Here is a 144,179-nt window from a genome sequence, read left to right as displayed (position 1 = left end):
GAGTCCTGTGTATAGTCGCGCTCTGCGTACGCTGGGGCGGGTGACGACGCTTCCGGTGGCGTCTGTGGGCAGCGCCCCGGACCTCGTCACCCGCCCAGCGCCCCGGCGCTCTACACAGACTCTGTTTCACGTGAGTGACGTAGTTCCATTGTCCGCCACGTTCAAGTCAGTTACAAACACCCATGCCACTGTGTCTTGTTTTCCAGGTGCTCGTGTCTTAGACATAGCCAGGCGCCTCCCCTCGGCTCTCAGACGAAACGCCTTCGGGACCGTGGTGATCCATGTCGGGACCAACGACATCCTCGACCAGCAAAGTGAGGTCCTGAAGGAGCACTACCAGACGCTGCTGGACACCGCCAGGAAGAAGACGGACGCCAGGATCGTCATCTCCGGACTGCTACCCACCTACAGGAGGGGATCCGAGCGGTTCAGCAGGCTCTTCGCGCTGCAGTCCTGGCTCCGCGGCTGGTGCGCCCTCAACGGCTTGACCTACGTGGACAACTGGGCTTCGTTTTGGGAACAGCCAGCGCTCTTCCGGAGGGACGGCCTCCACCCCAGTCGCCTGGGATCCATAGTTCTCTCACGGAACATCGAGAGGGCCATCCGCTGACTCCAGAGCGAAGGCCACGTAAGTAGCGGCAAAGATAGAAACGCTACAGCTCATTATGATAGTGCTACTGCTGAAGATTATGCGATTGCTAGCTTTTATACTGTAAATAGGGTAACAAATGCTCATTCTATAAATATAAATGCTCATAGGTTTCTCCCAATAGAGACTGTGTCTGTTCCCCGAATAAAACAAAGCATCAAAAAGCCTCGAAAAGTTTGCTTCAGTAACTTGATTAATATCAGACCAGTTACACCAGTTTGCAGTGACAGCACCTTTGGTCTAAAACTAGGACTGCTTAATATAAGATCCCTTACTCCTAAAGCTGTCGTTGTTAATGAAATTATTACCGATCACAGCTTTGATGCTCTGTGTCTCACAGAAACGTGGATTAGACCCGATGAATACTTTAGTCTAAACGAAGCCACACCCCCAGGCTACAGCTATGCACATAGCCCTCGTTTAAGCGGCCGAGGTGGAGGTATAGCAACCATCCATACTAAAGCTTTAGGCGTGAGGCAGAAAGTAGGCTATACATTCTCTTCTTTTGAAGTTCTTTTTCTTAATATAAGTGATCAAGGAACACATAAAAATTCCTTTACACTAATTACAGTCTACAGGCCACCAGGGCCGTATTCTCAGTTCTTACAGGAATTCTCTGAGTTTCTATCAAGTCTAATAACGCTTTCAAATAAAATAATAGTTGTCGGAGATTTTAATATCCATTTAGACAATCCCCAAGATGCACTAAGCAAGGCATTTATATCTATCATAGACTCCATAGGTTTCACCCAAATCATAAAGGGGCCCACACACTACCACAACCACACTCTAGACTTAATACTGACTTTTGGTGTAAACATAGATAACTTAGCCATTCTCCCCCAGAGCACAGCAGTCTCTGACCATTACCTAATCTCTTACGAAATTCACTTTAGTGGTAATGTGCGTTCATCACCATGTTATTGTGTCAAGCGGACAATAACTCCCTCCACAGCTGGTGGCTTTATTAGAAACCTTCCTAAATTATCAGCCGCTCTCATCTGTCCATCTAATCCTACTGAGCTAGATGCTATGACCAAGCTCTTAGAGAATAGTTTTCGATCTACTCTAGATAGTGTGGCCCCATTAAAAAGTAAAATAGTAAGGCAGAAAAAACTCGCCCCCTGGTATAATGACAACACTCGGGCTTTAAAACAGAACGCCAGACAACTTGAGCGTAAATGGCGCCTGACTAAGCTAAAAGTGTTCCAGTCCGCCTGGAAGGAGAGCCTTACAGACTATAGACAAGCACTTGCTACAGCACGCTCAGCTTATCTCTCCTCTCTCATAGAAAACAATAAGAATAATCCTAGATTACTTTTCAGCACAATCTCTAAACTAACAGAGAACAAAACAGTTAGTGAACCCCAGATGCCATCAGCCTATAGCAGCAACGATTTTATGAATTTCTTTAGTGATAAAATTGAAAAAATTAGGCAGAAAATTCAGAATACGCAATTAAACTCTAGAAACCTGCTTCCCCATAATGCCAGCCTCAATCTTGAAAATATTATAATTCCTGCAGAGAGGCTGGAATCGTTTACCTTACTCCAAGAAAATGAACTATTTAAAATAGTCTCTTCCGCGAAATCATCTACCTGTATGTTAGATCCGATTCCTACAGGTTTACTCAAGGAAATTCTGCCAGAAATAACCAAGCCTATTCTGTCAATAATAAACTCCTCTTAGCCTTGGGTACATCCCAAAATCTCTTAAACTAGCAGTAATTAGACCGCTGATTAAGAAAGCGAACCTCGATCCATGCGAACTTTCAAATTATAGACCCATCTCGAATCTCCCCTTTATATCTAAGATCTTGGAAAAAGTTGTAGCAAAACAGTTAAGCTCCTTTTTACATAGGAATCAAATACATGAAAAATTCCAATCTGGTTTTAGGCCACATCATAGTACAGAAACAGCACTAGTAAAAATTGTAAATGATCTATTATTATTTTCTGACCAAGATCATGTGTCCTTGTTAGTCCTCCTCAATCTTAGTGCGGCATTTGACACAATAGACCACACTATCTTACTAGACAGACTAGAAAACCTTGTAGGGGTAACAGGAACAGCTCTTTCCTGGTTCCGGTCCTACCTCACTGATCGGTATCAGTTTGTTAATATAAACGGTGAATCATCTGTTCTCACAAAAGTAAAATATGGTGTTCCACAAGGCTCTGTTTTAGGACCTGTATTATTCACATTATATATGCTACCACTGGGCACCATTATCAGTAGACACGGCATAAACTTCCACTGCTATGCCGATGACACTCAGTTATATTTAGCAAGCGACCCAGATGATAGAATTAAACTTAGCAAGATTGAAGACTGTATACAAGACATAAAGGACTGGATGTCGAGTAACTTTCTCCTTCTAAACTCAGATAAAACAGAGGTTCTGCTTCTTGGTCCAAAAGCGTCTAGAAACAAACTGTCTGATTTTACACTTAAACTTAACAATTTCTCAGTTGCATCAAGCTCATATGTAAAAAACCTTGGTGTCATTATAGACCCTGATCTGTCCTTCGACACACATATAACTAATATTACTAGAACAGCCTTCCTGCATCTTCGCAATATTGCTAAATTGAGAAATGCATTCTCTCTACAGGATGCAGAAAAGTTAGTTCATGCATTTATTACTTCAAGGCTAGATTACTGTAATGCCCTGCTGGCTGGATGTCCCAGCAAAAGCCTTAACAAGCTTCAGCTAGTCCAGAACGCTGCAGCCAGAGTTCTTACTAGAACCAGAAAGTTTGACCATATCAGCCCAGTTTTATCAGCCTTACACTGGTTGCCAGTAAAATTTCGGATTGATTATAAAATTCTCTTGCTGACTTATAAAGCACTAAACGGACTCGCCCCGCTGTACCTGAGTGAACTTCTCTCTCACTATGAACCATCCCGCCTACTTAGATCACAAGGTGCTGCTTACTATTAGTACCCAGAATTAATAAAGTTACGTCAGGGGGGAGAGCTTTCTCATACAAAGCCCCCCAGCTTTGGAATAGTCTTCCTGTTAATGTTCGGGACTCAGACACAGCCTCAGTGTTTAAGTCTAGGCTAAAAACCTACTTGTATATTCAAGCCTTTGGTAATTAGTTTTCCCTGTTAGTTCTATACCTGCCAGAGTCTCTGCTAACACTGTAATTTGTGATCGGTCACCCATTACAGAACTAACTCTGTGTGTTTTCCTCTCTGTGTGTTTTCCTTTCTTTTCTTCGCCGAGTTGAACAGCTGCCCGTCCTGTGCGTCTGATGCTGCTGCCTTTTCTGCCTCGATCGGGTGCCACTGCTCGCCAGCCCTCTGGACCGGGTTACCAACATTGAGCCTCCTGCTGTTCAACGCCGTGCAAACCTCACCCTCACAACCTGACCCCACTGATACTACTGCTGTTGCTGCATGAACTATTCAAAATTATTCACTTGAACCAATCAATCATTCAAACTAATTCAAATTAATCAATCACCCATTGACTGTGTTTTTCCTCTCTTTCTTTTGCCGAGTTGAACAGCTGCCCATCCTGCTGCTGATGCTGCTGCCTCTGCTGCCTTGATCGGGTGCCACTGCTCACCGTGCAAACCTCACCCTCACAACCTGACCCCACTGATGCTGCTGCTTCTGCTGCATGAACTGAACTATTCAAATTAATTGTTTCCTTCACGTTTTACCCTGTTTTTTGTACTATAATACTCTATACTAACAATGTTTACTATCCGGTGTCGACCAGAGGAGGATGGGTTCCCCTTCTGAGTCCTGGTTCCTCTCAAGGTTTCTTCCTGTTTCTCTTAGGGAGTTTTTCCTTGCCACTGTCGCCACTGGCGACGCTCATGGGGGCTCGGACCCGGACTTCTTTCTGTAATGCTCATTTCCTTGTAAAGCTGCTTTGTGACAACACCTGTTGTAAAAAGCGCTATATAAATAAACTTTACTTACTTACTTACTTACTTCACAAAGCAGCCACTCGATGAGCGTTTGACCCTGAACACGTACTTATCTCTTGTACAGCGTTCCACATGAGTGCCTGTTTGAGGGTCTAAGGTCACCGTTTGCTTTGCATGTCAATATAAAGTGAGTGTGATGGAGTTCCTCACTGCTTCTGAAGAGAAATAGTGTCTGGAACGGTGATGCTTGTGCAGAATCCAGACATATTTCTCACCTAAGTGAGGCGGCGAGTGGCTCTGAATGAGTCTGAGCCACATTCAGGCACAACTCTGCTGTTCTTCAGCCAGTTCTCAAGGCCATCGTGCTGATGGGGGGGGGGCAGGAACATCTGTTAGGAAACAGCACGGCTCTTTCGCTCCGTGGCCGTTTGATAATGGTGGGCTGTTACTCTGGCAGCCCAGCCTCGACACCCGCCTGAGCGCGGTGGTCCTTGTTTAAAGAGGCAGAAACTGAGCTGAAGGCGCAGAGGGGGCTGCTGGCTATCATACAACATCGGCTCAGGATTACAGCCAAACTGTAAGCAGCTGACCATTGAAACTGACCCAAACAGCCAGGCGCCACCCAGTGGCTGAGCAAGCACATGAATCAGAGAGGGTCAATACTATTCATTGATTCATATATTCAAATAATTTCCAGATAATCACCAATCATGAGAAATTTTCAGCGAGTTAATGTTCCTGCATGCAAGATTTAGCTGGAGCTGGAGAGAACGTCCTTTAATCAGATGTTGTGGCCTGGTTAACGTCCAGATTTGAGCCCCATTGAGAACACCTGGTCTCACATTACCCACACATTAACCCGGACAAAAGGTTTCCACTCCTGACCAGCTGGGGAGGCCATTAAAACTAAACGGAACAATACTGATATGTCCATGTGCTAAAGACTTTCTGCAGGTTTATCCCTCTTCTTGAAAAGGAAAATGATATTCTTAATGGAAATATTCAATAACCAAAGTTTGGAGGAGCACCATGCCTGAAGCTCTTCCTCCTTCCAGTGTAACGTCCTAAAAATGTTTACGGTTTTCTTCTTTTATAGTTAATGCTTCTGTTTATTAAACTTGAAACGAATATTTTATTAAAGTGTCTGATACAAAAAATCTTGTCTAATACAGGTTCTTCGTAAACTATGGACAGTGATTCTGTCGCGCTGTCAGTGACTGGCCTGCTCTGATCCCTCCCCACCTCCCCGCCACTCTCTCTCTCTCTCTCTCTCTCTCTCTCTCTCTCTCTTTCTCTCTCTCTCTCCTTCTTCTTTTTCTTCTTCTTCTCTCTGTCTCTCTCTCTTCCTCTCTTTCTCTCTCTCTCTCCTTCTTTTTCTTCTTTTCTTCCTTCTTCTTCTCTCTCTCTCTCTGTCTCTCTCTCTCTCTGTGTCTCTCTCTCTCTCTCTCTCTCTCTCTCTCTCTCTCTCTCTGTCTCTCTCTCTCCCCTCTCTCTTTCTCTGCCTTGGTGTTTGTCTTTAACTGTGAGAGTCCGTGTGGCTGTTTAACTGTCTAATGCAGTAATAATGTCTGATTCTGTATGAAGTGATCAGCATGATTACCAGTGAAATTTATTACAGTAAAAATCAAAGCTGGTTAAGTTGCTGATGTTGCTGCTGATTTTAATGTTATGAAATGTTTTGAACAGATATCAGTGAAATATACAGTGTGAAGGCTGTGAACATGTTTACTGTCTGTAGAGGTTCACACCTGTTAACATAAGCTAGAGTCCAGGGAGCTGATGGGCAGCAGGTCTCACTAAAATGACATTAATTAAGCAATTTACTCATAATTTTGAGTCAGTTTTCATAACCTCTGCACTTCTTTCAGGGATTCTAAAATACTTTAATGGAAACAGATAAACTAGAACGTCTTATATAATCATCTAATCATGAAATGTAATGTAATGTAAACCTCGTTCTTTACACAGCTCACAGAAAGGTGTGTAAATGTGACTAGCAGAGTGAACTGTGATCAGTCTCAGCTCTCAGAACTTCAGCTTTAGTATTTTTCTGTAAAAATTATTTCCAGTGATGTAGCCGAGTCAGCTCAGAAATATGTTCAGGTTGTGACAACGAAAATACGGAAAAGTAACTAAGTAACTCAGTACATAAGTAGTTTTTCAACAAAGTACTTATTTACTCTTACTTGAGTAATTTTATTTACTAATACTTTTACTTGTACTTGAGTAAATTATCACTACAGTAACAGTACTTGTACTTGAGTAGGGATTTTCAGGACTCTTTACACCCCTGCCGTCTTGTAGTGCTCCCAACTACTAACATCGATCCTCACTCAGGATGAACCCCCTGTTGCATTACATACCGACGTCATCCTCAAAATTATATTTGAAATTCTTTGCATTAGCCTTAACTGGACTGTCTACGCCTGTTTGTGCCTATACATTCAGCTTTATTGGAAGCTGCCCTCAAAAAATAACTGGTATTTCTAGAATTTACAAGAGTTACATGATTAAAATAATACAGTATTAGTCCTGCTTTTAGATATTCAATATAGCTCAAACATGAAGCACATTTACTTCATTTCACAATGATATTTTACATTTTTGTGGGATTAAATGCACATTAAGTTTCAACTATCCTAAAGGGGACGTATGAGGATGAGTTAGCTGGATAACATTCAGTCAAGTCTCAGGTCAGTTCAGCAGGAACATTATTTATTTGGCCATTGCTGTTTCTGTGTTTTGATGTAAGTGTGGAATTTCATTTCACTAATCGTGCCAGTGCTGCAGGGCATGCCGAGGAGTTTCCTGGTTGTTATATAAGGAAGTGAGTTAGACAGCGTGTTATCTGTGATAAAGAATATGTCTGTGCTGCAGATCACTGCGTTTAACGACTTCGAGGGAAGGGAAGAGAGGAGTTCACTGTAAACGGCAGAACAGGGTGGAGATCCATCAGCAACAAAGGCAACTCAGTGCTGAAGAACTGGAGACAAAAAGATTCTTCATAAACACGTTGAGTGTGAAGGATTAGAGACAACATGCACTACAGCTACATCAGCAGACAGATACACAGACAGACACATAGAGATACATTCATAGTAGATATTTTATTTCATAATAGATACTGAATAATTCAGAGTAGATGCTGAATAATTCATAGTGGATACTGAGTAATTCATAGTAGATACTAAATAATTCATAATAGATGCTGAATAATTTCTAGGAGATACTGAATTATTTATAATAGTTACTGAATAATTCATAGTATATATTGAATAATTTATAGGAAATACTCAATAATTCGTAGTAGTTACTGAATAATCCATGGTAGATGCCGAATAGCTCATAGTATATATTGAATAATTCATAGTATATATTGAATAATTAATAGAAAATACTCAATAATTCATAGCAGATACTGAATAATTCATAGTAGATGCTGAACAATTCATAGTATATATTGAATAATTCATAGGAAATACTCAATAATTCATAGTATATACTGAATAATTCATAGTAGATGCTGAATAATTCATAGTAGATACTGAATAGTTCATAGTAGTTGCTGAATAATTCATAGTACATACTGAATAGATAATAGCATTAATAAGATTTATAACTAAATCATACTCTAGTTTAAGTAAAGTACTTTCTCTGTGAATCCACTTCACTGTTTCTGAAAGTATTATATTTTTGGGTTTGATGTGTTGGTCAAGACATCAGCAGTATCTGCTGACGACTGATAAATGCTGAGGAATGTGAATCATGGTTGACATTAGTTCAGTTCCACATGGTTCTCAGTCAGAACGTGAGTGAACAGCTCTGTGGTTTCATTTCAGCAGGTCTGAACTCTGACCTGCCTGCGGCAGATGGTGTTCAGCTGAATGTAGGAAGGCCCGAGGCTCAGCGCTGATTAACTGTCAGATAAACAAGTTTTACTACAGCCTTCTCACCACATGTGCCATATCAGTTAATAACAAACAGATCCTGTTACACGGGAAGGAAAACTGTTTCTGAGGAGATCAGATATGAGATAATCCACTCACACGAGGAAGGAGAGAGTCAAAGTTAAAACACAGGAGTTTCCAAAACTGGAGTCCAAAAACAAATTAGGAGCTCCAGAGAAAATGTCTCCTAACCACCACCTGGAAGAGCTGGTCGACCCCAAAACTGCCCCCATCAGATAAACAGCACTTAAAGCTCTCATCTCTGAGAGAGAGGAGAAAATCAAGCTGATCAGATCTGAAAACATCCACAGGTGTTTCTGTCCATCCTTCCACTGTGAGAAGACGACTCAGCGCTGTGGGTCTGAAAGGATGTGTAGCTGATCAAGGAGAACCTCACTGAGAAAAGGAGACGGACACATCAAACCAAGAAGCTGAACGTTGGACTGACCACCCCAGAGTCCAGACCTCAACACCACTGAATGTGTTTGATTATTTCAGAAATTGATCAACCAGCTTCTAAGACTGAACTTTGGAGGTGTGTCTGCAGATTCTTTGAGGAACTGAAAGCGAGTCTCCTGAGAAGAATAGAAGCTGGAATAAAGGTTGGAGTTTTCTGTTAAATATGCACAGAACTGCATGTCAATATTACAACACAAAAAACAAAATAGTATTTTTAACAGTACAAATAATGTCATAGACTCAGATAGACTCAGAACAGAGATTCGGTTTTATCACCGAATACAATCAGTTTTTTTCTCTTTCCATAGTGTTACTGAAATTCTTAGTCTGAGCTGCATGTTGCTGTAAATATTACAGCAAAACATCTCAATAATGTTAGATGTGATTTCAATTAAAGCAGAAATCAGAAGCACTGCAAAAAATGATATCTTAGTGAGTGTAAACATCTTAAATGTAGTCAATAAATCTAATATTTCTCATTGTGAGACTGTTGTAACAAGATTGTGAGATTATTTAACTTATTTCTAGACTTGTGTTTTTAAGCAGTTTTATCTTATAAAAGTGTCTTATTTCATTGTCAGATCATGTTCCTCGTTTTAATCATCATTTCTTGAAATGAGCAAAATTTTCTTCATTATTTCTAAAACAAGTAAACTAATCTGCCAATGGAATAAGACACTTTCACCAGATAAAATCACTTAAAACAAGTAAAAATGTACAGAAACAGGTGGAATAATCTTATAATATTCTCACAACAGACTCATAATGAGAGATATTAGATTTATTCACTACATTTAAGATGTTTACACTCACTAAGATATTATTTGTTGCAGTGAGGACAACAAACAATCACAGTACAGTAAATATGTGTTCAAAACTTGTAACATTCAGACGCTGCAAGTTACTTTTCATGAAACAATCACTTTAAGCTGGATGTAAACACAAGTTTAAAGCTGATTATCAGAGATCACTGAAAACTAAAGCACTGCGTCTGAAAGAGCCGCTGTAGAGGATGAATGTAGTGAGCACTTCATGAAATGGGAATATGGGCCAAAGGGGGGGCTTAGATTTGACCACAATAAGGACGTCTTTCAGCTCATCTGAGGGGGGAATTAATGAGCAAATACATGGTCCGTGCACTCCAATACATATTTATACCAAACTTACAATGAGTCCAGTGAAGGCTCAGAGCGGGGGACTGTGCTGGGTTATGGTGGAGAAGAAAGAGAGGAGAAAAGAGGCATTTTGAAGAGAGAGAGAGAGAGAGAGAGGGAGAGAGAGAGAGAGAGAGAGAGAGAGAGAGAGAGAGGACCCTGAAAGCTCCTCTCAAAAAGTTCCTAAGTTAGGACAGTGTGAGAAATGATAATAAAAACAGCAAGATTAGTAAATTCCTTTTGATTTACTTTACAGTAACAAACTGTACAAAACCACAATATGTGATTTTTTTTGCTTTATGAACATATAAATATAAGCTTATTCCAATATGTTCCAAAAAAGTTGGGAGAAGAGCATGCTTACCAATGTGTGACATCACCTGTCCTTTAACAGCACATAATGATTGTTTGGGGACTAGGACCAATCACAGGCAGGGGGAGGTCTCAAAACAAACAGAGTTGTGAATAGGACCAATCACAGGCAGGGGGAGGTCTCAAAACAAACAGGGTGGTGAATAGGACCAATCACAGGCAGGGGGAGGTCTCAAAACAAACAATGTGGTGAATAGGACCAATCAAACTCTGATTGTTAGAGCGAGGCCTTCAATTTGGGCTATAAATTTTAAAATTCTGTGATGATGCTCACTTCTAGTGCACCTATGGGGTTCCTAAGGGTATGTTAGCTGCAACACATGCACGTTTGTCGTCGGTTCTAGATTAAACACAAACAGACCTTAAAATATATTCAAAAGTGTTTTTTCAGTAAAGAGTCCTGGCAAAGAGCTGCCGCCGCTGTTTTCCATTCCTAACAACTAACCCAAACCTGGAAAGCCCTGAGGATCTTCTGTACTATAATATGTGCAATTAAACATGATTTACTATGTAAAGTGTGTCATAATAAAGTGCAGTAATCCCAGTACAAATGCAGCAAAGTGGAGCTGCAGTCTTATACATGATTCATTCAGACTGCTGCATGATGATTTCTCAGGCAGATGCTTACAGAAAGGAAAGTCCTCACAGATCCGCCCACTCCTCAGTTATTAGCTGCTGCTGAACTTAAAGCCGACGGGAAAACCAAACAAAGCGGCTGTGCTGTTGCCATGGAGTCGCAGTGTCGGTGTTGTTTGAGCTGTCAATGCTGCACGGCTCTGATTTACCATCTTTAATTACACAAGCTTTATACACACTACCAAAACACCATCATATAAAATCATACACTAATAAAAAGAGCAGGTTTTATATTTACACTGAAGTTAAATACAACTATTTTACCTCTAACTTCAAATAAGATTTTAGTATATGACTTTCATCTAGAGTTCAATCAGTTTTATTGTACTTTATTGTTTTTATCGTCTTGTGAATATTCCCTGCTGAAAATCATCAGCATTAAAACCTAATTGTTTTGCTTTCTAATCGGAATTGGCTTAATGTTTTCCAATAAAGACCACTAATTTGCTGTTGGAAGAAAATCTCAAATCTTTATTTTTGTCGTTTGTCGTTATATATATATATATATATATATATATATATATATATATATATATATATATATATATATAACAAAATAATGAAAGTATATTTGGTGTAATTGTAGCAATATATTCTACAGCTGCTGATTATTTCATTTATCACATCAACAAATTAAATATATTCAGAAGTTTTAAACAGGCGCAGCAAATGTGTAATTTCAAGGTCAGTTCAGTGTTACGTCTCATGAATACACCAGAGGGTGCACAGCATAAACAGCTCATACAAATTTGCATACAGTGTGTTGAAGTTAGTCGGCCGGTTTGTGCTGAAAGATGTGAGCTGTTGGGCTCTGATCAGCTTCTTCTGACCGATACACGTCATACAAATTCTGCTCAGAGCAGAAAGTGGACTGAAGCTTCCAGAGAAATTAAATCAGCGCCGCTGTGATTCAGTCTGGGACTGTGAACACAGAGGAGGGGAGGGAGGAGAGGAGAGAGGAGGGGGAGGGAGAGAGATAACAATAATATAATAATAATAATTCAAGTAAATAATGCCTAAACCCATTAATTTCTATATGTCAAATGTCACATTACCTTGGTTCTGTACATTCTAAGCATAAATCTGAATAAAAAGAAAAAATCGGTCGAATCATACAACTAAAAAGTCAGCTTATAAGAATATTAAAGGGAACTTCCACCCAAATTTTATTTTCTTTTTTCGTAATTAAGTGGTTGAGATGTAAACAGAGTCATTCAGAGTGGATTGGTATTCTAGAGAAACTTACCGAGACAGAATTGTTTACAGTGGTGGTGATAGGAACCAGACGTCCACCTCTAAAAGCTTATTATATAAAATGGTTATGAATACGCTGCCTGATGACTGAGACACTAGGTGCATTTACATGCACTTAATAATCCGATCATAATCAGATTTCTGCAACTATCTAATTAAGTATCATGTAAACATCACACTCTGATTGCTTAGATCAGAGTAAAGTCTATAAATCTGATAAAGAAGCTTGATTTTAGCTCAGTAGTCAGATTTCTCAGTGCATGTAAACTCTTACTCTGATTTCTTTCAGATTTCTCCGTCTGTGCAGGTGTGAAAACAGAATGTCTGTATTTGTATATTTGTGTGTCTTGGATGAGCATCTAACAAGGACTGTAGACATGAAAGGGTTAACATGACTTTTTTTTTATTATGAATAAGAACAGGCCTGATTATCAGACTTACCTCTTTAGGAATAACAGTAAACCTTACATGTTCAGAGATAATCACAGATAACAGCTAATTATTATATAATAACAGGTTTAATCAAGGATTTATTCACATTTCATATTTATTCCCCGTTCATTTTCCCTCGGTCATCCACTTGCTGCTCCATGCAGGCTGTAAATGAACAGAAAAGATAAGAAGACAGTGCAAAAACTGCTATTAAAGATCTGAACAGTCTCTGTTCAGAAAAGGTGCAGCAGTGAGAGAGTAAATTACAGGAAACGGCTCCTTCAGCGACATCTGAGCTCAGGAGGAGAGAAAACAGCGCTCAGCTGAGTCTCCCCGCCGTTCAGAGACGGAAAACTCCAGAGGAAGAAGAAAACCTTGCCGTACGCTGTTATCAGGCCTTAAGAGCTGCTGACTGGCCTCAACAGTCCATCATGTAAAGAGATAAAACCAGATTCACACAGTTTCCCCACATCTCAGCTCAAACGTAGCCCAACAGCCGAGACACGTTCAGCGTCTGGAGTTCGCTTCTTTAGCTTTAGCGCTGGAGCTACAAGGCTAATGTAGCTAACAAGGGATGGAAGCTTATTGCCCAATGATTAGCATAGTGCTAACTGGTGCTGTGGAGGTGCTCAGTAATCAATAATAAACTTGATTATGTGGTTTCTGACTGTGTGACTCACTGTTATCTATAAACATGGACCACAGTACATCAGCATAGCTAAACACAGTAGCAGCCACCTGGAAGACTGAATGTGGTCGGTTCATTTTTAAAAATAAGGTAGAACAATTTCAAAATTGCAAAATGACTCACATTCGGAATGAAATGGCTCGTGGCTCTTTCACATTCGGAATGAAACGGCTCGCAGTTCTTTCATGTTAAAAAGGGCCGTTGGGGGACTTTAATTTTGCCTTTGAATGACTTGTTCATGTTCAGCCCGCCTACCTGTGTGCCTTCGGCCAATCAGAGTGCAGCACAGAGCATTTCTGGCTTTGTAGGTTGGTCTGTGTTGTTCGATGGTAGTGGAGAAAATGCAAGAATTCGTCGAGGTTTTGGGATTGTTTGGCCGTGGGATTTACCCCCTCTTTTCAATGTGTTGTGTGCGTACATTTACATGTAAGTTCACTTTGTCCATTTCAAGTTTAGCGTTATCCATTACGACTAAACGTTTGGTCGGCATGGTTTGGCAGTATGTCTGTATCACTAACTACCTGCATATGTTTATTATGGTATGGCATGTTGTCTTGCTCTTGAATATGCCTTTTTTGAATGTATGGTTTGCATACTGTGTACCAAGTGTTTAGCGCCATCTGCTGTAACAAGTTCGCCAAAGCTTGAGAAGTTTCAGTCATGACTCAGCTAAAACTGTGTACACAGTGATGCGCATATACAGCGCTTTAAGTTGATCTGCTTAGCGAATGCCTTAAATGATGGTCTTACAGAAGCATTATAGTGTCTGCATTCGTTGTTCCTGGTGTCATATAATATTTTTGTGCATATTCTTATGTATGGCTTTGTGTATATTTGTTTGTTCTAGAACCACACACATATCCTGAATGAGCTTCTACTTCCGGGTCCTACCCTAGGCCCCTCACTATTGGCAGTTCTTCTCCGCTTCAGGGAGCATTCCACGGCCATTAGCAGCGACATCCGTGTAATGTTCCATCAAGTACGACTACTTCCAGAGGACAGATGTCTTCTCAGGTTCCTCTGGAGAGACTTAAAACGAGATGCTCCCCCCAGTGTCTATGAATGGCAAGTTCTTCCCTTTGGAACCACATGTAGCCCATGCTATGCCACCTTTGCACTGCAAAGGCATGTCTTTGATCACAGCAAGCCAGGGGAGGTATCAGAAACTCTATTGAGAGATCCTTCTGAGTAGATAACTGTCTACAGAGTCTTCCTTCCGACGACATGGCAAAGGACTTGGTGGACAAGCTCTGCAATCTTTTAGCCGTGGGTGGCTTTGAACTACGACAGTGGGCCAGTAATAATCCTGCAGTCATTAGCCACCTTCCTCCGCATACCAGGTCAGACAGTAGTGAACTCTGGCTTAACTATGGCAAGCAGGATGCTCAGGAACCCACCCTTGGGCTGCACTGGAACTGCCATTCTGACACTCTGAGAGTGTGATAACCCTCATTTGCCACAAGATGTGCTCAGCGCCTGGCATACATGGGAGACCGAACTTAAGGACCTCTCAATGATCTCACTGCCTAGGTGTTACACCACCCCAGAACTGGAACACCCTAGTAGTATAAGGGATATTCACATATTTTGTGATGCCTCAGAAAAGGCCTATGGTGCAGTCGACTACTTAAGAAGCGAAAACCCCCAAGGTAAGGTGGAGATAGCCTTCTTGACTGCCAGGTCCCGCATCGCCCCCAAGAAGCGACAGTCAGTGCGTCGCCTAGAGTTGTGTGCAGCTCTGACTGGGGCCAAGTTGGCAAAGGTAGTCAGAACAGAGTTAACTCTCCCCATCCGTTCTGTTGACCTGTGGACTGATTCAACAACAGTACTCACCTGGCTGCTTTCAGAATCCTGCAGATTTAAAGTGTTTGTGGGAACATGGGTGGCGGAGATACAAGACCTGACAGGATCTGACACCTGGAGGTACATGCCATCGGGTCACAACCCCGCAGATGACATCACGCGAGGAAAGTCTCTCTGTAACCTGGCAGAAAAGGACAGATGGAGTCAGGGGCCCCAGTTCCTCAGACTGCCTCCAGCACAGTGGCCAGAATCCCCATGCCTAACTCTGGATGAGCAAGACGATGAGGCGAGAAGACCCATCCTCTGTAATCTGATGACCATAGACTCTCCCTTGCCTGATCTGCATCAGTATCAGACCCTTAGGGAGTACCTTGAAGCTACTGCACAGCAGCTTCACGGGGCGGCAGAACCCTCAGACAGCCCCACTGCAAGTAAATATGCAGATGCTGAACTACAGGTAATTCATCACACACCGATGGATTCCTTCCCGAATGAGGTGACTCATCTAAAGGCAGGAAAGCCAATACCAGCCAACAGTCATCTGCTCTGTCTTGCCCCGGAATTGGACAGGACAACCCAGCTCGTCAGGGTCAGAGGCCATCTCCGTCGAACATTCAGAATGAAACGGCTCTCACATTTGGAATGAAGTGGCTCGCGGTTCCCTCACATTCGGAATGAAACGGGCTCGCGATTCCCTCACATTCGGAATGAAACGGGCTCGCGGTTCTCTCACATTCGGAATGAAACGGCTCGTGGCTCTTTCGGAATGAAATGGATTCGTGGTTCCCTCACATTCGGAATGAAACGGCTCGCGGTTCTCTCACATTCGGAATGAAATGGCGCGCGATTTCCTCACATTCGGAATGAAACGGCGCGCGGCTCTTTCATATTCGGAATGAAACGGGCTCGCGATTCCCTCACATTCGGAATGAAACGGCTCGCGGTTCTCTGAAGTTCGGAATGAAACGGCGCGCGATTTCCTCACATTCGGAATGAAACGGGCTCGCAGTTCTCTCACATTCGGAATGAAACGGGCTCGCGATTCCCTCACATTCGGAATGAAACGGCTCGCGGTTCTCTCACATTGGGAATGAAACGGCGCGCGGCTCGTTTATATTCGGAATGAAACGGGCTCGCGGTTCTCTCACATTCGGAATGAAACGGCGCGCGATTTCCTCACATTCGGAATGAAACGGCGCGCGGCTCTTTCGGAATGAAACAGGTTCGTGGTTTCCTCACATTCGGAATGAAACAGGCTCGCGATTCCCTCACATTTGGAATGAAAGGGCTCGCGGTTCTCTCACATTCGGAATGAAACGGCACGCGGCTCTTTCGGAATGAAATGGATTCGTGGTTCTCTCACATTCGGAATGAAACGGGCTCGTGGTTCTCTCACATTCGGAATGAAACAGCTCGCGGTTCTCTCACATTCGGAATGAAACGGCGCGCGGCTCGTTCATATTCGGAATGAAACGGCTCGCGGTTCTCTCACATTCGGAATGAAACAGCTCGCGGCTCTTTCGGAATGAAATGGATTCGTGGTTCCCTCACATTCGGAATGAAACGGGCTCGCGATTCCCCCACATTCGGAATGAAACGGCTCGCGGTTCTCTCACATTCGGAATGAAACGGCTCGCGGCTCTTTCGGAATGAAATGGATTCGTGGTTCCCTCACATTCGGAATGAAACGGGCTCGCGATTCCCTCACATTCGGAATGAAACGGCTCGTGATTTCCTCACATTCGGAATGAAACAGCGCGTGATTTCCTCACATTTGGAATGAAACGGGTGCGCGGGTCTCTCACATTCGGAATGAAACAGCGCGTGATTTCCTCACATTCGGAATGAAACGGCGCGCGATTTCCTCACATTTGGAATGAAACGGGTGCGCGGGTCTCTCACATTCGGAATGAAACGGGCTCGCGGTTCTCTCACATTCAGAATGAAACGGCTTGCTCGTGAATCCCTCACATTCGGAATGAAATCGGGCTCGCGATTCCCTCACATTCGGAACGAAAAACGGCTCGCGGTTCTCTGACATTCGAATGAAACGCTGCGGCTCATTCGGAATGAAACGATCGTGGTTCGCCTCACATCGGAATGAAGCGGCTCGCGGTTCTCTCACATTCGGAATGAAACGGCTGCTGCGATGTCCTCACATTCGGAATGAAACGGCTCACGGTTCTCTCACATTCGGAATGAAACTGAGTCGCGGTCTCTCACATTTCGGATGAAACGCTAGCGTGCGCTCCACATTCGGAATGAAACAGCTCGCGGCTCTTTCGGAATGAAACGGGTTCGTGAATCCCTCACATTCGGAATGAAACGGGCTCGCGATTCCCTCACATTCGGAACGAAACGGCTCGCGGTTCTCTGACATTCGGAATGAAACGGCTTGCGGCTCTTTCGGAATGAAATGGATTCGTGGTTCCCTCACATTCGGAATGAAGCGGCTCGCGGTTCTCTCACATTCGGAATGAAACGGCGCGCGATTTCCTCACATTCGGAATGAAACGGCTCGCGGTTCTCTCACATTCGGAATGAAACTGAGCGCGGCTCTTTCATATTCGGAATGAAACGGGCTCGCGATTCCCTCACATTCGGAATGAAACGGCTCGCGGTTCTCTCACATTCGGAATGAAACGGCGCACGATTTCCTCACATTCGGAATGAAACGGGCTCGCGGTTCTCTCACATTCGGAATGAAACGGGCTCGCGATTCCCTCACATTTGGAATGAAACGGCTCGCGGTTCTCTCACATTCGGAATGAAACGGGCTAGCGATTCCCTCACATTCGGGATGAAACGGCTCGCGGTTCTCTCACATTCGAAATGAAACGGCGCGCGATTTCCTCACATTCGGAATGAAACGGGCGCGCGATTCCCTCACTTTCGGAATGAAACGGCTCGCGGTTCTCTCACATTCGGAATGAAATGGCGCGCGATTTCCTCACATTCGGAATGAAACGGCGCGCGGCTCTTTCATATTCAGAATGAAACGGGCTCGCGATTCCCTCACATTCGGAATGAAACGGCTCGCGGTTCTCTCACGTTCGGAATGAAACGGCGCGCCATTTCCTCACATTCGGAATGAAACGGGCTCGCGGTTCTCTCACATTCGGAATGAAACGGGCTCGCGATTCCCTCACATTCGGAATGAAACGGCTCGCGGTTCTCTCACATTCGGAATGAAACAGGCTAGCGATTCCCTCACATTCGGAATGAAACGGCTCGCGGTTCCCTCACATTCGGAATGAAACAGCGCGCGATTTCCTCACACTCGGAATGAAACGGGCGCGCGGCTCTTTCGGAATAAAACAGGTTCGTGGTTCCCTCACATTCGGAATGAAACAGGCTCGCGATTCCCTCACATTCGGAATGAAAGGGCTCGCGGTTCTCTCACATTCGGAATGAAACGGCGCGCGGCTCTTTCGGAATGAAATGGATTCGTGGTTCCCTCACATTCGGAATGAAACGGGCTCGTGGTTCTCTCACATTCGGAATGAAACAGCTCGCAGTTCTCTCACATTCGGAATGAAACGGCGCGCGGCTCGTTCATATTCGGAATGAAACGGCTCGCGGTTCTCTTACATTCGGAATGAAACGGCTCGCGGTTCTCACATTCGGAATGAAACGGGCTCGCGGTTCTCTCACATTCGGAATGAAACGGCTCGCGGTTCTCTCACATTCGGAATGAAACGGGCTCGCGGTTCTCTCACATTTGGAATGAAACGGCTCGCGGTTCTCTCACATTCGGAATGAAACGGCTCGCGGCTCGCGGCTCATTCGGAATGAAACGGGCTCGCGATTCCCTCACATTCGGAATGAAACAGGTTCTTGGTTCCTTCACATTCGGAATGAAACAGGCTGGCGGTTCTCTCACATTCGGAATGAAACGGCTCGCGATTCTCTCACATTCAGAATGAAACGGCACGCGGCTCTTTCATATTCGGAATGAAACGGGCTCACGATTCTCCCACATTCGGAATGAAACGGCTCGCGGTTCTCTCACATTCTGAATGAAACGGCTCGCGATTCTCTCACATTCAGAATGAAACGGCACGCGGCTCTTTCATATTCGGAATGAAACGGGCGCGCGGGTCTCTCACATTCGGAATAAAACGGCGCGCGGCTCTTTCATATTCGGAATGAAACGGGCTCACGATTCTCCCACATTCGGAATGAAACGGCTCGCGGTTCTCTCACATTCGGAATGAAACGGCGCGCGATTTCCTCACATTCGGAATGAAAAGGGCGCGCGGCTCTCTCATATTCGGAATGAAACGGGCGCGCGGGTCTCTCACATTCGGAATGAAACGGGCTCGCGGTTCTCTCACATTCGGAATGAAACGGCGCGCGATTTCCTCACATTCGGAATGAAACGGCGCGCGGCTCTTTCATATTCGGAATGAAAAGGGCTCGCGATTCTTTCGGAATGAAACGGCGCGCGGCTCTTTCATATTCGGAATGAAACGGGCGCGCGGCTCGTTCATATTCGGAATGAAACGGGCGCGCGGGTCTCTCACATTCGGAATGAAACGGCGCGCGGCTCTTTCATATTCGGAATGAAAAGGGCTCGCGATTCTTTCGGAATGAAACGGCGCGCGGCTCTTTCATATTCGGAATGAAACGGGCGCGCGGCTCGTTCATATTCTGAATGAAATGGGCTCGCGGTTCTCTCATATTCGGAATGAAACGGCGCGCGGCTCTTTCATATTCGGAATGAAACGGCTCGCGGCTCTTTCACATTCGGAATGAAACGGCGCGCGGCTCTTTCACATTCGGAATGAAAAGGGCTCGCGATTCTTTCATATTAGGAATGAAACGGCGCGCGGCTCGTTTATATTCGGAATGAAACGGCTCGCGGCTCTTTCATATTCGGAATGAAACGGGCTCGCGATTCCCTCACATTCGGAATGAAACGGCGCGCGGCTCGATCATATTCGGAATGAAACGGGCTCGCGATTCCCTCACATTCGGAATGAAACGGCTCGCGGCTCTTTCACATTCGGAATGAAATGGCGCGCGGCAATTCTTTCATATTCGGAATGAAACGGCGCGCGGCTCTTTCATATTCGGAATCAAACGGCTCGCGGCTCTTTCGGAATGAAACGGCGCGCGGCTCTTTCACATTCGGAATGAAACGGGCGCGCGGCTCGTTCATATTCGGAATGAAACGGGCTCGCGGTTCTCTCACATTCGGAATGAAACGGCGCGCGATTTCCTCACATTCGGAATGAAACGGCGCGCGGCTCTTTCATATTCGGAATGAAACGGCGCGCGGCTCTTTCACATTCGGAATGAAACTGCGCGCGGCTCTTTCACATTCGGAATGAAAAGGGCTCGCGATTCTTTCATATTAGGAATGAAACGGCTCGCGGCTCGTTTATTATCGGAATGAAACGGCGCGCGGCTCTTTCATATTCGGAATGAAAAGGGCTCGTAGTTCTCTCACATTCGGAATGAAACGGCGCGCGGCTCGATCATATTCGGAATGAAACGGGCTCGCGGTTCTCTCACATTCGGAATGAAACGGCGCGCGGCTCGATCATATTCGGAATGAAACGGGCTCGCGATTCCCTCACATTCGGAATGAAACGGCTCGCGGCTCGTTCATATTCGGAATGAAACGGCGCGCGATTTCCTCACATTCGGAATGAAATGGGCGCGCGGCTCGTTCATATTCGGAATGAAACGGCGCGCGGCTCTTTCACATTCGGAATGAAACGGCGCGCGGCTCTTCCACATTCGGAATGAAACGGCGCGCGGCTCGTTCATATTCGGAATGAAACGGCGCGCGGTTCTTTCACATTCGGAATGAAACGGCGCGCGGCTCGTTCATATTCGGAATGAAACGGCGCGCGATTTCCTCACATTCGGAATGAAACGGCGCGCGGCTCTTTCATATTCGGAATGAAACGGCGCGCGGCTCTCTCACATTCGGAATGAAACGGCGCGCGGCTCGTTCATATTCGGAATGAAACGGCGCGCGGCTCTTTCATATTCGGAATGAAACGGCGCGCGATTTCCTCACATTCGGAATGAAACGGCGCGCGGCTCTTTCACATTCGGAATGAAACGGCGCGCGGCTCGTTCATATTCGGAATGAAACGGCGCGCGGCTCGTTCATATTCGGAATGAAACGGCTCGCGGCTCTTTCGGAATGAAACGGCGCGCGGCTCGTTCATATTCGGAATGAAATGGGCGCGCGGCTCTTTCACATTCGGAATGAAACGGCTCGCGGCTCTTTCGGAATGAAACGGCGCGCGGCTCTTTCACATTCGGAATGAAACGGGCGCGCGGCTCTTTCACATTCGGAATGAAACGGCGCGCGGCTCTTTCACATTCGGAATGAAACGGCTCGCGGCTCTTTCGGAATGAAACGGCGCGCGGCTCGTTTATATTCGGAATGAAACGGCGCGCGGCTCTTTCATATTCGGAATCAAACGGCGCGCGGCTCTTTCGGAATGAAACGGCGCGCGGTTCTCTCACATTCGGAATGAAACGGGTGCGCGGTTCTCTCACATTCGGAATGAAACGGCGCGCGGCTCGTTTATATTCGGAATGAAACGGCGCGCGGCTCTTTCACATTCGGAATGAAACGGCGCGCGGTTCTCTCACATCGGATCGGTCTTTCACATCGAATGAAACGGCGCGCGGTTCTTTCACATTCGGAATGAAACGGCTCGCGGCTCTTTCGGAATGAAACGGCGCGCGGCTCGTTCATATTCGGAATGAAACGGCGCGCGGCTCTTTCATATTCGGAATGAAACGGCTCGCGGCTCTTTCGGAATGAAACGGCGCGCGGCTCGTTTATATTCGGAATGAAACGGCGCGCGGCTCTTTCATATTCGGAATCAAACGGCTCGCGGCTCTTTCGGAATGAAACGGCGCGCGGCTCTTTCATATTCGGAATGAAACGGCTCGTGGTTCCCTCACATTCGGAATGAAACGGGCTCGCGATTCCCTCACATTCGGAATGAAACGGGCTCGCGATTCCCTCACATTCGGAATGAAACGGCTCGTAGTTCTCTCACATTCGGAATGAAACGGCGCGCGATTCCCTCACATTCGGAATGAAACGGGCTCGCGATTCCCTCACATTCGGAATGAAACGGGCTCACGATTCTCCCACATTCGGAATGAAACGGCTCGCGGTTCTCTCACATTCGGAATGAAACGGCGCGCGATTTCCTCACATTCGGAATGAAACGGCGTCGCGGCTCTCTCATATTCGGAATGAAACGGCGCGCGGGTCTCTCACATTCGGAATGAAACGGCTCGCGGTTCTCTCACATTCGGAATGAAACGGCGCGCGATTTCCTCACATTCGGAATGAAACGGCGCGCGGCTCTTTCATATTCGGAATGAAAAGGGCTCGCGATTCTTTCGGAATGAAACGGCGCGCGGCTCTTTCATATTCGGAATGAAACGGGCGCGCGGCTCGTTCATATTCGGAATGAAACGGGCGCGCGGGTCTCTCACATTCGGAATGAAACGGCGCGCGGCTCTTTCATATTCGGAATGAAAAGGGCTCGCGATTCTTTCGGAATGAAACGGCGCGCGGCTCTTTCATATTCGGAATGAAACGGGCGCGCGGCTCGTTCATATTCGGAATGAAATGGGCTCGCGGTTCTCTCACATTCGGAATGAAACGGCGCGCGATTTCCTCACATTCGGAATGAAACGGCGCGCGGCTCTTTCATATTCGGAATGAAACGGCTCGCGGCTCTTTCACATTCGGAATGAAACGGCGCGCGGCTCTTTCACATTCGGAATGAAAACGGGCTCGCGATTCTTTCATATTAGGAATGAAACGGCGCGCGGCTCGTTTATATTCGGAATGAAACGGCTCGCGGCTCTTTCATATTCGGAATGAAACGGGCTCGCGATTCCCTCACATTCGGAATGAAACGGCGCGCGGCTCGATCATATTCGGAATGAAACGGGCTCGCGGTTCTCTCACATTCGAATGAAACGGCTCGCGGCTCTTCACATTCGGAATGAAATGGCGCGCGGCTCTTTCATATTCGGAATGAAACGGCGCGCGGCTCTTTCATATTCGGAATCAAACGGCTCGCGGCTCTTTCGGAATGAAACGGCGCGCGGCTCTTTCACATTCGGAATGAAACGGGCGCGCGGCTCTTTCATATTCGGAATGAAACGGGCTCGCGGTTCTCTCACATTCGGAATGAAACGGCGCGCGATTTCCTCACATTCGGAATGAAACGGCGCGCGGCTCTTTCATATTCGGAATGAAACGGCGCGCGGCTCTTTCACATTCGAATGAAACTGCGCGCGGCTCTTTCACATTCGGAATGAAAAGGGCTCGCGATTCTTTCATATTAGGAATGAAACGGCTCGCGGCTCGTTTATATTCGGAATGAAACGGCACGCGGCTCTTTCATATTCGGAATGAAAAGGGCTCGCGATTCCCTCACATTCGGAATGAAACGGCGCGCGGCTCTCTCACATTCGGAATGAAACGGCGCGCGGCTCTCTCACATTCGGAATGAAACGGCGCGCGGCTCGATCATATTCGGAATGAAACGGGCTCGCGATTCCCTCACATTCGGAATGAAACGGCTCGCGGCTCGTTCATATTCGGAATGAAACGGCGCGCGATTTCCTCACATTCGGAATGAAATGGGCGCGCGGCTCGTTCATATTCGGAATGAAACGGCGCGCGGCTCTTTCACATTCGGAATGAAACGGCGCGCGGCTCTTCCACATTCGGAATGAAACGGCGCGCGGCTCGTTCATATTCGGAATGAAACGGCTCGCGGCTCTTTCACATTCGGAATGAAACGGCGCGCGGCTCGTTCATATTCGGAATGAAACGGCGCGCGATTTCCTCACATTCGGAATGAAACGGCGCGCGGCTCTTTCATATTCGGAATGAAACGGCGCGCGGCTCTCTCACATTCGGAATGAAACGGCGCGCGGCTCGTTCATATTCGGAATGAAACGGCGCGCGGCTCTTTCATATTCGGAATGAAACGGCGCGCGATTTCCTCACATTCGGAATGAAACGGCGCGCGGCTCTTTCACATTCGGAATGAAACGGCGCGCGGCTCTCTTTCATACTCATTCGGAATGAAACGGCTCGCGGCTCTTTCGGAATGAAACGGCGCGCGGCTCGTTCATATTCGGAATGAAATGGGCGCGCGGCTCTTTCACATTCGGAATGAAACGGCTCGCGGCTCTTTCGGAATGAAACGGCGCGCGGCTCTTTCACATTCGGAATGAAACGGGCGCGCGGCTCGATCATATTCGGAATGAAACGGCGCGCGATTTCCTCACATTCGGAATGAAACGGCGCGCGGCTCTTTCACATTCGGAATGAAACGGCGCGCGGCTCTTTCACATTCGGAATGAAACGGCTCGCGGCTCTTTCGGAATGAAACGGCGCGCGGCTCGTTTATATTCGGAATGAAACGGCGCGCGGCTCTTTCATATTCGGAATCAAACGGCGCGCGGCTCTTTCGGAATGAAACGGCGCGCGGCTCTTTCACATTCGGAATGAAACGGGCTGGCGGTTCTCTCACATTCGGAATGAAACGGCTCGCGGCTCTTTCGGAATGAAACGGCGCGCGGCTCGTTTATATTCGGAATGAAACGGCGCGCGGCTCTTTCACATTCGGAATGAAACGGCGCGCGGTTCTCTCACATTCGGAATGAAACGGCGCGCGGCTCTTTCACATTCGGAATGAAACGGCGCGCGGTTCTTTCACATTCGGAATGAAACGGCTCGCGGCTCTCGGAAGAAACGGCGCGCGGCTCGTTCATATTCGGAATGAAACGGCGCGCGGCTCTTTCATATTCGGAATGAAACGGCTCGCGGCTCTTTCGGAATGAAACGGCGCGCGGCTCGTTTATATTCGGAATGAAACGGCGCGCGGCTCTTTCATATTCGGAATCAAACGGCTCGCGGCTCTTTCGGAATGAAACGGCGCGCGGCTCTTTCATATTCGGAATGAAACGGGCTCGCCATTCCCTCACATTCGGAATGAAACGGGCTCGCGATTCCCTCACATTCGGAATGAAACGGGCTCGCGATTCCCTCACATTCGGAATGAAACGGCTCGTAGTTCTCTCACATTCGGAATGAAACGGCGCGCGATTCCCTCACATTCGGAATGAAACGGGCTCGCCATTCCCTCACATTCGGAATGAAACGGCTCGCGGCTCTTTCGGAATGAAACGGGCTCGCGATTCTCTCACATTCGGAATGAAACCGCGCGCGGCTCTCTCACATTCGGAATGAAACGGGCTCGCGATTCTCTCACATTCGGAATGAAACGGCGCGCGGCTCTCTCACATTCGGAATGAAACGGCGCGCGGCTCTCTCACATTCGGAATGAAACGGGCTCGCGATTCCCTCACATTCGGAATGAAACGGCGCGCGGCTCTTTCATATTCGGAATGAAACGGCGCGCGGCTCTTTCACATTCGGAATGAAACGGCGCGCGGCTCGTTCATATTCGGAATGAAACGGCTCGCGGCTCTCTCACATTCGGAATGAAAAGGGCTCGCGGTTCTTTCATATTAGGAATGAAACGGCGCGCGGCTCTTTCATATCCGGAATAAAACGGCGCGCGGCTCTTTCACATTCGGAATGAAACGGGCTCGCGGTTCTCTCACACTTTCGGAATGAAACGGCGCGCGGCTCTTTCGCCAGAATAAGAAATGCCTTATCGCTGCATGACGCCGAAACATTAGTACATGCCTTTATTACTTCAAGGCTGGACTATTGTAACGCACTACTGTCAGGATGCACCAGCAGGAATTTAAGTAAACTTCAACTAGTTCAAAATGCTGCAGCCAGGGTTCTCACTAAAACTAGAACATTTGATCATATCAGTCCAGTTCTATCATCACTCCGTTGGCTGCCTGTTAAATTCCGTATCGATTACAAAATTCTTTTATTGACGTATAAAGCCCTACATGGGCTCCTGAGTACCTGCAAGACCTTATTTCCCATTACGAGCCACCACGATTACTCAGATCACAGAGTGCTGGCTTTTTAATAGTTCCCAGAATTCAGAAGGTTTCATCTGGGGGAAGAGCCTTTTCTTATAAAGCCCCCAAACTCTGGAATGATCTTCCAGAAAATGTTCGGGACTCAGACTCAGTCGCGATCTTCAAATCTAGGCTGAAAACTCACTTTTTTATTTTAGCTTTTGGTAGTTAATGTTTCCCCTTGGATAAAGGCAGCAGATCCAGGGGTCCATGGACGCAGGGAATTATAGTAAACTGAGACGCTGGTGCTGATGTCCCGCCGCTCGCACGCGATCACTCAGGTTTGTGGACGGTGGAGCGGAGGAATGCCAGATTGTTTCAGGGTGCTCCCGTGTCTGTGTGCCCTTTTGGTTCTCTCCTTTTAGTTAAGCTGTTCTAGTCAGATCTGCCGGAGTCGTTAGCCACACTCTGGAAATGATTTACTTATTATTATACATGCACCCATACAGAACTAAACTAACTCCATCTCCCTACCTTTTTTCCGAGTAAATGACTGCCCACCTGTCCGGCCGGACACTGCTGGATGATTGTCTGTAGAGCTCTCCGGCTACCTGCTTCAGACCAGTTGCCCACACCCCAGTCACCACCACCTGCCTTGGACTGGCTGCCCACTCTACGCTGAAGTGGACTCCTAACTATTACTACTACTACTACTATTAATATTAGTAGTATAATAATTCTGTAGGTAGTTTGACCAGAGGAGGATGGGTCCCCCCATGTGAGCCTTGGTTCCTCCCAAGGTTTCTTCCTCAGCTCTGAGGGAGTTTTTCCTGGCTTGTTCACTTGGAGGATTTACATTTCATGTTAAAACTTTGTCCTTAATGGATTTCTGTGAAGCTGCTTTGTGACAACATCAGTTGTAAAAAACGCTATACAAATAAATTTGACTTGACATTCGGAATGAAACGGCGCGCGGCTCTTTCGGAATGAAACAGCGCGCGGTTCTCTCACATTCGGAATGAAACGGCGCGCGGTTCTCTCTCATTCGGAATGAAACGGCGCGCGGCTCTTTCGGAATGAAACGGCGCGCGGCTCTTTCATATTCGGAATGAAACGGCTCGCGGCTCTTTCACATTCGGACTGAAACGGCGCGCGGCTCTTTCACATTCTGGAATAAAACAAGAAGTGCTAATTGCAATACATCCACCAATTAGCACGGTGCTAACTGGAATACAGCCACCAATTAGCATGGCGCTAACTGCATGCCTAAATCGTCACATACTCTTATGTTGTTGTTGTTGAAGCCCATGATTATATGAATATATATATATATATATATATATATATATATATATATTATATAATATTACTTTGTAATTCAACAAAGCCAGTGAATGGCATATATATATATATATATATATGCCATTCACTGGCTTTGTTGAATTACAAAGTAGTTTTAAAAAGAAAATTTCAGGTCAGACAGACCAAAAACACCGACTCTGCTGGGGCAAAATGAGCACCTTCTGTTTCCCTTTCTGTCTTCATAGTGTCGCTATGAATCATCAGTCTTCAGCGAGAAAACTGCTTCCTTTCTTTGACCACAGAGCTGCTTTGTTTGAGTGAATAATGGAAGCAGTACTGCAAAAAAGGCATATTAACAGGTGAAAACCTTGAATGTAGGGAACTAATATATCTAATATTCTGAGATAATTCAAACAATTTCTAGACATTTTTACTGATTTTAAGCAATAATATCCAGTAAAATCTGACTGCATGTATTTTACTGGCAGGTAATTGTGCTTTTTTAAGAACGTATGAATGTAAAAAAATGGCCAAAACTGTAAGGTAATTTTCTTGGATCACAACATAAATTAAAATAAATAAAAATGTCTAGAAATAAGCTGAACAGTCCTATAAAAGCTTAATGTATACTGAATATTAGGTATGTTGTCTACTTTCCGAGTTTTCATTTGCTAAAATCTCATTATTTTGCTGTATTACTGTTACAGTAAAAATGTAAAGATGTAAAATTCTGCATGTGCTGCTACTGACAACTCAAATATAATTTAATCACAGGTATGAAATGATAGGGAGGTGGTTAAATCCCTCCTAAGGCACTTCACAGTGAGCTGCCCGCCTTCATACGATTCGCTTCATTTCAGTTCATCAGATGCAGTTTCTCCACAGCTCGTCCAGCAGGGGGCACCGTTTCACCTCATACCGACTCTTAGTGTTTACGTTCACGGTTTCAACACAGGTTTCAATCAGGTCCAGATTTCGGTGGGGACCATGGCCTCCTTGGTGCTGACGGAGGGCAGCAGGTTCTGCTTGCTCAGGAAGTCCAGCGGGAACTGAACCAGGAAGCCTCTGATCTTCTTCAGGCTTTCCTGAGCTTTCACAGGATCCTCCTTATCCAGACCGGCTTTAGTCTGGAAGCTCAGCAGCTCCTGCAGGTTCCTCACCAAGCTGGAGGGCAGGCAGCGGAACACAGCGGCGGTGAGCAGAGGAGAACACGGACACGGTGCAGCACCATGGTGCTCCGACAGAACCTGCTGTGGTTTAGTTTCACTTGTTCTGGAAGCTTGATTTATTTATTTATAGAGGTCCTGCAGGTAAACGAGGCCGGATCATCCACAGGCACCTCAAAGCCCACGGCCTCTCCAGAGAACAGACTCCTGCACAGTCTAATGCACAGTTACTGTTAATCTGATCATTTTGAGGGATGTTTTTAAAAATAAAGTGGTCTGTGTATATAGTGGACTGTACCGTTTAGCCGGCAAATATTGGACTGTACCATTTAGCAGGTAAATATTGGACCGTTTAGCAGGTAAATATTGGACTGTACCGTTTAGCCGGTAAATATTGGACCGTTTAGCAGGTAAATATTGGACTGTACCATTTAGCAGGTAAATATTGGACCGTTTAGCAGGTAAATATTGGACTGTACCGTTTAGCCGGTAAATATTGGACTGTACCATTTAGCCGGCAAATATTGGACTGTACCATTTAGCCGGTAAATATTGGACTGTACTTTTTAGCAGGTATATATTGGACTGTACCGTTTAGCTGGTAAATATTGGACTGTACCATTAGCAGGTAAATATTGGACCGTTTAGCAGGTAAATATTGGACTGTACCATTTAGCCGGCAAATATTGGACTGTACCATTTAGCCGGTAAATATTGGACTGTACTTTTTAGCAGGTATATATTGGACTGTACCGTTTAGCTGGTAAATATTGGACTGTACCATTTAGCAGGTAAATATTGGACCGTTTAGCAGGTAAATATTGGACTGTACCGTTTAGCCGGCAAATATTGGACTGTACCATTTAGCCGGTAAATATTGGACCGTTTAGCCGGTATATAGTGGACTGTACCGTTTAGCAGGTATATAGTGGACTGTACTTTTTAGCAGGTATATATTGGACTGTACCATTTAGCCGGTAAATACTGGACTGTACTTTTTAGCAGGTATATATTGGACTGTACTTTTTAGCAGGTATATATTGGACTGTACCATTTAGCCGGTAAATATTGGACTGTACCATTTAGCCGGTAAATACTGGACTGTACCGTTTAGCAGGTATATATTGGACTGTACCGTTTAGCCGGTATATAGTGGACTGTACCGTTTAGCAGGTATATAGTGGACTGTACTTTTTAGCAGGTATATATTGGACTGTACTGTTTAGCAAGTAAATAGTGGACTGTACCATTTAGCAGGTATATAGTGGACTGTACCGTTTAGTCGGTATATAGTGGACTGTACCGTTTAGCAGGTATATAGTGGACTGTACTTTTTAGCAGGTATATATTGGACTGTACTGTTTAGCAAGTAAATAGTGGACTGTACCATTTAGCAGGTATATATTTGACTGTACCGTTTAGCCGCTAAATATTGGACTGTACTGTTTAGCAAGTACATAGTGGACTGTACCATTTAGCAGGTATATATTTGACTGTACCGTTTAGGTAGTAAATATTGGACTGTACTGTTTCGCCGGTATATATTGGAACGTACCTTTTAGCCGGTATATATTGGACTGTACCGTTTAGCAGGTATATATTGGACTGTACCGTTTAGCCGGTATATATTGGACTGTACCGTTTAGCGGGTATATATTGGACTGTACCGTTTTGCCGGTAAATATTGGACTGTACCGTTTAGCCGGTATATAGTGGACTGTACCGTTTAGCGGGTATATATTGGACTGTACCGTTTAGCCGGTATATATTGGACTGTACCGTTTAGCGGGTATATATTGGACTGTACCGTTTTGCCGGTAAATATTGGACTGTACCGTTTAGCCGGTATATAGTGGACTGTACCGTTTAGCAGGTATATAGTGGACTGTACTTTTTAGCAGGTATATATTGGACTGTACTGTTTAGCAAGTAAATAGTGGACTGTACCATTTAGCAGGTATATATTTGACTGTACCATTTAGCCGCTAAATATTGGACTGTACTGTTTAGCAAGTAAATAGTGGACTGTACCATTTAGCAGGTATATATTTGACTGTACCGTTTAGCCGGAATATAGTGGACTGTACTTTTTAGCAGGTATATATTGGACTGTACCGTTTAGCCGGTATATAGTGGACTGTACCGTTTAGCAGGTATATAGTGGACTGTACTTTTTAGCAGGTATATATTGGACTGTACCGTTTAGCCGGTATATAGTGGACTGTACTTTTTAGCAGGTATATATTGGACTGTACCGTTTAGCCGGTATATAGTGGACTGTACCGTTTAGCAGGTATATATTGGACTGTACTGTTTAGCAGGTATATATTGGACTGTACCGTTTAGCAGGTAAATAGTGGACTGTACCGTTTTAGCAGGTAAATATTGGACTGTACTTTTTAGCCAGTAAATATTGGACTGTACTGTTTAGCCAGTAAATATTGGACTGTACTGTTTAGCTGGTAAATATTGGACTGTACTGTTTCGCCGGTATATATTGGACTGTACCTTTTAGCCGGTATATATTGGACTGTACCATTTAGCCAGTAAATATTGGACTGTACCGTTTAGCTGGTAAATATTGGACTGTACTGTTTCGCCGGTATATATTGGAACGTACCTTTTAGCCGGTATATATTGGACTGTACCATTTAGCAGGTATATAGTGGACTGTACCGTTTAGCCGGTATATAGTGGACTGTACCGTTTAGCGGGTATATATTGGACTGTACCGTTTAGCCGGTATATAGTGGACTGTACCGTTTAGCGGGTATATATTGGACTGTACCATTTTGCCGGTAAATATTGGACTGTACCGTTTAGCCGGTATATAGTGGACTGTACCGTTTAGCGGGTATATAGTGGACTGTACCGTTTTGCTGGTAAATATTGGACTGTACCGTTTAGCCGGTATATAGTGGACTGTACCGTTCAGCAGGTATATATTGGACTGTACCGTTTTGCAGGTATATATTGAACTGTACCGTTTTGGAGGTATATATTGGACTGTACCATTTGGCAGGTATATAGTGGACTGTACCATTTGGCATGTATATAGTGGACTGTACCATTTGACAGGCATATAGTGGACTGTACCATTTGGCAGGTATATAGTGGACTGTACCATTTGGCAGGTATATAGTAGACTGTACCATTTGGCAGGTATATAGTGGACTGTACCATTTAACAGGTATATAGTGGACTGTACCATTTAACAGGTATATAGTGGACTGTACTATTTGCCAGGTATATTTTCCTGTTCTTTGGCGAAGGAGTCAAAGCGGTGTGTTCTCAGGAAAGCCTTCCCATGTTTCCGGACGAACTCCTCGATGGCCTGCCCCCACCAGCGGGCGTGTCTGTAACTGTTACACTTCAGGACCAATGTCCTGTACAAAAACAAAAACCACACTCAGCACCTGTCTGCTGCATGACCACTTCCTCTTCGCTCTGACCTCTTTCTGTTCACGACTCACCTGGACAGACTGTCTATCCTCACTCCGTGCTTCGTCTCTGTGTGCTTGGAGTCCATTTTTATGGTGAACTCTTTGTCCACCAGAAGCACGAATGAAACGGCTCCTGTGTCCGGTTTCAGGTACATCAGGAAAGAATCTTTCACTACCAACCACCTTAATGGAGAAAATAAAAAAACAGAAAACTTTAATTTTATTTAAAACAGCCATCAAGTTCACATTATTCATTTTTCAAGAGATTTCGGAGGAGATTAGATACAAGATAATCCATGTGCATAAAGACGGACAAAGTCAAAGTGAAAAAGAACAGGAGCTTCCAGAATTGGAGCTCAAAAACTGATTAAAGCTCCAGAGAAAATAAGGTTCCTAGCAACCACCAGGAAGAGCTGGTCGTGTTGGATGGAGTGATGTAAAGCGCCACCACTGGACTCTGGAGCAGTGGAACCGTATTCTGTGGAGTAATGAATCAGCTTCTCTATCGGTCAGTCTGATGGACGAGTCTGGGTTTGGCGAATGCCAGGAGAACGTTACCTGCCTGACTGCACTGTGCCAGCTGTAAAGTTTGGTGGAGGAGGGATGATGATATGGGGCTGTTTTTCAGGGGTTGGTCTAGAACCCTTAGTTCCAGTGAAGGGAAATCTTAATGCTCCAGCAGAACAAGACATTTTGGACAACTGTATGTCTCCAACTTTGTGGGAACAGTTTGGGGAAGAACCTTTTCTGTTCCAGCAAGACTGACATAAAGGCATGGATGGGTGTCACAGAGCCCTGACCTCAACCCCATTGAACACCTTTGGGATGAACTAGAACAGAGACTGAGAGCCAGGCCCTCTCGTCCAACATGAATGGACACAAATTCCCACAGACACACTTCAAAATCTTGTAGAAGCTTCCCAGAAGAGTGGAAGCTGTTAGAGCTGCAAAGAGGGACCAACTCCATATTAATGCCTAAGAAAGTTATTACATTAAATGGTAATGAATTCACTGCCCGATATCCGAGACACTGTTTTACGGTATTTTTGAGAGGAGTTTGGTGTAAAAATCATTCATGGTGGAGGAATACATGCAGAAGCAAAATAGTCCCCAAAGAAAACTCAGATTTTCCACTATTTTCCATCATCAACATTCCATATAAACTCAGAAGACTCGTGTAGGTTCACTGGTGGTTCTGGATAGTAAATAAAATGTCTATATTTGTGTTGTAGTCATGGCGACCCCTGGTTCCTATCACCACCACTGTAAAGACATCTGAACCATTTCACACCAAACCACCCTGAATCACTCTGTTTACATCTCACACACTGAGTTATTTCAGACAATCTGAAAAATTGGTGGAATTTCCTTTTAACTGGCTTGGCTATAAGGCTACACAGCTAACAACAAAAAGAAACGCACTACGCTGTGTTCACAGCTAGGTAGAACACTCATTATTATTATTATTATTATTATTATTATTATTATTGTTGTTATTATTGTTATTATTATAAAGAGTAGAAGCAGTATAGTAGTAATGCTAGTGGTGTTGTTATTGTTATTCTCTTTAATAGTGGTAGTACTAGCAAATGAGCCATTATTGTTATAACGTGATTCATATCTAGTGTCATTATTCTCATGTATAATTATTATTTGTTATAAGCGAACATTTTATTTTTGTTTATTTATTTACGTTTCATTACTCCACACTTATGACTGTAATATTTCACTAAGAGTGATAATCATTTTATATTATCATCCGTATGTTTACAACCTGTATTACAAAATAAAAGCACCACCACAGAGTCATTAATATCATTAAGCTTGTTGCAAGTAACAATAAATAATGATAATAATTATATGATAAAAAATACTAATGAGTGTAATCTCGCTCCAAAAACCTGAAATAAAATCACATTTACAAAATAAAAGTCAACCTTATTATGAAGTTTTTTGTGTTTTCGCACACCTTAGGCATGATAGAGAGGGCGGGGTCTGGGCTCTCGCCCCTCCCTCTCCATCTGCCGCTAGTTTGTCTCTCTGCGGGCTCCGTCCCGAGTCTCCCCCGTGTGTTGTGGGTGAGTATGGACGGTAGTCTGGACGGTACGGAGCTACTGGAGCGGAGGGTGAAGCCTCGCCGGCCCGCAGCCGAGCAGCCCGAGCCGCCTGCGGAGCAGCGCAGCAGGGAGCTGGGACGGGAAGGGGAAGCCCGAGGTCTCCCTGCTGCCGCTGAGCGAGGCGGCGGCGCTGCTGCTGCTGCTCGGGCTGTTTGTGGGCGCGCAGTGGGCGCTGGTGCAGCTGTCCGTCCATCAGCTGTTCATCTGCGCGGACAGCAGCGAGTTCAGCTCGGACAGAGCGCGGTGAGTCCGGGAACACCACCAGCACCACAGCGTGACCGGGTCATCCGGCTCAGTTACAGTGTCTGAGTTTCATTTAGCGTTTAATTAAAACTCTTTTTATATTTATCTTTTAAATTTGATGCGTCTGCCTTATATGATTTAATTCAACACTCATAACTTCCTCTGTTACTGTTATGTTTTATCACCTGTCTGAAAAGCCCTTTGAGCTTCTATTATTATTATTATTAGTAGTAGTAGTAGTAGTAGTATTTTATAGCAGTCACAGTAATGGCCAGGCACATTATTTTTTCTTTTTTTTTAAATTGCGATACACTTTGGACTGTACCATTCACTCTTTAAAAAGATGGTTCTTCAAAGGGTTCTTTACTAAAGACAGTGTTTCTATGTCGAATCATGAGCACGCAGGGACCCCTATGAACGCTTAAATGGTTCTTCAGATAGTGAAATGTTTCTATACAGCACCAAAAAGGGTTCTGTTCTTGTTTTGATGTCAAGCTTGTAATAATAGCAGAACCCTTTTCAAAAAGGTTCTGTATAGAACCATATACAACACTTCTGAAGAACCATTTCACCATGCCAAGAAACATTTAAGTATGCAAATAGTTCTGAGTGTTCATGGTTCTGTATAGAACCACTGTCTTTACTAAAGGTGTGTACGATACATACATCAAAGAAGAAGGAATGGAAAAGAGAACCATTTAGGATTTAAATGAAACTAAGAAGCTTTGCGCAGCAGCGGATATATATAAACAAAAATCTGCAGGTGTAAATTCACTCATGTAGATGTTTAATCACGTAGATCTGTGGGTGATACAGCAAAATGTAAAATCATGATACTTATGGACATTTACGACAGTGGTGTCTCTACATTAGGGCCCCACCAGATGTCGCTGTGGAGCAGTGCACAGCATGATCAATAATTCAGTATAAGAACTAATACATATGTATTTTTCCTTCGTAACTAACGTTGTTGTGCGTTTATTACGTACGGCAATGGTTCGGCTGTCCGATATATCCCAAATATCTTCCTGTACCTGTTGTGTAAACACCAGTAGGCTACCTATTTCTCCTAGCCACGTTGGCCCCATGCTGAGAGCAGCCAATAAAACGTAATAAATTTACATACGTCTGGTTTAGTAAACATAATATTATTATTATTATTATTATTCGCAGCCAGGTAGAACACTCATTATTATTATTATTATTATTATTATTATTATTATTATTATTTTTATTGTTGTTGTTGTTGTTGTTATTATTGTTATTATTATAAAGAGTAGAAGCAGTATAGTAGTGATGCTAGTAGTGTTGTTATTGTTATTCTCTTTAATAGTGGTAGTACTAGCAAATGAGCCATTATTGTTATAACGTGATTCATATCTAGTGTCATTATTCTCATGTATAATTATTATTTGTTATAATAATTATTATTATTGCTGACCTCATGACTCCTGTGGTGACTGTTGTTCACTGAGCGCTGTGTAAGTTATCATTCATGATGTGATAAACGCTGACCAGTCACTTCTGTAGTCAACGGATTCAGACTGTTTAAAACATTCCCTTTCGCAGAGTTCACACAAGAACCTGATAGTGTGTGTCCACATCTCGGTCACTGAAGTTATCAGCGTACATTTCAGGCTTCGATTTAGTCCCTTTGTGAATATTGCATCAATCCTTATGCTTGACCTGCTGTGTGTTTGTGTTTGTTTTAGCACCTTTTCTGGACAAAAATGATTGGGACCTGGTAAAGTGTCCATTTCTATTAGGTTTTTGGCTGGTGTTAATCCAGTTTTACATCAGATTAGCTTTGAAAAAGTCCTTTGTTGTTTGGCAGTATGTTTGGGATCATTGTCTTGCTGTAGATTGAAGCACCGTCCAGTGAAATTGGAGGCGTTTTCCTGAACTTGAGCTGGTAAGATGCTTCAGTACACCTTAGAATTCAGTTCGCTACTTCCATCATCAGTTACATCATCAGTGAAGGTGAGTGAGCCAGTACTTGAGGCAGCCACACAGGCCTAGGCCATAACACACCCACCACCATGTTTCACAGCTGAGGTGGTATGCTTTGGATCTTGGGCGGCTCCTTTTCGCCTCCACACTTTGTGTTTGCAAGTTAATCGTGGTTTCATTTGTCCACAAGGCCTTTGTCCAGAACTCTGCGGGCTCCTTTAAATGCTTTTGGGCAAACTGGAATCTGGCCATCCTATTTTTTGGACAGTGTGGAAAAAGGTGTATGGGAATTTTTCTTCATTATGACGAGAAGTCCTCTGTCTTCAGCTGTCTTCCTTGGCTAAGCTTTGATGATTACTAAGCCCACCAGTTCTCTTTTCTTCTTAATAATGTTCCAAATGGTTGATTTTGGTAAACCTAAGGTTTGGCCGATGTCTCTTGCTGTTGATTGATCGATTAATTCTTTTATTGCCAAGTCAGTAGTTAAGTGTATGCGGTGCATCAAAATATAGCAACCACCTGGGAACTGCTTAAGCTGCGCAATCACTCTTAAGAATATGCACTTTTGTAGTTAAGTAATAAAACACATTTAAAGAATTTCCTCTCACCTCTACATTCAGACCTGTGTGTTTTCTGTAACAGGAAACACCTGGAGCACATCACAGGCGTGGGTCCACAGCCGGTGGGCAGCGTGGAGAACGAGGTACTGACAGTCAACTACCTCCTGCAGCAGGTGAAGCTGGTCCGAGCCGAGACTGCCGCTGGACCTCACGCCATCACTGTGGACGTGCAGCGGCCCGCCAGCTCCTTCAGCATTGACTTCCTGGGCGGCTTCAATAGTTACTACAACCGTGTCACCAACAACGCCGTCAGGCTCGAACCCAAGACAGGAACTCAGCAGTTCATGCTGGCCAACTTTGACAGCGTGGCCAACAGTCCAGGTACAGAGAGTGACCTCATATGCAAAGAAAATGATATTTTAGTGGAAACATCCTCCTTACCCCAAATTCACCAGCCACTTTATTAGAAACCCCTTTCTTACATTTATTTTTTCGTTATTTATTTCTAACAATGTGGCCAGTTAGTGGAAGCACAAGGTGGGTGTTTCTAATAAAGTGGCCAGTTAGTGGAAGCACAAGGTGGGTGTTTCTAATGATGTGGCCAGTTAGTGGAAGCACATGGTGGGTGTTTCTGATAAAGTGGCCAGTTAGTGGAAGCGCAGGGTGGGTGTTTCTAATAAAGTGGCCAGTTAGTGGAAGCGCAGGGTGGGTGTTTCTAATAAAGTGGCCAGTTAGTGGAAGCACAAGGTGAGTGTTTCTAATAATGTGGCCAGTTAGAGGAAGCAAGCAAGCAAGCAAGCAAAGTTTATTTATATAGCACTTTTTACAACAGGTGTTGTCACAAAGCAGCTTTACAAAAAAATTCAGCATTACAGAAAGAAATCCGGGTCTGAGACCCCATGAGCGTCGCCAGTCGTGACAGTGGCAAGGAAAAACTCCGTAAGAGAAACAGGAAGAAACTTTGAGAGGAACCAAGACTCAGAAGGGGAACCCATCCTCCTCTGGTCGACACCGGATAGTAAACATTGTTAGTACAAAAACGGGGGAAACAGGTGGAGCAATGATTAATTTGATTAGTTTAGTTCATGCAGCAGCAGCATCAGTGGGGTCAGATTGTGAGGGTGAGGTTTGCGCGGCGTTGTACAGCATGAAGCTCAATGGTGGTCAAGCCAGTCCAGAGGGCTGGCAGCAGTGGCACCCGATCAAGGCAGAAGAGGCAGCAGCATCAGACGCACAGGATGGGCAGCTGTTCAACTCGGCAAAGAAAAGAAAGAAAGGAAAGGAAAAACACACACAGTCAGTTCTGTAATGGGTGTCAGTTCTGTAATGGGTGACTGATCACAGATTACAGTGTTAGCAGGGACTCTGGCAGGTATAGAACTGACAGGGAAAACTAATTACCAAAGGCTCGACTATACAAGTAGGTTTTTAGCCTAGACTTAAACACTGAGGCTGTGTCTGAGTCCCGAACATTAACAGGAAGATTATTCCAAAGCTGGGGGGCTTTGTATGAGAAAGCTCTCCCCCCTGACATAACTTTATTAATTCTGGGTACTAATAGTGAGCAGCACCTTGTGATCTAAGTAGGCGTGATGGTTCATAGTGAGAGAGAAGTTCACTCAGGTACAGCGGGGCGAGTCCGTTTAGGGCTTTATAGGTCAGTAAGAGAATTTTATAATCAATCCGAAATTTTACTGGCAACCAGTGTAAGGTTGATAAAACTGGGCTGATATGGTCAAACTTTCTGGTTCTAGTAAGAACTCTGGCTGCAGCGTTCTGGACTAGCTGAAGCTTGTTAAGGCTTTTGCTGGGACATCCAGCCAGCAGGGCATTACAGTAATCTAGCCTTGAAGTAATAAATGCATGAACTAACTTTTCTGCATCCTGTACAGATAATGCATTTCTCAATTTAGCAATATTGCGGAGATGCAGGAAGGCTGTTCTAGTAATATTAGTTATATGTGTGTCGAAGGACAGATCAGGGTCTATAATGACAGCAAGGCTTTTTACAGATGAGCTTGATGCAACTGAGAAATTGTTAAGTTTAAGTGTTAAATCAGTTTGTTTCTGGCTGCTTTTGGACAAAGAAGCAGAACCTCTGTTTTATCTGAGTTTAGAAGGAGAAAGTTACTCCACATCCCAGTCCTTTATGTCTTTTATACAGTCCTCAATCTTGCCAAGTTTAATTTTATCATCCTGTTTGCTTGCTAAATATAACTGAGTGTCGTCGGCATAGCAGTGGAAATTTATGCCGTGTTTACTGATAATGGTGCCCAGTGGTGGCATATATATAGTGTGAATATTACAGGTCCTAAAACAGAGCCTTGTGGAACACCATACTTCACTGTTGCGAGGGCAGATGATTCACCGTTTATATTAACAAACTGATAGCGATCAGTGAGGTAGGACCGGAACCAGGAAAGAGCTGTTCCTGTTATCCCTACAAGGTTTTCTAGTCTGTCTAGTAAGATAGCGTGGCCTATTGTGTCAAATGCCACACTAAGATCGAGGAGGACTAGCAAGGACACATGATCTTGGTCAGAGAATAATAATAATAGATCATTTACAATTTTTACTAGTGCTGTTTCTGTACTATGATGTGGCCTAAAGCCAGATTGGAATTTTTCATGTATTTGATTTCTATGCAAATAGGAGCTTAATTGTTTTGCTACAACTTTTTCCAAGATCTTAGATATAAAGGGGAGATTTGAGATGGGTCTATAATTTGATAGTTCACAGGGATCGAGGTTCGCTTTCTTAATCAGCGGTCTAATCACTGCTAGTTTAAGAGATTTTGGGATGTACCCAAGGATAAGAGAGGAGTTTATTATTGACAGAATAGGCTTGGTTATTTCTGGCAGAATTTCCTTGAGTAAACCTGTAGGAATCGGATCTAACATACAGGTAGATGATTTTGCGGAAGAAACGATTTTAACTAGTTCATTTTCTTGAAGTAAGGTAAACAATTCCAGCCTCTCTGCAGGGATCATATTATCGCAGACGTTTACAGACTGTTGTTAAAAGAAGAGGGGATGCTACACAATGGTAGACACGGCCCTGGCCCAACTTTTTTGAGATGTGTTGCTGCCATCAAGTTGCCATCAGGTTTTTCACAAACACTATCACTCCGCTGAGTGCTAAGCAACGACTGTGACAGCTGTAGGAGACGCTCAAGCCATTTGAACGTTTTTACTTCTTACTTTGCTACAAACAGAAAATGGACACTGTTAAGATCACATTTGACCGACAGCTGATTTGGTCAGACTCTGAAGATGAGACGACACTAAATTCCCAAACTGTCATCACCACTGAGCAGCTTTTCAGTCGGCAGCTGTGACAGAAGAACAGCTGAACAACCTGGAATCAGCCAGAAATGAACCCAACACCATTCGCCAAACTAAATGGGCTGTAAGATGCTTTACAGACTGGCTGGAACAAAACAACATTAATACTGATCTGGCAGAAATTGACAAAACTGAGCTGAACTCGATATTGCGGCAGTTTTATGGCTCAGTCTGATTTGGTCAGACTGAAGATCAGACTACACGTTTGGCGAATGGTATTGGGTTCATTTCTGGCTGATTCCAGGTTGTTTAGCTGTTCTTCTGTCTCAGCTGCCGACTGAAAAGCTGCTCAGTGGTGATGACAGTTTGGGAATTTAGTGTCATCTCATCTTCAGAGTCTGACCAAATCGGCTGTCGGTCAAATGCTGGTGATGACAGTTTGGGAATTTGTTGGCCATTGGAAGTTTATTCTCTGGACATACTTTACACATGTACATTGTGGACTCTCAAGAGCAAGATTAACCTACTTCTTTAGGTTCCCTAGTACCTTTAGGATTAGCTGAGTATTAAGCTTTGCTGCTTAACAGGTTAAATGCTGAAATATACTGAAAAATAATGCATAGAAAGTACACGTTAAAATCAGAAATAAAAAAAAAAAGGTTTTTCTTCATTATTCTCTCTCACTCATGGCTTCATCACCCAGCACCCATGGGTGAAGCAGGTAAGGGGAATTAGTGAATCTGGAGGCCGCAGGCGTCGGAGGAAAAGAGGTGATGTTCCAGACAGGTAACAGGACCAGGACTTAAACGTAATATAGACTACCTCATACCACTCATGTAAATACAATACATTTGTCTTATGTGCTATGTAAATATGCAAATAGATATACTTTATTTCTACTCTCTTGTACTTTCTTATGTCTATTTTTATTTCTATGTTTTATTTTCTGCATAGTTTACTAAAGTTTATGTGCAATTATATGTCTTTGTACTGAAACACTGCAATTTCTCTTTGGGATCAATAAAGTTCTATCTGTCTAATTTTTTCCAAAACATATATTTTAATGTACACCGATCCGGCATAACATTCTGACCACCTCCTTGTTTCTACACTCATTGTCCATTTTATCAGCTCCACTTACTGTATAGGTGCACTTTGTAGTTCTACAGTTACAGACTGTAGTCCATCTGTTTCTCTGATACTTTGTTAGCCCCCTTTTACCCTGTTCTTCAGTGGTCAGGACCCCCATGGACCCTCACAGAGCAGGAACTATTTGGGTGGTGGATCATTCTCAGCACTGCAGTAACACTGACGTGGTGGTGGTGTGTTAGTGTGTGTTGTGCTGGTACGAGTGGATCAGACACAGCAGTGCTGCTGGAGTTTTTATACACTGTGTCCACTCACTGTCCACTCTATTAGTCACTCCTACCTGTTTCTCGGCTTACAAAGTATGCAGAGAAACAGATGGACTACAGTGTACAGTATAATAGGCTGCTGTCCAGTCAGCTGCCTGTTACTGTATGCAGTAACTCTACGCTGGTGGTTGTTGTTGTTTACATGCTCTCTATAACTCTATATCTTATTTGATGATCCAAGCACTTGTTCAATGTTCTAGAAGTGCTGACCATCATAAACTCAGAAACAGAGTACGGTGATATCATTTAGAGAGTGATTATATTGCCTGGTCTTCATAGAATGTAATCAAAAACAAAAACATGACCCTGTATATCAAGTGTGTATCAAACCTATGTATTTTTACCATTTCAGCCTGAAATGTTTGCTGTAACATTTTCATCTTCTGTGTGGACCTGTATCAAAATCTGTTTGTCAACAAACTTTTTTTGTATGTAATTAATTTTTTTTTTGTTTTTTTTCAGATTTTCTGGTCTTTTTCCTTGTCATTATTATATATTGTGTTCAGTCTTCACACAAACCTGGACTGCAGGCCAGAAGTCCCACATTGGTGCGTCCAGGCCGTGAGAGTAGAATGTAAAATATTCTCCATTCAAGTCAAACTGAGGGGTTCCGTCCCCGAATGACCAGTCTGTGAGGGAGGCACCGGCCTGGGGCAGGAGGTACAGGGACATGTGGCTCGGCCCTGGAGTACAGATATTTGGATAAATAACACTATATATATACAAATATCTTTATCCAAACATCATTATACATTTTATATACACACACACATATATATATATAAAAATATATGATAGAATATTTGAGAACCAAACATTCTGCCATCAGAAAAAGTTATGTCTTTTTTTAATAAACAGGAATATATCAGAATATAAATATTCAGCTGTCAGAGGTGGAGCCAGATGCTTGAATATATATGAATATTTTAGAATATATAAGAATATATGAGAATATTAACATCCAACCATCAGAGGTGGAGCCAGGTGCTTGAATATATTTGAATATATTAGAATATATAAGAATATATGAGAATATTAACATCCAACCATCAGAGGTGGAGCCAGGTGCTTGAATATATATGAATATATTAGAATATATGAGAATATTAACATCCAACCATCAGAGGTGGAGCCAGGTGCTTGAATATATTTGAATATATTAGAATATATAAGAATATATGAGAATATTAACATCTAACCATCAGAGGTGGAGCCAGGTGCTTGAATATATTTGAATATATTAGAATATATAAGAATATATGAGAATATTAACATCCAGCCATCAGAGGTGGAGCCAGGTCCTTGAACATATATAGGAATATATGTGAATGTATCAGATTACTTACAAAATCTATAATAATCTGCATTCATCAGATTATTAAGTGCATGTAAACACACAGTTTTTAGAAGATTTTGGCCTTTAACTCCAGTCGTGGTGGAGGGATACATGCAGGGCGCTGTGAGGCAAAATAGTCCCCAAAGAAAATATTATTTCAGATTTTCCACTATTTTCCATCATCAACATTCCATATGAACTCAGAAGACTCGTGTAGGTTCACTGGTGGTTCTGGATAGTAAATAAAATGTCTATATTTGTGTTGTAGTCATGGCGACCCCTGGTTCCTATCACCACCACTGTAAAGACATCTCAACCATTTCACACCAAACCACTCTGAATCACTCTGTTTACATCTCACACACTCAGTTATGTAGTTTTGCAGTTATAATTTTGAAAATATTGGTGGAATTCCCCTTTAAATAATACAAAATTCGTATGTGTATTGTTAGATGTTCATCTAAGGTATCTCAAAGTGTAGACATGAAAGGGTTAACATGACTTTCTTTCCATTATGAATAAGAACAGGCCTGATTATCAGACTTACCTCTTTAGGAATAACAGTAAACCTTATATGATCAGAGATAATCACACAGATAACAGCTGATTATTATATAATAACAGGTTTAATCAAGGATTTATTCACATTTCATATTTATTCCCCGTTCATTTTCCCTCGGTCATCCACTTGCTGCTCCATACAGGCTGTAAATGAACAGAAAAGATAAGAAGACAGTGCAAAAACTGCTATTAAAGATCTGAACAGTCTCTGTTCAGAAAAGGTGCAGCAGTGAGAGAGTAAATTACAGGAAACGGCTCCTTCAGCGACATCTGAGCTCAGGAGGAGAGAAAACAGTGCTCAGCTGAGTCTCCCCGCCGTTCAGAGACGGAAAACTCCAGAGGAAGAAGAAAACCTTGCCGTACGCTGTGATCAGGCCTTAAGAGCTGCTGACTGGCCTCAACAGTCCATCATGTAAAGAGATAAAACCACATTTCCCCACATCTCAGCTCAAATGTAGCCCAACAGCCGAGACACGTTCAGCGTCTGGAGTTCGCTTCTTTAGCTTTAGCGCTGGAGCTACGAGGCTAATGTAGCTAACAAGGGATGGAAGCTTATTGCCCAGTGATTAGCATAGTGCTAACTGGTGCTGTGGAGGTGCTCAGTAATCAATAATAGACTTGATTACGTGGTTTCTGACTGTGTGACTCACTGTTATCTATAAACATGGACCACAGTACATCAGCATAGCTAAACACAGTAGCAGCCACCTGGAAGACTGAATGTGGTCGCTTCATTTAGTTCAAGTAGAACAATTTCATGCAAACTTCATAATATATTCATAATTCGCTAGCTTTCTTATTTTCTGCTTATCAGCAAAGCCAGCTAATGCCATATTTTGAAATTTGCATGAAGGCATGAAGTTAGCACCATGCTAACTGGTGGGCTATATGCTTCCATTACTTGTTAATAGTAATAATAAGTAACAATCAGTAATGGAAGCATATAGACAATCAGCCACCAATTAGCGTGGTGCTAACTGCAATACAGTCATGAATCAGCATGGTCCTAACTGCAATATAACCACCAATTAGCATGGTGCTAACTGCAATATAACCACCAATTAGCATGGTGCTAACTGCAATACAGCCACCAATTAGCATGGTGCTAACTGCAATACAGTCACTAATCAGCATGGTCCTAACTGTAATACAACCACCAATTAGCATGGCCCTAACTGCAATACAGCCACCAATTAGCATGGTGCTAACTGGAATACACCAACCAATTAGCACGGTGCTAACTGCATGCCTAAATCGTCACACACTCTTGCGTTGTTGTTGTTGAAGCCCATGATTATATTAATATATATGCCATTCACTGGCTTTGTTGAATTACAAAGTATTTTTAAAAAGAAAAATTCAGTCTTCCAGGTGGCTGCTACTGAGTGTAGCTATGCTGATGTACTGTAGTCCATGTTTATAGATAACAGTGCATCATATAGTCTCAGAAACCACAGAATCCAGTCTATTAGAGACACTGAGCACCTCCACAGCAGCAGTTAGCGCCATGCTAAATGCTGAGGTACAGCTCCCATTGCTTGTTAGCTACATTAGCCTCATAGCTCCAGCGCTAAAGCTAAAGAATCAGACTTCAGAAACTGAACAGTCTGAACTGATTGACTCATTACGGCTGAGTGGGGGAAACTGGGTTTTTTTTGCTGAACTACTGCTTTAAATCCCAGACAGATCTCTGTTCCCCCCTGAGCTCCTCTGTCCCCGCAGATCTGTGTGAAATCAGGTCAGACAGACCAAAAACACCGACTCTGTTGGGGCAAAATGAGCACCTTCTGTTTCCCTTTCTGTCTTCATAGTGTCGCTATGAATCATCAGTCTTCAGCGAGAAAACTGCTTCCTTTCTTTGACCACAGAGCTGCTTTGTTTGAGTGAATAATGGAAGCAGTACTGCAAAAAAGGCATATTAACAGGTGAAAACCTTGAATGTAGGGAACTAATATATCTAATATTCTGAGATAATTCAAACAATTTCTAGACATTTTTACTGATTTTAAGCAAAAATATCCAGTAAAATCTGACTGCATGTATTTTACTGGCAGGTAATTGTGCTTTTTTAAGAATGTATGAATGTAAAAAAATGGCCAAAGCTGTAAGGTAATTTTCACAACATAGGTAAAAATGTCTAGAAATAAGCTGAACAGTCCTATAAAAGCTTAATGTATACTGAATATTAGGTATGTTGTCTACTTTCTGAGTTTTCATTTGTTAATATGTTTTTTTTTTGCTGTATTACTGTTACAGTTTATTTTAAAAATGTAAAGATGTAAAATTCTGCATGTGCTGCTACTGACAACATAAATATAATTTAATCACAGGTATGAAATGATAGGGAGGTGGTTAAATCCCTCCTAAGGCACTTCACAGTGAGCTGCCCGCCTTCATACGATTCGCTTCATTTCAGTTCATCAGATGCAGTTTCTCCACAGCTCGTCCAGCAGGGGGCGCCAGTTCGCCTCATACGGACTCAGTGTTTACGTCCACGGTTTCAACACAGGTTTCAATCAGGTCCAGATTTCGGTGGGGACCATGGCCTCCTTGGTGCCGACGGAGGGCAGCAGGTTCTGCTCGCTCAGGAAGTCCAGTGGGAACTGAACCAGGAAGCCTCTGATCTTCTTCAGGCTTTCCTGAGCTTTCACAGGATCCTCCTTATCCAGACCGGCTTTAGTCTGGAAGCTCAGCAGCTCCTGCAGGTTCCTCACCAGGCTGGAGGGCAGGCAGCGGAACACCTGCAGCGGAACACAGCGGCAGTGAGCAGAGGAGAACACGGACACGGTGCAGCACCATGGTGCTCCGACAGAACCTGCTGTGGTTTAGTTTCACTTGTTCTGGAAGCTTGATTTATTTATTTATAGAGGTCCTGCAGGTAAACGAGGCCGGATCATCCACAGGCACCTCAAAGCCCACAGCCTCTCCAGAGAACAGACTCCTGCACAGTCTAATGCACAGTTACTGTTAATCTGATCATTTTTACACCCGGGGGACGTTTTTAAAGATAAAAAGCTCTCTGTGCAAAAATTACAGCACATTTTAGATTTTATGTTTCATTTTACAGCAAAAATATCATTTTTTACAATTTTTCCTTGTTGAGTTAAAAGGCTATTAAGAAGTATTTATTTACTTATTTATTTACTTACTGACTTATGAGTGATTTACTTACTGACTGACTGACTGACCGACTGATTTACTTACTGCCTTACATACTTGCTGACCTATTAAGTGACTGACTTACTGACTTTCTTACTGACTGACTTACTGCCTTACTTACTTACTGACCTACTGCCTTACTTACTTACTGACTTATTGACTTTCTTACTAACTTACTGACCTACTGCCTTACTTACTTACTTACTGATCTACTGCCTTACTTACTTGCTTACTTACTTACTGACCTTCTTACTTACTGACTTTCTGACTGATTTACTTACTGACCTACTGCCTTACTTACTTACTGACCTTCTTACTTACTGACTTTCTGACTGATTTACTTACTGACCTACTGCCTTACTTACTTACTGACTTGCTGACTTATTGACTTTCTTACTAACATACTGACCTACTGCCTTACTTACTTACTGACCTACTGCCTTACTTACTTGCTTACTTACTTACTGACTTTCTGACTGATTTACTCACTGACCTACTGCCTTACTTACTTAGTGCCTTACTTACTGACTTACTGACTGATTTACTCACTGACCTACTGCCTTACTTACTGACTTACTGACTGATTTAGTTACTGACTTACATACTTACTGACTGGTTTACTGACTTACTGACTGACTTACTCACTGATTACTGCCTTACTTACTGACCTACTGCCTTGCTTACTGCCGTACTTACTTACAGACCTACTGCCTTACTTGCTGACCTACTGCCTTACTTACTCACTGACCTACTGCCTTACTTACTTACTGCCTTATTACAGCCCAGATAAATAGTTTATAAACATTTTTCTGGCTGGACTAAAACTTCTGAACAGTTCTGTCTCCTTTATGCGAGCGTAAATAAACATACGCACCTTCTCGTAGATGGTGGCATTGCGTCCTGCAGTGGTCATCCAAACCTCCTTATAGAAACGGTCACTTATGGGGTCGCTCACATCTATGCTGGGGTCCGTAAAGGCACCGAGGATGGTTCTAGAAAAGAGAGAAAACTCTCAGTCCTGAGCAGAACAAACAGCATTCGTTATACATACACTATACATACATACATACATCAGCGTCTTCTTCTTACTGTCTAAACAGTGTGAGCCTCGTCCCAGACTGAGGTACTGCTGCCCTGCTATTCATCTGACTGCATAACTACACAACTACACAGCTAAATGAGTAACTGTGATCCAGTCTGTACGGAGAGGTGGAGTCTACACTGCTTCTCTTCAAAAAAAGCCAAAAATGTAAACAATGGTTTTACGATACACAACAATAACTTTCATCAAATTCAGATTCTAATAAAATACCTCCTCTTCTGCTTATAGACACTAACGTGGTTTGGATTGAAAGATTAGAATCTGAAATTTCCACACAATTTTTCCACTTATTTCAGTCAGAAATCATTCATATAATAATAATAATAATAATAATAATAATAATAATAACATTAATAATAATAATTTTGGGAAACTGACAGCAAACTAGAGAGGACTAATTTACAGTTATACCACTTGATTAATAATTTAAAATCATATGTACATATGTATATTTTATTCATTTTTATTATTAAAATATTGGGTTATTACCAAGAGAAAAACCTTAAAAAGCTGTGTCATTTACTGTCTGAGAAAAGCTCACAGTATTTTCCGTACAGCTAAAGTGTTCCGATGTCTGGTTTGGATGTCTTAAAAACTATGAAAATATAAAATTACATGCTTTTCCAAAGGAAAATATAACTGAATTCTAGAGTGACTTCACTATAACAACGGAAACACCTTGTTTAATATGTAAAGCAGGTGGGTGTGGCTTTGGAAGGTGCTGCAGTCTGAAGTTTCTCCAGCAGGGAGCACTATTAGCATGCAAGTCACCATGAACCCACACCAGAAGAAGCTCAGGAGCACACGTCTGCAGTAACTGCTACTAGAAGTACTTTTCAAAAGATGTTACTCAGGATTATATTATTAAATATGTGAGTTCTAGACTGAAGTCTAAGTCTAAGCTGCAGCAGGCTGTGTGTATTAGTTGGTGATATAATAGACAATTACATTTTTTTGCTAGAAACTTTTGTGCAGATTCTTTTATAGACATTGCCCAGGCCTAGCAGATACATGGGAGACCACGCAGGGTAAAGTCTGAGCAGAAGCTTTTCTGACTCGCACTGAACTCCTGATTTACACACAGAGAAGCTTCTACACCAGGGCTATCAAACCCAAATCACCTGGAGGCTAAGAGCCAGGCAGTCTTCATTTACACTATTTAAGCACATCTTAGTAGTTTTAGTTTTAATAAATCATGTTTAATAAACATTTAGTGCTCAATTAAATCAAGTAAACTTTTTTCACTGCATGGTACCGACTCGACTCGACTCTACTCGCCTTTTCTGGTTTTCCATTAGGCAAAAGGTGGTACCTGGTACCCGGTACTTTTTGGGTACCATCTCTGTTGAGGTTCCAAGCGAGCTGAGTAGATACCAGAAGGTGACGTAAAAACAGTGCAGATTACTGATTGGTCAGAGAGATTTGCTAAACTCATATGCTAATATTAGCTACCAGGTTAGCGTAGCCTTTTTGAGCAGCCAGATTCATCTCATCATCTGAACTCTGGTGTAGTTTTTCCCAAACTCTCCTGTCTCCTGAGAGACACTCTCTTCTCTCTCTTCACATCACAGCAGTCTTATTTGGCGTAGCTATGACAACCAGCTACATCAAGGGGGCGCTACATCTACAGGGGAACTCCTTTCTTAACCGTGGAGGTGCTGTATCTCTGAATGAATCCACAAAGGCAGATGTAACTAACCACTGCTCTGAATTAGCACAGTGATCGGTCTCCGTTTGAGCAGACAGCGTCCGCTTCTGCCTCCAGCACCAATCATCAGTCTGAGCTGATTTTACAGAGCTTATGATACGTACTTAAAGCACTCCAGACGGAACTGCAGGGCAAATTTTCCCGCCTGGTATTTCTGGCCGTCCATCACTGAGGGAACCATCTGCATGTCCTCCACGATCACGGCCACTTCGCTGTCCCTCTTTCCCAGCATGCTGCGGTCATTGATGTTGGCTGAACCTGAGAAGAGAGCAGCACATCACCACTTTTATGACTTGACGAGTATTTTTACTTTGACATACTATTATCAGCATATTGGACCCAAAACACACACAAAATCGGATTTAAAAAAAGATCCATTTTTCTGTTTCTTCATATGGCAAAAAATGAAGATATTAAGATAAATGATAAATGCAATACCAGCCCCATCACATTCTGCATATGTTTATGGATGAATAAATATGTTTTTTTTATATCAAATTTATATTATCCTTAGCGTTTCAAACCAGCACGTTGACGGAAGTTGACAGAAATGCTCAACATGTTTTAAGGCTGTTATGTCTTGAAACAGCCACATGATTTGATCACGCCAGCGACTCACGAGGGTTAAAGCACTGCTGGAGCTGGATTAGCTTTAATGGTGCCGGTTCTGTTTATATAAGAGATCTGACCAGCTGATGGGTACAGGATGAAGGCTGCTTCCAAAATAATGTTTACTCTAACTTTCTGCTCCAAAACTGCACTTCCAGAATGACTACTGAGCCCAAAACTGTGGGACTCCTTAGGTAAAAGGTATTTGGAGTATATAAACATCACAACATAAACACCAGCGACCCGTTCATGACACGTAAATAACTTCACAAGCATTTGAGATATCAACAAACTTCACACTGCACCCTCAGATTTTCCAAAATTCCCCCATAACTCAGTGTGTGAGATGTAAACAGAGAGATTCAGAGTGGTTTGGTGTGAAATGGTTCAGATGTCTTTACAGTGGTGGTGATAGGAACCAGGGGTCGCCATGACTACAACACAAATATAGACATTTTATTTACTATCCAGAACCACCAGTGAACCTACACGAGTCTTCTGAGTTTATATGGAATGTTGATGATGGAAAATAGTGGAAAATCTGAAATAATAAGTTTTCTTTGGGGACTATTTTGCCTCACAGCGCCCTGCATGTATCCCTCCACCATGAATGGAATTTAAGTTCTCTAAACGATCATAAAACAGTGTCTCAGTCATCAGGCAGTGAATTCATAACCATTTCATGTAGGAACTTTCTGTGAGGGAGCTTTTAGAGGTGGACGTCTGGTTCCTATCACCACCACTGTGAACAGTTCTGACTCTAAGTTTATCTAAAACAAAGCATTTCACACCAAACCACATCTTAACTACATAATTATGCAGGAATTTGAGAATCATTCCCCCTTAAACTAGAGAAGCCAAGCTTTCCAACATTGTGCCATAAGCAGTGTTGTGTTGCGTGTCCACCTGTAGAGTCTGTCCATTAGATCAGTGTGTACAGCTGCTTTTTCTGTTTGAGGTCGTCATCATTTGGTAGCCAATCAAAAAATTAACTGGCTACCAAGTGATGATGATGATGGTGATGACGATATTATCCAGTAGATCCAATCAAAGCAGAGATTCAGCTTTAGAGCTCCTCCCACACTGCACTTCAAACCTATATAGCCTGTTCCAGCATGCCTAATGAAAGCCTCCAGAATTTTCAAACGACAAGATCTTCAACACTTCTCATGACTTTTGTAAGCTAATAAAGTGGTTTGCTGTTCAGATTATTCATACAAATCTTCAATTCTGTTTGTTTTTGGGTTTTTTTTCAGTAAAAATTATGAAAAAAAAATCCAGTTTTGTATTATTTTGCCTTTGCATGCTGTAACACTGAACACTTGTGTTGAATAGCTGATGCTGTAAAGCTGAGTTTGTGCTGAATCAGTACTTCACAATTAAAATAAGACTCGTCCAGGCGGCCACCTGTAATCTCAGTCTTTACAGGGTTAAGAGCACTTCTCAGTAAGATTAGGGTAGATCTGAGAAAGCGTCTCAGACTCAGAGAGTCCTGAAATACAGTGATATAATCTCTGCTATCAGCTGTGCAGGTAAACAGCGTCTGTACTGAGGACGGCAGTTCAGTAAAAAGAGCAGAAAGGCCTTTGAAGAGGAAGCAGCCGATTCAGTAACAGACCAGCTCTAAAGGACAGACGGAGTTCAGGGGCTTCTGGCTTCACTGACCATTCTGTGTGATGTGATCAAAGACAGTGGTGTTTTGAAACGATGGCAGAGTGGGCAGAGCGGGCAGAGTGGGCAGAGTGGTGCCCATGGACGGCATCAGACACTGAAGGTCATTCTGCAGGAAATTTACATCCAGACCAAATTCAGAGAGAAAATGGAGCAAATTTCCACGTTCGGCATCAAGAGCTCGATTTCTAAAAAGATTTCAGACTCAGGTTCTTATATCAACCAGAAACGGACGACAACAATGACAACGACAGCAATGACACGAAGTAGAAGAAGGAAAAGAACAACAGCCACAATGACAACACAGATAACAAGAGAAACAAGAAAATGAAGAAGAAACAACAACAGAAAGACGAGTTAGAAGAAAGTGACCAGAACAGCGACAAGAACAATGAAGAAAAGATCAAGAAGACCAAGAACGATAATGACAATAACTGCAACACGAAAATGAGAAGAAAAACAAGTCAACAACAACAAAAGCAGAAAGAAGAAGAATAAAGAACAGTGAAGACAAGAGCAGCAGCAACAATAACAACAACAACAAAAGGAAGAAGAAGACAGTAAAATGGAGAAATATGAAGATAATCATCCGTGCTTTAAACCTGTGGTGTCAAACTCAACCACAAGAGGCTCACATTAAAAACCTCAACAAATCTGTGCGCCAGAGAACGGCTGTGTTTTTATTTCATTGTAAAATAACACTTTGCTACACCTGAACTGACCAACATATAAGCACTTGTAGCAGAACTTGAAACATTACATGAATAATCTATTATTCTCAGTTTTCACAGAGTGAGAGGGGCAGCTGTCGAGCTCAGATGATGTAGAAAAGTAAATACGGCATCTTTTCTTTTTGTGTAACCGCTGGCCCACAGACTGTGGTCAGAACACACACACTACGTTGCAGTGCGTGCTGGGAACTGTAGTGCATCTCAGGGTGAAGTGGGCTCATAAATACAGAAAATTAAAGTATAGGGCTGCGTCAGGGCCTGACTTGTTTCTTTGTACAAATGGGCCTCAAACACTGAAAAAGAAGCGAGGTCTCAGCCACTGACCGATGATGACCGTGTTGTCATCGGCGATGAGAAGCTTGCTGTGGACGTAAATCAGCTCCGTAACCAAACGGCCCTCTAACTCAGCGTGAGTCCGCAACCCACAGAAGGAGATGTAGTTCATCCACTGATCGCCCACTGCACAGAGAGAGGGAGAGAGGAAGAGAGAGAGAGAGAGAGAGAGAGAGAGAGAGAGAGAGATAGAGAGAGGGGAGAGATAAAGAGTCAGAGAGAGAGGGTAGAGAGAGGGGTGAGAGAGAGAACAGAGAGGAGAGGGGGGGATAGACAGAGAGACAGAGAGAGAGAGGGAGGGAATGAGAAAAGAGCGAGAAAGGGGAGGGAGAGATACACAGAGAGAGAACAGAGAGAGGGGGAGAGGGAGAGAGAGGAGGGAGAGATACAGAGAGAACACGGAGGGAGAGGGAGAGAGAGGAGGGAGAGAGAACAGAGAGAGAGGGAGAGAGAGGAGGGAGACAGGAGAGAGAGAGAACAGAGAGAGATAGAGAGAGGGGAGAGGAGGGAGAGAGAAGGGAGAGGGAGAGAGAGAGAGAAATGAAAGAGAGAAAAAAGAAAAGAGAGATCAAAGTTGTCATTATGATACCTTTAGAGAAAGGAATGAAATTATCTGAATCTCTGAGACAGAGGGAGGTAGAGAGAGACAGGTAGACAGACAGGTATGTTCTTACTCTCTTTCTTTAACTGGGAGATGATGGACTTGTCTCCTCTGTTCATGGTCCTGAAACATCACAGATAAACATCGTCAGCAGGTCTACAGAAACTGATCAGATCTGCTCCAGTTCAATCACAGACTCACTCTCTGTTCACATTTACTGGGACTGAACTGCTTTTCTAACACGTTTATTTAGTCGTGTTCACACTCAGCAGGTTTGATCTGAATTAAGCGAAGCCTAGTGTGACTGCTCCGTTAGTGTGGTTATGTAGAACGAGTGAGAACGCTGCCATTAGAACCCTGGAGTACCAAATAAACACACTGAGATGCTCTGAGGAGGGTGCTCTGTTCGCTTTCAAACAAACTCTGATGTGGTTTATTTCAGGTATGAACACAAAACGGAGCGAATACAGAATGAACCATCGTCTGCTCTCCAGACCAGCCTCATCTCATTGTGAGCTCCTAGTCAGTAATTAAAGGGCCCGTATCCTAATTTTGTTTGTACTTTAATTTTTTCCCCTGTGGTCCACTTATATATGATGTTCCAAGAACCAAAAACAGCCATAATTAATTTTCCAACCTCTCTTTATCCCTTACTATTAAACAGGCTGTTTTGTTACTGTGACTTTAAGACTGACATATGCAAATGAGCTTTGTTCTGATTAGCTGTCCTGCATCGTGACTCTTTCAGAAAGCAGTCTGGGCTGAAACACCCCTTAAAACATCAGTGTAAATGTGTGGGGCTAAACTGCTGTAGGGCTGAATGGGTGGGGCTAAACTGCTATGGGCTTAATGGGTGGGGCTAAACTGCTGTGGGCTAAATGGGCAGTTTCCCAAAGTCAGCTAGAGCTGAATTCCAGAGCAACTCCGCTATAATGATGGAACACTTGTTTTAATATGTAAATCACATGCGTGTGGAACTCCGGTTGAGCAGTCGGAAGTTTCTCCAGCAGGGGGCGCTTTTTACACACAAGCTTTAGTGTCTCATCATTTAGAGGAGAAACAGCAGTGAACCTACACCAGCAGGATCTAATCAACACATGTTTACAGAAACCACTTTTAAAACCAGGTGTAAAAGTTTATTACCAAGAGATACTGAGTTACTCAGTACTGGATTATGTAATTTCTATTAATTTCATTAAACCAGTAAATGTGTTTGTGTTTCACTGTTGATCTGCTGATCAAACTACCACTTAAATTATTTGCGAAGTGTTCAATTTTGACAGAATTGACAGACTTTATTTAATTTTACGCTTTTTTGCCAAATTTTTGATGCATAATTACATCAAACTCTTATAAACATTATCATATAGAAATGAACTGTGGATATTTTTGGCACATAAAACCACAAACACGTCATAAGTCGGCCTAAAGTCCAGTGAAACTGTAGGATATGGGCTGTTTCAGCAGTCTGAGACGGGCAGTCAGGAGGTGTTTGGTGATTTGTTATGGACTGATCTGTGTTCAGTGCTGCTGCGCTTGTACCTGTAGTTGAAGTGCATGACGGCCTGCAGAGCGCTGCCCCCCCCGGTGGAGATATCCCCCTCAAACCCGGGCAGCAGGGGGGTCACCACGTACACACGGAACTTCTTATTCTCTCTGTGAGATCACAGACACACAGCAAAGCATCATCAGCACCACTGAGTGACGGAGAGCATCATCACGCTGTTTTCATGCAGCAATAAAACACTATACAAATCACTTTAAAGACAATCCACGTCATTTAGTTTACGAACGGATATGTCGTTCGTTCCGGTTTTTAGCGAAGAAAGTGTGATTACTTTTTAAGCTTCAGCAGATATGAGACTGTGTTTTCATTACGACTCACTGTCTGTGTTTACCTGCAAAGATTTTCTCCAATCAGATTAAATACATTCCGATTAAAGATTAAGACTGAGGTGTTTATTCTCACTCTACTTAACGATCTGATGAAAATCTTCGCTTACATGCTTCGCTTACAAGTAATCTGGTCCAGAATTACGCGCATGCGTAGAGAACTGCTTATTGTGGATGTTACCATGACAACCAGCATCACGTGAGTCCAGTCAGAGTGAGATGAGCAGCAGTGAGCAGTGCTTGTGTTTTTAATTACTTTAAAATGATGTCAGACTCAGGGAAACGTCCTTCACATGTCCTTATTAAAGAAGGCCGAGAGGAAGGCGTCGTGTTCTGAGATAGAGGTCTGCGCGGGACTGTATTTTCAGCCCCGCTCCCGCAAGATTTCATCCCGCTCCCGACTGCTCCCGCAGAAAATCGGAATCATTTCTCCCTCTCCCGCCCGCAACCGAAACGATTTGCCCTGTTCCGTTCACGCAGTCCCACACACATCCAATGTCTGACACCATCTATTCAAAAACACATTATTCTCTGCTGAAATAACAGGTCAGTCATGGTCATCAGGCTCACTGTGAGTAACTTCAGGTTTATTCCCTGTGAACCCAGAGCAGGAACTAAACCACAGAGTGGTTATTTTTGGTGTTTTGCTGGGCAGCTGTGGCCGTCGGACTGAAGGCTCCGCCATCTCTGTAACGCCTGATTCACACATGCTGCCTCTGCATGGCGTGAGTGATGTGGCAGCGTGAGCCCTACAGCTCAGACTCGCTGGCTTTTCATGCATACGGTGTTTGAGCTGCGGAGAAGCGAGAAAGTTATATAGACATTCCTGTTTCCAGACGGATAAATGGTACCTTCAGTCACTCTGCTCAATAAAAATATAATTATAAACATACATATACACGGTATGTTTGTTTATCCTCCTCAGCATTCTGACTTCTGATTAGGCAAAAGTTTCAAGCCTAGTAGACCAGCTGGGAAATGTTTAACTAGCATTTCGTCATGAATTATGTAAAAAACGCCTTTTTAAATTTTTATACGGCCTTTTGTTTAATATAACATTTTTTTATGGTTTATTTCAGTGTATTTAGCTGCGAGACATGCTTGGCGCACGTAAAAAGTCTACCCCAAGTCTATTCCCTAAACGCCGCTGTGCTTCAGTGCGGCGTCTGTGACTCTGCCGCTTCGCACGCACAGCCTGTTTAAAAGCACTGGTCACTTAACATGATCACTTAACAAGACTTTCCTTGTCACTCGCGCCTCACAGACACAGCATATGTGAACCAGACCTATGAGAATTCGCGTGCTGTTCCTGAAGGGATCTGATTTTCGCCCGTATACCTCTATTCTGAGACGCATAAGCTGGACGTCCGTCCCACTGCCGTCTTTTAAATATTAGAGCATAAACTTCGTCTCCTCTGCAGACCAGTTTCTGCTCCGCCATGTCGAACGTTATAATCTTTCACTATGACGCGACGAACATGATCAGAACGGACTTAAACTTTCTGATAGGGAATGTAATCAGATACAGGCTAACCGGCTAACAGGCTAACGCTACAATAACAAAGGACAGACTTCAAGTTCAGGCCTTTAAGTAAAGTGTTAGACATACAAAGTAAAGAGCTGACATAAAAATTACATAGAGCACTGAGCTAACCTTGCTAGCCTGACGCTAACTTAGCTAACTACCATGGTGAAAATACAAGGAGCATTACTGAAACACGGATTTCTACATTAGACATATCTGTGCAATAATAGCCTGTATCTGATTCTCAATGTAAACCGAATTGAGCAATTTAATTTGACTTTATTTCGGCATTTATTTGGCATTGGTGTTTAAGAGGAAGGTTAAGACCCACTTGTTTAGATTAGCTTTTAACTAACATTTTATTATTTTACCGCCTGCACTTTTAAAATGTTTCCATTCTTTTTTTTAGTTTTACTGCTTCTACTTTTTGCATTTACATTTTTACTGTTTTATTTTCTTAGTTTTTTCTTTTAATTGTTCATCTTTGCAATTTATATTTATTTCTGTCTTTTGTAAAGCACTTTGTCACTTTGTAAAACGTTGAAAATTATTATTATAAGCTTATCACTCACTTTGTTCCACTGTTCCAGAGTGTAGAGTGTACTTTCTGTATGTGTTGTATGTTGCAGTGTGTAAAATAATGTTTCTGCAGTTTTTACTTGTGAGCTCTGATGATTCTCTCAATAATGGCGTCTCCGACTTTGTTGAAAACCTGCTTGTTGTCAGCGCAGCTGATGAAAAACTGGTTCTAGGGAAGAAAAGACAAGAAAAAAGCCAAAACTGATCAGGTAACTCACTGATTCTAGCATTATCCTCAGAGGACGGAGGTGTATTTTCAGGCTAATGTTCCAGCATGTCTTCAGATTACACAGTATCAGATACAAAGTACTGCCCATTAGAAAAGATTTATTCTTTGATTTACGTGCAAAGACGCCACTTTTAAGGAAAAAAAAAATAGAATGTGTTATTTCAAAGCTTTGAAGCGTTTGTTCTTTGCCAACAGAAGTTACCTCGATGTAGATGAAATGCTTGCTCTTGGCGATGACCTGGATGTAGGCGTTGTGGATGGACTCTTCATGGTACTTTATACCTGCTGACCAATCTGCTGCAGACCGTAATACCTGTGAAGGTATGAAGCATTATAAACACTGCACGTACTTCAAAGTATTTGTATTTTATGCTTGTAAGGTGTTATAAAAAGCAACAACTTAGCAACCACCTTGGATATCATAGCCACCACCTAGTAATACCCTAGCAACCACTTGGGATATCGTAGCCACCACTTAGTAATACCCTAGCAACCACCTGGAACATGACAGCAACCGCCAAGCAACCCCCTTTGCAACTCTAGAGATGCCATAGGAACCACTTAGCAATACCCTAGCAATCTCCTCCAAAACCACAGCAACCACGTAGCAACACCCAAGCAACCACCTACCCTCTATGAGAGATACCATAGTGACCACCTTGAATATCACAGCAATAATGTACGAACTGCTTAGCAGCACTCCAGCAACCACCTTAGATACCATAGCAATCACCTAGCAACACCTTAGCACCCACATGGGATAACACAGCAATGTCTATGCATATGCTAGCAACCACCTGAAATGCATTAGCAACTACTTAGTAGTAGCCAAAAAAAACATGGTAGATACCTTCGCAATCACTTAGCAACACCCTAGCAACCACCTTAGATACCATAGCAACCATCTAACAATACCCTAGCAACCACCTAAAATACCATAGCAACACTCTAGCAACCACCTAAAATACCATAGCAACCATCTAGCAACACCCTTGCAACCACCTAAAATACCATAGCAACCATCTAGCAACACCCTAGCAACCACCTAAAGTACCATAGCAACCATCTAGCAATACCCTAGCACTGCTTATGCAGCGCAATCACACTGCATTTTCTTCAGGAAATACACATTTCTAGTTATTATTATTATTATTGTTGTTGTTGTTGTTGTTGTTGTTGTTGTTTTGATTATAAAAATGAGTAAAACATGCCATAAGGTTAGAGCAGAATAAGAAGTAAAGGTCATGTATGTGTCTGTGTTTGTCTAACCTGGACTCTGGTCTGCACGCAGTCTGGCACTTGGTAAGTGAGTTCGCTGGCTGTGCTGTGAGATTTGGGCAGTAAGTAAGGATACGACAGAGATCTGTACTTCGGCTTCATGATCTGAGAGACAGAGATAAAGAGAAAAGGAGAGAGAGAGAGAGAGAGAGAGAGAGAGAGAGAGAGAGAGAGAGAGAGAGAGAGAAAAAAGCTTCAGAGACAACCAGATGCAGGTTGGAGAGAGAAGTAAGAAAATAAATACGGCACATTCCTAAGATAAGCCTGGCGTATCTTTTATAAAAGCAAGATACAGATGAGAATTCCTACAGAACTCAAACCAGCCTGACTGAGACACATTACAGGAGTAATGCTGACAACATCTGAAGATCAAGGTTACATTCTTACACTTTCACACTTTCACTGTATGTGTACTGGATTGTACTGTATATGTGCACATATGCATGAGTTTGTGATATACTGTTTATAGTGTTTGCCAACCCCTCTACCCCCCAGCCCGGCCCAATCCGAGTGGTCAATGAATACCTGCCCCAGGTAAAGTCCCACCGATGGATTGTTTATGTGTTTGTGTGGGTTTGTAAATAACAGACCTTGGTGAAGTTCCAGCGCTGGATGAAGTGTCTGGCCACGTCTCTGGCAGCCTTCCCATGAACCACTGAGGCGATGTCGTGCCAGGGCATTCTGGGAGTTGTGTACCTGTCAATGAAATCTGCACAAGAAGAAAGCAGGAGGTCAAACCAGCTCGTCCAGAGATACCAGAGCAACCACCTGGAATAACATATGAACTGCTTAGCACCACCCAAGACATCGTTACCTAACACCTTAGCAACCACCTGGGATAACTGTCTAGCCACATGCTAACAGCCACCTGAAATGCTACAGCACCAAGACTCAAATTGAGGCAGAATAAAATCTTGTTACATTAACTTACACCAATCAGGCATAACATTCTGACCACCTCCTTGTTTCTGCGCTCATTGTCCATTTTATCAGCTCCACTTACTATATAGGTGCACTTTGTAGTTCTACAGTTACAGACTGTAGTCCATCTGTTTCTCTGATACTTTGTTAGCCCCCTTTTACCCTGTTCTTCAGTGGTCAGGACCCCCATGGACCCTCACAGAGCAGGTACTATTTGGGTGGTGGATCATTCTCAGCACTGCAGTAACACTGACGTGGTGGTGGTGTGTTAGTGTGTGTTGCGCTGGTCTGAGCGGATCAGACACAGCAGTGCTGCTGGAGTTTTTAAACACCTCAGTGTCACTGCTGGACTGAGAATAGTCCACCAACCAAAAATATCCAGCCAACAGCGTCCTGTGGGCAGCGTCCTGTGACCACTGATGAAGGACTGGAGGATGACCAACACAAACTGTGCAGCAGCAGATGAGCTATCGTCTCTGACTTTACATCTACAAGGTGGACCGACAAGGTAGGAGTGTCTAATAGAGTGGACAGTGAGTGGACACAGTGTTTAAAAACTCCAGCAGCACTGCTGTGTCTGATCCACTCGTACCAGCACAACACACACTAAGCCGTAATCTTATGCCTGATCGGTGTATATATAAAAGATGGCCATCAGCAAATTTGCCTGTAAAGAAACTCGTTACATTAAATTACGTGTGTTCAGTTTGTGGTTCCAGAGAGATAATACATACACTACACGGCCAAAGGTTTGTGGACATCTGGTATTAAAAAAGAGTTTTGCTGCATTAACAGTCTCTACTCTTCTGGGAAGGCTTTACACTCGATGTTGGAACATTGCTGTGAGGATTTGATTGAGCATTAGTGAGGTCAGGTACTGATGTTGGACAGTTCTGGACACTCCAACTCATCCCAAAGGTACTGGATGGAGCTCCATCACTCCAGAGAACACAGTTCCAGTGCTCCACAGCCCAATGCTGGGGGGCTTTATACCCCTCTAGCCCACGCTGGGCACTGGACATGGAGACCATAGGCTACTCCAGAGCGTCCCATTCTATTGGTCAGTGCTTTTCTATAGAGATTATAGAAGCTGTGTGTGTATTTGAACACCTGTGTCAGCAACAGGGGCACCTTAATGCAGCTGAATTCACTAATAAGTGGTGTCCACAAACTTTTGGATGTGTAGTGTATGTACACACATATTTACACAAACACACAGTGCAAAGACTCCAGTGTACAAACATGACAGAGTCGTATTCTGGTAAAGGAGAGTCTCACCGTCGAACGGTTTCTCCAGCTGGACCCAGTCCTTGTAGACGAAGTTGCAGTAATCTTTCCCGTGCCAGAAGCGCGTGTTCCCCATCAGCTCCCCGACACCCGTCTGCAGGCTGTGCACTGATCCGCCCCCTGACACACACAGACACTGAATATTACAAATGTTTACCTCTTTCTAACTCAAACCCACTGCTGGATGAACCGTCTTGTTGATACTTCCTGCACTGAACTGGCTTAATGAACCATTTTCTGCCACTTTATTAGAAACACCTGCCTTATAGCTCCATAGCTCCACTGTGTAGGTGTACAGATTGTAATCCATCTGTTCCTCCACAGTTTATCAGCCACCTCTACTCCACTGAGAGCTGCGCAGTGGAGTTTTTTCATTCATAGCTATCACTGACTGAACTACACACACAACTATATGTGTGTGTGTGTAAATATAGCTCTGTTTATATTTGGTTTCTTCTTTGCGTTTTAGAGTTTTAATTAGCATTTGTGGATGCAGTGATGAACTGTTTTCACAGACAGTGGTTTTCAGAAGTGTTTCTGAGCCCATGCAGTGATTTCCACTACAGAATCATGTCTGTTTTTAATGCAGTGCTGCCTGAGGGCCCAAAGATCACGGCCAGCAAATACTGGTTTTCAGCCTCGTCCCTTACATACAGAGATTTCTCCAGATTCTCTGAATCTTTTAATGATATTATGTACTGTAGATGATGAGAAGCAGAAGTTCTTTGCTATTTTACGTTGAGAAACGTTATTCTTGGATTGTCGCACTATTTGATGGTGCAGTCTTTCACAGAGTGGTGAACCCCTCCTCATCTTTACTTCTGAAAGACTCCGCCTCTCTGAGATGCTCTTTATACCCAATCATGTTACTGACCTGTTGCCATTTAACCTATATAGTTGTGAGATGTTCCACCAGGTGTTTTTTTTAGCATTACACAACTTTACCAGCCTTTTGTTGCCCCTGTCCCAACTTTTCTGGAATGTGTTGTTGGCATCAAATTCAAATGGGTAAATATTTGTCAATAAACCATAAAACGTCTCAGTTTTAACATTTGATATGTTGTCTTTGTACTATTTTCAATGAACTATAGGGTTTAAATGGTTTGCACACCATTGCATTTAATTTTTAATCCCAACTTTTTGGAAATGGGGTTGTATATATTTATATTAAACTTAACCATACAAGCCATTCCTGGTATCATACATGTTGTAGCATAAGATCTTACTGTATTAAATTTACAGCGTCTACTATCCTGTGACACCCCTAGTTGTGGTGTGAACCTGCTAAAAGCCTCTGGATCACACATTCATCCCCTCATTATGATATCAGCACTCACACCCTTCAGGACTTCTTACTCAACTGAAAAGAAACAGTGCAAATAAAACTGACAAGGCTGACCAGCACTGTACATTACTCACAAATAATACCACTCACACCAAACGGTACGAAAGAGATTAGAGACCTTCTACAGGAAATCTTACAAAACAGACCCTGTTAGAACTGAATCTCAGAACCGGTTCATTACAGCAGAGCTCGGTCTGGAGTTACAGTGAGTTTCAAACACTGATGATCCTCTACACTCCAGAGAGACAGCGCCGCACACTCTGACCATTATACCGTCATAAAACCATCATCACCCCAGAAAAGATGCTCCTTTACTGTCTGACTGTGAGTGTTTTGTAATCACTTAATGACCAGAGTGTGAAGTGGGTTCGGTCTCACTCTGCTGAGTGGAGATGAACAGTCTGAGGGCTGTAATCACTCAGAAACGCTGCCTTTCACACAGACTCCACTGATTAGTGGCTAGAATCTAACGTCAGCAGACAGACCTGATTACACCAGCGCACACTTACACTTAGCTCAGCTATGGTAACGCTGAGCTCTCTGGTTGTGGTTAAAATCAGTGAAGTTAGGGCAGGTAATGTGTGGTTCCTCAGTGGCGACCGATTTAATGCCTTTGGGGCAGAATGACAGGATTGGAATCAAACACGTCAAAACAAGACTCCATCCACACCCAAAAATCAACGGCATGGCTATAAATCCACCTATAAGAGAACAGCATGGCTAAAAATCTTACAACAGGAGATTATTATGGTTAAAAGTTGACCAATAGGAAAACAGCACAGCAAAAAATTGACCAATAGGAAAACAGCATGGCTAAAAATCTTACAACAGGAGATTATTATGGTTAAAAGTTGACCAATAGGAAAACAGCATGGCTATAAATCCACCAATAGGAGAAGGGCATCGCTAAAAATCCACCAGTAGGAAAAGAGTCTGCCTAAAAACTGACCAATAGGAAAAGGGCATGTCTAAAAATCCAACATTAGGAAAACAGCTTGTCTAAAAATCCCCAATATGACTAAAGCATATCTAAAAAACCACCAACAGGAGAAAGGAATGACTAAAAATCCACAAAAAGGAAAACAGCACCTCGAACAATCCACCAATGGGAAAAGAGCATGTCTAAAAATTCACCAATAGGACAAGAGCATGTCTAAAAATCCAGTAATAAGAAAAGGGCATGTCTAAAAATCCACAGATAGGAAACGTGTATGACTAAAAATCCACCAAAAGGAGAACGGCACAGCCAAAAATTGACCAATAGGAATAGAGCAAAGCTAAAAACTGACAAATGGGAAAAGAGAATGGCTAAAAATACACCAACAGGAAAACAGCATATCTGAAAATCCACCAAAACAACAAGGCATACCTAAAAAGCATTGATAAAGATCCATCAACAGGAAAAGATCATGGTAAAAAATCCACCAATAGGGAAAGAGCATGGCTAAAGATTGACTAACAGGAGAACAGCATGGCTCCTACATGTAGATGCACAGGGCAACTACAATGAGAAAAATGGCAGCCGATCCCTCAGAGTAACTCCAGGCTACAGCAGTTAGCGGTGTCGGCTACAACGTTAACTTAGCTAGCTAGCGTTGCTACAACAGTAGTGGATGAAGTTTTTCTGTTCAGCCTATCAAACAGATATTAGTTCCTAAAATAGGGATCCAACAATGTGGGAACTGAGGCTGATATCCAATAATCTTCTTGTGCTTTTCTGTTGAATCTGATAGATAAACATTTGTAAATGTAAAACTGGGAACAACTGTATCAGCATCACAGAGAAATTTACATTTATTTCTGGAACAAATGCAGTTGGGTCATTCTACAGAATCGCCCATTTTTGTGTCTCTAGCGTTTAGAGATATATTACACATAAAAAAAAACATGTTTATTTATATTTTAAAATAAAACAATAAGTTATTTTAACAATTACACCTTCTTCAGCCTCAATTTAGCAATATCAGTTTATAAATCAATCATATAGAATTCCAAGCACCACAGAAGAGCTCGTCCTCACAGTCGTGTGTGAAGGCTGAGGCCATATTTTGAAGAAAAAAAAAACACATTTTTCTGCAATTTTAACTACAATAATCTATACATGACTATGGAATATATAAATTAAATCACATAAAGAAAACAAACGCCAAATAAATATTATAAAATATGTAATGAAAGTTGTTGTCCCCAGGAGTCGAGTCACTGGTGTTACTGCGTAACAAAAAAATCTCTTATTTTGAAATAAAAGTCACACTGATGACATCATTCAACTTCCTTTTCCGTGTTTTCTGAGGATCTATGAAGAAAAGCTCATGGTGAGTCCACTGTGTCTTTCAGTTATCAGAGATTTTCTCATTTAGCTCATGATTTCATACAAAGCTTTTAGCTGAAGTCACTGGTGTGACCGACTTTATTCTGAGGTAACTGTGAAAAAATAGAATACAAATGGATTAAATTCCATATTTTAGTGGATGTTCCATGACTGACAACATGTGGTTTGATGCTCTGTAGCAGCTATTTTGTAAAATGCATTGTTCATTAAAATGTCTCTGGTGTTCCTTTATTATGTGGAACACCAATGAGGATCGGTAACACCAGTGACTCCAGTGTAGAATGACCCAGTGAAGTGAATAAAATGCAGATATTTTAGAGCAGTAACTCAGCTCTAAACTCTGCTGAGTTCAGTAAACACGCCACGGTGTATCAGTCCGAAACATCAGATGAACCTAAACATCTGCCCGCTGCTCATTTTTAAGGAATTTAAGTGGTGCTGGTGGTGCTGTGTTAATCTGCAGCAGGGTGAGGGCGAGTCCTGTACTCACTGTCCGAGCTCTCGAGGCTGCTGACGCTGTCGGCGTGGTGCAGGCCGTGTCGGTGCAGGTGACGGTAAAGGCTGAACCGGGACTTCCGCGTCCGGCCGACTCCCTTCAGTTTGGGCAGATCGACCAGCTCCGCGGAGCAGGAGCCGTTAAGGGAGGAAATTCCTTTAACCATGGAAATCACAGAACCATCCATCTGCAGAACAGGACAAACGTTATTACACAACACAGCAGGCAGGGCTGGGTTATGAGCCTAATAACCTGGTGTATTTGCTGGCAACTCTCTGGGAAGCTTTTTTATACCCAATCATGTTACTGACCTGTTGCCAATCAACCACCAGGTGTTTTTTTTAGCATCACACAGCTTTACCAGCCTTTTGCTGCCCCGTCCCAACTTTTTTGGAACATGTTGTTGGCATCAAATTCAAAATGGCCAAATATTAAAAAAAAAGATCAAATTTCTGTTTCAACATTTGATATGTTGTCTTTGTACTATTTTCCTTTCAAAAATATGGTTTGCTTGATTTGCACATCATTGCATTTTGTTTTTATTTACATTTTGCACAGCGTCCCAACTTTTTTAGAAATGGGGTTGTATTTCATGTGACAAATATCAGCTCACCATGGACGCTGATAACCTCTTTTGAGGAGCACTCTGGCCTGCTCGACTCTGGTCAGCTGATTGTTGTGATTTGTACCGTTGTGTGTTACCAACAGGAAAGTCGCAGAGCAACTACACACTCTGTGGTTGTGGGATCTGTTTTCTGCCTCTCAGTTTCTTTTTTAAGTGTAATTTATCGGCCGTTATAAACGCCAATACCAATTTATCTGCAACTAGCTTATATCAACCGATAATATCGGCACACACGACACCATTTATCAGACGGGCTCTACTGCTGGTCATGTGATCTACATAGGAAATTATTATATAAAAAAAACTGCGAACTGCTAATCTTGCTAACTAGTATGACAATCTACTGTCGTGTGCGAGTGATTGTTTTTAATTAGTTCATTTAACCATCAAGCTGCTCAGAAATTGTTTCATGCAACAACATAAAAAAATAATTTCATTAAAATTTTCACAACATCCAATCAGACGCCTCCACTGCGGACCCTCTGAGACTGTTTGAACATGTGACTGTTTGCAGACCTGGTCCATGCTCTGAGCGGAGCGCGTCACGCTCCCCACGTCCGTCAGCCGGTGCTCGCGGTCGTCCCAGCGACCGTACGCCAGGTCAATCCCACCAACAAACGCCACCGACTGGTCAATCACCACAATCTTCTCATGGTGAGCCCAAAGGTAGACTGAAGAGGAGACATGGTCAGGGTGCCTCATCACCTGCAGAGGACATAAAGACAGACATACAAAATAACGCAGCGTAATCTACCCCACTAATTAGCATGGTGCTAACTGCACGATAACTGCATGACAAATCATCACACGCTCGCCTCAGACTGTGTGGAGTTGGTCAGTATCTCTAACAAACTTGAGTCAGTAACTGACTTTATTAGAAACAGCTACCTTGTACTTCCACTTACTGGCCACTTTATTAGAAACACCTACCTTGTGCTTCCAATAACTGGCCACTTTATTAGAAACACCTACCTTCTGCCTCCACTAACCGGCCACTTTATTAGAAACACCTACCTTGTGCTTCCACAAACTGGCCACATTATTAGAAACACCTACCTTGTGTTTCCACTAACTGGCCACTTTATTAGAAACACCTGCCTTGTGTTTCCACTAACTGGCCACTTCATTACTGTAACTGTACACCAGCAGGGTGGAGCTCTGAGAGCGGGGTTTCTGATAAAGTGGCCATGTGCCCTCACAGTTACCTTGATGTTGGGGTGAAGGTGCATCAGCGTCCTCTTGCTGTATTCGCTGTTGATGCCCAGAGCCAGCTCCACCTCTTTATACAGCATTACAAAGATGCGCACACCTTGTTGCTGCAAACACAAACACAAACATCTCACATACACACACTGCAGGAGACGCCTCCCACTAAGCTCATCAGTCACAGAGGCAGAACAGACCGCTTTAGAAACAGAGCACTGCAGCTGTTTCCACCAAGCGCTGTAACCAATTCAATTCAGTTACTGGTTGGAGAACACAGTACTGTACAGAGGTCACCTGAGCACATGATTTAAATTTGCATTTACATTCATACTGCAATGCAATGCAATGTCAGAAGAACAAAGCTTGGTTCCAGATTTCTTTTCCAATTGTCACATGGATTCATTAAAATTGATGTATTAAATTCTGTCAGCAGCACCTGATTTAACATGAACTATTGATTAGGTCAAGCAGCAACTGGATAATACAAGAGGGAAACAAACATGACATACATAAGATCACTATACATACATACACACATACATACATACATATACATACATACATATACATACATACACATACATACATACATATATATATACACACTATATTGCCAAAAGTATTTGCTCGTCTACCTTCACACACATATGAACTTGAGTGAGATCCCATGTTTAATCCATAGGGTTTAATATGATGTCGGCTCACCCTTTGCAGCTATAACAGCTTCAGCTCTTCTGGGAAGGCTTTCCACAAGGTTTAGGAGTGTTTATGGGATTTTCTGACCATTCTTCCAGAAGAGCATTTGTGAGGTCAGACACTGATGTCGGATGAGAAGGCCTGGCTCGCAGTCTCCGCTCTAATTCATCCCAAAGGTGTTCTATCGGGTTGAGGTCAGGACTCTGTGCAGGCCAGTCAAGTTCTTCCACACCAAACTCACTCATCCATGTCTTTATGGAGCTGCTTTGTGCACTGGTGCACAGTCATGTTGGAACAGGAAGGAGCCGTCCCCAAACTGTTCCCACAAAGTTGGGAGCATGAAATTGTCAAAATCTCTTGGTGCTGAAGCATTAAGAGTTCCTTTCACTGGAACTAAGGGGCCGAGCCCAACTGCTGAAAAACAGCCCCACACCATAATCCCCCCTCCACCAAACTTTACACTCGGCACAATGCAGTCAGACAAGTACCGTCTCCTGGCAACCGCCAAACCCAGACTCGTCCATCGAATTGCCAGACGGAGAAGCGTGATTGGTCACTCCAGAGAACACATCTCCACTGCTCTAGAGTCCAGTGGCGGCGCTTTACACCACTGTATTCGACGCTTTGCATTGTGCTTGGTGATGTAAGGCTTGGATGCAGCTGCTCGGCCATGGAAACCCATTCCATGAAGCTCTCTACGCTGTTCTTGAGCTGATCTGAAGGCCACATGAAGTTTGGAGGTCTGTAGCGATTGACTCTGCAGAAAGTTGGTGACCTCTGCGCACTATGCGCCTCAGCATCCGCTGACCCCGCTCTGTCATTTTATGTGGCCGACCACTTCGTGGCTGAGTTGCTGTCGTTCCCAATCGCTTCCACTTTGTTATAATACCACTGACAGCTGACTGTGGAATATTTAGTAGGGAGGAAATTTCACGACTGGACTTGTTGCACAGGTGGCGTCCTATCACAGTACCACGCTGGAGTTCACTGAGCTCCTGAGAGCGACCCATTCTTTCACTAATGTCTGTAGAAGCAGTCTGCAGGCCTAGGTGCTCGGTTTTATACACCTGTGGCCATGGAAGTGACTGGAACTCCTGAATTCAGTGATTTGGATGGGTGAGTGAAGACTTTTGGCAATATAGTGTATCTACACACCGATCAGACATTATTATCCTTGTTTCTGCGCTCATTGTCCATTTTATCAGCTCCACTTACTATATAGGTGCACTTTGTAGTTCTACAGTTACAGACTGTAGTCCATCTGTTTCTCTGATACTTTGTTAGCCCCCTTTTACCCTGTTCTTCAGTGGTCAGGACCCCCATGGACCCTCACAGAGCAGGTTCTATTTGGGTGGTGGATCATTCTCAGCACTGCAGTAACGCTGACGTGGTGGTGATGTGTTAGTGTGTGTTGTGCTGGTCTGAGTGGATCAGACACAGCAGTGCTGCTGGAGTTTTTAAACACTGTGTCCACTCACTGTCCACTCTATTAGACACTCCTACCTTGTCAGTCCACCTTGTAGATGTACAGTCAGAGACAATAGCTCATCTGCTGCTGCACAGTTTGTGGTGGTCATCCTCTAATCCTTCATCAGTGGTCACAGGACGCTGTTGGCTGGATGTTTTTGGTTGGTGGACTATTCTCAGTCCAGCAGCGACACTGAGGTGTTTAAAAACTCCAGCAGCACTGCTGTGTCTGTGAGGGTCCGTGGGGGTCCTGACCACTGAAGAACAGGGTAAAAGGGGGCTAACAAAGTATCAGAGAAACAGATGGACTACAGTCTGTAACTGTAGAACTACAAAGTGCACCTATATAGTAAGTGGAGCTGATAAAATGGACAATGTTATGCTTGATCGGTATATACACACACACACACACACACACACACACATACACATATATATATATGCATATATATATATATATATATATATATATGCATATACACATGTATGCAACATATAACATGTTATAATTCATGCAGTTCATAATTCAAGCTAAAAACATTAACAACAATCACCTGGGCGACTGACTTTGGTCTGTGCTTTAGTCCATTTCTATAGATTACAGTATGTTAGTGATGTGTGCTGATTATGTCACTGTGGCTACATCATTAGCCTCATAGCTAAAGACGCTGACTTCATGTCTTGGCGACTACGTTTGAGCTAATGAGGAGGATTTAGACCTTTTGCTTGAACTTTCGCTTTAAAATCACAGTCAGTGCAGAAGCAGGAGGGTTAACTCTCGTCATCAGCTGCTGTTTTACGGCCCGTTAGTTGCTCGCTCTATATATATACACATAATTTTTTTTTTTTTGCATCAGTAGTTTATGCTAATTGTCCAGAGTGAGAAGTTAACTCTACAACTTCCCTCTTATCTAAAAATAAATTACACTATTATTAGTGTATTAACTCCAGTTAGACTAAAGCCTGATGGTCCAATGTGTGTTTTTTTTGTAAGTGGTCAGCTTTAACATGCTCTGGCTGCTCTGAGGTCAACCAGCTGGTGTTGAAACATTTATGTTGTTAAACATCTGCGCATGTTCATGTCTACCTACTGTGAGCTCCACACTGAGCACAGCAGCTGTGCAGCCTGACAAAGTGAAAGTGTTCAAAGGAAAGATACTGGTGCACTGTGGGAAATGTAGTGCCTGGCGTGAACTGGAATGGCCATGATGTTTGTGTAGTTTAGGAGCTTATCTAGCGGCATTTATTCAGTGACTATGGTTTAACCACAAACACTGGGGGTCTAAAGCGGGGTCATTGTGACACATCAGTCTGAGATGATTATAATTAATAATTATTATTAATATAATATCATAATGCATTTATGATTTTTACAGTGATTTTTTGTGTTTCATAAACTGCATGACACTAAATCCAATTAAACAGTCAGTGTTTAAGTACTAAAATAACTGAACTGCATTTGAACTGAATCACGATGAATTTGTTACGGTGAATAAATGTTATGATGCACTGAATCACTTCCTAAATAACAGAGATTAATGACAAATTCCGCTGATAATAACAGTCCCACTCACTGCTTTGCGCTTGAGGATGCAGTCGAGTCTCCAGCGGTTTCCCTCGACCACCGGCCTCTTCAGGAAGATCTCCGGACTCAACCTGCACACGATACACACCTTATTTACATCAGCAAACAACACAAATCAACCATAACAAGGTAAAAACATTAGACAGCCCCAGTCTGCACACAGGAATGAGGCGATCATAATTACAGACCCACATTATTAAAATGTTGGATATCGCTGCTGTTGGAAGAAAACCCTGTATCTCCATTTTTTGTCGTTTTTCAGTTTTTGACATAATCTGAAAATGCCTATTACTATTACTAAAAGTAAAGTATGTTTTTTCCTTCTCCTGTGAAGTTACTATTTTGGAGATACGAGGTTTTCTTCTAACAACAGCGATATAAATATATAAATAAATAAATAAACACACACACACACACACACACACACACACGTGTATATACATACATATATATATATATATATATATATATATTTATAATAGTGTTTAAATGGTTCTTTGCATGGTGAAATGGCTCTTCAGACAGATGGAGAATGTCCTATATAGAACCTTTTTAAAAATGGTTCTGCTATTGTAAAAATATCAAGCCTATAACAATAGAAGAACTATTTTTGGTGCTACACAGAACCATCGTCTTTACTACGAAACCCTTGAAGAACCATGTTTTTGAGGGTTTTTACTCTTATCTGAATTTTAATACTTCTCTGTTTGTGAGACACTTTGAGCTGGTCGGTTTATTCACTATTTACAGTAAATTAGAAACAACAAGAAGTTCTGACATTTAAATCATGCAAATGGCTCGACGAGATTACAGTATAGATACATTTCCAGGTGGTTTCGGTATATATCACAGTATATATTTATATGTGTTCATATATTTGAAAATAAAACCATTTTAGCTGAAGTAAACCTATTTTTGTAAGCTAACAGTGGCGTAGTATTCTGGGATGTTACTTAACTTTTGAATAAAAGACATTTTTAGCAACTAAACGTAAATCTGAAATATGTTATTGTGCAAAATAGCAAAAACAAAACTAAAAAATATATAAATGAACCTGTCAGTATTGCATTCTAACACTGATCAGCCACTCCATGCATATACAACTTTATGTTGTTCTGCTGTGAGGCTGTGAGTGAGTTAAACAATATTACTATCAGATAACAGTGAGATTCACCAACACTAAAGCCTCCTAACCGTGTTCCACACCCTCCACACAGACTCAGTGATATTTATAGCAGCGGAAGGAAAGAAAACATGACACCAGCTGAGTAACAGACACCGCACACAGCCAGCGGTCAGCGCCACACCACACGCTGGACTCTTCTAATAAATCTCTGTAACTCTCAAAAAGTCTTAGGACTTTTGTGTGCACATATTTCATACTGTCTGCACTGATATGTGACAATATATTTAATTATATCTCCAGTAGAGTTTAGTTTAGTTTTCTGCACTCAAATATCTGCATTTGAACCACTTCCCTGCATTTGTAACTCTGCACAAATAAATGTTTTATTTCTCTGTCATGACAATGCAGATAGATTTAATCCCAGTTTGGTACAGTGTATTGGGCAGTGGTTGGTGTAGTGTAGTGGGCAGTGGTTGGTGTAGTGTAGTGGGCAGTGGTTGGTGTAGTGTAGTGGGTAGTGGTTGGTATAGTGTAGTGGGTAGTGTAGTGGGTAGTGGTTGGTATAGTGTAGTGGGTAGTGGTTGGTATAGTGTAGTGGGTAGTGGTTGGTGTTGTGTAGTAGGTAGTGGTTGGTATAGTGTAGTTGGTAGTGTAGTGGGTAGTGGTTGGTATAGTGTAGTGGGTAGTGGTTGGTGTTGTGTAGTAGGTAGTGGTTGGTATAGTGTAGTGGTAGTGTAGTGGGTAGTGGTTGGTATAGTGTAGTGGTAGTGTAGTGGGTAGTGGTTGGTGTGGTGTAGTGGGTAGTAGTTGGTGTAGTGTAGTGGATAGTGGTTGGTGTAGTATAGTAGGTAGTGGTTGGTGTAGTGTACTGGTAGTGTAGTGGGTAGTAGTTGGTGTAGTGTAGTGGATAGTGTTTGGTATGGTGTAGTGGGTAACACCTCTGTCCTCTACACTGTAGACTGGGGTTCAATCCCCGCCTGGGTAACCACCCTACAATATACCAATAAGAGTCCTTGGGCAAAACTCCTAACGCCACCTTCACCTACCTGTGTAAAATGGTCACTCTGGATAAGAGCGTCTGATAAACGTAAATGTATACTTTTTATAAGGGTTTACGCATCAGCAGATGATACCAGATACCAATTTATGTAGTAATAAGATTAAAATATTTATTATTTTATACTTATTATAAATGTTATTGAGCGTTTCAGGTTCTCCAGATGAAGTAGCTCAGTGTAGCAGGAAGCTGTTCTCATGAAACTGCCGCTTATGTAAATGGAGTGTACAGAACACAAATCAATAACCAAATAAATTTCATACACAGCCAAAAGTATGGCACACAATACGTCCGGACGTATGCAAAGGTTTAGGCGCCCAGGTCAAATTCCATGTTTTGTTGCTCTACAGAGAACACACTTCTGCCATTTTAATGCAGTTACTGCTTATCTGCTGCTGAATTTAACATACTGGGGGAAAAATAAAGTATAATAATACTAAAAAAATACAATATGAACCATGCAAAAGTTAGGGCACAGTGTTAGTGTTTTGTTTATGTTAAATTCAGTCAATAAATAGAAATTGTGCACAAAAATGAGGAGAAAAGGCCATAATTAGTGTGTTCTCTGTAGAGGATGAGTTAACTTACTTACACTCTGAAAATCAACAGAACATGCCATTTGACCAGGGGGTGCACAAACCTTAGATATGACTCATCTCACTAGCAAACTATATTATTATTTATTATTATTATTACTATAGAGGTCTGTTCATACCCGTAGCAGCTTGAAACGTTAACAGTAATAACAGAAATAAAGCAGATATCATTCAAGACTCTGTTAATTTATAAACAGCTGTTAGCTGAAAACTCCCACTTTACTTTCAGTTTCAAAACTACATTTTCTGCATTTTTTTGAGCATGCCTTTCTCAATAACTGAGGTGAAGCAGGATTTGAACAGTGCGGACTCGACTGCCAGCACAACCTTTAAACCCTGTTGGCACTTTCCACCAGCTCTTATCAGATTACATGGAATGTTTAATAGAGGTGATACGGCGCGATGCGCGTAAACCTGGCTCTGTGTTTAGGGTCATGTTAGGTTCATACCACCAGTCTGTGATGAAGATTTCCTCTTTAGCCGCCTCCAGAGCGTTCGCTACGTCCTCCATGTAGGTTTTACCATTCACATACCTGCAGACATCAGGTGAGACCAGGTGAGACCAGGTGAGACAGGTGTGCATCAAAACAAGACATGTTAGAAGTACATCATGTATGTACTTCTGGCAGGTATATAGTGGACTGCACCATTTAACAGGTATATAGTGGACTGTACCATTTGGCAGGTATATAGTGGACTGTACCATTTAACAGGTATATAGTGGACTGTACCATTTGGCAGGTATATAGTGGACTGTACCATTTGGCAGGTATATAGTGGACTGTACCATTTAACAGGTATATAGTGGACTGTACCATTTGGCAGGTATATAGTGGACTGTACCATTTAACAGGTATATAGTGGACTGTACCATTTAACAGGTATATAGTGGACTGTACCATTTGGCAGGTATATTTTCCTGTTCTTTGGCGAAGGAGTCAAAGCGGTGGGTTCTCAGGAAAGCCTTCCCGTGTTTCCGGACGAACTCCTCGATGGCCTGCCCCCACCAGCGGGCGTGTCTGTAACTGTTACACTTCAGGACCAGTGTCCTGTACAAAAACAAAAACCACACTCAGCACCTGTCTGCTGCATGACCACTTCCTCTTCGCTCTGACCGCTTCCTGTTCACGACTCACCTGGACAGACTGTCTATCCTCACTCCGTGCTTCGTCTCTGTGTGCTTGGAGTCCATTTTTATGGTGAACTCTTTGTCCACCAGAAGCACGAACGAAACGGCTCCTGTGTCCGGTTTCAGGTACATCAGGAAAGAATCTTTCACTACCAACCACCTTAATGGAGAAAATAAAAAAAACAGAAAACTTTAATTTTATTTAAAACAGCCATCAAGTTCACATTATTCATTTTTCAAGAGATTTCGGAGGAGATTAGATACAAGATAATCCATGTGCATAAAGACGGACAAAGCCAAAGTGAAAAAGAACAGGAGCTTCCAGAATTGGAGCTCAAAAACTGATTAAAACTCCAGAGAAAATGTGTCTCCTAACAACCACCCGGAAGACCTGGTTGACCCCAAAACTGGCCCATCAGATAAACAGCACTTAAAGCTTTCATCTCTGAGAGAGAGGAGAAAATCAAGCTGCTTCAGATCTGAAAACATCCACAGGTGTTTCTGTCCATCCTTCCACTGTGAGAAGACGACTCAGCGCTGTGGGTCTGAAAGGATGTGTAGCTGATCAAGAAGAACCTCACTGAGAAAAGGAGACGGACACATCAAACAAAGAAGCTGAACGATGGACTGACCACCCCAGAGTCCAGACCTCAACACCACTGAATGTGTAGACTGCTATCAAACCGTACCATGGCATGTGAAGCTGATGTTTATGTAAATGGAGTGTACAGAATACAAATCAATAACAAAATAAATTTCATACGCAGCCAATCGAACGGCACACAATACGTCCAGACGTATGCAAAAGTTTAGGCGCCCAGGTCAAATTCCATGTTTTGTTCTTCTACAGAGAACAAACGTCTGCACATTTTAAAGCACAGTTATTTGTTTATTTGTTTATTTAACATACTGGAGGAAACAATAAAACATAAAATGTGACCTGTGCAAAACGTAGAGCACCTTTTAAGTGTTTTTTTTATGTTAACATCAGTCAATAAACAGAAGTTGTGCACTAAAATGAGCAGCAAAGGCCATATTAAGTGTGTTCTTTGTAGAGGAAGTGTAATTTATTTACACACAGAAAATCAACAAAATATAATAGAAATATTTCTATATACGTATATATCAGAACGTTTTTACTGACCTCTTAGACCAGCGGTAGCAGATCTGGCTGTGTCCACAGCAGTTCATGCCAGGGATCCGGTGACCTCCTGACCTTTTATATATCATACCCTCCCTGTAAGATACACAGATAACAACACTGAGTGAAATGTGAGACCGTGCTGACTCAGTCTTAATTCTCTTAATATCTGCTCATAAAATGAGGAATTATGTTAGTTTAAACTTTATGACTGCAATTAAGTGATGTTAATGGAGGAACAAGGGAAATAAAGCATCCTTACAAGCCTTTTGGACCCAAATCATGGATGAAAGACATCTGGCTCACGTCAATAAACTCCATCTGTTAGGGAGAGAGAGACACCTGCTCAATATCATCAATGCATAGACACAGTCTCAACAGAGTTACCCAAGACAAGCTTTACAGGATGCTAGTAAAATCCCATTCAGCCTAATGAGAAACTGTAGAACAGACTCAGTTTATATCACAATACCTACATTTAGAGTCAGTTATTCATTCAGCCTAATGAGAAACTGTAGAACAGACTCGGTTTATATCACAATACCTACATTTAGAGTCGGTTATTCATTCAGTCTAATGAGAAACTGTAGAACAGACTCAGTTTATATCACAATACCTACATTTAGAGTCAGTTATTCATTCAGCCTAATGAGAAACTGTAGAACAGACTCGGTTTATATCACAATACCTACATTTAGAGTCGGTTATTCATTCAGCCTAATGAGAAACTGTAGAACAGACTCAGTTTATATCACAATACCTACATTTAGAGTCAGTTATTCATTCAGCCTAATGAGAAACTGTAGAACAGACTCAGTTTATATCACAATACCTACATTTAGAGTCGGTTATTCATTCAGCCTAATGAGAAACTGTAGAACAGACTCATTTGTAATGATATTAATCTTGTATGTGTGTGAAAGGTCACACTGTTATGAGTGATTAGATGTAGTTTTTTTGTGATTATAGATAAATATCTGATTTATGATAAAACAAAGTTCTAGCCTACACCGCTAGCAAACTGTAGCAAGTTCCAAGAGGGACTTGCTGACAACACTTTCCCCAACGTCCTGCCAAATATACTGACAGAAAGCACCACATGGGGCCTTGAGCTACATCAATAAAGATCAAGCTATTCAGTGACAGCGACGGCAAGAGACATAATAGCTCACAGTGGTGGTGATAGGAACCAGACGTCCACCTCTAAAAGCTCCATCACAGAAAGTTACTACATGAAAGGGTTATGAATTCACTGCCTGATGACTGAGACACTGTTTTGAGAAGATTTTTGGCCTAAAAATAGAAGCTATACGGCTGTATTTGCAGCAAACCACTGTGTTTACATCTCAAACACTGAACTAAGCAGAGGTTTTGAGAGTAACTGGTGGAATTTCCCTTTAACGCTGAATGCTGTTTTGTGCTCAGACTCAGTACAAGGCCTGTGTCTCCTGAGGGCGAATAAAGACACCCTAGATTAGAGATTGAGGTATAGATTACCACCACTAACGCCAAAACTACACAATATCACTGCCGAAACACACACATGCTCCAGTTACAGCTCCAAACAGTGATCTAATTACACAGCCCATCAGCCAGAATACAGCCTGAGGATCCACATTCATCTCTAATACGCACTAATTCAAACAGCTGTTTATTTCATTTACTCACATCTGGATGGATGAATTACCTCAGACAACTGTCAACACTGAGTCCCACGGTCTGTGTGAAAGTTTGAACCAGTGCAGCTGAGCTTTACAGACCTATATTACTGTGAAAAAGTCTTTGGACGTCTGAGAGAGAGCAGTCTTCACAGTTATCTAATCTAACACAATCTAATGCAATCTAATCTAATCTAATCTAATCCTTTATTAATTTAAATCAGGCGCTGTGCTCTTCTGTTTTCTTCAAACCAACATATTCATACACTGCAAGATAGGATATCTTAGTGAGTGTAAACATCTTAAACGTAATCAATATATCTAATATTTCTCATTATGAGACTGTTGTAAGAATATTGTGAGATTATTTAACTTATTTCTAGTCATTTTACTTGTTTTTAAGCAGTTTTATCTTATAAAAGTGTCTTATTTCATTGGCAGATCATGCTATTCGTTTTAAGCATCATTTCTTAGAATTAGCAAAATTATCTTCATTATTTCTCAAAGCAACTAAACTAATCTGCCAATGGAATAAGACACTTTCACCAGATAAAATCACTTAAAACAAGTAAAAATGTACAGAAACAGGTGGAATAATCTTATAATATTCTTACAACAGACTCATAATTAGAGATATTAGATTTACTGACTACATTTGAGGTATTTTCACTTGTTAAGATCTTATTTTTTCAGTGTAACTCTACTGAAAATCACACATTCAATTTACTGAACACTGTATTTATGTTTATTTACATGTATTCTAATAAGAGCTGTCAAATGATTTGCATAATTAATTGTGATTAATTACATTTGTCTTATTTGCTGTAATTGAATGAACCCTACTGAAGGATTTCTATGCATGAAGCAGTGCTTTGTGTAGTAGCTAGATAACACAAGCGCACAAAATAAGCTTCATTAGAATGTATTTATACTTTCAACCATTCAATGACATTATTTTGAACGCAGAACCTGAACGCAGCTTAAATTTTCATCACAGACGTCACTAACATCACTAACTATCTGCTAAAAACACTCGTACTGCCCAGATAAACCATTTTTACAATTTTCTTATGTGTCTAAGAGTTTTGCACAGCACTGTATGATCGTTTTGTGCCAGTAAAAAATCCTTAAACGATTGTGATCCAACCGAATGTGCTGTAACTCTCGGCTTGTTTTTACAGTTAATCCGGTTTTTAACATTTTAAGCATTGCTTTGGAGAAAACAGCTGGAGGGCTTACGGTCGCATGGTACTTTCGGTACATCCCCATCCTCAGCAGCTTGTTCAGATAGTCCTCCAGCTGTTTCTGTACAGGAAGACAAGCAAAGTGTCACTTTATAGGTCTTTAAGTACCAACATGCCCTTCTACAACACAGAGGGACCCTAGGTCCTTCTAGATCTTCATGGAAGCTTAATGATTTCTGTAAAATTAAAATAAAAGGTCTATAATTTCTGTAATTTAATGCACTATTGAGTTTTAGCTGCAAATGAAAGGGTTAAAATCTTGAAATGCTTGACAGAAAATCGTCCAATCAGGACTGTTTTCTCTGTGGTATCTAGGCAGATACAGCTGAGCTGCTCTCCCATTGGTTAGGACTTCAGGAGCTGGACTGAAGGCCTTACACTTTAAATTAACTACCAACATAATTAGGAATTGACAGAGGAATCAACCAATCACGCTCTGATTTACAATGGCACCAAAAAACATCACTCTAGTCCTTCTAGAAGTTCTAGATAACTGACTGTCAATATGAGTCGTAGTCTAAGCAGTGTTTCGGTAAGTTCTTAGGAATGTAAAACAGCAGCAGCAGCTCTATGTCAGAACTCTTTACTGAAAGACTCACTGTAAAACTGATACATACAAGCTCAGATACACACCGATCAGGCATAACATTCTGACCACCTCCTTGTTTCTACGCTCATTGTCCATTTTATCAGCTCCACTTACTATATAGGTGCACTTTGTAGTTCTACAGTTACAGACTGTAGTCCATCTGTTTCTCTGATACTTTGTTAGCCCCCTTTTACCCTGTTCTTCAGTGGTCAGGACCCCCATGGACACCCACAGAGCAGGTACTATTTGAGTGGTGGATCATTCTCAGCACTGCAGTAACAGTGGTGGTGTGTTAGTGTGTGTTGTGCTGGTCTGAGCGGATCAGACACAGCAGTGCTGCTGGAGTTTTTAAACACCTCAGTGTCACTGCTGGACTGAGAATAGTCCACCAACCAAAAATATCCAGCCAACAGCGTCCAGTGACTGATGAAGGACTAGAGGATGACCAACACAAACTGTGCAGCAGCAGATGAGCTATCGTCTCTGACTTTACATCTACAAGGTGGACCGACAAGGTAGGAGTGTCTAATAGAGTGGACAGTGAGTGGACAGTGTTTAAAACCTATATAGTAAAACCTATATAGTAAGTGGAGCTGATAAAATGGACAATAAGCGTAGAAACAAGGAGGTGGTCATAATGTTATGCCTGATCGGTGTATGATAATGACCGTTACAAGATTCAGATAAAACACATGGAACGTCTTTTAAACACATCGTCACTGTCCAAAGGGAAACAAGAGTCTCTGAAATAGCAACTTTAAAAGTGAGGGCGGAAACATTTCTACCTTTTAATGCAGGTAAATGTAAAGACGTTTTACACCAAATTATTTTTGAGCACATTTAAAAGGACAATCATTGTGAGATGAGTAAATGGGGATGAGTAAAAATATAAATAAACTGGAGATACATGTTTTATTTTGGACAGCAACAACATAAAACAGGGACGTTTATCTTATTCTGGACGGTGATGACTGGATTCTTGTTGTAACTCTTAAAAATTAACAACATATTAGTTTTAAAAAAAGGAAGTGAAAGAAAAGCAGATATTTTCCAGGGTTTTATAGTTTATAATTAGGTAAAAACTAGACATGCCACCAGTAATGTAGTGGAATTACTACATTTTATGAGTTGATGTTGGTAGAATTGTATAAGACTTGTCATATTTGGCCTGTAATGTCTTATGATGGTTTGATATTGGATGATATGCTGCATTGTTATATAGAGAGCTGGAGTTACTGACCCTTCTGCTGGACACCTGCTCCTCTCGGGCTAACTCGTCTCTGGCCCCGCGTGGCAAACTGGGCATCTGCCTCGCCTCACTCTGATTCATACTCTTCCTCCGAACTGTGTGACTGAGAGAGAGAGAGACAGAGAGAGAGAGAGAGAGAGAGAGAGAGAGAGAGAGATGAGTTAAATCCACTGAACTGCAGATACTGATTACAGAAAATCTCTAAGTATCATTTTCTTACATCTAAAATCGCTCTATAATGTTGATCCACACAGTCATTCTGACAGACTGTAGTACACTACAGGAAGTGTAGGGGGCGATATGGCTTCTACTGTTTCATTTAAAAAGCTCTATAATGTTCATATGATCCACACAGTCATTCTGACAGACTGTAGTACACTACAGGAAGTGTAGGGGGCGATATGGCTTCTACTGTTTCATTTAAAAAGCTCTATAATGTTCATATGATCCACACAGTCACTCTGACAGACTGCAGCTCTAGTTTCAGCCCAGTCCAGTATATTCATACAGGACATGTCGTGTTATTGTACAGATTGTGTTGCACTTACTGTTCATGTCGCACATGTGAGAAGCAGAGAGTGAAAAAGAAGCACAAAAGACAAAAAGAGAAGAGATGAAAGGGAAGGTGTGAGAGACAAGTCAGTTTGTGAAATCCTGCTAAATCTATCCACTGTAAGCGCTATTATTGTGAAACGAAAGCGTCCAGGAGCAACAAGCAAAGCGGCAGACCACACAAACTCACAGAGTGGGGCTGCCGAGTGCTGAAGCGCACAGTGTCTATCCTCTGTTGAATCATCACTAAAGAGTTCCAAACCGCCTCTGGAAGCAACATCAGCAAAAGAACTGCACATTAGGATTTTTACTAAATGGGGTTAATGGCCAAGCAGCTGCACACAAGCCTAAGATCAAAATGCACAATGCCAAGCGTCAGCTGGAGCGGTGTAAAGCGCCACCACTGGACTCTGGAGCAGTGGAAACGTGTCCTGTGGAGTGACCAATCAGCTTCTCTACCTGTCAGTCTGATGGACGAGTCTGGGTTTGGCGAATGCCAGGAGAACGTTACCTGCCTGACTGCACTGTGCCAGCTGTAGAGTTTGGTGGAGGAGGGATGATGATATGGGGCTGTTTTTCAGGGGTTGGTCTAGAACCCTTAGTTCCAGTGAAGGGAAACCTTAATGCTTCAGCACCAAGACATTCTGGACACTTCCAACTTTGTGGAACAGTTTGGGGAAGAACCTTTCCTGCTCCAGCATGACTGAGCCCCAGTGCACAAAGCAGCTCCATAAAGGCATGACTGGGTGAGTTTGGTGTGGAAGAACTTCAGTGGCCCTCACAGAGTCCTGACCTCAACCCCATCAAACACCTTTGGGATGAACTAGAACAGAGATTGTGAGCCAGACCCTCTTGTCCAACATCAGTGTCTGACCTCACAAATGCTCTTCTGGATGAATGGGCAGAAATTCCCACAGACTCTCCAACATCTTGTAGAAGCTTCCCAGAAGAGTGGAAGCTGTTAGAGCTGCAAAGGGGGACCAACTCCATATTAATGCCTACGGGATTCATAAAAGCTCCTGTGGGTGTGATGTGTAGGTGTCCAAATACTTTTGTACATATAGTGTCTCTCTAATGTTGTAGGAATTTTGGAAAAATATCTCCAAAATATTAACGCTACCCATATGTTATTATACTTTGCCTTGCTCTGAATCACTGTACTGCACTGTACTGTACTATTTTTATTCTTTGGTTATAACATAAATACAGTGCCCTCCACAAATACTGGCACCTCAGGTAATCATGAGCAAAATAAGCTGTAAAAATATTCTTAATTACTTATTCTTTTGACCTTTCATTTAAAATATTGGCAAAAATCTAACCTTTATTTAAGGTATAATGGTTGAAAGCAAAACTAAATCTTGTCATGAAATAAATATTTTTCTTAAATCTACTGTTGGGACCCCTAGGAATTCTCAAGAGTGAAATCTAAGCGAAGTATATTCCCATTCATATTTTTTGTTTTAAAGTTCACCTGTGCGATTAGAAACGCCAGAGGTGAGTTTGGTGTGGACGCAGAAATAGCCAGAAAAGCACCTCATCCCCATAGTGAAGTCAGTGAAGTATGCTGGTGGATCTGTGATACTGTGGGGCTGTTTTTCTTCCAAAAGCCCTGGACAGTTTATTTGAAGACATGGTATCACGAACTCCATCGAGTACCAGCAGAAACAAAACCAGCCAGGCTTAAATTGGGCCATAGTTTGGATCTTCCAGCAAGACAAATGATCCCAAGCAAGCCTCAAAATCAACACAAAAATGGTTCAGCAGCAATATGTGCCCAGAAATGGACCGCTCACTGCTAGCTGTTAGCGCTTAGCTGTGTTAGCCTTAATTGTTAGTAGCTTTTACCCAAAATAACCTCTTTTTGGAAGGCTAGCAAACTTTTAATCATCAAAATGTGGCATTTCACAGAAATCAAACATTCGTCTCACACGAAGAAGCTCTAACGCTCAAAAAAGCCTCAAGGTTTCACTATTAAGCATTAGCTTACCTCAGCTTAAGTTAGCTTACATTAGCAAACAGACACTATGAAACCAGACACTCTACAGAGCTGAAGTACTCTGAAGGCTCTAAAACGACAAAATAAAGCAAAACACCAAAAAAACACAGCTTAGATTTTTATGAATTTAGCATGTTTAAACTAGCCACATTGATGTTGGCACACAGGATTATGGGAAAACCTCAGGAGGCATTGCTTAATACAGACATTAGATTGGGACATGACTGGGTGTCCTGCCTCAAAACACTGTCTATCAGTGTTTGTTACGTTTCAGACATAGCCGCCGCTAAAATGCTAGGCTAGAAGCCACCCTGTGAATTAGCCTGCATGCTAATCTCAATGAGAGCTGGTGTCGGACCTGCGTGTGGGCAGCGGGATCCTCATGAAGGTTTTGTAGCGCAGCAGCTCCCTGTGCAACTCCACAAAGTGCTTCTCCTTCCTCTTCACCACCCAGGTGAAGTTCCCGTGCCTCATCTCGATCCTGAACACCACCGGCATGGCCTGGACCCCCACACCAACAGGACAGAGCAGAACAGAGGTCAATAAAAAAGGCCGTGTGGTTTTCAGTCCCAGACCTGGTGTTTTCTCCTGTTTTCACCGAGTGGTTTGGTGTGAAACGCTCTGTTCTAGAGAAACTTACTGAGTCAGAACTGTTCACAGTGGTGGTGATAGGAACCAGACGTCCACCTCTAAAAGCTCCCTCACAGAAAGTTCCTGCATGAAATGGTTATGAATTCACTGCCTGATGACTGAGACACTGTTTTATGATAGTTTAGAGAACTTAAACTCCATTCATGGTGGAGGGATACATGCAGGGCGCTGTGAGGCAAAATAGTCCCCAGAGAAAACTTATTATTTCAGATTTTCCACTATTTTCCATCATCAACATTCTATATAAACTCAGAAGACTCGTGTAGGTTCACTGGTGGTTCTGGATAGTAAATAAAATGTCTATATCTGTGCTGTAGTCATGGCGACCCCTGGTTCCTATCACCACCACTGTAAAGACATCTGAACCATTTCACACCAAACCACTCTGAATCACCCTGTTTACATCTTAAACAGCCGATTATAAGGGAATTTTGAAAATTTGGTGGAACTGCTCTTTCAAAACTTGGCTGATCGACATCATCTGGGGTAAGTGGAGGGTGGGGGGGACTGTGCTGAACTGTCATTTTAAGACTTGACTGAACTCATTCATACGTGGGGATCTGTCTTTTATTTATAGAGACAGAGAATTATGCAGAAAATTATGCAGCTCATTCTCATATTTCCAACTCAAATACGGCATTTCTGCTCTATTCAAATATTAATTATTAAAAATCTAAAAAATATTAATTTAATACCTCTTACAGAAAAAAAACAAGACATTTTATGACCTTAACTATTTGAAGTGTGCATGTGTTCTACAGACCCTGGACACGCTCCTCTGGTTGGAGGTGTTGAAGCGGTCCTTCGCTCTGATGAAGCGCTCCACCTCCAGTATTTTGGCGGTGATGGGAGTGGATCTGAGGAACACTTGAGGGTCCGTCTCTTTAAAGCCCACCATGCTGTACACCGCCGAGAACGGGATGCGTAACTCGCCTACAGCACAGAACAGACAGATCAAAGAGACAGTTCAGCAAAAAATAGGTAGGTAAATAGATAGATAGATAGATAGATAGATAGATAGATAGACAGACAGATGGACAAGTAGATAGATAGATAGATAGATAGATAGATAGATAGATAGGCAGACAGACAGACAGACAGATGGACAAGTAGATAGATAGATAGATAGATAGATAGATAGATAGATAGATAGATAGACAGACAGCTAGACAGACAGATAGACAGTTAGCATGGTGCTAACTGCATGCCTAAATCATTGCACACTTGCTTTAAACATGTTCAGTATCTCTAACAGACTTGATTATGTGGTTTCTGACACTGTATGACTCACTGTTCTCTATAAACATGGACTAAAGTAGCTTGAACAAAAGCCAAAAATGATCCTTTGCTCTCAATTAATCTCAAAGTAAAAGTGTACATGTTCACCACTGAGGTGTCAGAATAAATAAGTAAGTAAATAAATAAGCAAATATATTTGTAAAAAAGGTGGGACAGAATGTGAAATGCCAATAAAAACAGAAAGCAGGGGCTACACGGTACATGCTGACCGCCGGTTCGATCCCCTGACCGACAGTACGTGACTGATGCGCCCTAGATCAAGGCACCAAGCCCCCAACTGCTCCCTCTGGGCAGGTGTGCTTACTGCCCCCTAGTGTGTGTGTTCATTAGAGTGCATGTGGTGTTTCACTGCACGGATGGGTTAAATGCAGAGGTGAATTTCTCTGTTGTGGGATTAACAATGGTCATTTAACTTAACGTGAAACCTCAGCCACAAGTGCAAGTGTTCGAAAAGAACCAAATCGCTCGGGATTGTGTAGCATCACTAATGAGAGATCGTAATAGTGAGTGACTGTAGAGTCTGTCCTCAAACAGGTACAGTGTGATTAGAAAAAACAATCCCCTGAAAACTCACTCGTGCTGAAACAGCGTTTCTGTTTAGCTGCGTCTCCAAAGCAGACTAAACCTGGCTGATTCAGACACAGTGCAGTTGCGTCATCGCTTACGGTCATGTGTATCCACCCTGTTGCAGAAGTCGGAGTGTGTAATGCTGCAGTGTGGGAAGAAGGAAGAGAGGTGCTTTGGGAAAATACACCAGATATTGTGTGCCTGAGAACAAAGACTATGCTGGACATGTTGAGGCTCGTCTGTGGTATCTGCACCCGCCCATCATCTTTGAAACATACAGAATGGAAGGTGCTCAAATGGGCAACAGTGTCAAACTAGGTCTGCACCCATTTCTTTGGCTATGCTACATTCATTTCCATGGTTACACTGGGTCTACACCCATTTCCATGGTTACATTAGGTCTACACCCATTTCCATGGTTACACTAGGTCTACACCCATTTCCATAGTTACACCACACCCATTACCATGGTTACACTAGGTCTACACCCATTTCTATAGTTAAACTACACCAATTTCCATGCTTACACTACACCCATTTCCATAGTTACAGTATGGTAACTATGGTTACAGTACACTCATTTCCATGGTTACACTAGGTCTACACCCATTTCCATGGTTACGCCATGTCTATACCCTCTTCCATTGTTACACTAGAACTGCACCCATTCCTATGGTTACGCTACGCCCATGGTTACACTGCTTCCATTTCCATATGGAAAGACCTATTTCCATGTCATATGCTACACGTTTCTATGGTTACACTATGTTCAGTCTCAGGGCTATGCTACAGCTGTTTTACATTATAACTGTTTCCATGGTCTACACATATTTCCCTGTTTAAGGTACACCCATTTCCATATTCAGGCTGCACCTGTTCCCACGGTTGTGCTACACCAGCACAGACGTTCTCAGAGGACACTACTGGCTGAATACACTGAAAATTAAGAAAAAAAGAAAAAAAAGTGAAACATAAACAATATTCAGTTTTATAGTATTCCTCAAACCTCTGAAACCAAAACTACACCACGATCTGTCACTCCCTTAACACTCTCTCTCCACTTCACTCTGAATGACTGAACAGTATCGACTCTCCACTTTCACTTCCTTCAGCAGCTTCAACCGAACAGAGCTTCTCCAAACCCTGACCAGCTCCTGACCGCAGCCACTGCTGCTGCACAGAGAATGAGGGGAAGTTAATCTTCACCTGCATGGTTTGTTTCTCCGGATTCACAGTCCACTTCCTCCGCATAGTCTCCGATGTCCAGCTCCCGAGTGTCCAAACTCTCCACGGTGTCGTCCATTTCTGAGAAGCAGCTTTAGCGTGGGGCCGGGGAGACCCTCAGACCGCCCACGTCACTCAGCAGATGGCCCGGCCTACAAACACAGAGATGTTCAGCAGATCAGAGAGGCCAGTCACTCCCCTGTATCAGGTGTCAGCAGCCGTGAGCGCTCAGACGGTTCAGTGCTCAGGCTGGTTAACGTCGACACCCCTGACCTTTGAGTTCATTAACTCACTCAAATCACACAGACCGTCATTATTAATAATTACCCAAAGCAATAAAACACTCTCTTCACCACGACAGACGATGTAGAAACCTGCTGAGGAGTATTATTCTCTCAATGCTAAAACTATTATCATTATTATCATTATTATCTGTATTATCATTATTATTAAATGAGATGAATGTTGTTTATACACTGCCATTCAGTGTTTAAAGTCACTTTGTATATTAACAATTGCAATTGTTACTTTAAATACAACAATAACTTGCACAATATAAATTTGAATCTTATAAAGTAGATGACAAAAGGTAATTTTAGATATTTTATTCAACATTTCAAGGACCGAATTATTATATACAGTACATTCTGTACTGTAATGATCTATCCACACCCATTTCTTCTGTTATCTTCCTCAACAACTGATCTCCATTTTTAAAATATGAGGAATAAAAAGGTGGCCGATATGCCAAATATTATAATATTGCAATACTTTAAGACGTTTTCACCATAAACAAAGTCACAATGTTAATTTTTCAAGGAATCTGATCAGTTGGAACAGAGAAAAAAGAGCCAGTATTGCTACATTTAAAAATATGATCAAAAACTGTACATTTTTATTATATTTGGTACTAAATCCAGTTAAACAGACTCTCTATAATGAAAAATGCAGTCAATGTCTACAAGTACTGACAATATCCACAATATGTTCAGAAAAGCATATTATATTGAGACATAATTTATCATGATAATGATATATATTGTCATATTGCCCAGCCCTACTAGGCATTCTGGATATTGACTGTATTAGAACGGCAATGTTGATGTTCTCCAGCTTTCTCAGTCACTTTAGAACCTCCCACAGTTCTGTTCATCATTCTGCACACGTCTAACATTTCCTTTTTACTTTATCCTGATTATGTGAAATCTATAAAACTGTGCATTTTTAGGCAAATTAAACTTCTTCTACTTCTTCTTGGATAGTAAATAAAATGTCTATATCTGTGTTGTAGTCATGGCGACCCCTGGTTCCTATCACCACCACTGTAAAGACATCTGAACCATTTCACACCAAACCACTCTGAATCTCTCTGTTTACACCTCGCACAGGCAATTATGGGGGAATATTAATAAATGGGTGGAGTTTCCCTCTAACACCTGCCAACTTTCCAAAGAAACAGGCCAAACATCACCAGCAGATTTTAGCTTCTAACAGTTCAGCATGAAAAACTGTAAAAGGGAAGTGACAGAAAAAAGCGCGCTACTCCCTTTGACCTCTTCTATGTTTAGCTTGTTGTCTTGGAGGTCAAAAGGTCATGGCTGAACATCTGTAGAGTAAACTGAAGTCTTAAAATAGCCCTGGGATCAGGACACAGAGTCATTCTCACATTAAAAACATCAGCATGGGGTTCGTTACTGCTTCCTGTACTCTCCACAGGCTTGACTGACCCGGACCAGAACGTCCCACGAAATACACGTTTCATAACTGAGCTCAGAAAACAAACACAAACACATCAGCAAAACAATGTGGAAACAAACACGCAGGTTTACTAACATTGGCACCTTCGCAAACCCAGTTATGTTCAAATCTTGCCTTATTAAAAAGGTGCAGAGCTGTAGCTTAGCCTCATTCGCAAATGTATTTATAGGAGTTTTCCTGGAAAACTTGATGGTAAAATAGTGGAACATCTGAAAAAAACAAGTTTTTTGTTTCGCCTCATAACACCCTGCATGTATTCTATCACCATAAATGGATGCATAAGAGGCCAAAACTATCATAAAACAGTGTCTCAGTCATCAGGCAGTGAATTCATAACCATTTCATGTAGGAACTTTCTGTGAGGGAGCTTTTAGAGGTGGACGTCTGGTTCCTATCACCACCACTGTGAACAGTTCTGACTCGGTAAGTTTCTCTAGAATGGAGCTTTCGGAAGATTGAAAAATGGTGTAATTTTCACTTTATGCTAATAAAAGACAAAGTAAAATACAATAATACTAATTATGCAGAGCAGCGGTCGGCAACATGTGACTCCAGAGCCTCATGCAGCTCTTCTGCTGCCGTGTTGCGGCTCCACAGCTGAATTAGATTAGTAGGTAAAAATAAAATAATCCTCCTTTACAGTAAAATAAAGCTCTGCTGATCGTTCAACACAGTTTAACAATAAATGGTCTTAAACTCTGGAGTTAATGTAGAACTGCTAATTCACCCTTTAACCCTGAAGATCAGCGCAGACTGCTGGTCACCATAGCAACACAGACAACATCTCGCCTAGCTAGTAGCTAACGAAACGGCAGCGAGAGAGATTTAAGACAAACATCGATAATTTGGAGATTAACAGATTTATTTGTGTTTATAATTATTCCAGCTGGTTTCCTGATACGTTTAATCTGCAGCGAGAAACTGAAACACTAAAAAGTTACAAAGCTGAAGTCAGTTTCTCATTCACCAGCTTCTCGTTCAAATTGTCCCGTTCCACCTTAAATGGTGCTGCAGTTACATTCTGGCACCTCAGGCACCATTTAAGGTGGAACGGGAGAATTAGAACAAGAAGCTGGTGAATGAGAAGCAACTTCAGCCTCATAAAAAGTCAAACATTGAGAGACATTTTACAAGAAACTGTTCTACTTTTGAGGCAAAGTTTCCTGCTGGAGATGCGAGAAAAGCAGCTATAGCTGAGCTAAAGCTTAAAGCAGAGCAAAGTCAGTCTGTGTTTTCGTTTATGTCATATACATTTTAGCCTTTACTAGTGCATCAGCACATACCAAGACATATATACAGCCAAGATGGTAAAATGGACACAAAACGTTGTGGCTTCCAAGGTCGTTTGATTTTTAATAAAAGGAGAAACGGCTCTTTTTAACATTTGGATTGCAAACAAACTGGCATCAAATGTAACTGCAAAGCCACACGCTTAAGTGGGAAAGTAAACAAACACACTTCAAAACATGACACAGCATGTACCTGTCTGTTACCTAGAACTGAAACTGAATCTGTACAGTAAAAGAAAGCAATAATTGTTCCTTTTACTGGGAGAACTGGGCTATAGGGCAAAATATATCATAATATATAATATAATATCATAATAATTCAAGTTTTTATGATACACAATATGTCATGATATAGACATAGCTTTCCTCCAACATCCGATCCTTTCAGGTATAGCTTACATTAAACATACACAGATCAAATACATATTATAACACATGATACTGAACATAATATTACACATAAAGCATATAATACAGCAGATCCTTCACCAATTATGAGATGTTTATGCCCTTAGTTGGTTCAATATCTAGAAATTGTCAGGAATTTAGTTGGGCTGTCTTGGAATTTACCATCATGTTAGCCTAAATATGTCCCCCCGTTCTTTAGAGCCGGTTCCACACAGTAACCTGGTTAATACTGAACATGTAGACCCTGTGAGAGGCAGTGTGAGGGACACTGTCTCTGAGCAGTGCTGTGATTAGGATGCGCTCACTGCCAGTGAGTTTAGAGCCAGTTTGATCCACTAAAGCTGCAGAGCCAGAAACACAGAATGTGTGGAATGACTGTGACACTATCAGGCTGACACGTTTATGAGGTTTACACTGTAAAACAGACTTTACACAAAGTTTAAAGTGACAAATAACCAACGAACAACAAACTAACCAACCAGAATTTAGTGTTTTTATGTTAGAATACTTTGTAAAAGGCTGTAAAATTGCTAACATTATGTAAATGTCTGTCTGTCTTTAGTTGTGAGTTTATTTTCCTTTCACTACAGTGTTAATCTGATATTAATCACCTCCTCCCCGATTCACAAATCTCTTTCCTCATGCCATCAACAAGTAACACACGTCAGTGCTGCATGTGGTTCAGTTCACTAGTGTTACCTTGTTCTATTTGTCTGCTGAATACTGAACTTCATAGCACACAGGATCCTGGTTTCATCTGTGGATGTGCATCTGTGTGAATTTACACGTCTATATGGCTATACAAGGTAGATGTACCGATACAGTATATAGACAAAAGCAATATGGACACGACTCCTGATTACTGAGCTCAGGTGTTTGAGGTTGCTAAAAGTTACTCTGTATTATTTGATAAGTTCATTTTAATTAAAGGAATCTTGGAAACCAGGTGCTCTGAAAGAGTAAAGTAAATATAACTATTATTTTCGATAGCCATGTAGTCTCCATTGACAAACACTGGCAGTAGAATGGGTCGAACTGAAGAGCTCAGAGGCTTTAAACGTGGCACTGTCATAGGATGCCACCTCTGCCACAAGTCAGACCTGCTCCAGTGAATTGTAAGTGCTATTATTGTGAAATGGAGCAACAACAGCTCAGACGTGAAACAGTAGGCCACCCAAACTCACAAAGCCAGGCTGCCGAGTACCGTAAAAAATCTCTTATCCTCAGTTAAATCACTCATTAGAGTCCCAAACTGCCTCTTGAAGCAACATCAGCACAAAAACTGTACATCAGGGGCTTCATGAAATGGGTTTCAGTGACCGAGCAGCTGCACACAAGCCTAAGATCAATATGCGCAATGCCAAGCGTCGGCTGGAGTGGTGTAAAGCGCCCCCACTGGACTCTGGATCAGTGGAAACGTGTTCTCTGGAGTGATGAATCAGCTTCACTATCAGTCAGTCTGATGATGAATCTGGGTTTGGTGGATGCCAGGAGAACGTTACCTACCGGAATCCAAGTTTGGTGGAGGAGGGATGATGGGCGGGGCTGTTTTTCAGGGTTTGGGCTCTCAGTTCCAGTGAAGGGTGATGTTGGTGCTGCAGCACAAAGACATTTTACACAGTTCTCTGCTTCCAGCTTTGTGTCAGCAGTTTGGGGAAGAGCCTTTCCTGTTCCAGCATGACTGAGCTCCTGTGCACAAAGCAGCTCCATAAAGACATGGAGTGACCAGTTTGGTGTGGAGGAACTCCAGTGGCCCTCACAGAGCCCTGACCTCAACCCCACTGAACACCTTTGGGATGAGCTAGAACGGAGATTGTGAGCCAGACCCTCTCGTCCAACATCAGTGCCTGACCTCACAGAGGCTCTTTAGACTTAAAGTCCCACAGACTCTCCAACATCTTGTAGAAGCTTCCCAGAAGAGTGGAAGCTGTTGTAGCTGCAAAGGGGGACCAACTCATATTAATGACCATAGCTTTGGAACAGGACGTCCAACAAGCTCCGCATACTTGTAGCTGTTAATGCCCATGTAGCGTACATGCGGCTCTGCTCTGGTATTTCCCTGCAGAGCTCGGCGTGGAATAAAAGGGGAGGTACAGTTCGAGTTTGTCTCCAGCTGAGCAGCTATTCAGCCAGCCAGCCTCATCTCATTGTGCGCGGAGCGCCGAAGAAAGGCTGGATTGTGCTTATAGGGCAGATGGTGGTCACTGAGGGACAAGACAGCAGGCAGTGAGTGGTCAACACGGTCTCTCTCACTCTTAATGACAGTCTGGAGTTTCACACGGCTGTGATTTCACTGCCCCTGTAATTACACCTGAAACTCAGAGACCAACTAACAGGCATAATGGAGCGTTCGCCTCTTTCACTCTCCACTGGACCCTTCAGACCCCTGAGATAAAGGATGTTATTTTAGAAGAGAAAGGCCGTGTTAAAGGGCCCATATCGTAGAATCTTCCATGCTGTATTTCCCAAAAGTCTCTGATGTACAGTCCATATATAAACTAAAATGCAAAATAAGCTGCAAAAAATTCAAATAAATATCAAATCATTAATTCTTTCAAGTTTAAAGGCTGATTTTTGTTCTTGCGTGAAAGTTGAAGAAACCAGAAAGTTAACTGTGGTTTTAAACTATACCTTATGGTCAAACATTTGCCAAATAGAGGAAAATGTTTCAAATGTGTCATGGAATGTTGGGAGAAAGTTTCCTAGGTTAGCTTTTTGTTCCAGCTGGTCAAAGGAGCATTCAACACAGATGAAGAATGTAAGGATTTAGGGCCACTGCAGAAATCAGAGTCTCCATAAAGCTGCCGGTGTTGCATCCAATTCACGTTTCCAATCACAATTCAAACCCTTGTGTGCGACTCACTGAACAGACATCAACGGCAACACTGGAGCTACAGAAAGCGAAACGGTTCAGGAAAGGTCAACGTTAAATGGCCGTTGTTACTGATAGTGTCAACCTTTCGTCTGTACAGCCTTTCTCCAACTTTTTTCCCGCTATCTGTAGTTCCAGTGCTGCTGGCCGTTGATTTCTGTTCAGTGATTGCGCTGCTGAGGGTTCGGTTTATACAGGGGAACAGGAATTTGAGTGGGAACTGAATCAGATGTAACACCGGTAAGTGCCATGAACAGCTTGCAGAACGTAAAGATTTAGGGTCACTGCAGCAAACCCTGCCTGACCGGTGACGCAGTCTGTGACCTTGATGTCAAACTGAATTAAACTTAGACAGAGTTAAAAAATCCACTTTATTCATTCAGAATTCAGCATCTAAGAAATCAGGACTCGTTATATCGAATATGCACCTGCTGAACAGATCATTAGAGGCTGGCTGTCACGGTTTTAGGGAATGTTCTACCGTTCGGCGCCTCTGCCGCTCGCTGATCATTGTGTGGTACTATGTTAACTCTTCGGCAGCTTGAGTCAGTGACTCATACTGTTAAGGCTGAAGATGCACTGCCTGATCAGAAACACCTTCCCTCGTCGAAGATGGGGATGGTAGTAGAGAAATCGTCAACATCATAAGACTCTCAGCTGCAAAAGTGCCCTTTGATTCTGTCTCTCTCCATATTTTCTGGTAGCTAACATACGCTAGCGATAAAAACACAGCAGCCCAGCCACCCGGTTTCCCTCGCAGCCTCACCTCCAAACCCGTAGATCACTGCAGTGCCCCTCCCAGCGTGCCCCTCCCATTTTTGAGCAGTTTTCAAAGCTGAGCCAATGGTGGAGTTAGCTGGAAATAGTGGGGTGTAGTTACTCTTTAAGTGGTGGATGAACTGCAACATATCTGACGCTCGCTGTGCGAAAGACGGTGGCATTAACTGCAGTGTCTTTAACAGCCTTACAGACCAAAGCCGTCTACAATACTGCCTCTTTCCTTTGTTTCCTAATTGGACCCATATTACGACCTCCTCCACTGTCGCCATGTCTGTTGTTTAAAGAAACTTTACTCTGGACTGCCCTCTAGTGGATGTACTGCTTAACATCCATTCTAACGTAAAGGACACATGGAAGTATGTGGGCAGTGACGGTTACATCGTTCGAAACGGGTGTATTCTTTTTCGCACGTAAGGGGACTGTAAATCAGCTGTTTGATGCATAAACACACACAAATATAATAATTAAACAAGTGAAACACAAGAACAATGTGGGATATGAATCCTTTAAGGACATTTAGCTCATAAGAGAGAAGCAGAGTTGAGCAGCAGTTGAATGTTCCTTCCTGCCTTAAATGAAGAGACAAAAGAGAGAAGAAAAGAGGCTCTGTGGAGACGAGATTCTCCATTATGTCAACTTCACCGAACTCTGGAAGCTTTTCCAGCTGGCTGAGCTCAGAGGAGGCTTTTCCAGTTTTTCCACAGCTTAAAACTGGACTAAACAAGGATATAATGGCAGAAACCTCACCGCCAGTGTGCTTCATTATGCCTGTATATTCCTAAAGCGTTTGTGTTTACAATGTGTTTACATACTCTTGAGTAATCAGATAATGGGGAAACTTGGGGTCTACATGAGTCAGACAGTAATCAGATTTCTGCTCTACAATCAGCCAATAAACTCACAGAAGAAGACGTGACGTAAACGTAACGTGAAATTCAAACTTCATGCTGCTTTTTTTTTAAACATCGAATCACTTTACCTGAAAATATGAACAAACATCATCTAGAAGATGAAGAATATTTAACTCCTTCATTTCGTCAAGCATGTATTTGGTTTCAGCGTCGCTCCAAAAGTGTTTTGCTGCGTCTCGTGGCGACGCTGCTCGCTTATTTCTGGTACCGCCATCTGTTTTCGCACATGCTCAGACTGACAAATCCGAAAGAAATCAGAGTAAGAGTTTACAGCACTGAGAAATCTGATGACTGAGCTAAAAACCAGCCTCTTTATCAGATTTCTTAATCAGATTTCTAGACCTTATTCTGATCTAAGAAATCTGAGTAAGAGTTTACAGCACTGAGAAATCTGGTTACTGAGCTAAAATCCAGCCTCTTTATCAGATTTCTAGACCTTATTCCGATCTAAGAAATCAGAGTAAGAGTTTACATGCACTGAGAAATCTGATTACTGAGCTAAAATCCAGCCTCTTTATCAGATTTCTTAATCAGATTTCTAGACCTTATTCTGATCTAAGAAATCAGAGTAAGAGTTTACAGCACTGAGAAATCTGATTACCGAGCTAAAATCCAGCCTCTTTATCAGATTTCTAGACCTTATTCCGATCTAAGAAATCAGAGTAAGAGTTTACATGCACTGAGAAATCTGATTACCGAGCTAAAATCCAGTCTCTTTATCAGATTTCTTAATCAGATTTCAAGACCTTACTCTGATCTAAGAAATCAGAGTGTGCTGTTTACACGACCATTTGAATAATCAGAGAACTGCAGAAATCTGATTATGATCGGATTATTGAGTGCATGTAAACACACTCACTGTTAAACTAGGACCAGATTATCCTCTTCATTATGATGAGGACTTTACTGGCAGGTCACCGTCTCAGATGGGGAGGCTCTGTAAAAACAGGCCTAGATCCAGTAAAACAGTAAGGTGGTTCTGTTCTGAGAGCCAAAAGAGGTAAATACGGTCAGACAGCCTGTTTCTGCTTAGTCTGGGAGAGAATTAATGGGTAAGAAAGTGAACTACATTTCTAAAGCACATTTACAGCAAGAACTGTAACCAAAGTGCTGTAATTGGGACATCAATTAACATAAACAGCAAGACAAACACGAACAAGCACATCTGCCCGATTTACATACCTTAAACATTTCAAACCACTAACGCACACATACACTACATCTCTAAACATCTGTAAACAGCAGCGTTTCTGAAACGAAGGGTATTAATAGTGAGTTAGTGCTGCAGTTACAGCCTCTACTCTTCTGGGAAGGCTTTACACTAGATGTTCGAACATTGCTGTGAGGATTTGACTGAGCATTAGTGAGGTCAGGTACTGATGATAAACGCAACTGGACACCTGTGTCAGCAGTGAGTGACCTTCAAATATAATCAATAAAATGTGATGTTGGGTTCAAGTGGCGTCAAGTGGTTCCACACAACTGTGTTAGGTAGCTTAAGACACTTGATTGAGTAATTTGTACTTAACATGCTGGTCGGCAACCCAAATGTTAAGAAGAGCCATTTTGTCATTTCAATACAATTCACACCACTTTGGGAGCCACAACGTTTTATGTCCATTTTACCATCTTAGCTGTAAATATGTCTCAGTACGTGCTGATGTCCCAGTATAGGCTAAAAAAATATAAATGAAAACACAGACTGACTTTGCTCTGCTTTAAGCTTTAGCTCAGCTATAGCTGCTTTTCTCGCATCTCCAGCAGGAAACTTTTCCTCAAAAGTAGAACAGTTTCTTGTAAAATGTCTCTCAATGTTCGATTTTTTACGAGGCTGAAGTCGCTTCTCATTCGCCAGCCTCTTGTTCGAATTTTCCCGTTCCGCCTTAAATGGTGCCTGAGGGGCCAGAATGTAACTGCTGCACCATTTAAGGTGGAACGGGAAAATTTGAATGAGAAGCTGGCGAACGGACTTCAGGTTGTTGACTTTGTAGTGTTTGTCAGTTTCTCACTGCAGATTAAACGTATCAGGAAACCAGCTGGAGTGATTATAAACACAAATAAGTCCATTCGTCTTGATGTTTATCTTAAATCTCTCTCTTTGCCGTTTCATTAACTACTAACTAGGCGAGATTGTTGTCTGTGTTGCTATGGTGACCAGCAGTCTGCACTGATCTTCAGGGTTAAAGGGTGAATCAGCAGTTCTACATTAACTCCAGAGTTTAAGACCATTTATTGTTAAACTGTGTTGAACGATCAGCAGAGCTTTATTTTACTATAAAGGAGGATTATTTTATTTTTACCTACAAATCTGATTCAGCTGTGGAGCCACAACAGGACAGCAGAAGAGCCGCCGGAGCCATGTGCTGCTGACCTCTGCCCTAAAGTAATTTGACTAAATCCAAATTAACTGGACTGATTATTTTTATGTATTACCCAAAAATGAAATGTTGGATTTACTTAAAAACATTATGTCAAGTGGCTCCTCCTAAAGGTGCTGAGTAGCTTTTAAGGGTGTGTTTATAGCTGTAGTTGGGCCTCTTGGTCTGGACCAAGGCTGAAAATGATCCACTGCTGGATTTTAGTTCTGGTTTGTTTAGCGTTCAAACTCACTTATTAAACATCGAACCAAAAGACGTGAACAAAACTCATACGAGTAAAAGGTCATGACTGATAAGGCAGATTTTTTGACGTATGATAATTATGATAATATCTGGTTTTATTTATGCCATGATATTAGAGTAATAAGCCACGAGACTCCCTGCGTTACACAGAGATGGACCTTCTATTTGAGTCTGTGTGTGACGTTAATATACAAAGATGGTCTAAAAACCTCCTGACTCAACGCCTCTGACTTTAAATGATTATTTCAGGCTTTACAGGGTGACTCTCTGCAGCGCACACTCACCATATTTTAGCCTGTTTTTATTCTCCTCACTCAGTAACGACGCTTCTTTCAGTTTAAACAGCAAAGCTTACACAGAAATAACCAGCTTTAACTTTGAGGTATGTTAAGGTAACACTGAAAGGTTACAGCAGCATCAACAACACTTTGTATATTTAAAATTGCAACATTATAAGGGAAGGAAATATTTTTTCTGAAGCTGCACTATGTACGATTTGGGGATTTGGAGACCTCTCTGGTGGAAATGAGTAACTGCACACAATATGTAGAATTATCTACTATTGCCATCACGTCTTCACAAGTATGATGTTGGTTTTGAGATCATTTGAGGCCGAAACATCGAGCCGGACCTTCTTTTAGTGTCTGTGTGTGACGTTAATGTGTAAAGACGTACGACGTGGTGTGAAAACTCCCTCTGACTTTTAAATGATGATTTCAGGCTTTACAGGGCGACTCAGAGCAGAACACACTCACCATATTTTAGCCTGTTTATATTCTCCTCACTCAGTAACGACACTACTTTCAGTTTTATCAACTAACACCAAACACTGCAGGTTTAAGTTCCCTTTGGGGTCAGCTTTGGAGGAGGGGTCTCTGAGGCCTGCAGGCCCAGAGTGGACTACCACACACGAGTCTCACTTCTCAGATTCCTCACCACAGGTCAACTACAGTACCACCCACAGAGTTCCAGAGAAAGACCACTGCTGCACATCTGAACTGTTCGGCTCTTGTGGAGGGAGAAGCGTGTGCTGTATATGAGGAACTCTGGGAGTGGCAGGTTATTTTAGGAAAAGCTCTGTTCTAAGAGCTCAGAGAAGGAATACAGTGGAATGGCCTACAGCCAAATAAACAGCATTGCTAACAGGGTAATTATCAATAATGAAAACTATAGCTAAAATGGAAAATAGCCATAAACACATGTACTCATTAAGTGTAATTAAAAACAATGACAGCAGTTTTCAAAAACACAAAAACTAACTAAAAACTGCAACATTTACAGTATAAATGTATATCATATAGTATATTATTACTGACAAAGAAAAACAGAAACAACCAATTTGGAAGTAAGCCCTGGATTCTGACTCCGCCCATTCAGCTACAGCAGTTTAGCCCCACCCATTCAGCCTACAGCAGTTTAGCTCCACCCATTCAGCCTACAGCAGTTTAGCCCCACCCATTCAGCCTACAGCAGTTTAGCCCCACCCATTCAGCCTACAGCAGTTTAGCTCCACCATTCAGCTACAGCAGTTTAGCTCCACCATTCAGCTACAGCAGTTTAGCTCCGCCCATTCAGCCTACAGCAGTTTAGCTCCGCCCATTCAGCCTACAGCAGTTTAGCTCCGCCCATTCAGCCTACAGCAGTTTAGCCCCTCCCATTCAGCCTACAGCAGTTTAGCTCCACCATTCAGCTACAGCAGTTTAGCTCCACCATTCAGCTACAGCAGTTTAGCTCCACCATTTAGCTACAGCAGTTTAGCTCCACCATTCAGCTACAGCCGTTTAGCCCCACCATTCAGCTACAGCAGTTTAGCCCCACCATTCAGCTACAGCAGTTTAGCCCCACCATTCAGCTACAGCAGTTAAGCCCCACCATTCAGCTACAGCCGTTTAGCCCCACCATTCAGCCTACAGCAGTTTAGCTCCGCCCATTCAGCCTACAGCAGTTTAGCCCCACCCATTCAGCCTACAGCAGTTTAGCTCCACCATTCAGCTACAGCAGTTTAGCTCCACCATTCAGCTACAGCAGTTTAGCTCCACCATTTAGCTACAGCAGTTTAGCTCCACCATTCAGCTACAGCAGTTAAGCCCCACCATTCAGCTACAGCAGTTAAGCCCCACCATTCAGCTACAGCAGTTAAGCCTCACCCACTCATGCTGAAGTTATAAGGAGTGTCTCAGCCTAGAGCCAACCAGAACAGAGCTCATTTACATATATCAGTCGTCAAGGCACAGAAACAAAAACAGCCTGTTTAGTTCTGAGGTATGAAGAGAGGTTGAAGGTCAACCGGTCGTGTAGAAATGGTACATAAAAGCACACAAATCTTACAAAAACAATTAAAATACATTAAAAATGTAGGAAATGCAGCAAATAAGAGCTGCTAACAGGCTAACAGAGGCTCAGGGCTCAGGCTGAGAGAGAGTGAAGGAAGGAGAGCGGAGTGTTTCCTCCGCGTTCCTGTGATGGGATATCAGTTGTTGCTTCCTGGCAGCTAGTTCCTGACCACTGTGGTGGTTATGGAGGAAGGACGCGGCTGTTTTAGAGCATGTAGAAGCGTTACATAACGGCAGAAAGGCTTCAGATCTCAGAGGGGACACGCCACCCCAACCAGGAGCCTCCAAACCAGGTAGACACTCGGTGTCATGATGATGTGATGATGTGATGACACTCAGGCAGGACATCTACAGGCCCTAAACTGTCTGAATCCAGCGGACTTTGTGGCAAGATAAATGTTTTTTGTACAGAAATACAGCCTCGGGTGCCGACATGGACTACACACTTATATGCAAAAGTTTGTGCACCCCAATCAAATTTCATGTTGATTTTCTGAGTATAAATAAAATAAAACATCCTCTACAGAGACACACTCCTGTACATTTACTACACTATTACTGTTTATTTACTGAATTTAACATTTTGGGGACACATAAATTATGGCCTGTACAAACGTTATAGCCCAGTTAACAGTCTATTTTTAATTTTTTCAGCAAATAAATAGAAATTGTGGCTTAAAATTGGCAAAAAAACACCACATTGAAGTGTATTTAAGACTCTGTAGAGGATGTATTAACTTATTTACACTCAGAAAATCAACAGAACATAGAATTTAACCAGGAGAGTTCAAACTTTTGCAGAATTTTAAACACGATGACTTAATCTAATGACTAAAGATTATATTTTTTGTTTTGAGAAATTAATATCTTAAGTATTTATTAATCCTTTCCTGTCCAATTACTTTATTTAGCATAAAGAGGGGCAACAAACTTGAACTGATTAGTCTGAAAGATGAAATTTTATTGAAAATGCATATTAAATGACTGTATAAACGGCGCTCATTTGAATATTTCTGATTACATGTAATTAAAAAGCTAAATTTTGTGATAAACAGTACATTCTGAGCCATGGGATTTGATGGATTTGTGTTCAGAGCTCAGAGAACATGAAGACAAATGACATCTAACACTTCAGAAGTGAACATTAATGTGTTAAATTAAAATTTACATGCTCTTAGATTACAGGGTTTAGACAGGTGTTTCTAGATTTAGATTTTTTGTTTCTGATTTTTGAAAAATTGCATAATTAAGTGGTTAAGATGTAAACAGAGACATTCAGAGTCGTTCAGAGTGGTTTGGTGTGAAACGTTACGTTCTAGATAAACTTACAGAGTCAGAACTGTTCACAGTGGTGGTGATAGGAACCAGACGTCCACCTCTAAAAGCTCCCTCACAGAAAGTTCCTACATGAAATGGTTATGAATTCACTGCCTGATGACTGAGACACTGTTTTACGAGAGCTTTGAGAACTTAAACTCCATTCATGGTGGAGGGATACATGCAGGGCGCTGTGAGGCAAAATAGTCCCCAAAGAAAACTTATTATTTCAGATTTTCCACTATTTTCCATCATCAACATTCCATATAAACTCAGAAGACTCGTGTAGGTTCACTGGTGGTTCTGGATAGTAAATAAAATGTCTATATTTGTGTTGTAGTCATGGTGACCCCTGGTTCCTATCACCACCACTGTAAAGACATCTGAACCATTTCACACCAAACCACTCTAAATCTCTCTGTTTACATCTCACACACTGAGTTATGGGGGAATTTTGAAAGAATTACAGAAAGAATAGTCTTAAATAGATATGAACTGAAGACTCCCACAGACAGCGTGTCATGTGGTGACCACACAGGCCAGTGTCACCTTAAAGGCGAGGTAACGGTGTCATCATGCCGTCTCATGTTTACGCTAGAAACAGGTGATTCAGGCTGTCTTAAGCGAGCCGCGCCTGTGTGTTTCACCTAATGACGCAATTCACCCATATCGTTACGACTCTGAGACAGAACATCTAAGGACAAAAAAAAACAGAGACAGAGTACGCCCAGTCCCATTTCTTATGTTTACCCCAAACCCTTGTTTTCGAGTGTTGCCCCTTGGAGCTGAGTTACAGGGTAGTGGTTGAAATCTTCCCTCTGAAATGGGAGGGAGGGTAAAGTTCAGCTCCTCGCTGCTGGGCTTTAGTTACATTTAGGGCATCATATGATCTATGATTGCTTCAAAGCAATTATTTATTATCACCCACCCCTAATTCTTCAGTGATATGAAGCTGAAGTCAGATATTCACCAGATTCTTGTTCCAATTTTCCTGTTCCACCTTAAATGGAGCTTCAGGCATCAGAGCTGCTGCACCATTTAAGGTGGAAATGGGAAATTTAGCTCGCTAGCTACCGAGGCATCAGCACTACTAATGATTTTTTACGCTTGTTATGAAGAAAAGAACCATAACACACTGAAACGACATCAAACTAAGACAATACAGTAATTATCATAATTTTTAACAGAGAAAATTCTCACATTTGTGGGTTTCTTTGGTCTCTTGTTCTCCATTTTGCCGGTTTATCTTCTTTTCTCATAACTCTCTGTTTGGAGTCTCTGAAAATCCTCCGTTTGGAGGGTCATGTAGCCCCAACACTTCACCCTCCCCCTCTATCTCAACAAGAATCGGGACACCCTACCCCTAGACGTGCAAAACGGAGGGGTAGGGCTGAGTGGTAGGGGCGAGGGGTGAAAGGGGACTGGGCTGAAGACTCAGACTGATCAGTCGGCCCACACACAATATGTCACAATATTTACTGTTTCTGACATATGATCAGCTACAACAGACCAAATGGTGCCACTTTAAAAAATACCATCAAAATTGATGAACACGATGAGTTGTAATCAACAATTCACACACCACACTGCACTAAATCCAGTTGAACAGGACTAATGATGCTCTCTCTGTAATTAAACAGGCGGACGGGAAGCGTTTCTGAGCACTGACGGTATCAGAAAACCTCACTGTAACAAACTGTGCCTTAATTTATCACACTAACGATGAACACTGTCATAACGTCCAGCCCTCCTGCTCACACTGACATCACAGCTGAACTTTTATTTAATATCCCATAATTTCAAAAAAGATGGTTCTTTAAGAGTTCCTTAGTAAAATATTGGTTCTATATAGAACCATAAACACTCAAAGAACCATCTGCATAATTAAAGGGTTCTTTGCATCACAAAAGGGTTCTGATGGAGAATGTGTTGTAGGCGGTTCTATACATAAATCTTTTTGAATACGGTTTTATTTAGCACCAAAAAGGGTTCTTCTATTGTTAGATCCCCTTTTGCCAAGTGCAGTTACTCTTCATCATACTGCTGTAGGCTGAATGGGCGGGGCTAAACCATTGTAGGATTGATAGGCGGGACTAAACTGCTGTAGGCTGAATGGGCGGGGCTAATGTGCTGTAGGCTGAATGGGCGGGCGCAACTGCTGTAGGCTGAATGGGTGGGGCTAAAGCGCTGTAGGCTGAATGGGCGGGGCTAAACAGCCGTAGGCTGAATGGGTGGAGATACAGTATGTAAACGTAGTGGTTTTAGTGACATCACCAACCCAAAGAAATCAAAACGAGCTGTTTTTGCAGTGTAGTTTCCGTGTATGGACTGTATGCGCTGTATGTACCGAGACGTAAACGGTGCATTTTCCCTGATAGCAAGAGGATGGTGGACAACTGCCGGCCCACTGATGGCAAAGTTGGTGGTCCACTGGTGTTTTGCTCAGCGTTTTCCGGGCGGCCCACTGGTGGTTACGCAGAGTCATCGACAAAATTCCTCTGATCATCACTCATTTTCCATTTACACTCCAATTTACTGATTTTTCCTTCCTTCATTTCTTTAGTTACACTTTGTTAATATTAAACTACATTTTCTATAAAATCATTTTAGACCCAGTCATTATTTTTTTTCTCTCAGTTGTTTGTAATATTTGACTTAGTTTATTTTCCAAAATAAAAGTCACTGTGCATTTAAAATCTGTTTGAGGAGACTGAAGACTAGAGCTTGTATGCAGGACAGTAATCTGGGTGGTCTGAGGGTGCCGGCGCCGACCTTATTAAGATAGCAGACCGATATAGGCTCGCTATCTGGGTTCAATCTTTAATGGAGTTCATTATGTGGTCAGAAACCACATAATCAAGTCTATTAGAGACACTGAACACCTCCACACAGTTTGAGGTACAGATGGGCATTTCAGTCAAATTTGATATTCAAACTTATAAGGCATTATTTAGAGGAAAAACGTGCTCTAAACGATACAAGCATAAATTAACTGACTAAAAATGTGACAGTATAAACTAGGTTCAGTTTCCCGGACAGATAAGGCATGGTACGTTTATTATTACAGCATATTTCATACACAAAGGCGATTTAATGTGCTTTATATAAATAAAAGCAAAAGGTAAAATCAAGACAAAGTGCTTAAGACTGAAAAATCTGGACAAGGGATTAAGCTTTAGTCCAGGACTTAACAGCATTTTTTAATACAGAAATTTTCCCATACAGTCCACAAGTCCAGTCTTCTTTACTAAAACACATATATAGAACCAGGACAACACAAAGAACCATCTGAATGCTTAATTGGTTCTTTGCCTGGTTAAATTACTCTCCTCCATGATGGAGAGCATCTTTGAAGAACCTTTAAAAAAAAGGGTTTGTCTATTGTTTGTCAAATAGAGGACTATCTAGAACCCGTTTGCTAATCCCTATCCGAAACAGGTCATCTTATCAATGACAGTTGCACCTCCTGAAGATAAACACAGAGAGAGTGTAAGATCTGGTGTGTTCACTGTGTTTTTCAGAACACCTGCAGGGCAGCGCGCAGTACTCTGACCAGCGCTGGTCATGTGTACTTTAGTTACTGTAGCTTTTGTCGTCACTGAGTGTCTGCATGTCCTAACAGCTCCTCTGCCCTCATAAATGATTGATGAGCTGGAAGATCAGGAGATAAGGTGACTGTAGACGACTCAAGGAAAGCAGAGTGACTGATGGGCCGTAAAACAGCAGCTGATGACGAGAGTTAACCCTCCTGCTTCTGCACTGACTGTGATTTTAAAGCGAAAGTTCAACCAAAAGGTCTAAATCCTCCTCATTAGGGTTAAAACGTAGTTGGCCAAGACATGAAGTCAGCGTCTTTAGCTATGAGGCTAATGATGTAGCCACAGTGACATAATCAGCAGGTGTGTTTACATCACCAACATACTGTAATCTATAGAAATGGACTAAAGCACAGACCAAAGTCAGTCGTCCAGGAGGTTGTTAATGTTTTTAGCTTGAATTATGAACTATAACATGTTATATATATATATATATATATATATATATATATATATATACACACACACACACACACACATAACCATGACCACCTCCTTGTTTCTACTCTCATTGTCCATTTTATCAGCTCCACTTACTATATAGGTGCCCTTTGTAGTTCTACAGTTACAGACTGTAGTCCATCTGTTTCTCTGATACTTTGTTAGCCCCCTTTTACCCTGTTCTTCAGTGGTCAGGACCCCCATGGACCCCCACAGAGCAGGTACTATTTGGGTGGTGGATCATTCTCAGCACTGCAGTAACACTGATGTGGTGGTGGTGTGTTAGTGTGTGTTGTGCTGGTCTGAGTGGATCAGACACAGCAGTGCTGCTGGAGTTTTTAAACACCTCAGTGTCACTGCTGGACTGAGAATAGTGCACCAACCAAAAATATCCAGCCAACAGCGTCCTGTGGGCAGCGTCCTGTGACCACTGATGAAGGACTAGAGGATGACCAACACAAACTGTGCAGCAGCAGATGAGCTATCGTCTCTGACTTTACATCTACAAGGTGGACTGACAAGGTAGGAGTGTCTAATAGAGTGGACAGTGAGTGGACACAGTGTTTAAAAACTCCAGCAGCACTGCTGTGTCTGATCCACTCAGACCAGCACAACACACACTAACACACCACCACCACATCAGTGTTACTGCAGTGCTGAGAATGATCCACCACCCAAATAGTACCTGCTCTGTGGGGGTCCATGGGGGTCCTGACCACTGAAGAACAGGGTAAAAGGGGGCTAACAAAGTATCAGAGAAACAGATGGACTACAGTCTGTAACTGTAGAACTACAAAGTGCACCTATATAGTAAGTGGAGCTGATAAAATGGACAATGATCGACTATTATTAATACAATGGTTTCCACATTTTGTACTGCACTAAATTCGATTAATGACTAATTATTATTAATTATTAATAATTATTAATTAAACGACTAATTATTCTCTCCCTGTAATGAAACATGCAGTTGGTCAGTGTACTTTAATTACTGACACAATCTTTTAATCAGAATACACATATAGGGACAACTTGTTAAACTTTTGGTGCTGGTTTGTGGCAAAATCCACCACTAATAAAGGAACATCCCCCCTAAAACCCTCCAGATTCTTTTAGTTTTCGCTCTTTTAAAGGGCCCATATCATGGAAAACGTCATTTTTCTCCCTTTTTCTGAAAGAAAACAGTTTGATGTCATATGCAAACAGCCCATAGAGCCTATATATGGAAACCACACTGCAAAAAACAGCCCGTTTTGAATCCATTGTCTTTATAATGTCACTAAAACCCACCACATCCGATGGCCATATCAGTCTACAGCAGTTTAGCTCCGCACACTTACACTGAAGTTATAAAGAGTGTTTTAGCCCAGACTGCTTTTTAAATGAGGCACAGCCAATCAGAAAGGAGCTCATTTACATATATCAGTCTTAAATTTGCAGTCTTAAATTCTAAGGGATAAAGAGAGGTTGGAAAATGATCATAAACAAATTAATTAAGGCTGTTTTTGTACAGAAAGCCACATTAATATTATAAATGGACCTCAGTGAGGGGAAAATAAAACACAGTAAAAATGTAGGATAGAGGTCCTTTAATGTGTTTGTAGTTAAAAGCTGTCCTGCAGCTAAAAGCTGTTCGGCTCATTGAAAGCAGGTGCGTTTCACACCCTGCATTCAGATCACAACCTCTTAAACAGATCCACAACTAAAGAAAGAGCGCACTGTAGATTCTACTGGCCTTTTTAACAATGTGTGGGTCGTTTTATCTGCCCGCGTTTCTCTTCACATTACGTCTGGCCCTTCGAGACTACGATATATTACGATACAGACCAAATTCATCATTCTTACAACAGTATATTGTCAAAGGCCCACTCATGATATTAGTTATGGTGGGAAAAACTGGGCAAATTTGATTTTTCACCAAACTATCACTCTAAACTCAACAACTGCTGGAGGAAGCTGAGTGACTTTACAGGGGAATTCCACTAATTTTTCAAAATTACTCCATAACTCAGTGTGTGAGATGTAATCAGAGAGATTCAGAGTGGTTCAGATGTCTTTACAGTGGTGGTGATAGGAACCAGGGGTCGCCATGACTACAACACAAATATAGACATTTTATTTACTATCCAGAACCACCAGTGAACCTACACGAGTCTTCTGAGTTTATATGGAATGTTGATGATGGAAAATAGTGGAAAATCTGAAATAATAAGTTTTCTTTGGGGACTATTTTGCCTCACAGCGCCCTGCATGTATCCCTCCACCATAAACAAATTTAAATATGTTTATTTTAGGCCAAAGTCTTCTCAAAACTATCATAAAACAGTGTCTCAGTCATCAGGCAGTGAATTCATAACCATGTCATGTAGTAACTTTCTGTGAGGGAGCTTTTAGAGGTGGACGTCTGGTTCCTATCACCACCACTGTGAACAGTTCTGACTCGGTAAGTTTATCTAGAACGTAACGTTTCACACCAAACCGCTCTGAACGACTCTGTTTACATCTTAACTGTTTAATTAGTCAAAGAATTTTGAAAAACAGGTGGAATTCCCCTTTAATCTTTCCAGCTGGTTACACATTCCACAACAAATTTTTCACACTGGGGAGAGACGGGCTGAAGGAGACACAGACACACACTCACACACACACACACACACACACACACACACACACACACACACTTCCTCCACATAAGCTGGAAAATTCACCAGCTTCATATTCGAACTTTCCGTTCCACCTTAAATGGTGCAGCAGTTACATTCGAGCGTCTTTATGCGCCAGAACTCGTGCCGCACAATTTAAGGTGGAACGGAGAATTCGAAAAAAGCAGGTGGCGAAAAGGAAATAAAACTTCAGCCTCGTAATAAAGGACATGATCTGCGAACGGACACATGATAAATAAGCCGGACTGACCTGTTGCTGCACACAGACCCCCCTCATTCCGAATAACACACACTTTACAACACCCCGTCTCGTCTCCGCTCCGCAGTAGGTCCGAACACAAAACTCAACACTGCACAGGGTAAGATCACCCGCAGGAGTCACTCCGGAGGGGCGGGGCTTCTCTCAGCAGCGCCTGTCAATCAGCAACACTCCACCAATCAGACTCGCCCAGTCCCTCTCTGAGGCCTCCAGTTGTCCAAAGAAGCCTTACAAAACAAATACAGGCTTTTCTCACTGACTTGCTTTCCACACAGTCATTCTGCCCGTTTAAACTTTGTGTGAGAGTGATTTTTAAACTATGTTTAACTGATTCAGCACTTTTATATTGTTTTATGACTATTAAAGTTAGGGAGGCACACTTAGAGCCCTTTATGAATCACAAGATTACACAAGGACACATTGACCAGTGTGCTACTGCATTATTTAGGTAGTGAAAAATACAATTAGTGGTCAATACGCTAACAAAAATGTATTTGTTGTGGTTTGTTGGCTGCTAACAGCTTTTATTAGAAAATTAATTAATTTAAAAGCAATGCGCAACACTATTGTTATCTGATTCATATTCTTTTTCTTATTATTTTTCTTCTTTGTCTTATTTTTATGCTGGATTTTTGTACACTAACTCCTCCTGCAGTATTCGAGATATCAACACCATTCCAACACCTTAACAACCACATGGGATACCATAGCAACCACCTAGCAACACCCCAGCAACCACCTGGCATACCTAATAAACACCATAGCAGCCAACTGGAACACCAACTGGGATATGTGGAATGTTGATGATGGTAAAATAATGTAAATCTGAAATAATATGTTTTCTTTGGGGACTATTTTGTCTCACAACGCCCTGCATATTATGTATCCATCCACCATCCATGGATTTTAAACCCAAAATCTTCTCAAAACTATCCTAAAACAGTGTCTCAGTCATCAGGCAGTGAATTCATAACCATTTCATGTAGGAACTTTCTGTGAGGGAGCTTTTAGAGGTGGACATCTGGTTCCTATCACCACCACTGTGAACAATTCTGACTCTGTAAGTTTATCTAGAACAGAGTGTTTCACACCAAACCACTCTGAACGACTCTGATTACATCATAACCATTTAATTATGCGGAGAATGTTGAAAAATCAGTGGAGTTCCCCTTTAAGCAGTGTGTTACAGTGTGATGTTAAACTGCTTGAAGGCTGTGGTAAGACTTGCATGTTTAATAGTGTCAGAAGTTCTGCTTTCCAAAACACAAAACCACCGTTCTCTCACCACAACAGCTTCAGTCTAAACAGAACACGCTCTTTGTGTTCACCCGTCTCACTCTGCAGCACGATTTACACCAACAACAAACCAAACACAGCTTCACTTCACTCCCTGGCCACTTTATCAGAAACACCTCTCTCCTAGCTCCACCTCGCTGATGTACAGTTAGAGACTGTAGCTCATCTGCTGACGCTCAGTTTATGGCCACAAATCATCTGTCTGGATAATTTAGGGGAGGTGTTTCTAATAAAGTGGCCAGTTAGTGGAAGCACAAGGTAGGTGTTTCTAATAAAGTGGCCAGTTGGTGGAAGCACAAGGTAGGTGTTTCTAGTAAAGTGGCCAGTTAGTGGAAGCACAAGGTAGGTGTTTCCAATAAAGTGGCCATTTAGTGGAAGCACAAGGTAGGTGTTTCCAATAAAGTGGCCATTTAGTGGAAGCACAAGATAGTTGTTTCTAATAAAGTGCCCAGTTAGTGGAAGCACAAGGTGGGTGTTTCTAATAAAGTGGCCAGTTAGTGGAGGCAGAAGGTAGGTGTTTCTAATAAAGTGGCCAGTTAGTGGAAACACAAGTTAGGTGTTTCTAATAAAGATTAATCTAATTAGTTTGTGGTCACTCAGCACAAAGAGGCTCCGCAGTTAATCGTCTCTTTCGTTTCTGTTCAAACATCTCATATCCGCTCTACAGGTCAGTCACTGAACTACGGCAAACTTATTACAGGCTTTTACTGCCGATGGCTGACACAGACGTTCCTAATTGGATTAGATGAATATGTATTATATCTGAATACAGAACTATTGTCTGGATTTATGCTAATGAACCATTTATGACTTTTATTTTCATTATTACCAGAGAAACACATCATAGTGGAATCAAGTATCAATGTATTTTTCACAACATGGAGGTTGGAAACGTCCCAGTTCCCACTCGAGCTTTAACACAGCATAAGGCCGTACACATCACCAAGTCAGAACTGCTACGTTTCTGAGCTCTTCTTCTTCTGTTATTCTGTTTCTTCTTGTTTTTCTGCTGTTTTTTGGTCTGCTAACTCATCCTGCAGTGTTCTAGATAGGAACACTGTTTCAATCCCTAGCAACCACATGGGATACCATAGCAACCACCTTGCAACACCTTAGCAACCACCTGGGATACCACAGCAACCACCTAGCAACTCTTTAACAACCACTTGGGATACCATAGCGACCACCTAGCAACACCTTAACAACCACATGGGATACCATAGCAACCATCTAGCAACACCTTAACAACCACTTGGGATACCACAGCAACCACCTAGCAACACCTTAGCAACCACTCAGGATACCATAGCAACCACCTAGCAACTCCCTCACAACAATCTGGGATACCATAGATGTTCATGATGTCATTTTAATGCACATAGAACAAGAATTAATAGTATGTTTTAATCTTTTTAAACAGATTTGTATGATTAGCAACGATGAGATGGTTCCGGTGTCAGATCTGCGGCGTACGGTCAAATCTGATTTCACTCTGCATGTAAATTTGAGCGTAATATTTTAACAGCCTGAAAAGGGTCGGATTTGCACTTAAATGGTCAAAATTATAAAAACAGTAATCTAAAAATAGGCTACATTTTATTTACTTGCTTCCACTCTCTGGACACTTTATTAGAAACACCTACCTTGTGTTTCCACTAACTGGCCACTTTATTAGAAACACCCACCTTGTACTTCCACTCATTGGCCACTTTATTAGAAACACCTACCTTGTACTTTATATAAAATATCCATATAACATATAAAGATAACTATGTATGAAAATGAAACAAAATACAAAAAGCTAAAAAGCTACTTAAACTCCCTACTCAAAACCAAGATAAAAAGCAAGCCAAACTATTGGCACCCGTCTACTGCTTTTCCCAGAATTCACAGTTCCACAAAGTCTTTCAGGAGTTTAACAGAGCAGACAGAGTGGAGCGAAGAGGGCCGGGCTGGTCTGGACAGGTGTTCTCCCAGGTCACCTCAGAGGGCAGAGAGCCTCAGGTATTGCCGCTATTTATATGTGGGAGAGGCCAATCACAGCCCTGCACATAGTGGAAGACACACACACCTAAAGATAAACACACACTCACACACACACACACACACACACACACACTCACACTCACACACTCACACACACACACACACACACACTCACACACACACCTAAATATAAACACACACACACACACACACACACACACACATACACACATGCACACACACACACACACACGCACACACACACACTCACACACATACACAACAGCAGAGGGAAAATTACAGCCATGGCACTCGTACATATCTCCAATATCAGCAAAACTCATAACCAGTCAAATTACACATGAAAATCTACACTCACTGTCCACTTTATCAGCTCCACTGACCATATAGTCTCACTCTGTAGTTCTACAGTTACAGACTGTAGTCCATCTGTTTCTCTGCATACTTTGTTACCCTGTTCTTCAGTGGTCAGGACCCCCATGGACACCCACAGAGCAGGTACTAGAGGATGACCAACACAAACTGTGCAGCAGCAGATGAGCTATCGTCTCTGACTTTACATCTACAAGGTGGACCGACAAGGTAGGAGTGTCTAATAGAGTGGACAGTGAGTGTAGAAACAAGGAAGTGGACTTAATGAGGTGCTTGCATATTTAAAGCATATGAGGCCAGAGCCTCTCGTCCAACATCAGTGTCTGACCTCACAAATGTTCTTCTGACTGAATGGACAGAAATTCCCACAGACTCTCTCCAACATCTTGTAGAAGCTTCCCAGAAGAGTGGAAGCTGTTAGAGCTGCAAAGGGGGACCAACTCCATATTAATGCCCATGGATTTAGAATGGGACGTCCAATAAGCCCATATGGTTGTGATGGTCAGGCATCCAACATACTTTTAACCACTGACGGCGTCAAACAGCTGAAAAACATTGCTGAGCTAGTCTGAGTTTAATGTGTGCCACAAATCACCAGCATTTATCACTGAGCGAACAACAGCTCAGATCCTCAAGGCAAATACAGAAACACCTCCATCTACTGGACAGAAATGGAATAACAACCCACTCAAAATACAGAGAGATATGAGCAAGAAGGAAAGAGAGAGAGAGGAGAGAGAGAAGGAGAGGGAGAAGAGGGGGAGAGAGAGAGAAGGAGTATGAGGAAAGAAAGATACAGAGTAAGAGTGAGAGAGAGATACAGAGAGAGAGAGAGAGACAGAGAAGAGGTAGAGATACACAGAGAGATTAAGAGCCGCCTGGTCTGGTGTTGTTGGCTAACAGGGCGAGTTCTTGTTTTCCCTGCTGCTGAATGGGGGTCTGTGCTGGGGGGGGGGTGACAACATTCACACTGAGGGTTAACCTTTCAGTGATTGGCTAAATGATCAATATTACTTGATCAGAAATAGTGACGCTTTTAGCTATTAAAACATACCGTAGCATCAGCACAGAGTAAGACACAGGGAGGCCGTGAATCTCCTGAGAGAAGTGCTGTTCATTAAACAGCAGCAGAGAAGATGCATACAGAACACTGAACGTGCGGAGAAGGTCACCGCTGACCGCACACTTCAACCTCACACACAGAACACACTGAAAACCCACATCCCGACACTAAATCACACAATCGCCACACATCACACACCTTTAACTGATGTCCCTTTTCCAGAGGGTGCACACCTGTCATGATCCTCCTGACGTGGCTGTGGACATGGCCACCGTGGCCTCACAAGCTTCAAGAGGCAGCGCCGGTCAATAACAGGTCACAACACTGTACTCAAATTGAGATTTTAGGTTTGACTAATGCAAAAAGTAAAACAGTGAGAATTTATGAGCTGCAGAAACGTAATGTAACACAAACATTGAGCTATTTTAACATTTGATGTTTAGTGTCTCAAATGTGTGCCTCCAGGAGGCGCTGTTTCTGTCTTTCACCCCTCACTCCTACCACTCAGCCCCACCCCTCTGTTTTGTGTGTTCATGTCTAGGGGTGGGGTGTCCTGATTCTTACTGAGATAGAGGGGTGGAGTGAAGTGTTGGGGCTACATGACCCTCCAAACGGAGGATTTTCAGCATAAAAAATCTTCTAGTATGCTGATGTCTCATAGCTAGTGAGCTAAATTTCTGTTCCACCTTAAACTGCTGCACCATTTAAGGTGGAACTGAAAAATTCAAACAAAAATCTGGTGAATATCTGACTTCAGCTTCATATCACTGAAGAATTAGGGGTGGTGATAATAAATAATTGCCCCCCTCTTTGAAGATCATATGATTCCCTAAATGTAACTAAAGCCCAGCAGTGAGGAGCTGAACTTTACCCTCCTCTGCTGTCACTGCAGACTGGCAGGGTCGCCTACAGAGCAGCGCTGGTAGCTGTTAATGAAGTGATGCTCTTTTTATTTGAGGGTCCCATTTCAGAGGGAAGATCTCAACCACTACCCTGTAACTCAGCTCCAAGGGGCAACACTCAAAAACATGGGGTAGGGGTAAAGTAAGCAGCCCTGCCCCCTTACTGAACTCTAGTACATCTGACCCAGCCAATCAGGGAGTTGGGAAGAGGTTGATTAGCTGGAGCAGGTGTGGCGGATCGTGGTTGGGACTGGACTCTAATTGTTCTAAATCCACATCTGACCATGAGCTTTAATGGAGTACAAAGCTGACCGCTTCACTGCTTTCAGATCAGAGGATACAGGAGTAGAACAGCTCTGCAGAGCCCAGATCAGAACCATCTCTGTGCTAAGAGGCTTTCAGGAGACCCAGCCGAGCAGGTTCGGCATGATAAACTGACGAGTTAGGGTGATGAATACACCCTTACAGTGATGGTTCTTCAAGGGTTCTTTAGTAAAGGAAATGGTTTTATATAGAGCCATGAACACTCAAAGAACCATTTGCATGCTCAAATTGTTCTTTGCATGGTGAAAGTTCTTCAGATTGATGGAGAATGTGCTGAATATGGTTCTATACTGAACCTTTTTGAAAATGGCTCTATGTAGCACCAAAAGGGGTGCTTGACATCATAACCATAGCAGAACCCCTTTGGTGCCATATAGAACCATATTCAGCACATTCTCCATCAATCTGAAGAACAATTTCACCATGCAAAGAACCATTTAAGCATGCAAAGCGTTCTTTGAGTGTTTGTTGTTCTATAGAGAACCATTTTCTTTACTAAAGAACCCTTGAGGAGCCATCATTTTTAAGTGTGCAGCACAGACTGTGTTTAAATTGTCAAGCAGCAAAATATAAAATCCTAAACCTGTAAAAGCTGTTATGTTGTGTGGCCACTAGAGGGCAGCACCAGGCCAGTGCAGCGAGAGCGGAGTGTGTGTGATACAGGTGATGTGAGCCAGGGCCCGCACTGAAGAGAACCAAGGCTTTAACAGAGCTCTGAAGGCGTGTCGTCAGTCTGGAGTTGGAGTTAGGGCTCAACCATGAATTGAATTTTATTTTTTATTATGATTTTGTGAAATGGATTATGGTTTTGTGAGAACAAGATAATTGAAATCCAGCGCTCCCCTTTTCCTTTACAGCGGCCCGAACCTCAAAGCCCAAACTCAGCTCATTTATTTCGGTCTGATTTATTTTTATTTATTATGTTCCTATGTGTTTAGTAGCTTTCAGTAGGTTGTGGAAGTGCGCTACAACATAGTAGATCTCATTTATTAATTTTTTTATATTTATGTATTTTTTAAATTGTATATTAATAGATATTACATTTTTTTTTCATTTTACAATTTTATTTGTTTTTCAGTTGAATTATGTTTGAAATTAAAGGAAATTCTCTGTTACACTGTAAAAACGGCTCGGCAGATCAACCTCATGTGGTAACAAGTAACTGAACTCAAAAAACTGCACTGATTGAAAAATCTTTCATTGAAAATATTTATGTAGGTTGAATTAAACTAGTTAATTTACTTGTGACCACATGAAGTAATTTTTTAGGTAGATCTGACGAATCATTTTTTACAGTGTAAAAAGATGAGTTCAATAAATACATGATGCTTCCAAACTCAGAGTAATCGTGTTAAATAATCGTGATCTCAATTTGGATCAAAATAATTGTGATTATGATTTCTGCTATAATCGAGCAGCCCTAGTTTGGCCTTGGTATAGTGTCCATGTGAGGAGCTTGAGGTCTGAGGTGTTTATCTCTATGGGAACAAATGAACAACGTTCATTGTTTATGTTGAATAAAAGTATTAGGACACCTACAGGAGCTTTTATGAATCCCATTCTAAATCCATAGGCATTAATCTGGAGTTGGTCCCCTTTGCAGCTCTAACAGCTTCTACTCTTCTGGGAAGCTTCTACAAGATGTTGGAGAGTCTGTGGGAATTTCTGTCCATTCATCCAGAAGAGCATTTGTGAGGTCAGACACTGATGTTGGACGAGAGGGTCTGGCTCACAATCTCCGTTCTAGTTCATCCCAAAGGTGTTCAGTGGGGTTGAGGTCAGGGTTCTGTGAGGGTCAGTCAAGTTCTTCCACTCCAAACTCACCCAGTCAGGCCTTTATGGAGCTGCTCTGTGCACTGGGGCTCAGTCATGCTGGAACAGGAAAGGTTCTTCCCCAAACTGTTCACACAAAGTTGGAAGTGTACAGTTGTCCAGAATGTCTTGGTGCTGAAGCATTAAGATTCCCCTTCACTGGAACTAAGGGTTCTAGACCAACCCCTGAAAAACACCCCCATATCATCATCCCTCCTCCACCAAACTCTACAGCTGCCACAGTGCAGTCAGGCAGGTAACGTTCTCCTGGCATTCGCCAAACCCAGACTCGTCCATCAGACTGACAGATAGAGAAGCTGATTCATCACTACACAGAATACGGTTCCACTGCTCCAGAGTCCAGTGGCGGCGCTTTACTCCACTCCATCTGACGCTTGGCATTGTGCTCAGTGATTTAAGGCTTGAGTGCAGCTGCTCAACCATGGAAACCCTGCCATGAAGCTCCCGGCACAGTTTTTCCACTGATGTTAATGCCAGAGGAGCTTTGAGTCAGCAGAGCGTTAGTGACTTTTATGGTCTATGATTCTGATTCTGAATATGCTTACACTGAGCGGTCGTGTAAACATTTCTTAGATCAGATTAAGGTCTATAAATCTGATTCAGAAATCTGATAAAGAGGCTGGGTTTAAGCTCAGTGATGGGGTTTCTCACTCAGATTTCTTTCATTTCTCTCAGTCTGCACATGTTTGAAAACAGAGCGCCGTCCCGGAAACAGCGAGCAACGTTTAACACAGAACCCGCGTGATGCAGCATAGCACTTTGGGAACGATGCTGAAACTGAATACATGCTTTAAATATTCTTCATCTTTAGATTATATATGTTTATATTTTAAGGCTCAACATTTTAATAAAACGCTGCTCAGGAAGTTTGGGTTTTATGTTCCGTTTACACCACGTCTTATTCTGTGAGTTCAGCAGGTACTATTTGGGTGGTGGATCATTCTCAGCACTGCAGTAACACTGACGTGGTGGTGGTGTGTTAGTGTGTGCTGTGCTGGAACAAGTGGATCAGACCCACCACCCAAATAGCACCTGCTCTGTGAGGGTCCATGGGGGTCCTGACCACTGAAGAACAGGGTAAAAGGGGGCTAACAAAGTATCAGAGAAACAGATGGACTACAGTCTGTAACTGTAGAACTACAAAGTGCACCTATATAGTAAGTGGAGCTGATAAAATGGACAATGAGTGTAGAAACAAGGAGGTGGTCAGAATGTTATGCCTGATCGGTGTGTTTACGTCATATATATTGTCATTTATGAAACCAGCTATTACAATCGATTACAAGCTATTAATACGAACACATTAAGCTGTTTTTATGAACGTTCCAATTTCCTGTTAATGATGAATAATTGTTTTGTTTGTCTGTTTGGCAGTAAAAAAACAAGATGTTCGTTGCTGTAAGCAGCAGAAACATTGCTTTAATGCTTGTTGCTAGTGATTCATTATAGGTAAATAAAAACAGTACTGCATGCGCATGGATTCATTAATAAATAATTAACAAAATGGAACATTTAAATTTGTCAGCCTTACATTTCACAGCATGTACCAACATAACGCACAAACACAAGGCACAATTTCATCCGGCCTGTGAAAAAATTTTACATTTTCTTAATATTAGCCCGTTTCACAATGTACTGCACTACAGCCCAGCATGCACTGCAACATAATATGCGCTGTGACCCCCCTTCCAGCATACAAAAGAAGGATGCCAGGTGTGTACATTCTTAATAAAGATCGTTTGGTAACACTTTCTATGACTATCACGTTTGTATGCATCTATAAACACATTCATAACGTTATAATGCATTCATAAGGCATCATAAACATGGTAATAAATATTTATAAAAATGCATTACACGTTATAACCATGCTTATTATGCATTATGAATTGTTAACATAGTGCATTATAAGTATTGTTTATAAATTATAAGAGCTCATAAGTGGTATTTGTCCGCTCTAAGTAAAGTGAAGCGTACTGTACTAAAGCCTCCTCCAGTGTTCAGAGTGAGGCTTCAAGTTGAAGTATTTACTGAAGGATTTACTGAAACACTAAAACATTCACAGTAAAGCACATTACAGGCTTCAAATGTCAGAGTTTAAACTAGAGCTGCATCAGTGTTTTACCCAATGTGGGAAAGGTAATGTACACCACCGTTAGCTTGGCACTAACTTAACACTGCATATCCAATAGAACACTAGCAGAAATTAGCATTACTGTACTGTACTGTAGTGCTGACAGCGCTGGGTAAGAAAAGCTCACTGTAGCAGTGATTCTAGGCTGGACAGCCTGTTTGGAGCATCTGAATATTCAGGACTGAAGCCCTGAAGATGCAGCTCTAACAGCTCCAGCACTGAGAAATACAATACTGGAAATCTCAGGGTGGAAATAAACTCTGTATTTGTCTTTACTTTAAACTCTCCAAGCTGGGACTGACTTAATTGGCACTGACATTATAACATGTTATCAACACTATTCATAATGTATAATAAACATGGCTATAAAGGATAATTAAGTGTAATTCTTTTTTATAAATATTTATAACCATGTTTATAATGCCTTATGAATACATTATAACATGTTATAAATGTGTTTATAGATGCTTGCAAAGGTGACATTCATAGAAAGTGTTACCAAATGGTTCTCTGCATGGTGAAATGGTTCTTCAGATCGATGTAGAATGTGTTATATATGGTTATATATGGTTTTGAAAATGGTTCTTTGTAGCAACAAAAAGGGATCAACTATAATGACGATGTCAACCCTTCTTGGTTCTATATAGAATCATTGCTTTTTACTAAAGAACCCTTAAAGAACCATCTTTTTTAAGAGCGTAGTTTAGGCAAACTTAAAGAGGTTTGACCGTTACATGTAGTAGTAGACCTATATAAAGTTTAACACATTAAACATGTAAAAGGAATGAAAATCAAAAGAAATGCCTGGTTTTATTTCATATTTAACAACATTTTCGTATGAACTGACTGATTTATTCAAAATGTGCCAAAACGACAACAGCAAAATATAATATTATATGAAATAAAAAACAGGCATTTTCATTCAATCAAGTTTTATTGTGTTAAACTTTTCATAGATGATTATTATTATTATTATTATTATTATTATTATTATTATTATCTATGTTTCCCCTCCCACCTGTCTGGCTCCTACATTCCCCCCAGTTCTGTGTGTGCATGCTTTGGTACTGTTTTGGTGACTGTTTGCATTCTGCCTTACATGTTTTTAGCTTTACTGTGATTTTTGCATCCCTTTTAGTGCATACTGAGGTTTTACATCCTTTCATCTCTTTTATCTGCCCAGACGTCACATTGTTGCATTATCGTGCATGCTTGTTGACCTTATTATCATTATTATTATAATTATTATTATTATTATTATTATTATTATTATGTCCTCTGAATCTGCCCACACGTGCTAGGTGCTGTTAGGGGAGGGGGGGGCGTGGTCTGTGGGGTCCCGGAGCTCGAGCCTCGCACCATCCCTCCACACTCGCGTTCAGCAGCTCGAGCATCAGCAGCAGCAGCGATGCCCGCGGGCTCCAACCGCTCGGACTGCGCGCGCTGCGGTGTCTCCGGCGCCCCTCCGCACCACCCGCATCCGCCTCCGCCGCCGCTCACGCTCTTCCCGCTGCCCGCGCTGGTGGCCGTGACTGTCGCGTGCGCCCTGTTGTTCGTGGCGGGAGTGGTGGGGAACCTGACGACCATCGTGGTGGTGAGCCGCTACCGGGACATGCGCACCACCACCAACCTGTACCTGCGCAGCATGGCGCTGTCCGACCTGCTGGTGTTCGCGTGCATGCCGCTGGACCTGCAGCGCGTGTGGCGCTACCGGCCGTGGCCGCTGGGCGGCGCCGTCTGCAAGCTGTTCCACTTCGTGAGCGAGTGCTGCACGCACTGCACGGCCCTCAGCATCGCCGCGCTCAGCGTGCACCGCTACCTGGCCGTGCGCTTCCCGCTGCGCGCCAAGGTGGCCGTGACGCGCCGCCGCGTGCGCGCCGTCATCCTCGCGCTGTGGGCCGTGAGCGCCTGCAGCGCCGGCCCCGTGCTCGCGCTGGTCGGAGTGGAGCACGAGCACGAGCGCGAGCGGCACGAGGCCGAGAACGACACCGAGAGCCGGAGCGGAAACTGGACGTGGGACTGGAGCGAGGGCCGCGCGGAGGCGGAGTGCACGGCCACGCGGCACGCGGTGAAGTCCGGGCTGCTCTCTGCCGTGGTGTGCGTGAGCGGCGCGCTCGTGGCCCTTCCCGCGCTCTGCTTGTGCGTGCTGTACACACTGATCGGGAGGAAACTGAGCCGGGGACGGCGTGCGGACGCACGCAGCTCCGCGAGGGACAAGAACCACAGACAGAGCATAAAGCTGCTGGGTAAGAGAGAGAGAGCATTACGCACGAGGGCGCAAAGCACGCAGAGTGCAGCACATCTCACAAACCCAGAGAGAGAGGAAGACAGAAAGAGAGACAGACAGTGTGATGATGCTGTGTAATCGAGAAAGAGCAAGAGAGAAATGAGAGAGAGAGAGAGAGAGAGAGAGAGAGAGAGAGAGAGAGACAATGTGGTGATGCAGGGTAAATGAAAGGAGGGAAAGAAAAAGAAGGAGAGAGCGAGGATGGGCGCGCGATACGCACGAGAGCGCACATCATGTCTACCATGAAACGTCCGCGGTAAAGTTCCAAATGTATGCACGAGGGAGAGAACCACACAGGTTCTCCTAGATACTGTAGAACAGAACAGAATAAAACACAACAGAACTGTATAGAACAGAACAGAGTAGAACAAAATGTAAATAATAGAACAGAACAATACAATAAATCAATGGAATAGAACTGAATAGAAAACAGTAGAACAGAATAGAACTGAATGGAATAAAACTGAATAGAATAGAATAAAACAGAACAAATACAATAAATCAATGGAATAGAACTGAATAGAATACAGTAGAATAGAATAGAACAGAACAGATACAATAAATCAATGGAATGGAACTGAATAGAATACAGTAGAATAGAATAGAAAAGAACAGATACAATAAATCAATGGAATAGAACTGAATAGAATACAATAGAATACAATAGAATCGAACAGAACAGATACAATAAATCAATGGAATAGAACTGAATAGAATACAGTAGAATAGAATAGAATAGATACAAATGAATAGAATAGAACTGAATAGAACTGAATAGTATACAATAGAATATAACAGTAGAACAGAACACATTAATATAGAACAGAACATAATAGAGTAGAAGGGAATAGAACAGGTTGATATAAAGTAAAAATATAGAACAGAACAGAGTATAATAGAACATAATAATCATTAAAAAATAATAAAGAATAGAAATAAATAATAAAATAATAAAGAATTAAAAAACAGAAAAACAGAATAGAATAGAGTGGTATAGAATAGAATAAAAAGAATAGAATACAAAAGAATACAACAGTGTGTAGTAGAATAGAACAGATTAATATAGAATGAAAAATTACAATAGAACAGAGTAGAACACATTAATATAGAGCAAAACAGAACAGAACAGAACCAAGTAGAAGCGAATAGAACAGGTTAATATAAAATAGAACAGAGAAGAACAGAACATACTAATGCAGAATAAAACAGATTAGGATGGAACAAAGAAGAATAGAGCAGAATAAAAAGAATAGAAAAACAGAATAGAACAGAATAGAGTGGTATAGAATACAACAATGGAATGGAGCAGAATCATATAGAATAGAACAGAAGAGAATAGAATAAAATAGAAGAGAAAAAACAGAATATAGTAAAACAGAGGAGTATAGGGTAAAACAACAGAGTAAAACAGAATAGAAATAAACTGTATAGAATAGAACAGAACAGAAAGCAGCTGTACAGCAGTAGAATAGCACAATAAAGAATGGAACAGAAGAGAGAGAACAGAAGTGTATAATATAAAATAAAAATAGTATAGCATAGAATGGTATAGAATTGAGCAGAACGGAGTAGCATATAATAGTACAGAATAGAATAATATAGAATTGAACAGAACAAAAAATTATACAACAGAATAGAGTAGTAAAGAATTAAACAGAACAGAGGTTTAGAACAGACTTAAATAGAATAGCACAGAATAGAATAGTATAGAACAGAATAGAATAGACTAGAAAAAATAGAACAGATTCTACCACAATAGAGCAGCCTAGAATAAAACAAAATATAATAGGAAAAATGTATATAATAGAACAGAACAAAACCAGTACAGAACACAGCAAAATAGAACAGAATTAAATAGAATAGTATAGAATAGAACAGAACAGTATAGTATAGAATACAGTAGTATAGAATTCCGCAAAATAGAGCAGAATAGAAAAGAACAGAATAATATAGAACAGAATAGAATTGTACAGAATACAGTAGTATAGAATTCCACAAAATAGAACAGAATAGAGAAGAACAGAATATTATAGAACAGAATCGAATCATATAGAATACAGTAGTATAGAATTCCACAAAATAGAACAGAATAGAGAAGAACAGAATATTATAGAACAGAATAGAATTGTATAGAATACAGTAGTATAGAATTCCACAAAATATAGCAGAATAGAAAAGAACAGAATAATGAATAGAATAAAATTGTATAGAATACAGTAGTATAGAATTCCACAAAATAGAACAGAATAGAGAAGAACAGAATATTATAGAACAGAATAGAATCGTATAGAATACAGTAGTATAGAATTCCACAAAATAGAACAGAATAGAGAAGAACAGAATATTATAGAACAGAATAGAATTGTATAGAATACAGTAGTATAGAATTCCACAAAATAGAACAGAATAGAGAAGAACAGAATATTATAGAACAGAATAGAATCGTATAGAATACAGTAGTATAGAATTCCACAAAATAGAACAGAATAGAGAAGAAAAGAATATTATAGAATAGAACAGAATAAAATAGTATAGAATAGAACAGAACAGTATAGAACAGAGTAGTACAGAAAAAAACAGAATAGAACAGAACAGTATAGAATACAGTAGTATAGAATTCCACAAAATAGAAAAGAATAGAGAAGAACAGAATATTATAGAATAGAATAGTATAGAATACAGTAGTATAGAATTCCACAAAATAGAACAGAAGAGAGAAGAACTGAATATTATAGAATAGAACAGAATAGAATAGTATAGAATTATACAAAATAGAACAGAATTGAACAGAAAAGAACAGCATAGTATAGAATTGAACAGAAAATTTTTATAGAATTTAACAGAATACAAAAAGTTCCAAACTGACCTTCCCTTCATACACTGTATAATTATATATTTCATATACAAAATTGAATTGAATTGAATTGAATGTCATTGTCAGTGAAGCACTGTGAATATATGTAAAACAATGTAAAAATGATTCCAAAAGATCAAAAACATCTAAATTGTCTCTCTGTTCTGTTCTGTTCTATTCTATTCTATTCTATTCTATTCTGTTCTATTCTCCATCAAGGTCAGTAGGAGAAAGCTGAGCTGATGTCTGCAGCATTATGAATCGTGTTGTCACACTTTTTAGAATGCAATGACGTGTGAAATAGAGGCTGTGTGTTTGAATGGGGAATATTCCTGGTCTAATAGATCCCATTAGATATAGTAACACACCCTGTTATCAGCGGAGCGGGATACGAGCGGTCACCTGGTGTTCAGTTCAACCCTGTCAGACTGGCCGTTATGTCAAAACTCCACACTGTCTCTAGAGCACCTTTAAGTGAGGGATGCGGTTTTTTTCCAGTGAAACTTCCCTGTGAGATATTCTGCTGACCAGTGAGCTCCAGGTCGGCACTCTGGGCCATTTCCTTAGCTATTGGTTGAAACAGTGCTGCATCGCTCACTTTACTGTTTTGCGTATAGATCAGTTTCCGTCCACCGCTTTTGTCGGTGACGTCCAGGGTGAAGATTTAGATATGAAAATGTTTTCCAGTGGTTTGACGGAAATGATCCACGCTGATAAACTGGAATTTGCTAGTTAGCCTAATAACTTTCGTTTCATTGGATAAAATCTGTCAGTCTGAGAGAGATTTGATAAACAGCGATGATCAAAAGATGACAGGGTCAAGCTGAAGGTCGTCAGTCTACCAGGGGTTGTATTACAGACACTGACAAGATCTGACAGGTCAAGATATGATTTTTCACAAATTTGTATTACAGAAGCAAATCTGATCTTAATTTACAAACCTTATCTGATCTTACAGCGTCTTATCTCCAGTTAGGAAATCGCAACCTGCTCGATCGAGATCGATAATCAACTGTCACGTCTGTTGCCTAGCAACCGACAATATACACACAGCTAAAACATAAACGCGTAATCAAAATAACGTTAAAATGAGTTACAGCTGCCGTTACTGATGTAAAAGGGTCAAAACTAAAGTGTGATAAATTGTAGGTTGTGAATACTGTGAGAGCGCCCCCTGCTGTTTATCAGACCACCGCCGCTCCCCAGTTTCAGTCTCCATTTCCCAAACGCTTTAGCCGAGCGCGCTAATGTTACTCCTCCTAATAATCAGACGCACGTTCAGCTCCGTCTCCTCATTATTCACCACCATCACTGTAATATTTCATCATCAACATTAACACACGAAGGTGATCAGAGGGGTGGTGGAGATCGAGTCTGCAGCGTCTGAGATCTTTAAAACGCAGAGTTAGAAAAGAAAATCATCTCACAGTGAAAGCAGCGTTTTACAGTAGAGATAAATGGAGCTCATTATGCTGGTAGTGAACTCTGCTGCTGACTCAGCTGCCTAAAAACCATAGAAACGGACCTTAAACAGAAGTGAGGACCCTGTTGGGGTTCATCCTAAAGTTAGGACAGGATTTAGGAGGTTTAGTCTAGTTAGGATGTTTGTGTGATGCTGTTTTCTTATCTGGAGTTCATGATGAGATTATGAAGTTAGGACCTGTTATTCTGTTATAGCTACTGTCCTGAATTCAGTCGTCAAGGAGACCAAACAGATCAGATTTCAGAGTTAAAGTGTTTCTGTAATACGGCTCCTGGTGATCACTCAGAACACCACCCAGTTCCACTGACAGCAGCCATCCTGAGATCTCCTGCAGTTAAATTACTGCGTCAATCTTACCTGAATTTCCACTCTGGCTTGTGTGCACACTTACACCTGCCTGACAGATCACCGTAGAGTTTCTGCATACTGCAAATTGGAAAAGTCTTCATTCTTGAAATATAGAATCAAGAACATTATTTTGGGAATCGACTCTTGGAATCAGCTCACGTCACTTGGAATTGTAAGTGCTAAAATGTTTTCTTGCCTCATAAACCCCAAAAGTTTTTTGACAGAAACCTTCAGTTTAAAGACTCACGAGACACGAGCGCTTGCCAGCGAATTTTCACAAGAGAAATTACCTTCATTTCAGTGGAAATTACTACATCATGTGATTTCGCAAAAAAAAGTTACTGCAAATTTCACATTGAGTTCAACTTTGTTGAACTTTGACAAGTGAATTCGGCTATTTCCAGGTTGAAGTGGCACTAATCAGATTTTTTGCCCTAATGTGACTCAGAGCTGTATGGACACACATCTGATCTTTTCAAATCCGACCTGAGCCACTTTCATATGTGGTCCTAGATCGGATACGTATCCGATTTGTGGTCATGTGACCTTATTGTGACGCTCAGATCAGAACTCATCTGCTTTTTTTCCACTGCGCCATCATTCAGCGTTACCATGGCAGCAGCACCGAACAGAAGTTAAAGCCTGTAAACGGTGGAAAAGCAGCTCATCTCACCTTTTTCTCCTTCGTCTCGCTCTAATAATGAAGCTGAGAGCTGATCAGAGTTAATGATCTTCTCAGCGAAGCTCGTTCTGCTCGTTAGTTTGTGCTGATGATGAACGTGATTCATTCACGTGACGTTACTGAGTAGGATGAGCTCACGAGGGTCATTTCAGGACGCCGGTTCGTCACATTAATGACAGATTTGAATCACTTACCTAAACGAGCGTGAACCATCCTGTCAGAGAGATCGGATTTGAGCAAGAAATCAGACTTGAGCAACAAGGCTTGTAATGTGAACGTAGCCTTCGTGACTCCTGAGGTCATAAGTACGGCTTGACTTGTTTAAGTGGTTTTGGTCAGAAACAAAACAGACGCATTGGAAATAATGTTTTTGTTTTTCTCTCAAAAAGAAAAGAAAGAGTCTGTTTGTTTTGCATTACTGCAATGAAATCAGAGGAGCAGAGGATGCTTGCAAAACGAATAAAGCTTTTATCCAGTTACACACATCACATAACAAGGTTATATTTATATTTCCGCGTATGGATGATTTTAGACTGCAGTGTTTGTGTGTGGCTGCTGAATAACTAAAATACAACCAGTTTACAATCCAACGGTCAGTAACTGTCACTGATTGGGAAAAGTAGAGTTTCCCTATAGTGAATATGGCATTGTGGTGGAGTTCATGTACGTTCATCTCGTATATATGATATTTCCAACATCCGGCAGCATTACGCTGTGTTGGCCTTTGAAGGGGTGGAGCTTCATTTAACAGCACTAAACCTGCAAGATTAAGGAAATGCTAATTTTAGCTTTGTCTAAACACAAACTTTGAACATTTATTTCCCTCTGACCATAAATAAACACATAAAGGGAGACTGGCAGGCAGTCAGCTGGGAGACAGTATTATTATATTTACTTTTATGGTTTTGCAGTTTGTTTTAGACTAGTTACCCAGCTAACTGCACTGTTAGCTTGTTGGCTAACAACAACTGCACACAGCACCCCACTGACTCTACCCACTCTAGTTGACTATACTTCATTACTACTCATTAGTTGCAGCGCTGTTGGCTGAAGACACAAATAAACATGTCAAAGTTCACCAAGTTGAACTTGATGTAAAATTCCCGCGCAAGTTTAAGAGTGAAATCACTCATCATTCCACTGAAATGAATGTAGTTCCTCTGGCAAAGATTCGCTGGCAGATTCTAGTTTGACTGAGCTGTTAAGCTGAAGGTTTTCCTCAAATATTTTTGGGGTTTTTAAAGACAAAGAAATGTACATATTTGATTCTCAGATCCAAGAATCGAGTCCCTCACGAGTGTATAACTTATTTCCTCGCTTTAATGTCATAACTGTTTAGGGTTGGAAAGTTAGCTAGCTCACTAACTGAACCAACACAGTCCACGGTAATTTGTCAGTCCAGCCTCAGCCACGCCCATTTCACAAAGCAACACAAGCTGCAAATATCTAGTGTGACTGAGGCTTAATACGTGATGTAATCCTGCATACTCAATGTCACCCTGGTCTTCATTTCCATCTCATTCATGCATGTTTCGTATGTTTCACGTGTTAAATTGGGAAGCATGTTCAATGGTTTGGAGTTTCGTCAGTCATCACGTTTCTGTTTTCTCTCCCCTCCGTAGCTGTGGTGGTGTTGGCCTTCGTGCTCTGCTGGCTTCCCTTCCACGTGGTCCGCTTCCTGATCTCCGCCTCCTCAGCCGCGGGTTCCCCCATCATGTCTCTGATCAGCCAGTACTGCAGCCTCATCTCCTTCGTGCTCTTTTATCTCAGTGCCGCCATCAACCCCATCCTCTACAACATCATGTCGGAGAAGTACAGGGCCGCCGTGTGTCGCCTCTTTGGAATTCACGGCCGCCGGCGCAGGAGCGCATCCGTCACGAAGGCCGAAAGCTGCCCTGGACTCAATGAATCCACCGTCAGCCTGTGACCGCTGGACACACAAACACTCTCATGCTTCTCATTCAGGGATGCGGGAAGGCATTTATAGCTAAAAACTACACCAGATAAAATCAGAACCCTTTGGTTGGAAAGTCTCAGTCAGGAACTGCTGTAATAGCGGTAAGTTAGCCAGCTGATCTGGAGAATCACTCCGCGCTCTGTCAGTAGAAATAGCTGGGATGTAGGGCTAACGTTAGCTAGCTGTTCTGGAAGTGAGAAGGATTAGGGCCAAATTTAGCTAAATTAGCCAAAGAATCACTTTGCTTTCTCACCAGGAATAGCCGGTGTGCTAACATCAGCTATTGCTCTCAGTTTGCTAAGAATTCCCTTGCTAAGAATAGCTTAATACCTTATTATTGTACAGCGAATGTTAGCCAGCAGGTCTGGAGAATCACTTGCTCTTTCTTGCTAGGAATAACTGACAAAGAGCTAATGGCTAATGTTAGCCAGCAGATCTGGAGAATCACCTGGTTTCTCTTGCTTGGAAAAGCTGTTGAAGAGCTAATGTTAGCTAGCTGGTCTGGGGGCACGGATTGCTATGCTGTCTCTTGTTAGGAATAGCAGGCGTGAGGCTAGGTTAGCCAGCTGATCTGAGGATTCCTCTCATTAACAATAGCTGTTGTAGGGCTTACATCCCTGCTGGAAAAGCCCGTAGAAACAATGAAGTGTTTCTGTTGGTTCCTGATAGATTTGACATTTTTAATGGGGTTTTTTAATGTAAAGGATCCTAATGGTTCAACAAGTGACCAATGGCTGATTCTAAATGCATTTGATGGTTTCCTAATGGGCTCTCTCTCGTGAGGAATAGCTCTTGTACAGCTAACATTAGCCAGCTGATCTAGATCTAGATGATTACACTGCTTTCTCTCTTCAGGAATAGCTGTAGTAGCGCCAACTTTAGCTTGGTGATTCTGCAGTTCCTAATCAGCTACCTATCCTCTCTCTGAAAAAAAATCAGAGAGACCAGTAAAAGTTCCTGCTGGTTCCTGATGGTGTTCAGTAGTCAGTAACGGTGTTTTATGTTTTCCTCATGGGTCAATATCACAGTGTAAAAGACTCTAATGGTTTAATAGGTATTCTGGAACTCATTCCAGATGCAACTGATAGTTTCCAAAATGGGATCTAAAGGTGTCATACAGGAAACTAGTGGTCCTTAATGGTAACCATTCAGCAAATTCCCATTAAAGCAAAACTATCAGGTTTCAATTCTGTTGGTTCTAAGGGTTTTTTTTCAACAGGGTTCTCTTTCTCTTTGAAGCTGAGACTAATGGTCAGTGTCATTGGGAACCAAACTGGTGGAATGTAAACCAAATGACAATGTCAAATTTAATAGACTAATGCAGATTTTGAAACAAGCACACAGATCAATAGTAAATTAAAAATACTTTTAAAAATCTGTTCTTTTTTATTTTTAGTAGCTTCAACGAAAGAATCCTGACTGTAGAAAGGGCAACACCCAGAACGACCACGCTTCCCGTGTCCCTGGTCTCATTTCACCTTCTGTAAAATCCATAGAAACGTAGCGAGCACAACACTAACCCTCTACACTGTGGATGCACCGGTGGTTGGAGACAAAAACTGTTCTGCTACAATCTCATCAGATTAAAGACGAGTTTCAGACGCATCATATAATGAACACTGGACGGCGGCCTCTGGTCAAAGAGGAAGCAACAAACATCAAACCATCAAACTCAGAAGATCAGGGAGGACGGAAGAGGAGCACTGCATTTCATTACCGACCGTGTACAGATGACATCAAGTGATGCCTTGAAGTTTCACAAATGTCAACTGTAGATAAATCTGTCTGGTAAACGAAATGAGGTAGAGCGAATGAAAGAACATCCGTTGCCTTAAATTTCATAAAAATCTGGAGGACAAAACGAGCACTGTAGATACAGCAGCATCCTCTCGCTCCTGATGAGGAGAAGCGAAGGTGCTGTGCTTCATGCTAACTGTGTGCCTCAAATATAACATGTTGTCACCTCTTAGCAACGATTAGCCCAGCATGTGTGTGTGGGAGAACTTGATTTCTTCACGTAGGATATGTTCCTGGATCAATGACCCTTTAATTGATGCCAGCTGATGTAATCAGTGTTCTAGCTCACCTGTAGTTAGGCAGTACTCCAGAAGTAGATCCCTCTCCCAAAGTGATCTGCAGACATGGACCATGATGGTCCTCCTGGATAGACTTGCTAATGTAGATTCTGGACCATCGTGTTCATCCTGGATAGACTTGCTAATGTAGATTCTGGACCATCATGTTTCTCCTGGATAGATTTGCTAATGTAGATTCTGGACCATCATGTTTCTCCTGGATAGATTTGCTAATGTAGATTCTGGACCATCATGTTCTTCTAGGATAGATTTGCTAATGTGGATTCTGTATCATCATGTACCTCCTGGATAGATTTGCTAATGTAGATTCTGGACCATCGTGTTCATCCTGGATAGACTTGCTAATGTGGATTCTGGACCATCATGTTCTTCTAGGATAGATTTGCTAATGTGGATTCTGGACCATCATGTTCTTCTAGGATAGATTTGCTAATGTGGATTCTGGACCATCATGTTCTTCTAGGATAGATTTGCTAATGTAGATTCTGGACCATCATGTTCTTCTAGGATAGATTTGCTAATGTAGATTCTGGACCATCATGTTCTTCTAGGACAGATTTGCTAATGTGGATTCTGGACCATCATGTTCTTCTAGGATAGATTTGCTAATGTGGATTCTGGACCATCATGTACCTCCTGGATAAATTTGCTAATGTAGATTCTGGACCATCATGTTCTTCTAGGATAGATTTGCTAATGTGGATTCTGGACCATCATGTTCTTATAGGATAGATTTGCTAATGTAGATTCTGGACCATCATGTTCTTCTAGGATAGATTTGCTAATGTAGATTCTGTATCATCATGTTTCTCCTGGATAGATTTGCCAATGTAGATTCTGGGCCATCATGTTCCTCTAGAATAGATTTGCCAATGTAGATTCTGGACCATCATGATCCTCCTGGATAGATTTGCTAATGTAGATTCTGGACCATCATGATCCTCCTGGATAGATTTGCTAGTATAGATTCACGACCTGAATTGATTTGCTGTAATGATGAGCCTGGACTAACATTACTATTGCCTACCTATTAGGGAGTTAACTTTTGGCTAACGTTGGCAAAGACTGTGAAGTTTTCATAATTTGAACAATTGGCTGCAAAATTTCAAAGGGTTTGTTCAATTTCTGGGAACTGAAAAGAGCTACAGAGCTTTAGCCACCTTCAGTATGTTTTTTAACAGATTCACTAATGTTAGCTAAACACATGCAAATTATTAAATTCTTCTTTGTGTTTAAATGCTTGATTTCTACTAAACTTGGTGTTTCCATGTTTTCAACAAATTGAGGTTCCCAATTTAATGATCTGAAGTGCAAAAACTGACAGGTGAATTTTCCTCCGGTTCAGAGAGGATTAGGAAGTGCTCACTGATGCATGGTAGAAATTAATACTGTTCCAGGAATCGGAACGGCAACCGCTACACTGCCTAACTACTAGACATTTGTGAGTTGTCACTGTCATTAAGTCCACTTTGTCCACTTTGCTGAGAAAAGCTTTGTTCGAGATCTGGTTTGGTATGAAACAGTAAGATTTAGCTAGTTCTCAGTGCCCCCTAGTGGTGACATTATGTTTTGTTGTTGTTCAAAATAACCACATTATGGATAAAACTCACTGGCTACTTTAATAGGCAAAAAAACCCAAAACTGGTAAACACTCAAATAATTCCTGTTCAGACCACCAGAAACAGATGGACTACAAAAGTAATTGTAGCATTACAAAATGCTCCTATATGGCAAGTAGATAAAATGGACAATGAGTGTAAGAACAAGCTAGGTGGACCTAATAAAGTGGACAGTGAGTATATGAAGGGATGGATTCCTGCCCTTTACCTCTGACTGCCAGGAGCTCTGGGGGGCCAAAGACCACTAGGCTTGAATATACTGGACAGCAGATACATAAATAAAATGAATGAATGAACAGGAGTTAATAAACAAATGACTAAATAAATGAAGAAATATGAACTGTTCTCAGGCCTCTCAAGTTTTATATTATCATCAGCTCAAATGAGGTGGCTTGAAACAAAATTGAGGAGAAACAATGTTTCAAATCTTACATGAAAGTCTTCAAATCTGAAAAAAAGCACAAATTCGTACGATGTAGATACGATATGACACATTATTAGGACTAATTTGGGTTATTTGTTGTGGAGGGTCCTCAGGAGACCATGATCCATCCGACCGAAAGGGTCTGAGGTTAGAAGGGCGTGGACTCAAAGCCCCCCGGAGTCTGTCTGGTCTGTGCCTGAACAGAACTGTTGATCCAGGTATTTGTCCTCCTGAAGAAATGCCGTCTCCTGTGTGGGTGAGTGAGTTTATGTGTCAGTAATTTGTATGTGTGTGTAAAATAGATGCTCAGGGCTCCTGATACGCCTGCATAACATCAGCAGAAGGAGCACAAGGCTGTATATGTTCTATCATTAATAAACAGAAGTCGAAGCCTTGGCCTACGCATGGCAAAGCAGCTCCCGCTTACAGTCCAGTTGTTGTGTGGCAAGAAAAGTATACGCACTTAAGTCTGTGTCCTTGAAACCGTTCTCATTTGTGCTTCGTAAGACCAGTGAAATCACTGCAGATGTTTGTGTTGAATGTGTAAAGAGCCAGACAGTGTTGGTGAATGTAAATACGGAGCTACTTGTCTGAAATTCTGTACATAATCATGTATATAAATTAAAAGTTGTACATAGATATGTGGTATAATCATGCATTTCTGTGATTTTTGCACATTGAAAATGTCTGGCTGCTGAGTGAGTCTAGTTAAACTGATTTAACTAGATGCATTCGGCTTAATAAATCAAATTCTGGAAGCTGTAAGTTTGGCTTTGTCTTGAAAAGTGAAGCAGAAACAAATCCAACAGGAAAAGCAGCACAGAATAAGGCTCAGTACTGTCATTATGGGAAACAGCAAAACTTTGCAATGGACAACGTCACAGCCAGAGTTAATACAGCTAAAGCAGATTTAATTAGAAAGGTGTGAATGATAATGAACTGGACAGCACCGAAGAAGCTAAGTGCTAATAAGCGTCATTAAACTGATAGTTTGGCCAAAAATTAAATGTAGCAATTTCTCCCTAATTTTGACTTGTTGTTCCAGTATAGACATTCAGTGAAGCCCACTGCAACCACAGTGACCCCAACTGCAGCCAGAATGTTAACTGGTATGAAGAAAAGAGAGCACATTACTCTAGTTTTAACGTCCTTACAGTGGCTACCAGTGCAATTCAGAATCCAATATAAAATGCCATTGATGGTTTTTAAAGGCACCTGCGTATGTTGAGGACATGCTTTGTATATATGTGCCCTCAAGATCTTTAAGGTCTGCGTCTCAATCACTCTGAACTGTTCCTCGGTCTCGTCTTAAACATGAAGGGGATCGTGCTGTCGCTGTCGCTGCACCAGGACTTTGGAATGGCCTTCCAAGTGACATCAGGCTTCAGCTGTGACTGATTTTAAAACAAAGCTTAAAACACATTTTGATCGATTAGCATTCAGCAGTCGTTGAACTGTGGACTGAGGTCTGTACCCTGTTGTGTGAATGTGTGGTAGTGGTGTTCGGAAGGTGGGAATCCTTTTTGTTTTATTGTAAAGCACTCTGGTTTTAAATGTGCTATATAAATAAAATTTACTTACTTACTTACTAACACAACCCCCAAAAACCACGACCCCCCACACCGAAATGCACCACGCTGAGACTAAGCCTGCTATCATAGTTACAGCGAATGGACACATATTTTTGAACAACAGTAAAGAACTGGATTGACGGCTAGTTAGCTTGGTTAGCTAGTTAATTAGCCAGTGTGTACATTAACGTTAAGCCAGGCTTCTGCAGCGGTGGGACCAAGTCACTAAATTGCAAGTAACAAAGTAAGTCTCAGGTCTTGACACTCAAGTCCCGAGTCAAGATAGTCGAGTCTCGATTCAAGTCCCGAGCCAGGTCAGTTCGCCTGGTGAGTTTCTCCAGTAAGAGTGTAGGTGCTGATTGAGGGTGTGTTGATGCTGTTGTCGCTTCACTTGTTTCCAGCTTATGGAGGCGAAAGCTTGAGCTCTAACGCTTCACTCGTCTTCTGAAATAAAAGAAACCGCGTATAAACACAGTGACAGACTGACGACGGTGCTGTTTATTGAGTTTACAGCAGGAAAGGAATCTATTTACATGAAAAGTGATCGACTGTGTAGAGCTGCGTCTGCAGTCTGACTCTCCACCTATCCGGGTCTTAAGGCTGAAGTCTGAGTCAAAGTCAGAGTCACAGGTGTTCAAGTCAAAGTCGACTTGCAAGTCTTTCTGGATTTTCTCGAGTGGAGTTTCAAGTCATCAAATTTGTGACTGAAGTTGGACACCTCTGGCCATCTGTAGCCTTAGTGTACGAGTAGACTGAATGAACTGACTAACTGACCCCTTCAGCACCTCAACCCTGCAGATCCTCGCTCTGATATCAAAACAAATCATGTACTTTCTCTTTGCGTCTTGTTCAATTAACTTTCTCTTTTTCACCCCCCCCCGTACACTTCTTGGAGGTTTTCTCTCTCTCTCTCTAGCTAGCCTTCATGATTTAACTGTCCCAGTTATTATCGTTGCGCTTTGTTCTGAGGGCAGCAGTTGATGGCCACACACTGAGAGGGCAGTGGGTGACTAACGTGTCTAGATACCTGCACTTCAGTATTCGCCCGGCACACACCGTTTGTCCCAGACAGGCCCGGGACTAAATTTGAAATGACCATTTCTCTCTTTCTCACTCAGCGGTCCAGACACATAGCGGCCCACTGGGAAATCTCCTGGTTCTCCTGAGGACGGCCCATCCCTACCTGAAGGCTCGCTCGCTTTTAGGATAAGACCTCTGAAACCATGTCATTGTGCTGCAGTTGGCGTCACGCCCATATTAAGAACTCTGGATCTAATAAGTGGGGTTTTCGAGAATCACTTCTGTTGCGCTCTGCTGTAAACAACAATGATTTGAAGCCAATACATTTTTGTCTTATGCACATTTTCCCCCAGAAAGTCATTGGATCCTCTGAATTATGATTATAGATCTATATATTCAATATTGATTCACTGTCAAATCTTTATCCTCTGTTCATGTTGCTGTTGTGTTATTGTTTGCTATCCGGTGTCGACCAGAGGAGGATGGGTTCCCTATTTGAGTCTTGGTTCCTCTCAAGGTTCTTCACTCTCAGAGAGGTTTTCCTGCCACTGTTGCCGTTGGCAACACTCTTTGCGGCTTGGAGCCAGATTTCTGTAAAGCTGCTGTGTGACAACGCCTGTAAAATCACAGTGCTTTAACTAAATCTCAACTAGAGTTGAACTGGATTACAAGGCAGTTAAGGAGCCGGAATTTGACCGTTGCCAAACACCCCAGACAGTCCACTGTGTCCAGTGTGGTAGTTAAGTTGCTTTGGCAGCATTGTCACAAAGCAGCATTACAGAAATCTGGGCACAAACCCCAAGAGAGCGAGCCGAGGGAACAGCTTTGCTGTCGATTTGTGTTTTTGGCAGCTTCTTCTATTGAATTAAAAACCCTTGCCTGCCTGGAAGTTTTGGGGATGGCCATCCTAGTCTTCCAGCCCTTTATGGCACCTCTAATTAAATCTGAAACTTACAGTCCCACATTCAGCACGTCCTTCAAATGCAGCCAGTACAGAGTGACCCCATCGACACATTCAAACCCTACTTGGTTAATCGACTATGTTTAATATCAGGCACACAAGCAGAGCACAAAGTAGTTCCACTTCGACTGCTCTTTTGCCATCTGCTGCTGTAGAAGCACATACAAAACGTAGTGGGTTTAATGGGGCATGATGATTGGTTGGTGATGCATCGCCCCACTGAATGACCCCCTGACATCAGGCCTGCCATCATGTATAATTGATATAAAATGAACAGACACAGTGCCCAGGTTTCCTCTACAACACTGTATAACAGTCATGCAGTATCAGAAACCACATCATTCTGCTGAGATACTGAACACCTCCATACAGTTTGTTGAATTAGATGTGCAGTTAGCACCATGCTAATTGGTGGGGTATAAGCTTCCATTATTTATTAGCTACATCCAGTGCTAAAACTAAAGAAGCAAACTTCAGACACCGAATACATCTCGACTACATTTGGGGAAACAGCATAAAAAGTGTATAAAAGAGTTTTTGCTGAACTGTAGATGCATTTACGACTTCAGTGCTGAATCAGTTTGATGATGTTTCACACTGAAATTTAGATGCAATGACAGTTTTCAGCCTTGTGTCCTGAACTGACAGTGCAGATGCTCTGACATCACAGGACAGGGCAGTAGAGAGTGAGAGAGGCGACAGTCAGATGACTGGCGCTAAATCAGTGTTGTGTCCTGAAGACTGAGGTGAAGCTGTAAAAGGTTTCCACTCCAGCTCTGACTCAGCGTGTAGCAGCGGCGGCGCTCATCCTCCAAAAACAGTGGGGCAAAATTGATCAGTTTAGTTCTTAAACAAAACAAAACAAAGTGCGCCAGTGCAAACGACAAACGAATAACGAAACTGTCTCACTGCTTGTCCTATATTCCTACTAGCGTTCAGGTTTTATATGGTGTTTGGCAAAGATCATGCATTTTTAAACGTGAAGATGTTCTAAATCGAGATGTCAGATCAGTGTGTGCCGCAGGGCTGAGCTGGTTTGTGCCGAAGGAGCAGCGCAGTCTTCCAGTTTCAATCACAGTTTAACTAAAAAATGTTTTTTCCCCAATATAAGAAATGAGTTTGAGGTGCTTTCAGCTTTTATTGGAATCTGTGTAGTATATGGGTGTATTTGCGCCAGACTGTAAAGCAGTCACTACAGTGGAAAAACGTGAAATGCAATGCACACATGACATTACTGCTCCATAGCGACATACAGAATATGAGCCAAAATGAAAAACAAAGCCTCTATTACACTGTTTTCACTTTGCTTGACCTCATCTTGGTATTTGCCTCAATAAAATGCAACCAAAACAGTGAAATGCAGTGCACACAAGATTGCACTTAAAAAGTAACATGCGGAAAATGTGCCAAAATGAAAAGTTAAAGATCAATAATAATAATAATAATAATAATAATAATAATAATAATAATAATAATACTCTTTATTTATATAGCACTTATATAGCAAACTTTCACAAAGACAGAAATAAATAAAAATTGTAAATATAATATAATTAAAAGCTAATTAAACTAAGTGGGTCTTAACCTTCCTCAGGTTGTCAGGAGTTCCAAAGATTAGGGCTGTAATAGATGAGGGCTGCCTTACCACTTTAATGCTGAATGGCCGGTCCAGCCAGCATGTTCCTGTGGGCTGACCTGAGGGCTCTTGAGGGGACACACCTAGCAACCATGTCACTAAGGTATTGTGGAACGCGACCATGAAGGCATTTAAAAATCAGCAAAAGAATCTTAAAATCGATTCTTAATCACACAGATAACCAGTGTAGCTGTTTGACGGCAGGTGTGATATGATCACTAATGTACAGTGCTGCCCAGTGGACAGCAGTATAGCTGTGCTTTCATTACATGTCAAGATGGATTGTATTCAATTCTAATACAGGATTTCATTAAAATGCAAATCCTCATGTATTGTTCAGTAAAGGGGTCAAGCGAAGTGAAAACAGTGTAATAGAGGGTGTGTCACAAACCAAATGTTAAGAAGAGCCATTTTGTCCAAAATCAAACCACCTTGGGAGCCACAAAATTTTATGTCCATTTTACCATCTTGGCTGTAAATATGTCTCAGTATGTGATGTTCTAGTACAGACTAAAACATATAATATAAATAAAAACACAGACTGACTTTGCTCTGCTTTAAGCTTTAGCTCAGCTATAGCTGCTTTTCTCACATCATGTAAAAATGTCTCTTAATGTTCGACTTTTTTCTGTTCTACCTTAAATGGTGCCTGAGTCACCAGAATGTAACCGCTACACCATTTAAGGTGGAACGGGACAATTCAAACAAGAAGCTGGCGAATGAGAAACTGACTTCAGCTTTGTGACTTTAGTGTTTGTCAGTTTCTCACTGCAGATTAAACGTATCAGGAAACCAGCTGGAGTGATTATAAACACAAATAAGTCTGTTCATCTCTAAATGATCGATGTTCGCCTTAAATCTCTCTCTTTGTCGTTTCGTTAGCTGCTAGCTAGGCGAGATTGTTGTCTGTGTTGCTATGGTGACCAGCAGTCTGTGCTGATCTTCAGGGTTAAAGGGTGAATCAGCAGTTCTACATTAACTCCAGAGTTTAAGACCATTTATTGTTAAACTGTGTTGAACGACCAGCAGAGCTTTATTTTACTGTAAAGGAGGATTATTTTATTTTTACCTACTAATCTGATTCAGCTGTGGAGCAACAGGGCAGTAAAAGAGCCATGTGTTGCATCACTGAAAGGGAGGAAACCCACACAAGCAGGAGCTCATAAATGCATGAATGGTCGTAGTCACAAATTGCAAATATGAAGTGAAATAGTTTATTTCCTAAAGGCGAGACTCGTTGTTAAGCTGTGAAATTCATCAGTTACATTCAAAAAAGGACACAGGGTAAAGATCACAAAGACAGAATATATTACGAATTATAACAGTTAGTTCTGACGGCACAATCTGATTGGTTGAGAAGTGTTCTAACCTGTGTTGTTATTTGTGATAGCATGTTATTGTAATAGCTGAGCAGCGAATCGAAGTGCATTTAACTTTATTCCACTGCTGTAGCTGCTTTTCAATATGGCACAAGTTCCTTTCTGTAGTGTAAGGCCTTCAGTTCAGCTCCTGAAGTCCTAACCAATGGGAGATCTCGCTTCCCTCTATCTACGTAGATACTACAGACGAGAACAATCCTGATTGGACATTTTTCCACTGGATTTTTCAAAGTTTTTTTATTTTTTTATTTTCAACCACAACTTATAGTAAAATAAAAGCTTTACTACAACATTATACAATACATACAACAAGCATGATGATTCTATTAAATAAAAAGGCATAAAACACATTCAGACATGTATTTAGTAGCTCCCAGAATTCAGTTGGCCTTCTCTGAAGGTCTCAAAAGTCCTGAGGGTTCTCAGGTTGTTAGACACCGAGTCATTTTTGCTCTGAATTCCTGTCATTAGAGCTGAACTCTGACCCTTTCACAGACAAAGTGCTGCCGTCTTCCAGCAGCTTCTCAAAGTCCTTGAATATGTTTGACTTTGATCACTGCTGGATCTTTCCCTTAATAACAGAACCATAAAGCCATGAGACACAGAGCCGTGTCAGATATAACTCACCTCAGTCTCGGCTCCGGGTCAGCCCTGAAGCTCGTTAATCCTGCTCCATTACCGGCTCTGAGGGTCCGCAGCTGACCTCAGGTGACCCCACAGGTGCGCTCAGAGATCCTGCTGTATTTAAACGAGCTCCAGTAATCAGCGGTGCGTGAAAACGGCTGAGTAAAAGCAGGAAACGGCTCGATCGCTTTGAGAATTGAAAGTGGGAGCTGGAGAGGAGCCGGTGTCGACTACAATTTATCACAAATCAACACAGTGTGAAAGCTGGAGAGCAGAAAATTTCAGCTTCACCAGGAATATCAATTAGAGGAACGAGAGACCAAGCATGTGGAAACAAGGCAATTTTTTCGAAACGCAAAAAAATAATGAATAAAGTAGAATTCCATCAAAATTTCTGCATAATAAAATGGTTAAGATGTAAACAGAGCGGTTCAGAGTGGTTTGGTGTGAAATGCTCTGTTCTAGAGAAACTTACCGAGTCAGAACTGTTCACAGTGGTGGTGATAGGAACCAGACGTCCACCTCCAAAAGCTCCCTCACAGAAAGTTACTACATGAAATGGTTATGAATTCACTGCCTGATGACTGAGACACTGTTTTATGATAGTTTGGAGATGACTGTGGTCCAAAACCCATTCATGGTGGAGGGATACGTGCATGGATGGAAAAATAGTCCCCAAAGAAAATTTCAGATTTTCCACTATTTTCCATCATCAACATTCCATATAAACTCAGAAGACTCGTGTAGGTTCACTGGTGGTTCTGGATAGTAAATAAAATGTCTATATTTGTGTTGTAGTCATGGCGACCCCTGGTTCCTATCACCACCACTGCAAAGACATCTGAACCATTTCAAACCAAACCACTCTGAATCACTCTGATTACATCTCAACACTCAATAATGCAGGAATTTTGAAAAAACATCACCATCGTCTAGTTTTCCCTGAGCAGTTTGTTCTGGAATATTCCATTAGTGTTGATCCTTCAGGAGCTTCTGCATGGATAAATCAGGTAGAGCTGGAATAAAACTTATTCAACACATCAACTTCCACAGTTTCCCTCCTAACCCCAGATGTAGTCAATCAGCCAAGACATATTTGTTTCTTGAGTTTTAGGACTGATTTTTGATGTTTATTTTGTGAAATATACAAAAAAAAATATCTCCACAATAATTCAGATTGTCCACAAGGGATTGGCATTCAGTTAGCTGTTGTATGCATCATTGAAAGGGAGGAAACCCACACAAGCAGGAGCTCATGAATGCATGTATGGTCACAGTCACAAATTTCAAACATGAGGCAAAATAGTTTATTGCCTAAAGGCGAGGCTCGACATTAAGCTGTGAATATCATCAGTTACATCTGAAAAAGGACACAGGCTGAACAAAGACAGAATATATTACGAATTATACAACAGTTAGTTCTGACGGCACAATCTGATTGGTTGAGAAGTGTTCTACCCCGTGTTATTTATGAAAGCATGTTTTTTTCCACACCAGTTCAATCCAAGTACGTTTCTGGGACTGTGAAATGAACACAACTCAGCAAACAAGACGACCTTCAGGTTGATCTAGTAAGCCCTGACGTGTAGAAAAGCTGTGCTGACCCTGAGAACGAACAGCTTTACGCTTCTATCCATGACCGTGCGGTAAAATGGGCTTCAGATGGAAAATTTAGTTGGATTTTTTACTTCTCATGAAATAAACAACCAAAAATGATCAAACCTGCATTTTCTTACTCCTGAAAGACTAAAACCAAATATACTTCAGAAATGTCTGTTGTTAAATTTCACTGGGTCAGTCCCCCTCTGGTCACTGGGGTGGGACCCTCAAGGCTCCATCTCAGTACCTTTAGTCAGGGAACATAACTGAACCATAATCCACTGAAATGATATGTTCTAAGCTGTACTGACTCCACACACCCCGTCTCGTCTCCAGGCTTTTATTTTACTGTTCTGTTTAAAACATTCGGTTATGAAAAGGTACAAATACAAACTTTTCACCTGGAGAAACTTATTTAAGGTTCACAATCAGACCTTAAAACCACTGTTGGAGCTTTGAGGGAACATTTACACTGTTTGTACCTTGACGGACGAAAAACGTACCTGAGCAGAACCTTTATTTCTAACAGTGTATAGCAGCAAAAACGGTTCTTCTACGGATACAAGCTTGACATCATAACAGTAGCAGAACCCTTTTTGGTGCAATGCAGAATGATATAAAGCACATTCTCCATCAATCTGAAGAACCATTTCAGCATGCAGACTGTTCTTAGAGTGTTCATAATTCTATATAGAACCGCTGTTCTTACTAAAAAGCCTTGATAAACCAGCTTTTTAAAGAGTCTAAGTCCGTGGTCTGGACATCAGCATCCTCACAGCTGGTTACGGCCATGGACAGAGGAATCAGCCCAGCCTGGAACCAGAGGAGCATCACTGAGACCAAGACTCAGATAGAGCTGTTCCATAAAAATCTTATATTTATGATAGAAAATCAGTAAATCAGTCAAATTTGACCAGAAGACGTCTAGAGGACTAACAGTGGTTCCGTCTGTTCTTCTCAATAATGTAATAATGTATTACATTATGAGTAAAAATCTTATTACATTACTGGGCTTTTCTGGCCAAGTTAAGTGCAGAATCTTATTACATTAGGATCTTATTCTACCTTTATTTAACCCCTCAAGAAGCTGTGGGCACAAGGTTTTATTACACACTTCTATAACCTTAGAATAGCTTAGCCAGTTTGCACTGAAGTCCCTGTAGTTACTGAATAATAAGCCTTAGTATGAAATTGACCTGGAATGTTTAAGGGGTTAAACACGGAGTTCACTGAGGGTGACACTCACTAAGCATAGAAATAAGAAGGTAAAACGTAGGAACATATCAACAGAGTAAAAAAGATAAAATGTAAACTGGTAAGAGTTTAAATTTAAAATGGGTGAAATAAAGATAATAAATAAAAAATACTAGGAATACAATAAAATATAGAAAAAATAATAACAGTAAATAAAAGCGAAAATGATCAAAAATACTAATATTAAGTAACAACTAACTATAATTACGAGGTCAATGTCTGTGTTTACATGCAAAGATTTCAATCAGATTAAATACATTCTGATTATAGATTCAGACTGAGGTGTTTATTCTCACTCTACTCAACAAACTGATTAAAAATCTCAGTTTACATGCTCACTACAAGTAACCTGATCCAAAATTACACGTGTGTAGAGAACCGCTTAGTATAGACGTTACCATGACAACCAGCATCACGTGAGTCCAGTCAGAGCGAGATGAGCAGCAGTGAGCAGCGCTTGTGTTTTTAATGACTTTAAAATGAGGTCAGACTCAGGAAAACGTCCTTCACGTGTCCTTATTAAAGAAGGCCGAGAGGAAGACGTCGTGTTCTGAGACACATAAGCTGGACGTCCGTCCCACCGCCGTCTTTTAAAGCTCAGAGCATAAACTTCGTCTCCTCTGCAGACCAGTTTCTGCTCCGCCATGTTGAACGGTATAAACTTTCACTATGACGCGACGAACATGATCAGAACGGACTTAAACTTTCCGATAGGGAATGTAATCAGATACAGGCGTTTACACTGACATTATTCTTCTATTTAATGGATTATTTACAGGATTACCCACCTCGATCAGTTAGATAGAAACTGTATTCAGAATGGTATCAATCAGACTAGACTATTCCGACTGAGGTGTTTACATGGACGTATTCTATTCTGATTGAGCTATTAGTCAGATTATTAACGGATTATCAGGCTGCATGTAAACGTGGCTACTTCATGGTTTCTCACTCAGCGATACTGAGCGGCTCACTGTGAAGCGCTGCTGTGTCTGGTCTGGAAAGCTGCCTTGGGACGATGGCTGTTGTAGAAAGTGAGTTATAAAGGAGCTCTAAAAGCGGCTCGGCCGTAAACAACCGCGTGAAAAAGGATGTGTGGACTTCAGAGAACCAATAACACTTCACAGGCTGAGAGAGGAAGAGAACGTGGCATAAATTTGGTGAGATGTAAACGGTCCAGTGCAGCGGCCCTGACCGAGTCTCACATTTTAAACATGCTGTTTCTCAGAGAGCGAGTTCTGATTTACAAACGAACACGATGGAGCCGGAAAGAAAAGGAAGCGCAGCCAAACCTTCAGAGGATAAAATACACTGTCAAACATTACGGGAGTATTGATCATCGCTGCAGCTCAGTGTTTGATGATGAAGAGTTTATGGCCTGCAGGAGCGCTGCGGGAATTTAGAGTCCCCTTAAAAGTGCAATTTAAACTATTAAAAACCAATCCACCTTAAATAATTACACAGTGTTAAAAACACTCAACTATTAAAAACTGGCCTGTAGGCATCTCCAGACCGCAAAGAGCTATGAATATGCATGATTATGTAAATTAGAAATGTCCTCACACCATCCCATCTACCCCTTCCCATCACCACCCTGGTTATGGCTGTGCATTCACCTTTGATATCAGTGCTTTCTGTTGTTCTAGACAACATAACGACTTACATACGTCTACACCAGACAAAACAAACATACAGCTGCACATACGGTGGGGTCTACGACTTCCTCTGAATCCTGTATTCACAATGCTTTATAAACACATTCATAAGGCATTTATATGGCATGCATAATGCCTGGCATAAGCTCAAATAATTGCTTATAAGTGCACTCCTACGTAAGATCATTCTTCAAGGGTTCCTTTGTAAAGGAAATGGTTCCATTTAGTACCATTTGCATGCTTAAATGTTTCTCTGCAGGGTAAAATGGTTCTGCAGATTGAGGGAGAATGTGTTGTAAATGGCTCTATCTTGCACCAAAAAGGGTTCTGCTAGTGCTACAATGTCAAGCTTTGGTGCTCTATAGAACCCTTTTCAAAAAGGTTCTATATAGAACCATATGCAACACATTCTCCATCAATCTGAAGGACCATTTCACCATGCAGAGAACGATTTAAGCATGCGAGGGGTTCT

The 144,179-nt window shown here is 42.0% G+C and overlaps 2 protein-coding genes across 2 annotated transcripts; one reads left to right on the top strand and one right to left on the bottom strand.

The window, feature by feature from the left end:
- Window positions 1-45,856: 45,856 nt before the first annotated feature.
- LOC118804800 (phospholipase D1-like) lies at window positions 45,857-108,443 on the bottom strand. Its single transcript, XM_036565451.1, has 26 exons — window positions 108,319-108,443; window positions 87,062-87,231; window positions 84,753-84,922; window positions 83,697-83,839; window positions 80,779-80,890; window positions 78,945-79,010; window positions 76,310-76,368; window positions 76,051-76,143; window positions 74,914-75,066; window positions 74,677-74,826; window positions 74,227-74,310; window positions 70,988-71,069; window positions 67,250-67,360; window positions 66,561-66,749; window positions 65,414-65,606; window positions 61,238-61,366; window positions 59,629-59,747; window positions 59,030-59,143; window positions 57,963-58,073; window positions 57,612-57,700; window positions 55,077-55,190; window positions 53,608-53,657; window positions 52,925-53,059; window positions 49,694-49,847; window positions 47,654-47,771; window positions 45,857-46,361 (listed from the first exon to the last, which is right to left on the bottom strand). The coding sequence occupies exons 2-26, from the start codon at window positions 87,156-87,158 to the stop codon at window positions 46,137-46,139; spliced, it is 3,060 nt and encodes a 1,019-aa protein (XP_036421344.1). The 5' UTR covers window positions 87,159-87,231; window positions 108,319-108,443; the 3' UTR covers window positions 45,857-46,136.
- An 11,223-nt stretch (window positions 108,444-119,666) lies between these two features.
- On the top strand, window positions 119,667-127,839 carry LOC118797182 (growth hormone secretagogue receptor type 1-like). The gene is made up of 2 exons (XM_036556442.1): window positions 119,667-120,504; window positions 127,535-127,839. Exons 1-2 carry the CDS (start codon window positions 119,667-119,669, stop codon window positions 127,837-127,839), a joined length of 1,143 nt encoding a protein of 380 aa, XP_036412335.1.
- The last annotated feature ends 16,340 nt before the right edge of the window (window positions 127,840-144,179 follow it).

This window comes from Colossoma macropomum, unplaced genomic scaffold (genome assembly GCF_904425465.1).
Source record: "Colossoma macropomum unplaced genomic scaffold, Colossoma_macropomum, whole genome shotgun sequence".
Lineage (NCBI taxonomy): Eukaryota > Metazoa > Chordata > Actinopteri > Characiformes > Serrasalmidae > Colossoma > Colossoma macropomum.
The sequence above is the reverse complement of the archived record's forward strand: the minus strand, read 5'-3'. Positions and strand labels throughout refer to the sequence as shown.

What these genes read in the sequence shown, in the direction of transcription:
- LOC118804800 (XM_036565451.1), bottom strand. Translation starts at nt 87,158, where the DNA reads ATGGACGACACCGTGGAGAGTTTGGACACTCGGGAGCTGGACATCGGA. An exon ending in TGACAACACGGTCATCATCG is followed by an intron (nt 49,848 to 52,924) that starts GTCAGTGGCTGA and finishes CTCTCTTCTCAG; the next exon opens with GTTCAGCCAACATCAATGAC. An exon ending in ATGCCACCATCTACGAGAAG is followed by an intron (nt 46,362 to 47,653) that starts GTGCGTATGTTT and finishes GTTCCGCTGCAG; the next exon opens with GTGTTCCGCTGCCTGCCCTC.
- LOC118797182 (XM_036556442.1), top strand. Translation starts at nt 119,667, where the DNA reads ATGCCCGCGGGCTCCAACCGCTCGGACTGCGCGCGCTGCGGTGTCTCC. An exon ending in ACAGAGCATAAAGCTGCTGG is followed by an intron (nt 120,505 to 127,534) that starts GTAAGAGAGAGA and finishes TCCCCTCCGTAG; the next exon opens with CTGTGGTGGTGTTGGCCTTC.